The following is a 144,179-nucleotide window of genomic DNA, read 5'->3' as shown; positions in this document are numbered from 1 at the left end:
TTCTTTAAATTTGAACCAGTAGTTTAAGAATTATAACTAGTCAAAATTTGTGAATTTTGTCACTGACTGATTGACTGGCTGTCTGACCGATCATCAAAACTCTTAGGCACTTCTAGCAGACTTAGAAGCTTCAAATTTAGAATACAATTAGTGTTTAGTGTATAAATCAAGGAAAAACTAAAATATTTTGCAATTTCGATCTAGTTTTCTAGATACACCAACTGCATAAATAACTTCTATACTGAATCTATCGTGTCATCCTTGGCGAGTTATTTGGCGATTAGTCTCAGACACGCATTAACAGTAGGTATCCAAAAATCGAATTTCTGCTTTCGACGCGTTTCTTCCCAATCGATTAAAACAAAATTTTGACATATAATTGCACTTTCAATACCATTCCAAATAAATTTAATAATACCATAAAAAATTTATAAATACCATATAAATTCGGAACCGAGTTATGCTATTGACTATATTCGGACATATAAAGGAGGGAGTGGGCTTTGAGAAAAACTGTAGCTCAAGCTCAAGAAATAGTACCGGAAAAGAAAAAGAGGAAGATTACATACAAAAATAAGAAAAGGATTATCTACAAAAAGAAAGGAGATGCCATCAAAAACATAACTTGTAAAAAAAAACCAAGTCTCGCAACTCAGTTCTATCATAAAAAGTTGTGAGATCCATGTAATACTTTTCGGTCAATTTATTCAGTCCCTACTTAAGGGTCCTTCTGTCTTAAGTTATTACGTAATTAACTAACCTAACAATTCCTTTAGTGACCATATCAATATTAAAAATCTTCTATGGTTTAATTAGATTGACTTGGCAATCACACTAAACAATCTAATTTAATATAATATGTTAATGTAATCTAATTTAATGTAAAGATACATCGTGTTTTCATGCGATGGCCAAGTCAATCTATTTATTTAAACCATAGAAGATTTTTAATATTGGTATAGTCACTATAAGATGTTGTTAGGTTAGCTAATTACGTAATACCTTAAGACAGAAGGACCCTTAAGTAGGGACTGAATAAATGGACCGACTTGGTGTTACATGGATCTCACAACTTTTTATGATAGAAGAACTGAGTTGCGAGATTTGGGTTTTTTTACAAGTTATGTTTTTTATTGCATAGATATATACTGTATGCAATTACACAGAGTTTTCCTTTATCGTATTGTATGCAGCCCCAATTTATTGTCCTTTCATAAAAAACTTGAAAATTTTAAATTTTCAAAATATAATAATTAAATCGAATCGTTTCGAATAATTAAATCAAAATATAATAATTAATCGAATCATTAATTAAATCGAAGGGCGTAAGAAAAGATAATGAATTATTCAGAGTTGAAAATTTGGGCATATTACAGAAAAAAAAATACTTGAAATATAGATTGTCTTAGATGAAGATAAAGACAGTAAAGAAAATTCCCTGATCGGTACAAATGCAGGCAAGAAATAATTAAATATATTTCGTCCTATAAATCCATAAAGAAAATTAAAAATATAAATAATATTTTTTTGGCATTGATAATACCTCTAGTTTCATTAACTTTAACTTCAACTTTCCAAACTTTCAATCTGATTGGTTGAAATTCATGGAACAGCAGATTTTACAATTAGAGACGCCATTTTGAGTCAAGTTTCTGAAAGTTCGAGTTGCGAAAAAGCAGCGGATATTATTTTCGAGTGACATTACTTTTTTTGAATAAAAATATTTCATTTTATTTCTTTACTTATTTACTCACATACAAATAAACTATGGATTTTTGTGTGTCTTCTTCAGATTTCGTTGCAGGTTTCGAGCCGATGGACTGGGAGGCTGCCTGCACGGAGGAGCCGATGGACTGGGAGTCCGTGGATTGCCAGGAGCCTATGGAATGGGAGGAAGTTCCTCTTCCTCCTCAGGTAAGTTTTCCAGGTACGTCCTTTTCTACACCTCTAGTAGCTAACCCTGAGGCATCTCCTAGACCAACTTTTGCTAGGAGACCTAAGCGCAGAGCGTAAGACCAAAAGATCCATGTATGACAGAATTATGTGTATTAATTGTCGCTCGAATAGACAACCGTTTCGAAAAACATCAAATTTAACTATTTGCAAAAAGTTTTAATACATCTAATGTTTTCAATATTTTATATTATTTGAATCTAGAAACTTTGTATAACATTTGGCGATTACAAAATGTAAAAACAAACCTGCTTTGCATGCTTTTTAACAATATGGTTAAGCTATGCCGTGCTTTACTCAAATTTATTATCACTATTTATCGAAATCATTTCTGCTTACTCTTAACGTTCAATGCATTTTAAAATTGTTTATAAAAAACAATAAATATTTCTACTAATATTATCAATTCTTGCTAATATTCAGAGTTAAAAGTTTTTGTTGATATTTTCATACGTCTGGATACTCATTAACTTCTAAAAATGTTTTTCTTACATTTCCGTTAGATAGCCAACAGAATGTCTCAAGTTTAAAAATTGGCGAGAAATAACTTGAATGTTCCATTGAAATGTTCCAAGCACTGTAATCTTATTGCATGGATTTGGCGAAAAACATTCGTTTCGCTGGATACGTTCATGTTTCTTGATAAATTTCCCGGAATAACGATACTCACCAAACACTGATGTTAGTGCGAAACGTTGTTTAAATAATAATGGCCAATGATTCATAAATGAATATTGAAACTATAAATAAAACCTTTTTCATTATTTAGTAAATCTGCAGATGGTAGATTGCATTGAATAATTAAAGGAATAATACTGATTATTTGAGAGTATGAAATCAATTGTGTTTCATCTCAAGACAGGTTGAAATTGAATTACAATACAGTACATTGGAACCGAAACATACCTGGATCTACAATCTTATGCTATTTTAAATTTAGAAGTATATTTTCAGAGCTTCAAAATAAAAGCACTTTTGTATTGCTAAAAAGATATATTTAAAAATGCTTAGATATTGTATTTTTCATCCTAAACGTTAAAAATATAATTTATTTATATCTGCAATTATTTCATATGTGGGTATGACATGGGAACAATGTATGTGAAAATAAAGTGTATATTTTAAAAGTTAGTGAAAGTTGTGCCATATCACTCAACGGCGTCCATTACAATAGCATCTGTTTTTTTGGCGAAAAGGTAGCTTGAAATATTTTAGTACTTTAAATGATCGGAATTTTGGATATTAACGGAATATAAATTAAAGTATTTATATTATTTTTGAAGTTTTTATTCTGTAATTTGTCAGAATTATATTAAACATAGTTTTGAATGAGACATTTTTGAGGATACACTTGAATTTCAAAAGATCAAGAATTTTAAATAGCTTCATTTCTTTACATTATTTTCTTGTTTGTCACCTCTATTATCGCAGAATATTCTGAAATATTACATATAAAGAAAGCATAAAATTTAATAATTAAATAAAAATGGAAAGAAATTATGAGTCAAATGATGTGAAATTCCATATTTTCAGTCATTCTCATTTAGCTAATCAGCTATTATCGCCAAGCAAAAAGGTTAGTTTCTAATGACAGATTTTTGTTTCCAGTTAGAGAGTCGCGAAAATGAAATCTCTTTTATAAAACTCAGGAAAATGAGGCTTTAAACGCATTTACAAGCTGCTTGATTTTCGGCTCTGGCTGACTGTATTGGCAAGCTTTGTAATAGAGTTGAAACAAGGAAAGCGTACTGAATTTCTCGTTGAGAAAAATACTGAAATATCGTTTTCTGCGCGAGTAATTGTCAATTTCCCAGCTTACAATTGTTTTTCTTTACGCTTATTAAACGCGCATGCGATATGATAGTTTTTCTCTTATTGCTAAGCAAAGGCCTCTTTCGTCAGTCCATTGTGAAAAGAGAGCTGCATTCTCATATAATCAATTTGGTCTCCGACGCATATTTTTTTTTTCTTTCGCGAGAAAAAATAATTTTTGGAAGCAATTTTATCAAATCCTTTTAAACCTATCAAGTAGCTATCGTGGATAAACACAAATGCTTGCACAAGATATAGATTAAATTGAAAAAAGTGTAATTGTAAAATAAATGACAAATTATAAAATTGCGATTATGCCAGCATCTTGGATTATTAATACTCTATTTGGCACATTTGCAAATAATTTGGCGATTACTGATATGCAGAGAAAGGACCAAATACTTAATAGCTTGAATTCTTTTTCTGTTTTTACATCGAACCGTTCTTTAAATTAAAACTTTAATTTCTTTTTCAAGCAGATTTAGTATCTTTTTGATTGTTAAAATTGCAGATAATTAATTCTCTTTAAAAATGCTGATGCTTTATTTGGATGAATTTCTGATTTATGATGAATAAATATTTTATTTCCATGAACTTTTTGCAATAAATTTGTTTGTCATCCAGAGTGAAAGAAAATATTAAAGCGTGTTTCCAAGAGTTGTAGTTTTATTTCTGATGAATCTGAAATCGTGATTAAAAATAATGTTTTGAATCATGAAATTTCTTTGAATTTCGCCGCCAAATCATGCCAAGATGTCCAGTTGACGCTTGAAAATATAGCATTCCTTTTATTTCTCTGTTCGAATGGAACTATTTAAAACACCTATGTTGAACTGGTTTTTACCATTCTGAGACATAAAACTTTAGACAAGAAAATCCAATAAAGAATTCGAGTGCTTCTCAGCACTTTTGAAAATTTCTCCCACAAATTTAGGTGCAGTTTTGAGTGAAAATTGTCTCCTCTCATTTTCAGTTCTAGTAGTAGAGATGATGAGCGAATATTTTATATCTTTGAAGGGAAATTTAAATTTTGTCTCTTCTGCTTTTCAATTGGTTCAACAATTTATGTGAAATCTTATATGTATCTTTTGCTGTGTGTCTCGGAATATTAGAAATTTCAGAAAAAGATTGAATACCTTATTAGCATTTAAGCTGAAAAGTGATAAATATATCGCAGTCTTTATAAAAATATATTCTTTCACTTTGTCTCAAACCATTTGGTCCAGAAACTAACTCTCATAAATGGAAAGAGATAAATTCCATCAGGCTTTTTCCCTGCTTTTCAGTGATGCCTGCTCTAACAATTTCATGAGAATTCCAAAATATTTGCATTAGAAAAGCTATTCCTTGAAATAACGTTTAAAGATAAGAGGCAGCAGTATTACTAATTATTTTTGTGCTTGCTACACTATTTAGTTTTTACTGTGAAACCCAATGCATGGATCTTTCAATTTTTCAAATTTTTGTTTTATAAAACGTTAATTATTTGACGAGATTTATTAAATATATTGAGATATAATTGATGCCAAAACTTTACTGATGATTGCAAGTATACGAGGATTGGAAGTTTAATTGGAGGGAGGATAGATATATATTTACATTCAAAATAATACCAATTCTCAATTGAAACGCTTATTGCTGGCTGTTTGATAAAATCCGTGCCACTTTTCTAGACCTTCTTGATATAGAGGAAGTTGCTATGCTTGAAGGATCAACGCAATGATTTGTCAGGGAATGCAACGATGGGCCATTTCAGCTTTCGGAAAACAATTTTAATACTTCTTTCGAGAGGTGCTGCATCCCTCATTACCCCATTTTTCTCATGTCCAGACATTTTTTCAAAAAATATACAGTACGTTGCACAGATTTGGATCGCGTCCGAACACAGGCAGTTTGACAACTCCTGACAGTATTTTCGTATATATTTATACATACAAGCACAGCTTTGGGTCAGATTTTGGTGAAGTAGCTTTTATTAGAAGCCGTTTCCATTGTTCATCGTGCATACAAGTAAGATTGAAAATATTGAATTTTCCAAACCTTGTAAAATTTAACTAAACTATTCAGATTTCTTTAATGTATATTTTTAAAATATTCCTTCTTTCTAAAGAGATTTTGATTAATATCAAATAGTCAATGCGGAAGCAGCATAATCAAATATTACTAGAACTTTCCTGCGCACAGCTTTCTTTTCAAAAAATAACTAACTCCAATAGTATCAGAAAATGAACAATAGAACAGAAAATGAAACATAGCATTTATACAATTTGAAAAAGTACATGTGTATACTATAAAAGTTTGTTAAAACCTAGTCACTAAAAAAATATCTCTTTAAAAAGCGAAAAATTTCTAATACGTTAATCATTGCATATTTCCTTCAAAAATATTCCTTATAGTTAGCATTAAAGTTATAACTATCAGTAAACATCATAATTATAAGAAGAATACAAATCGAATACCACAATCTCAATATGATCTATGTTGCTTAACATGACACTTCTCAAATAATAAACATTTCTATAGAGACTAATAAATTAATTTATTGCTGAGCTAACTGTTTTTAGAAAAGTATTACCTCACCATTTTAAATGCTTTATCGTGCATTTAACTGACCAATGGTCATATCTGTGCATTAAATAGCAGATTTTTTTTTCTGTTGTGATGTATTTTCTCAAAATAAATAAAGAAAATGCTTAAATTTAGAGGCAAATATTAAATTATGAAACATATAAACTTAATTTCATTCACTTGTTTTTGCAGTTTATTGAATTATTTTGCATATAAAAATATTTAGATGAAAATGGAATCTGACGATCAAAGATATTTAATGATTTTTCAAATTACTTTTAATTGCTAAAACATTCACAAAAAGTTTAATTAACAGATTAAATAGAAAAAAATCTTATGAAAAATATTTTCAACAGAAACCTGAAAGAATGTTATCGGACAGAACTTTGAATTTCAATTTAGAGTAGAGGAATGAAAAAAAAATCAGTTTAAAATAATATAAGTGAATCTCTGGTAACTGGAACGAATGTTAGAAACAAAAATAATTTATGTTAGAATCAGGAAATATTTAGAGGAAATTCTATTATTTCCCTAGGGGCAGAATTTCTGAGTCATTCAAATGCTTAGATGTATTTATTAATTAAGAAATTACTAACTTTTAGGGAAATAAACTGCATTTATTTTTTAGTATTAAACTTATACATCATCTTTCTGGGTGAAAAAAGCAAGAAAAATTATTTTATGAATGTACCCTACTTTATTAATTAGTTTATTATTAGTGTAGAGAAAATAGGCTTCTAAAATAACTTGAAATTAAAATATAAAATTCAGTGTAAAAGGAGAAGGATAAAGTGCATGAGAAACTATTCTAAACGAGATCATAAGCATAATGATTGAATATTCTTTCAAATTAGATTATTTAAAAGACATTGTACTTAAGCGTAGATATCTATTAATACAGTCTTCTTCGTTTCTATGATATGTGAAACATGATTTCTTGATTGTAAAGAGGTACGTTCAATAATAGAGATGATTGGGCATTAAGACGAAGTTCAAATCATTATTCGCTCATCGAAAGGATTTGAAGATTTTTACCTAAAACACGACACCGAAATGAAAACAATAGAGAGAAATCGCGTAAATAATACAACTCTGAAGAAATGTAAATGGTTATAATAATATCAATTTAAGAATAAAATACACTAATTACTTCAAATTTCACATCACATCTTTAAAACATTTATAGAGTACAGAATGTAATTGAATTATAATCTTCAGGTACTACGATAAATAACCTAATATTTAATGTTTTAAAGATTCAAATTTATATTTTTCTTTATGAGGTGCGCAGATATAAATGTTTCACTCTAAGAAATCTTCAGTTTTATGAATTTTAAGTTTCAGTTTTTCATAGTATAAATAAGGAAATACGTATGAGGATTTTAAGGGAAGAATGTTTAGAGTCATTTAAAATTTTTAGTTTATTTATTAATGGACTAATTATATATTTTTTTGCAAAGCGAAATTAGATACTGAAATTTACTCCTAAAATAAATATTCAAATCTAAATCCAAAAATTCTAACAAATATTCTAAATCTGAAAATATTTTAATCAGCAAGCATAGGATGGATAAAAAGCCTATTTTTTTAAAAGAAAACTGATTTTATCATTAATGCAGAAAAAATAAATCCTATTTTGTTCAAAACTCTTACATCCAACAAAAATTAAAAAAAAAAATAATAATTAGGAGATTATTTTATTGAGATAAAGGCACGCGTATGTGCTCATAGAATATACTGAAGCTAAACGTATTAACGTAATTTCCTTGGAATTACGTTAATACGTTTCCTTGGAAGCATCTATTTTCTTCTACATCACCTAGACTGATTCAAATATATCAAATGACGTGTTCTAGTGTTGTGTCATCTTGACATCAATCGCATGCAAAGTGAAGTAGAAATATTATCATTTCGGTTACATTTCCCTGAAAGAGCTAGTGTTTCAAACTTAGATTTTTTTTAAAAAAATATTTCAGTTGTTTATATTTTGTTCTTCCATTTAGTGACAAAAGTTTTTTTCATATTTATTGGTATTATTTTAAATATAGTATAAGATGAAAAAGCACCCAAAGAAGTTATATATCGATACCCCTGCTACTTTAACTTTTGCGTGTATTTAAATCCGAATATTCGAACAACATATCAGATATTTTTCTTGGAGCGATATATGAAGTATAGAAAAGTTAAGAAGCTTTTTATTTGATATCATAAAAAGCAAAACAACATGTAAATGTGGATTAGGAGTTGAAATAAATATATGAATGTCCATTAACTTTGTTTCGCAATATGAATCAGACACTTCTTGGCTTAATAAGACGTTCACGTGCTGAAAATAGATTCCGTGCTTCCATACATTGCCCTTAATGCAAGATCATCTACATTAAGTTAAAATTTCATGATGAATTTGAAACCACGATTCTATATGTATTTTGGTATAGTAAGTGTAAAATATTTTTGTCCTTTTCACTGATTCTTGTAGAATAACTCTTCGTGCAACATTTCAAACTGTTTATTTTATCGTTAATTAAATGTTTGTAAAGCAGTTATTAGAGTGACTAGATTATTAATTAATCTCAAATATAGCATTTAAAATACCTTTGACGGAAGATTTATCAACAAAACTATTTAAATAATTATTAATCAGGCAATTAAAAAAACACTCCTATTATGAAATGTTATCCTTCCATTGTTTTATCACATGTTTCCAGGACAAGATATAAATTCTAAAATTAATAATAATTATATATTATCTGACAGTGAAACACAGATGGTTTCAAAAGTATTTAAAAAATTGTTTCGATAGAATTTAATATAATTAAGTAATCAACTACCATTCGAAGAATCTAGCGCAGTTAAGTAGCATCTCCCAAAGGCACGTTTCAAAGCTTTTTTGCTATTAAGAGCGATAGTAATATCTGAATTTCCCGATTATGAGTCTTCAAATAAAAGTGGCCGCGCTGGTCCACTCCCATTCACCAGCCACCTTCAGCGCCCCACCAGTGGCCGAGCGCCGAAGCTCTTTGAACTGGGAGGCAGAATCCGCCGCTGTAAAAAGCGGCTCTCTGCCGGACTGGCTGCGTGGGGTTTGCCTGGTTTCCCCATGCTTTGCACGAATGTGGGCCCGTTTCCTTTCAAAGCCCTTCCAGGGAGGCACTTAGCGCACTCCAATACCGTGTATTCGGCATCACTTCATTCCAAATTGATTGTTGAAGATACCAGTTAGTTAAGTATCATTCACACAACAACAATTCCTACGTTTCGGCTAATTAAAAGATTTAGAGATATAATTACATATTTAAGTCTGCAGGAGTGCACTAAGTTGTTGTGGACGCGTTGATCCACCCCCTCTACCGTCAACGCACGACACTTTAATTTACTCATACCCCGAATTTATGACCAGCAGATGGAACCCGTTTCTTAGGCGTGTGCGAGGGAGGTCGAGGTTTGTTCGACCTCCCGGGGCTGTCCCGGAATGTAGTGATCGGAGTGTAGGAGGACAGCCCTCGAGGGACTCTGGTAGCCGACCTCCAAGTGGTGTTCCTCGGGCAACGCTGCTAAGAAACTGAGCAGCGGCTGACGGGCTACTGATATTTTAATAACATAAAAAAAAGCTAAAACAATATAAATGTTTCTAAAAAGAATGTTTTATTATTGCAGTTTTAAATTGAGAGAATCAGAATTCCTCGCAGTCGTTATGAACTCACATCAGTCTCATAACTTTGTTTGATTATTTAAAAAATATATTTCTAAGGAATATTTAAATGTATTCTGGTCTTCATAGTCATTATATATCATTTCCCAATTGTACAATATAAAGGATTTAAGGATTCTGAAACCAGGAGTTTTGGGAAAAACAATTACTTTCTCCTTTTGAGTACAATTTTAAAAATGAGCCTTAAAACTTCTTTCATTATTGTACTCTAAATTTTTTATTTCGTAATTCATCATTAGAATTACCATTGAAATTCGGAATTTGTTACCAGATGTCTCTTCTCCTGTGGATTCAAAATTAGATGAAATTAAGAGAGTAACCGGCACTGAAATGTTGAAAATTTTATAATGTCATATTCTCAAGGGCACGCACAATCCCAGTTAACTTCAGAATTCTAGCGTATAAGGGTGAGAATGAAAAATCGATTTCAGAAATCCATCTTTATCGGCAATGAACTTGAGATTATAAATTGCATTAATGCACTTTAAATTTTTTTAATGGGGCCAAATGGATGAAGAATAACTTAAGTCAACTGCAGATTCCATTAATAACGGTAAGTTAAATATCAAATAGCTCGGTTGATTCAACTAATTAAAAACAGCTAATTGAAAGCAGTGGAAAAAGCACTTTTTATTAAAAAAATGTTTTTAAATATACGAAAAAATGACATTTTTATATGGTCTTAATAAAAAACTCATTGGTAAAATTTTTCGACTTTGTTCACTTTCCCAGGGAATCTCAATATCCTAAGTTAGAAAATGGATTGAAGATGGATTAGAAATGGAATGTGAAATTTGACATCAGATTTTTAAATAAAAATTTACACTTGCAGTCAGTTTTTAATATTTTTTCTGTAAATATGTTACCACTGCGTAATGCTCTTTCGAACAAAAGTTAAAAAAAATAAACGTCTACTTTAAGAATTGTTCAAATATGTTGTCTCACCGTATTGAAAGAGTGGTATACTTTTTAGAAAAAGTTTAGCGAGATAAAAACTTTGACGCATTTCATTTTTATGAAAAATAAAAATACTTTTGAGGTGAGTGAGTATCTTATTTTTTCCATAATATGATTATTTTGTGTAAGGACCTCTTTTTATTTTTACCATAATATGATTATTTTGATTAAGGGCCTCTTTTGCATGTAGAAAACGGCCAAGTATGAAAACTGATACCTGCTCTTTTTTAGAAATAAATATATAAAATATGTATCGTAATTTATTTTATTATTTTTTCCCTTATTTGGCACCTGCAATGAACACATTGATAATTTTTTAAAATTTAATTTGGAAAATCAAGACTTTTAAAGGTTAAACAAAATTGTCATTTCAGACAAACAACACTTTTTAATTCAGACAAAGTTAAGCAACTGCTTAGCTTTGTAAAATTTAGAATCATAAATGCTTTTCATGTTAACAGGTTGCCATATTAACAGTTCAGATCTCAGTACAAGATTTTGCATATTTGATAAAACATTATAGTAGGCCCTTGGAATGAAACGGGTAAATATTAGCATCATGAAAACTGCATCAAGATAAAGAATAATTTCTACAAGAAAATAATTAAACACAATAAATTTTTTTTCTTAATTTATATTTTTTTAGATGCGCGGTGGCGTTTTTCAAAGTGGACTTCTCATTTCACTCCATTATTGCTTGATTATATCTGATTATTTAATCACGGGGTACTATTTCCCAGTGGAAATATCTATAAATGTTATAAATATTTTCCTTTAAGACGTCTGCGTATGTTATCGTTTCTGAATACTGAAGACGTCTGCGTCTCTATCAATATTGGAAACAGAAGGAGTAGTCTTCCCAAAATTTTCCCGCACATACTCTTATAAATGTATTATTCCACACAATAAATATTATTCCACACCTTGCATAACTTGCGAACAATATTCACGAAAAATATAACTTTGGCATGAATTTAGTATTTTTACTGAATCAATCACGCAATTCTTGGCGACTGCTTCAGCATGCAGTTAACAAAACACTGCCATGAGGTTAATAGTGACGGAAAAGTGAATTTTCTGAGCCAGATTGAAACAAAAATTCAACACAGAGCTGCTGCTGCAATCACAAAATCAAACACCAAGTTTCATTTATTTACAAAAGTATTTTTTGAGTTATCGCAATTGCATCGTCATGTTAACGCGATATCATGCAAGTTGTCATGTTAACTTATATTCGAACACTCGGACAGTCAGAGAATTTTACTCAAATTTGATAGAAATTTATTAATTATTATAATAAATAAATAAAAATAAAAAAAATAAAAAAAATATTTCAAAAAATGTAAAGATTATATACTAAATTTCATCTGTCTACACCAAATAGTTCAGCTATTTTTGATACAGAAAGACGGACATGAGAACAAAATACTAAAAATATGTCTTTTTCGAACTCGGGGGAGGTCTAAATCATGGAGATACATCAAAATCTAGTGCTCGAATTTTTTTCGACGATTACAATTCTTTCTCTATACTTCGTATACTAAAAAATAAAAAAAATGGGTATGTTTGATTACGATTAGAGCACGGTACAATACTTTAAAATCAAATAATAATAATACTAGAGGGAAAAGAATTTTTCTCCAATATTATTTATGATTGTTCAAAAGATTTTTTTGAGAAAGGAAACGAACAGAAATATCTATATAATTTAAGATAGTTCATTTTGTTTGAAGCGATTATTTTTTGGGCGTGGGTAGCTTCCTTATTTTTTAATAATATTTTTTAAACGTTGTTCATAAGTCGTTATGCCGAAAAAGAAGAAAACATACCATCTAGATGATCAGAGTTATGTAACACCTCCAGATAATTATTATTTCGTTATATTCTTTTCATTTTGTGGTCTTTGTGTGTTGATTGCTCGTGTTAGTTTCTACAAACAACTTCCTTTTTTCATCCACCACTCGAAAGAACACTATACGAGTGTTCTTAAGAAAGAAATTCAATAACATTTTCTAGTCTTTATCCATTATATTTTCTTTTCGAATGTAAACGATAAAACGTTAGAGCAAAGAGATCGAGAATATCATTATTGCAGAGTAAACAGTAAGCACGGTCCATTTCATCTATAAACTTGATGTGAGCTCCACCCGGAAATAAAAGATGTCGTCGAAACGACGCTGATGTCTTTTTAGTAGAAGGAACATATCCTTTTTTTATACGTTTCAAAATTAATAGGAGGACCGAAATTTGAAGCAGTTTCAATCATTTACAATGCAAGTATGAGTGAAATATTTCGTATCGCTGTTTTCCAAAAGAATACAAATTTTGCACTCTGAAAATCACTTTTCGGAAAAACCGATAAAATGTTTATGAAAATAATTAAATCCTTTCAAATCATCACTGGTGCGATTTCAGTTGTGTTAACTTCCAGATCTGAAGCTACATTATTTTTATTTATTTATTTATTTTTGTGAAACTGATACCGAAAGATTAATTTTCAACATTGCTACAGAAAGATTATTATTTCAATACAGACAGTTCATATAAGTAAGCAACTGCACTTAAATTTACATTCACTTTTCCTTTTTATGTTTGTTATTGTTACAAACCTATAATATTGCTACAAGGCACGAATAGAGTCATCGTAAGAAAGACCGTTGTACGATCGGTCCTGTACGTGCTGAGATCAATGAACTTAGAGCTTGGCGACAGACTTGGCGAGCATTTGGCGGCTTGGCGATAAATTTGGCGAGTTTGGCGACTAAATGGATAATACCAGAATGTTCTTCTCGATCCATCCACTAAGACACGAGGTACAGCCAGCTACGCCCTGATTGGTCTGAAGATTCTAGCCCCGCCTCCCGGAGCTATAAAAGACAGGCAATCTGAATCTGAAGGGGAAGAAGTCCCCCAAGGCGGAATTCTGGCACCTGTCATATTCCTACTCTATCTGAATGACATACCCCAACAAAAAGACATCATGATAAGTCTCTATGCAGACGATACTGCAATTCTCTCCCAAGGCAAAAACCCTCAGCAAACAATCATCCCCCTACAAAATTACATTAATAATCTCGAAAATTGGCTAACCCGCTGGAAAATAAAACTCAACGTGGACAAAACAGAGGCAATCTTATTCTTCAAGAAAAATAATAACTGGCCCAAAATCCAAATATACAAAACTGAAATCAGCTGGCAAAACGAGGTCAAATACCTGGGAATAACACTAGATAAAAACTTAAATTACAAAACGCACATAAATAAAACAAGAGAAAAATTTAATTTGGCTTTCAGAATCCAATACCCGCTAATTTGTAGAAATTCAGGTCTGTCAATAAACAATAAAGTCCTCATTTACCTAGCATATCTAAAACCAATACTTACTTATGCATGTCCGATCTGGGCTGCTACGGCGAAAACTAACCTACAAAAAATAGTCGCACTGGAAAACAAAACATTAAGGATGATAGTCAGGGCCAGATGGTTCATCAGAAATGCGGAAATCATTAAAGCTCTGAACATCCCCCCAATCAAACAATTCATCCTCAAACAAGCCCAAAACTTCTATGGAAACATCATAAATATAGACAACCCCACCCTAAGTAATCTACCGACATATGATATAAATGACACCTGCAACAAACGCAGACCTCGCTGTGCCCTTGCAATTTAAATTGCAAACAAATAATACATAACCCTTTTTTTTCCCACACACAAGAAAACAATACTTCCAAACTAAAATAAACCATGTATGATGCACTGTAATTACTAAGGTCAGTTTCATATCACTCCAAAGTTAACCATTTTTAGATTTACGGATGGTGGGGCCTGCGGCCCCAATGAGCCGTAATCCCTCTCAACAAAGAAGGGGAAGAAGTCGTGTCGCGTGTATCGGAAGAAGTTGTGTGGATCGTCAAAAGTTGTGTGTGTGTGAGAGGAGTCGGAGTCGCCGACAAATAAGAGAAATTAGAGGATGAGACAGCAAGAAAGCTGCTGAACTATAGCAATTAAATGTGCTGAGTCATTACGATTTACTGGCGGTATTTATTGTAGTAGAAGAAAAAAAAAATTTGTAACATTTGGTGTCGGGAGTGGGGTTAGTTGGACTTTCCTGTGTAAGCCTTGAACCAGAAAAATGGATGAAAAATTCGCATTGTTACTTGCCATGATGGCAGAGATAAAGAAAGGACAAGATGAATTGATAGCCGGATATGAGAAAATGAAGAATGAATTCAAGATAGAAATTTTAGAAGATAAAAGTAACAAAACCGAAGACGTCCATGATATCACAGAAGAAATTGAAGGAAACAGCGAGAGCCAAGTGGAAGAAAAGACTGAAGATCGAATGGAGACCGGTGTCACCGAAATGGAGCTTAGCCATCCGGAGGGTGAACCGAAGTTCAATGAGGAGATGCACGAACAGGGAGACTGTCAAATATCTGCAGGGCTGAAACAGGCTTCTCCGAACGAGTCCCCTGAAGTGGAATCGAAGGTGCAAACACTTGGGGATGGAAAAGATGAACTCTGTTTGGACGGGTCTGTTAGTGGCGACCCGTGCTCGATGCCTATGAATGCAGGTGTTAAAGAGACCCTGTTTGGACTGGATTCATCCCGAAGGTCGATGGGACAACCTCTTAGCAAGCTCTTAGTGTCTCCTTGCATTATGATACGAAAGAAGACTACGTGGTTGGAATCGCTGATTCCTGTAGTCTCGGCCTCGACTTCCCTCGAGAATCCGGCCTTGCTGTGGATTTTTCGAGGAGTGTCATGCAAATAGGAGCCGATGAATCTCCTGTGTATCCGGACAAATTACGTCGCTGCAGAAGAACCCTTCCAGCAAAGGCAGATGCGCTCTTCAAAGGATCCTGTACTGAGAGTTGTGGACAGTTCTCGAGGGCCGAGAATGAACTGGAAATGAGCGGGAATATTCCCATGGAAGATCTGGCAATGAAGGCGAACCCCTGGCTTTCAAGTGGACACCTGAAGGCACTATTGGACCACCCTGATTTTCTGTTGGTTCAATGGAGAAAGTTCAAAATGACCAACCTACCATCCTGGCTTGAGTTAGTTTCGGAGAGTCATGTTGTGATATCATGTTTGGCTCCATGGGACATCCTGCATTTTAAGGAGCGGAATCAAGTCTGGATGTACCATCCGAAACGACGAAGAGATCCGTGTCAAAAGCATTGAGAAGGTTCGGATGGATCGTTAGTCGCCGCCAAATTAGCGAATGATGCCATCTTCGAAAGTGCGGAAGTCGCCAAACGCATCAACATCATCACATCGTTCGGAAGCCTGCGCCAGCTGCTGGATTGAAGTGGACTGCCGGGACGTCAGTCTTTAAAGAGGGGAGCAATGTTACAAACCTATAATATTGCTACCCGGCACGAATAGTCATCGTAAGAAAGACCGTTGTACGATCGGTCCTGTACGTGCTGAGATCAATAAACTTAGAGCTTGGCGACAGACTTGGCGTGCATTTGGCGGCTTGGCGATAAATTTGGCGAGTTTGGCGACTAAATGGATAATACCAGAAAGTTCGAGAACTTTCTCGATCCATCCACTAAGACACGAGGTACAGCCAGCTACGCCCTGATTGGTCTGAAGATTCTAGCCCCGCCTCCCGGAGCTATAAAAGACAGGCAATCTGAATCTGAAGGGGAAGAAGTCGTGTCGTGTGTATCGGAAGAAGTTGTGTGGATCGTCAAAAGTTGTGTGTGTGTGAGAGGAGTCGGAGTCGCCGACAAATAAGAGAAATTAGAGGATGAGACAGCAAGAAAGCTGCTGAACTATAGCAATTAAATGTGCTGAGTCATTACGATTTACTGGCGGTATTTATTGTAGTAGAAGAAAAAAAAATTTGTAACATTATATTTGACATTCAGTATATGATAGCTGAATGAAATGCTTGATTTTTGAGTTAGATTTAGTTACATACGAAACATCTCATCTGTATTGGAAATTACATTTTTATCTTCATGAAGCTAGCTACTGTGAGACAACATTACATTAAAATCTCCAGATGTCTCTGCTAAATAGGTATGTGATCCCAAACGTTAAAACAGCCGCTTCTTTAAATTACTGCTTAAGTTTTATGAGGAAGGGAGTGCTTCATTTACATGTTGCGGGACATTCAATTCCTCATATTCTATATATATACTCTCCCAAAATTATCATTCCCAGTTGAAGATTCCGTAGGCCATAAATATTGTGTTATCTTGCATATTTCAATCAATCAGCATTCTAATCTGTAAAAACAGGCATGGACGATTGAAACTACAGCGATGAGAAATGAAAATTTTTTTAAAAACAACAGGAACCGTTCTAGACTTTTGGAATCCACAGAAAGGGCTTTAAAAGGGAAATTGAGGAATATCCCAAAGGGGAAACGCAAAAAAATCAAATGACTGAATACCCACATCATGGAGTTCAGACTCAAGGAGGAGCAATTTTACTCTTTCACAAAAAGGAAAAATGTTGGATACTCGGTCTGCGTAAAATCTCCGAAGACGAGTGTATTCTTTACACAATTGTCTCAAATGTTTTCTTGTTTTCCTCTGATTCTCTTTCTTGGGTTTCTTGGTCAAAAGCTTCGGTTTTTTGGCATCTGGTAGGGATAAAATATTATTATTGCTCATTTCATTGTCAGGGTTGTATGACGGATCATTTTCTTCGCCGTCAGACGCTGCAAAGGGGTCTGGTGCCCCATCAGAATCTCTACCAGTCTTATCCAATTCATTAACTCCATTCTCATTCATTTTGGTAACACTAGACTCATTTTCTTAGGAAATTTTATTCCCATTTATCTTTGTAATACTAGTACTAGTCTTATTAACTTTGGTAACTCCAGTCTCACTGATTTCAGGAATTCCAGTCTCAGTGTTTTTAGAAACTCCATCAGTCTCATTCATTTCGTTAACTCCATTATTTACAGTCTTAATATAATTCAAAGTGCCATCAGTATTAATTATTCCGGCATCTTCACAAAAGTCTTGCATCTCATTGCTATCATTGCATCTGTATTGGTTGTAGTTCAAAATAATCGGGGTCCGGCAGGTTGTTTACCCATTCTTGTGTACCTAAAACCGTTGATGTAGAACCTATCGCTGTTGGTGACACTGGTGGCACAATTCGCCATTCATCCCTTGGTGATGGATCTGGTGACACAATTCGCCATTCATCCCTGTGTGATGGGCCTGGTGCTTCAGTAACGCCTTTTTCTATCATTTGGCGCTTTCTCGCCATCTGAAGAATTAACGCTGTCCGCCGTTTCATGATTCATGAAGAACTACAACAAACAAATAACAATAAAATTAAACCACTGCATGCAGAAGTCTGGACAATAGTCAATTGGATGAAGCAAAAAAGCTTTGAAATCAGTAAAGTCTTTAAAATAATGCAGAAAACAACGCACTTATTTTAAAGTATTTTGATCTGGTTTTCTCCAAAATGAGGGAAACACCAGAACATCAACCAATACTCCAGTCTTTTTTTAAAAAAACTAGAGTTAGCGGATTCTTACATTGAAGAAACACTGGCATATCAGCTCAAGTGACAGTTTTACTTTGAGTGAGAGATCAGTAGTTAGTCTCCCACTCGATGTAACACCGGCACATCAGCCGAAATGCCGATTTTATTTTCATAATACATAGTGAAACATAGAAGTAAAATGGTATTAAGGTACTTATGCCGAATCAACTTACAGAGACATAGATGTTCCTCCTTCAGAACTGACGCAATGGCGGCTGTGTCGTTGTTTACTAGGAGAAGCGCACCAAAATACCAACTATGCACAACGACACTAGCGATTGCTGCGTGATATTTTGAAATTAGAGATATGCCGACATTACCACAAGAAAGAGTAAAAAAAAATGTATTTTTTGATGTAATAAAAAAAAAATCGATTTTTGCAGATATGCCACTGTTCATTTCAAGCAGCGAAATGTAAATATCCCCTCCTTTTATCTTTCCTCTCACTATTTTGACAAATTAAACCCATCCTAACACATGCACAAAAGGGCGGAGGGTTTTAGAATCCGTTGTCAAACAATACTTTTGTAGTTTTAAGCTGAATACCTATCTTAAGAATTTTTATTGAAATTTTCAACTTATAGCCCTTTTAAAAATCATAATCTAATAGCGAATAGGATGAATTGAATACATCTGCTGAAAAGGAGATTCCTTGTGTAAAGGTTATAAAATTATTTGCCTTTAGTATAAGTTTCAACACTGGTATAACAAAAGAAATAATGAATTTTTTTATTTAATTAAAGAAAAGATGAATGATTTTCTGCTCCGTCCTGACTTAAATATAATTTTAAATAAAACATGGTTTTACGACCTCATCTATACTTATATAAAGCTCAATGTGTGTGTGTGTGTGTGTGTGTGTGTGTGTGTGTGTGTGTGTGTGTGTGTGTGTGTGTGTGTGTGTGTGTGTGTGTGTGTGTGTGTGTGTGTTGGCGCTCTACGGACCAGACCATTTGACCTACAGCTATCAAATTTGGTACATGCAAACCTTGGAGGTCGGGAATGTGCACCTGGGGTCCCTTTTTTGAAACTTTAATTATTAATTAAAAACTAACTTTCCCGCCAAAAAAATCTTTATTTCCCCACCCCCAAATGAGTAAGGCTTCAGTATTTTTTTCCCACACTAATGAGGCTAGGCTTAACATTTTTCGACCGATTATTTCAAACGATTCTGTATATTTTCTTAATGTTTGATGCATTTAAAATTAAACATTGTTAATTAATCGATCTTTCACATTCATTCTGAAATATTTTTGAATTAAAATAAAACAGAATAAAGGAAATTAAATATTTCTAATCTGCATAGCATAACCCCAACTGACGTAGAAAAATTCACGCATGCGCATTGTGTTCTGTTTTCGGATGCGGACTTGATTTAAATTATTTTTAGGCTAGTTGTATGCTTTTGTAATTAAATTGTATTTATGTTAGTTTAAGCCATCGTTTTTTAAGTAATTTTTTAACCAATTTTCGACCGATTATTTTAAACGATTCTGTTTATTTTCTTAGTGTTTGATGCTTTTAAAACTAAACATTGTTAATCAATCGATCTGCTCATGATGAATCTGAGAAAATTTTGTTGACAAATTCTTGACATATTACATAAATTAAGAAAGATATTCTTTAGTGCCCATAAAGTTTAAACGTTCAGTGACTCTGTTTTCAGTAATCATATTATAAAAAAATACTGTTTCAGTAAAAAATATTATTATATTAATTGCAGATTAATCCTTTCCACTTTAATTTATAGTATAAATTCTACGGGAACTAACAGAAAATTAGAGAGATACATATTACGTTATGACTGAAGGCCTTTATAATATTATGAGTGAATTATATGACTATCAAAATTTGAATTTCTAAAATATTTTGGTGAAGAAGCTATTAAAGTAGAAATTACATAAAATGTTTAATTATTAAAATTTTAACGAGGATTAAGATTGGGGAACCGGCTGATCGCCAAAGGCGGCTAGTTTTAAATAAAAGAAAAATCATTTATCTTAATTCAAAAGCACTTATTGTTTCCCTCATAACTGTTAAATTCTATAAATGTTCTTTTCCCTTTTTTAACGTTAAATACTATTTTTTGTTTTAAAAAATGAAATTTGCTTCACAGTTGTAAGAAGATGAATATTGTTAAGAACTTGTAATATTGCTTCCCTGCACAATTAGTCTCATAATAAAGAAAAGAGATTTACAACTTTTACTGGATACTAGATTAATGACCACTGATTTAGATCACACACCTGGTTATCATTTGCAGACAAAAATGAAGGTTTACGAAAATACACAAGACTTTTAGCGATATCCTTATTAGAAGTAAAAATCTTCAGATTCTTCTGCATAATTTTATGTCTTGTCAGAAATATAAACGCGTCAGAGCTTAAGCAAATCAGTCGAATTAATTCTCTTTTTAGCGTGTTGGTCGCTAAGCAGGCTATCTAGTTGCATTGTTGTGGTTGTTTTATTATTATTAAACATGATTTCATGTTTGTACGTGTATTGCTGATTTCTATACGTTCCATTCCTTCCGACTATATTTTGCAACATCTGTTCCGTGGTTTTTTTTTTTTTTTTTTTTTTTTTTTATGGAGTGATTAACATATAAATGCAGTCAGTCACCCTTTTACTTGATTATAATATGATGAATAACTTTCTTCGTCGTATTTTCACTTTTTATCAAACAGAATTCCTTTTATTTAATGAAACATGCGAATTTTACTCAGAGATTACAAAAATTATCCATATTGTTAGAAATATCTATTTCTCTAAAAGATGTTTCCATAATGAAAATTAAAAAAATAAAAACATAAAAGTTATTACCTCATTTAAATGAATGATTTTAAACATATTTTTTTTATATCAGTAAAGAAATTCATTTATCGAATAGCTTTCTATCATCTTCTCAAACTAGGTGATTGTTTCACACACATAATTAAAAACTCCTTCGCCAAAAATGCATTTCATTCCACAAATTATCATATTTATATATTTACGGTACTCTTTCTTAAGATTGTACTGAAAAACCTTAGGAAGTCTTTTTCTACTTTTAAAAAGCTCTAATAATTTCTGAAATATAAGAGTATTCGAAGATATTTTAGACTACCTTCAAATATTTTAGAAATTTAATTATTTATGTAGTCATACCTCGTTTAACGGGCACTTTCCATAATGAATGATTCGTATAAAGAGCAAAAAAAAAAAAATAGAAAGAAAACTCTCTTAACAAACAATTTTCGCTATATGAGTGATGTTAAGACATCATGACGTCACATGCAGAATTGACCCATATCACTCTGTGTTGAGCTCTTGTATAAAGAGAACTCTTATAACTACATGGAAGTTTTGACGAGTTAGCATTGTCGAATGCGACTCTTAAAGATGTGAGCAAGCGCCTGTGAAGTCTTAATCGACGACGTTTCGTCTCTGGTCAAGATTATGGAGATGGAAGTGGACGCAACGACATCGATGATCTGATGGAAAAGCATAGACAGAATACCGAAGAACTTATGCATCTGTATTCTGTATCACAGCAAAAAGATGTGAATGAGATTTGGTCAGGAAAGGAGGAGATAACAACCTCAGCAGAACAACTACTTTCCAATGAAATAAGGTAAGATGCTGAAGACAAAGAAAATATTGAATCGTTCGTTGGGAAGTATCACCCTAATCAGGCAATAGTTATATGTCCTAAAATTCCTTTAACGATAATAATCTTAAATTGCAATTGTGTATATAATTTTGGTTGGCTGCGATCCATCACTACAAATACATCAAAAATCGAAACTAGATTTTTTTTCGCTGTAAAATGAAGCACTATATGTTCATGTCCGGGTCGCTGAAAATAAAAATCTGAGCACTGAGGGCATTCGCGCACTTGTATAAGTCAACAATTTTATGTGAGGAGAGAAAAGACAATAACCGTAAAAGACGTTGGTAGTAAACGATAAGATTTGAGGAGATTATTCCTGCTGAGTGTTTTTTTCTTCTTTTCTTATTTAATTTATATTCCTTCCTATTGATAAAATAATTGTCGTTTTTTTTTTTTTTTTTTTTTTTTTTGCTGTAATAGGTATTTGTTATCTTTTAATGAAAATATTTTTATTCTATGGATGGAAATATTTTTCAATTTACAGAAACTGTTACGAAAACCCAAGATTTCACGGGAAAGTTCTATAAGGATTTTTGATATTAGTAATTCAAATATGAGGTTTCGACTTTCTGTCTATTATATGTTAAACACTAATTTCAGTTATCATTATTAACAGTTCTTTAGTCTTTTAGTTCCACTAGATAATCAGTTGCAATAAACAAATGGCATTCAACTCGGAATTAAATTAAAAGAGATTTAATGTAACTAATTATAAATAGTTATTAATTAAGTTATTTATTTATTATTATTAGCTTAAGTTTATTTCCTGATAACATAAGTAATAGCAACGCCACAAGGCATTCATTCTGTAAAAGCAGACTGATAACTGAATGTCATAAAATACTCAGAATAATTATCTGAAGTTTCAGGAAAAAAAGAAGAAGAAAAGTAATCAATTTTATGCTGATAAATAGAATCACTTCGGGACTTACCAATTCTGATAACATTAACCAATTGATAACAACAATCGAATTGGACAAAATCAGCTGTATTTTTATCATATCAAAAGAAAAGAGAAACTCACGTTCACGGTTACTCACATTAAGAAAAGAGAAACTCACGTGTAATTTTGAATTCAAAAATATTCCTTAGCTTTTGTTACTTCGGAACAGAATAACAGAATATTTGATCCTGTACATTTGATAACAGAATCAAATTTACAGCATTCTGCAGACATAACTGTTGCTAATAGGTCATCAAATTTCTGACTAAATTCACTTGATTCCTATATAATAACTCTAAGAAAGGATTTAAATTTTATAAGTCTGATATCCAGCTTTCTGCATCTCTCTTCCAAAACGGTGAATCTTTTTGCCGATGAAAAACTTCGTATTTCACCCACCGGTAAATGATTACCGAAGGGGTGGGTGGGTTGTAATTGCTCCCTCTTCCCCCTGACCTGCCTGCCCATGGACTTTCACATTGAAAAGAATCCGCAAAAATACCTATAGATAGATAGAAAGAAAACTATAGTAACCACTCAAGTAATTTCTTGAATTCAAAGAGAAAATCTCAGCATTCAAATTTGAAATTTTGCTAAAGCTCCATGTTTTAGCTCCTGGGATTACTTTATCTTTGTCTCTAGCCGCGTATATGAAATAACAAAATGAAATCAATTAGAAGAAAAATTCAGTATAATTTCTTTATATCAAAATTGTGGATCTGTATATAAAAATTTTTACGAAATTCATCCAAAAAATTCTACGTTTTCCGTATTTGAATTCTTTGGTCTGTTCATGTGTTTTTCTCGCAATAAAAGATGGCAATCATATTCCATTGAAAGTGAGTTTTTTCTTTATTACTATTAATAAAGTATGTTATCTTCATCCCTGCATGTGTTTGTATATTAATGTAAAACTTTTTGAATTTGTTCAGTTATTCTGTCTTTAGTTTTAGTTATATCAACGTCTCCTTTTAAAACAACACTACGGCTTTTTTGGGACCAACCTCGTAATTTTGAACCGTGGGCAGATGATGAGTACAACACCTGATTTAGCACATATACACACCTCTTCTCCAAACTTCCACACCACACCAGCGGAGAGACGTTGACCCCGATGGATTTAAAGTGCACCAGACTGGCTTACATGAAGATTCTTCGGTATAATCGGGTCTCGAACCTTAAACCTTCCACTTTAAATTTCGAAGCCAAGACCTTACTACCAGGCCACCGCGACCAGACAAGCTGCTTCGTCGTAATTATCTAAATCTTCAAAAACGAAATTGAAGAACACAGTAAAAGTTATAAAAAAATATTATTTTAAAACCGATTCCTTTTAATCTCAGTTAAAATTATAAGTCAAAAAACATAATAATAATTTTAATGAAATTATTGAATATTAATTAAAAAGAAATAATTAGGACTGCCAGCACGAGAATTTCTACCTTGATAATATATGAGTCGACACTGCTCATAATTAAGTTGATATTGAAGTGAGTCGGATTGACAAGGGTTTTGTAACCTCATGATTACCTATATCAAGAAAGCTTCGCAGTTGGCGTATTTGGACATTTTGTGGCCCTAGGCGTGGACCTTGGACATTTTGTGGCCTCCATTTAATAAATTCATTCATTTAGTTTCACTTTTTTATATTTTTTTCAATCTCGGCATGATTTTTTTTATCTTAATAAATTTAAAAATTATATATGTTTATTTATTTATCTTTAATAAACATGTATATCATCGAAAAAAATGACTAAAGTAATAAATTTCTTGAAGAATTCAACATAAATATTAGATAATTATTCCTTTAAATATAAATAAAAGTATTTAATTATTGCAACAGATTATAGGGAATTTATTTCGTTTTTTTTTTTACTATATTCTTTTATAATTTGCCATCTATAAGTTAATGCACTCAAAAAAACTTACATCTCTTGAATAATCATAAATGGTTTAGTAAATGATAGACAAGAATTGGCAGCATGAGTACCAAATTCAATGTATAAACCTAACAAAAAATGCGTTCAGTCAATGGATTCTTGTTTCTGTGATGAAGCCGATCCCTCAATGCGGCTGTTTACCTTTGAGCATGCCCAAGTAGTTCAGTCGAAAGAGTAAAGCGGAAGTCTACCAGATTTTTTTTATGCGAGTACGCTGGAGTGTGAAAATGCAAGCTGCGAATGAATTCTGGGTTTAATCTGAATGAATCATTTTTGCTTTTATTTATAAAGATGGATATTTAGCGATTAAACAAAGGACAATCAATAATGTTCTGATAACCGCAATTATTTTTCCATATTACTAATCAAAAACTGAAACCCATTATAAAGCTAGACATATCATATTGGTATCTCGTGTCTTCAATAGAAATGGTGTGTCTAAAACTAAATTCTTCATTACGATTTACTTAATTATTTAAATTCACCAAATCTTGTTGCAAGATCTCTGTTAAATAGAATATATTGAACTACAAAGCTTACTTGATCTGAATGAATAAACACTAAGATATAATCAACATCTATGAAATGATATGTGTTTTATTTCCTTGATTATTTTATTTACCATTTCTTATAAGCCATAAGAATTCTACGCGTGTTATTTTCGATAAATAACAGGCTTTACCTGTATTTCCATGTTGTTGTTGTTGTTTTCAAGGATCTCTTTTCATTGGAGGATTTAAAAGAATTTAGCAAAAGAATTTATTTTTGTGCAAAATAATTTACATGGTAAGTGTAGTCGTGCATTTTTCAGTTCAAATATAAAATTCATGCTCACTTATTCAACTATTTTTTTTAGAAAATTTATTTTTATTTGCATACTTAAGGTAATCAGAATAAACGTGCTTTTACTATGAAAAAATTCAGTCTCATTCAGTTGAGTAGTGTGGGTTTCAGCCGCCCAGGACGTTGATCAAATTCGACATCCCCTTATTTAGGTACCCAAGTAGCACATCTTGTCACACAATATTATACAAAATTGTGCAATGTTATATTATATCATTTAACATTCAACAGTATTATACAATATTGCAAATCTTATTTAATGCCCTACAATCTTGTACAATATATTTGTGCTACTAGGGTATCGAATCCAAAAGATTCCAAAATTTATAAATTATTTAGCAAACATTTCGGCAAGAAAAAAAATGATTGTTTTGTTTTACACAAGGTACAAATAAAAGAACTATGTATGTTTGTTTTATAATATAGGGTAAGTTCGACCGAATCTTCCAAACGAAAGAAGATAATACAACAACTCATATGGATCATAAAACACCGCGACAACTCTGTCCTATCTCTAATTGCTTGTAACATGGTGAATAAAATGAATATCCTACCAATCGAGAAAAATTCTAATTTCTAACATCTATGGCTGGGCTATAAGGAAATAAGCACAAATTTTAAAAGCATGAAAAATTCTGCAGGAGAAATGCTCCATCTTCATCAAGATACTTAGATTAAAACCCAAGTTACAAGCGCCGAAACCTTGGCGAAACACAAAATCAAACTGTCGTTAATACTGAAAACTGCAAATACTATTTTAACTGAAATAGGTCAAATTTACCAAATTCTTTTACTTTCCATCTGCAATCCATCACTGAAGTCAACGTCGATTTAAAAAATAAAACTTCGAGGGGTCCGTTTTTTCTTCTGATTTTAATTTTCTGTCCATCTTAAGTCTGCTGTATTGCATTAGCTCCAAAAAAGAAAATTTTAAAACCAAAGGAAAAGTATTTCGGACCATTATTATAACAATAGGTAGAGTATCTTCCAAATCTGATTTCACAATAAAATGAATCCTAGTAAATCCACATTAATTAATTTATTTTCCTTGCTTATGTCCGCTATAAAAGCACGTTCGACGTTCCTGTTCGTCAATTTCGACAGATATCAAGTGTAGATTGCATTTAGTAACTTTCGAATTTAGTTGTACAGTCGGTGTTAGATAGGTAAACTCATATGCCAAATTCCGTAGGGTTGAAACCTTTTCCGAATTTCTACAGTTATTCGAATTCAGATATTATTATTTCCTAAGAAGCATAAAATATTATACAGAATTGTAAAAATGGGCAGAATAATAATGTAAATATTGTTTTATAATATTGAAGCATTGTAAAATTTAAGATTTTTGTTGACTTTATTGGGTTATAATACTGCATAATGTAATTTTTCGGTTTTTAAAAAATCAATTTCCAATGCCACAAATATTCTTAAAACTGATTATAATCGCCCTTTCAGTAATTAAAATCAATTTTAACTCATCGCCTAATTCTGATTTTTTTTTCTTAACCTAAATTAGCTGTGCATCTACTTTTCACTTACCTTTAGATTTGCTAAGGGAGCGCCCTCTTATCCACTCAACCAGCGAGACTTTTAGTGTGAACACCGAATATAGTATAATGCAGTATTTGGTTTGATAGGAATATCATGCACTTCAATATCTAATTTTGTATTATCCTTTTAATTTAATAATTATTTTAAAATTGCGAGTTAAGAATATAATTAGAAGTCAAAGAGGAAACGATTTCTTTTGTAACTAAGTTTTTCTATTAAAATAGATAATGGAAGTAAGATTCAAACGTAATAATTTTTAAATAAATAGGAAATAAAAATATATCATTTTCCCATTTATCAGTTCAGGAAATTTAGAATTTCAATATTAAAACAAAAATAAAATAAGGTTCTCTATAAAACAAGGGCTGATTACCAAAATTCTTGATAAGTTGTTTAAATTTAATCATTTTGGCACGTTCTGTTTGTAATAAAAGTTGGATGAAAAGATTTTCAAAAATTGATTTTTTAAGCGAGTTCGCAAATTCTACAGACTAAGTCTATGGCAAAGGATACCAACTTGCTCTGATTGGTTTAAGCATTGGCATCTTTTTGGAAATGTTTCGCCAAAAAGATGCCATACCGAAATATATTTTTATAAAAATAAATAAAATTTGTGAATTTATCCCCCCCCCCCCTATTTTTTACGGTTTACATGTAATATTAATCTGGAACACACATACAGCAGAAAAGATCAAATCGTGAAACCTAAATTCAGGAAATATAAAAATTGCAATTTATTAAAAATAATTTTGTGTGTGTTTCTTTTTAATATTATTTTGATATAATTAAAAAAATAGCTACGGAATCACATATTTATACGTTTTGGGCATTAACATTTTACGTTTATACGTTTTGGGCATAATCATCTTCCCATATGTAGTTGATCGGAAAGTAGCAAACGTTCAGCAGCAAGTTTCAATGACTGCATAAATTATCGAATAAAGGTACGAAAATCATAGAAAAATAAGAATTATTTATTTGTTGCATCATATGTTGAGTAATTACTTTCATTTAGTTTTTATACTTCTGTGCATAAACAACATTAGTTACTTGTATTACTAGTATTATGAGTAATGTTTATTATTATTATTATTATTAATAATAATAATAATTACTATTAGCAGTATTACTAGTAATATTTAGAGAAAACAATTATATTAATAAAAATTAGATCGTGTTGATATTCACTCGTATCTTCCATAAAACTAATGAAAGGTACAAGGTTGAGCCAAATAAGCGAAAACTACACTATTATGTGTGCAAAACATTGCCAAAAAGATGCCAAGGCTTAAACCAATCAGAGCACGTCGGTATCCTTTGCCATAGACTTAGTCTGTACAATTTGCGAACTCGCATTTTTTAATATATATTTTTTTTTCTTACTTCACTTCCTTTTAGTTACTTTCTTTCATTTTTAATATTAACTCATTTTGCATTACAAAAAATAAATTATTCAAAAACAAAACATCAAAAAATATATCTACGTTGTCTAATCACTATAGGTAAAACATATAAAAATGAATAATAAACTATTATATCATATTGTTAAATACATAATCTATAGTGGTATCATCATAACGTAGACAAACGTAACCTTTACAATATAATTTTCACAGTGGTATTCAAATTTATTCAGTAAAGAATTTTCAGTATTGTTTTCGCAATATTGTATAATATCATATAATATTCGTTTTGTATTGAAAATTATTCAAGTTAATATTTTGGATAAAATCTCAATTTAAATGAATTATTAAATGTCAACTGATCTTTTTGTGTTAGATTTATGCTGTTATCAATGCTTTTGAAAATGTCCATACCCTTGGAATATTGTTACATGGTGTCCAATATTGCTTATATGGTAGTTGGTATTTCTCGATATTGACAATAATGCTCGACATTTCCCAAATATTACACACTACTGTGGTGTTACTCGCGTTATTATGAAATTTTGAAATCCTTTAAAAAGTACCCCCGGGGCATGACACACTCATTTCTGTTAAATGCTTTGATATTTTTCTTACGATATAATCTATAGCTGCAGCGTTTAGATGATTACATGCTCCAGAATCTATTAAATTCAAGTAGCTAAAGATTAGAATTTTAAAAGGATTTATCAGAGCTTAACTCATTTTCTCTCTAAATGGATCTTAAACAAACTTAAGATTCATTGATATTGTCAGTTCCAAATACAACTTCAGATAATATTTCATTTTTCTCTGCTCAGTATAATTATTTTAAATTTACCTGTATCTTTAGTTGTAAAAAAGTTAACCCTTAACTGGGGAGGTGAAATTTTAGGATTTAACTGGGGAGGTGCGGTCTACGAGACCGCATTTCATTTACACTCAAATTAAATTTTCTAATGAATGTATTAATATGAAAACTGCCAATATATTTTGCAGTTATTTCTCTTGATATATAGGTATGTTTTAGAAATTTTTCAAAATATATTACCATTGAAAAAAGTAAACGCGTTGGAACATACATTTTCTTCTCAAATTACATGTTACAATAAATAATATTCTTGTAAAAACATATTACTTTTTACTTTTAAAATCATATTTATTTTATCAAATTACTTTTTACTTTTAAAATCATATTTATTATATTTAGTATATGAAGGTATATAGAAGACAATATAATGTAAAATTCAATAATTATATGTAAAATAAAAAAATTGACAATGGGTAAAATTGGCCCTTTTATTATCGGCTTGTGTGGCTTTCATAGCATGGTTTTCTAGGGCATTTTAAACATAGAGGTTAAGAATTAGTATAAAAATCAACCTATAAATTCTGTATATATATCTATTGGTATATAATAATGTATTTTAGAAATTTTTCAAAATACTTAATAAATAAAATTAATTATGTTTGAACATACATATTAGAATCAGTTGAATGCGAAATTTCATCGAAAAACTCTTCTGCACAATTATCCTTATCACTAAAATCACTTTCTGCTTCATTTAAAAGTGTCTGGAGCACTGCTTCATAATAGGATCAGTGAATTGGATGATATTTCGAGGCCCGAATTTTAGCGCCATCTGCTAAGCCTTGTTTATCACTGTGACACTAACAGGGAGAAACAATCTTAGAGAAATAACTGAAAAGTTAAGTTCAAAGAAAGCTCAAAGAAATAACTGAATTATTTTAAAGAGCATTCGCTGATATCGGTTACAAAACAGGTACATGTGTGCACGTGTATTGAAGGTCACAAAACATGAAACTACAAGGTCAATTAAACTAAAAATAGAATAGGGGTGACCGAAAATCCATCGCTAGTGGTCTCACAGACTGCAAGTTCCCAGTTAAAAGTTAACGATTCGCCATATTTTGTTTCATTTGTAGACGCTTTCTTAAAATTAAGAAATTGATCAAGGCTTAAAATTTTTTTCGGGATTTCAGAATAGACACTTCATTTTCTTTCTTCTATTTCTGTTATGTACTCCACTAGCATTTAAAAAATTCATTTTATTTATTTTTATTTAATAAAACTAATAATGCTTTAGACTGTTCAATATAAGAAAAATATTCGTAAAATTGGAAATGAGATACAACTCCAGCCTTTACATCATCTTTTAATCATGATAACTGTGCAAGTTTGAGGTTCGAACTCGCAACGTTAGGGTTCATAGCCGAGTAACAAAGCCACTAGACAAAAGTGTACACTCGTGTCCGGAAGTTGTTATCTGGCTTATGATGTTACCACCACAATAGTCCCCCACCAGTGAGCCGGTAGAGTTTATCGTGCCAGTTATGACGAGCGACGAACGTGATTATCGCGCCCAGAGTTATGGCGAGCGACGAACGTTGTTATCGCGCCAAGCGTTATGGCGGGTGACGGCGAGCGTGTGTCAGTGGTTGTTGCCGGTAGATGGAGCCACGACAGCTGAATAAAGGATGCGGTTGTTCAGAACCAGGGTCACCAATGTGCAGGTTGGAGGTTCGAACTCGCAACGTTAGGGTTCATAGCCGAGTAACAAAGCCACTAGACAAAAGTGTACACTCGTGTCCGGAAGTTGTTATCTGGCTTATGATATTACCACCACAATAACAATTTATAAATTATGGGAGGGGAGAAACACCATTAATATTAACCATTAACAAAAAACAGTAACAGACTCCATTATAGGCATAAACATATTAATGGCTCCTCCTGCTCCGAATTTGATACAGACTATAGTAGCATCACAATATTGTAAAATATTAGGGAAATATTGAACAATCTAGTGAATACCTGGGAATATTGAATATCGAATAACAATATTAGATTAATTACATGTAACAATATTCAAAAGGCATTGAAATTTTTAAAAGCATTGATACCGTAAAATTCCGGTAAGTATTATTAATTGTTTAATAATTCATTTAATTCTAGATTTTATCCCAAAATACTCACAAGAATAATTTTTATTAAAAAAAGAATACTGAATGGCATATAACAATATTGTGAAAACTAAATCTTGAATTCTACATTTATCAACTTTGATCAACTTATGATATTGTTATTATAAAATATGTATTTAAGAATAGGATATAACAATTTATTGCTCAATTTTATGTGTTTTATCTGAAATAATCAAACACCATGGATATATTTTCTGATGTCTTGTCTCTCACTTTAAAGTAAAATAAATTTAATTAAAGTATAATAAATTAATGTTAGAAAATGAAAGAAAACAAAATAAAGGCATTAAAAGAAATAAATTAAAAATATTTACGCAATAAAAAATTTCTTTTTCAAAAATTCCTTCATTTAACTTTTATTATACGCAGAACATACCGACTTAATTATGCTTAAGTAAATTATCAAGAATTTTGGTGAACTTTATTTTTTTATATAGAACTTTTAAAAATCTTTTTGAATTAATTTTTTATAAACTGGGAAACGGCAAATGGTTTGTGAAAAATTATTTTTTTTAATTTCTCATATATTTAAAAGTTATTACATTTGAATCCAATTTCCATAACTTATTCTGTAAGCAAATTTTAGCTACAAATGAAAAACCTCCTCTTTGATTTCAAATCATGTTTTTAACTTTAAACTTCAAAATTACTATTAAACGAAAAGGGCAACCCGAAATTATATATAGAAGTGTGCAATATTTTCTATCGAACCAAACACAAAACTGTTTTATTCAATGCTCATGGTTGAAAATCTCGTTGGCTCAATGGATAAGACATCGCATACAAACCAGCTGGTCCTAGGTTTGAATATGAGTGAGATCTAAACTTAAGTAATTTAAGTTTAAACGTACTCAAGATATTCTCTAAAATACGTCTTTTTTTCATACTTCAAAAGGTAATTATAATTACATTTAAGAGTATTTGTACCAATAGGAATTAATTTAGAAAATATCGGGAAAACTATCGGAACCTAATATTAACAATATAACAAGTCAACATGCTATACTGTTTAAAGTATTGTAAGACAATACTCGGCACTGGTTGATCCATGTATACATAATATATTTCAATCTTTTGATGAGTAAATATGATATTTATTATCGAAATTTCATCAATAATTAAATGAATTTAATGGAACAGATAAGAACTTCACCAGTCATACTTAGCTGCCACTACTATTTTAAACTGTCCTATCTCTTTCAATGATATAAAAAAAATATGTTCCACTCAAATGGCAAACCTCAAATTCAAACCTCCACTCAAAATGGCAAAGTGAATGGGATCTCCAGAATACAAATAAGCTCCATTCAATTAAACACATTATTGATCACTGGCCCAGTCTATCTAATAGAAAGAATGATTCAATTCTCACTCGTTTAAGAATAGGTCACACTCTACTCACGCGCAGGCATTTGTTGCTGGGAGAACCTTACAGAATACAGAATGCCAATGCCAATTGTCAATTCAACACATTATAATTGATTGTCCAAAATTCATTTCACAACGTGCCCGTTGCTTTCAGTCTTCCTCTATTATTTTGAAAGACATTCTTCACAAAATGAATCATCCAAATCTTTTCACTTTCTTAAAAATGATCGGTTTTTACCATTTGATCTAATTAAAAATGGTTCAATTTCTTTTTCTCATAAACATTGACAAATCATGACAAATGATAAGAAGTTTATGATTATATATTATTATTATGATTAGTTTATGATTATATAAGAGTTTATAAACAAGGTTTTAATTAATACCATACGTTTGATGCAGCATAATCAAGAATGGTTTTTGCGCCACAAAACTCCACTAAATCTAAATCAAATCTACTTAGCTGAGTGTTTATATTACCGTATAAGTTATAGAATTTTCTTTTTAAAAAATATTTCTTTAGCAACTAGGCCAGCGATTCTCAACCTGTGGGGCGCGCCCCCTTAAGGGGGCGAGCACACTAGAGGGGGGTGCGAGAATATCCAAGAGAAAGTATTATTTTAAAAAATTGATTAACTGACTGAAAGGAAAGCACACATACACATAGAAAATAAAATACATTTTGACATATTTAATAATTTATTAAAGTAAAACCACTTACTAAATCAAAACTTACTTAATCAAAACATACTAAATTAAAAACAAATTTAATATTTATTAGTGACTTTCTTGGGCCTGTCTTGCAAAGCAAAGTTTTTCGAAGGAAGGCTTAGTATTAGAAATAGCCACTCTCAGTTTTGTTTCTATATTTTGTCTTCAAAGAAGCCACAGCTGAAAATCCAGTTTCACAAAAGTTGGATGTTGAAAATGGTAATAGAATGTGAAATGCCCTTGTTTTTAGTGCAGAAAAATCATCCTTTCTCCTGCTCAAAATTCAAATAGCGATTTATTATTAAATTGTCTTTTAGCTTCATCACTTATCGTGAAGTCTATGAATGTTTCTTCCTCATCAATTGAGAGTCCTTCGGAAGTCTTATGAAATGGATCCCTCACCCACTCGTAACTTGCTATCAGTTTGTCGTCAGCAAGAAAATACTTTTTAAAATTGTTTACCAGCATGGCTAAAAGATTTTCAATGGTTACAAAACAACTTTTACATGTTCTTCTTCAGCCTTGTATGTTTTAGTACAATCATCCACATTTGTAAACATTGTTAGGTTTTTTGCTTTAAATTTCTGCTCCACAATTCCAATTTTCTACAAAAGGCATTAACTTTATAACTCGCATCCAACATGAAGTGGGTAAAGTAAGTTTCTGTACGCAGCTATGCCTGTTAATAAAAGTTTTATTTTTGGCACAAAATATTTTGTTATGAAAATGAAAATTTTTAAATTGGTTTAACACAATGTTATTTATTATTTATGAATATTATAAAGGAAAAACTATGACGAAAATTAAATACTTAAATTGAAAGAATAAAAAAAAATAATAATAAGGAACAAAAAAGTTTCCGTACGGTATTTATATAGTACATGAAAAACCTTTTTCATGCTGACCAATTTGCCTTTAATGATCGGTAGATCTTCCTTTGGCCTTTATCATTTCTCTCAAATTTGTGGCATAATCCCCGTCAATTTTATTTTTGTTGTTTCTGGAGAAATACGACTCCAACTTCAACTGAACTCAATTCCCTTTTGAGTTCAACCTTGTTCTTTGTGTCATATTTTTTTGTTCACGACCGATTTCTTCCAATAAATGTCTTATAAGGATCAAATCTGGTGACTGGGGAGAACAATGAAGCTGTTTTTTTAACATTATAGAGATATTACTCTTGACAAATCTTGGAGGTGTGCTTAAGATCGTTGTCCTGTTGAAAAATAAAGTTTATTCCATGGGACAGTTTATCTGCATTGGTTAAAACGTTTTGTTTTAGATGATTTTGTTCAAGATGAAAATACTTATACATATACTTATACATATTTCCATTTATAAAACATAAATATCCGACACCAGCAGCGGGCCCCACATCCATTATAACCATTTTTTTAAAATGATGTTTCTTACAATTTAAGATGTGAATTTAATCTTGTAATTAACCGTTAAAACATTTGAAAGTTGAGGTGCACTAATCCGAAGGATTATCTTGCACCTTACACATGATATTTCTTTTATGCAAGCGATTTAACTTCAGAGTTCTTCCGGATCTATCTCTATCCTAAAATATTTACACATCAAGGTATCTTTCAATAATATACAGTACTGCAGACTTTGGTTTGTAAGTCATTTCACTGATTTTTTTCATAAATAATCTATTTTTTCGCAACCGGATCACTAACTCTCGAATGAATTTTTGAATTTCCATTTGAAGACGATCAGCGAATCATTGGAATTAAACAACTGTTTTTATATCGTATTCTTCACTCTGAAAAACCATCAAACTTCGAATATTTACTGTGGATTAGTTGTACAGCACGTCAGGAGGAATTTGCATATTGCGTACGGAAACTTTTTTGCATAATACTTCGTGATTTATCATAAAAATTGCAAACGGACTTGCTGAGTTTTGTAAAAAAGAGAAATTTATTATGAAACTTCTTTTAAAGACTCATATTAACAATATATAAGTAGTTTATAAAGATAAGAAGCAAAGATTAGAAATTATGCTAGTTCATTTTTATTTTAGTCTTCAGAACGGAAATTTTTTTTACCCACTGTATGTATATTTGCTCCTTGGAGTTGAAGATTCAAGTTATTTAATTTCTCGAATATGTCGACCAAGTACCTCAATTTCATCACAAATAAACCATCGCGAAAATTCTCGGCCTCTGGTCTGTTTTCTTCTGCTAGGAAATTGGCGATTTCTTCTCTTTATTCATAAACACGTTGCAAAAATTTCCCACGTGATGACCATCTTGCCTTGCAATAAAATAGTAATGCTGAATGTACTGAAACCCATGTCTTTAAAAAGTGCTGAAAAGATTCTCGATTTCAGGGGTCTCATTTTTATATATTTTACTACAGTTACAACCGTAGTTAACACGATGTTCAGACCAGGATTCATTGCTTTCGAAGCCAAAGCTTCTTTGTGTCACGCAACTTCGAGAAAAGCTGACACTGTACATCTCCGGCTATATCGCCAATTCGACGAAAAACTATCATTTGAAAGAGCTATGGACTGTAATTGTTTTGAAAAATTATATCCAAACATAGTTTCTACAATCTCAATTACTGCTGGCAAAATAAGCTCTTCACCAATGGTGTGAGTTTTTTATATGAACTTTGTAAGATGCAATTGAAGCTTTTTTATTCACAGACAAAGTTTCTTTAAAAATGATTGTTGCTTTTTATATGATTTTAATTTTAATTCGAAGAATTCTCTGGGTTTGTTGACATACTCACTATGAAGTGTTTCCAAATGTCGCTTAAGTTTATTAGGTTTCATTCTGTCTGCGGCCAACATTTTTGAGCAAATGATACTCAGGGGCCTTTCTTCTTCATTTACTTCAGCACTGGTAAACCCATAATTTATTCTTGAGAATATTTTCTGGATTTTATTTTCGGAACCACTCTCGTCTATGTACTTGTTGATGCTTGACTATCGTCTAATGTTTGCTTACTTCCGCTTAAAAATTTATCCATGAGTCTGCATAAATCTACTGTCGTGAATAATATGGTGAATTGCAATTAACACGAAAACATATATAATATACACATTCACTATAGATTCGATAGCAATAAAAGGGTCGACTCGAATGAGACTGGCTGGAATGGAAACTTGCGTTGTCGAACGTTTTCCTTCTTCCTATGAGAAAACATTTGCTCCGGACATGCTCGAGACGGCATAGATCGTGTGGATTCCCTTCCACAAACGTAGCTTATTTTTTTCACTTTTGTTTAGTCATGCTTCTGTTTTATTTCTTTCATTATTGGAAAAAAATGTATTCCTAGTTTCTAAATTTAGCTGACCTCGTCTAGATTAACTTTCATTAACGATTTTTTTATTTTCATATTCTTTTAACGTTATCTCCCTGTTTGGCTATCATTTCAAATATAATATTTAAATTTACCCCTCTTTCATTCGCTTCATCTGTTTACCGCCGGCTTGTCCAAAATGCAAGATGTGGTTTCTCGCCAACGTTGGCTTACTTTTACTCTTGCTTTGGCAGTTAGTTAAAAATAATTTAAAAACAGAATCCAAAATACTCAATATACATTATTGTTGTATACATTTTATTGTAAGCGGAGGGCGCGATGAAAATTATGATTGAAAACTGGGCCGCAAATACTGAAAGGTTGAGAAACGCTGAACTAGGCTAATAATTTTTTAAAAATTTACTTGCCCACGACGCGCTTCAGTTCTGTGGCCGTAGGCAAAAGCCTATCAGCCACTTGGGTGCTTCCTTTTTTCTTTTCTTTTTTTTTTTTTTTTTTTTTTTAGTTTGGAACCTATGTGGGATCATGTAATGAATTTTGACCCCCATACCCCTGTTAGCACGAAATGCCTATTGCTATTGCTTAACTATCTTCTCGAAATAATGCGGAATTCAAAATATTGAACTACCGTGAAGATTGTATAAGCTATATGAATGGAAATAAGGATTACAAACGTCATTTAATTAGCCAATCAATTTAAAATATTTCATTTTCGTTTTGCAAATATTTAAAGAATATTCTCTATTAATTATTTATTTTCTTTCCTATATATGTGCTCTGAATAGTAAAAAATGTTGTTGCAGATTTATTTTGAGCTGGAGAAGCAAAAACTCATTTTGTTTCTATATTTACAGCAGTGCGATAGCAACTGAAACACGAGTATAAAATGTAGTATTTGCTTTTACTTCTTTGAGCAGTTTTTTTTAAAGGATTCTGGGAAAAAAAATCTTTCTAAATTTGTAAAGAAACTTATATTAGCCTTTTTCTATCCTACTCTAATCTATTATCTAAATAGTTTTGATTCGCATCGGATCGATTTTTAATAAGTTACTCTGGATTCGTTCAATTCCCACTTCAAATCCACCACAGTTTCTGGATCGCAGAGTAAATCGTTTGGTCTGCTGCACTGTTCATGCATGCGATTTTGTTATGTATGATGTCATGTGTTAGAACAAACGTTGTTTGATATTTGCAGCTGTTTATACTACCTAATTAAAATTGTAACATATTTAAAGCAGCTTTACGCATGAATAGCTGAATTTATACATTGTTTGTTTATTAGTAATCGATTTTTTGCTATGGAATCTCGTAAGGAATCTGGTCGTCAAAAAAGAAGATTAAAAAGAACATTTAAATTTCGTCCAAACAAAATTACGAAGGTGCATCCTTCAGGAAACCGTCTCAAAGGTAATGTTTTATAACTATATTTAAAACTGTAAATAAAATTGGTATATTTTGATTAATTTTGAAATACATTATTTTCTAGTTTGCACTAAAAATTATCATTACATTATTTTTTTTTAATTTCTACAATTAAAACTATTTTCGCAATTATCTTGGATCATTTTACCTTTCTTAATACGGACCTCATAGAAGTGATTGTATTTTAAGAATTTCCCTTCTCTTAAAATTGTGATATGGTTATCTAACACATACCAGGTAATGCAGAGTAATCTGTTTTTTGATATCAGTAAAAAAAAAAATAGTTGTATTTTTTTTTAATATGCACAGTTTGATTTAAATAAATTTAGGACAGCCCTAGGGCTAATATGGTTATGCTATCTACAAATAAGAAATAGGATTCTGAATCAATTATTTATATACTAAACATTCTGATTGATGAATATGAGATTAATTTATGATAATAAAGAAACATTTCAGTTGCATATTAAGGATGCTGTTTGAACTACATTTGCTTACTATTTAATTTATACTATTATTTTACATAAAAGTATGAAAAATCTGATATATAAATTTGGTATTTAAATTTCTGTTCCAAAAAAAATATATACAATTAAAAGATTATAATACTAAAATAAAAATATTTTATTTTAAAAATGTTTTATTTGTAAAAATTATAAATAAGATATTTAAAATTTTCTGATTGTTATTAAATTTGTGATTTGTAATTTGATTTAATATATCATTAAGTGCTTAACTAATCTATCTCTCTCTGTATATATATATATAACCAATCTAAAGTAAGAAAAAGTTTGAAAACGAAACAAAACAGTTTCGAAATCACAACTAAAATTTATTAACTATTTAAACTAAAACCAAAAAAGAACTTCATAGTATTTAGAGAGCGCAATTGCAGCTACTTCTAAAACACAGATGAATTGATACAAAAGTATTAGAATCAAGTTAATAGAAAAAACAAAATTCAAATAAAAATTAAACCAAAAAAATTATTAAAAAAATATAAAAAAAGAATCCGGCCTGAAGACACTTTTTGCATAGTTTAATTTATTTATTAAAATGAAAATATATCTCCCAAACGCCAAAAACAAGGAATTCATTATTAGACAATGTCTGTATGTCCTCACAGAAAAAATCCCTTTCTTTGAATCCCTGCCTGAGGGTGACCCTTGAAAAAGTCTTCAGGCCGGATTCTTTTTTTATATTTTTTTAATAATTTTTTTGGTTTAATTTTTATTTGAATTTTGTTTTTTCTATTAACTTGATTCTAATACTTTTGTGTATATATATATATATATATATATATATATATATATATATATATATATATATTTGAAAGAATGGAATGCATATATAGAAATTAATTAATAAATGTCCATATGTTTATTCATTTTGAATGTTCGTTTCCTGACATTTATTATCAGCTAATTGAAGGTTTAAGCTTAAGAATATTTTTTCTTGATGATAAAGAAAAATTGAATCAGTAATTAGGTATTTGTGTAGTAATCTATACTTAGTCATTAATTGCAGTCACTGATTAATTATCAAAAGTATAATGTTTATCCATGTGTTATATTGCAATCGTATGTCATATATAAAGCTAAAAATTTGTCAGTGGTCTGTGATTAATACACAAATATTTAAATCTTAAGAATGTTTACATTTCCAATAAATAAATTCTTTTAACGTACTGAAAAATTTATGTAGTACTTTTTTATGCATACATAAAAATTAAAGAAGATGATAGTAGATGTAGTACTTTAGAACATGAAATGAAATTAATTTTTAATGGAATGAAAAATCTTTTTCTATAAATATAAATAATTTTTTTTACAAGAATTTATGACATTCTTTTGGATTTAAATATGCTTTACTTTCTGCAACTCTGCCACTGAAAAATATCCCACCCCCTTTTTTTTTTTTTTCTTCCTATATAATTCCTGACGTGCAATATTTAAAATCCTTTTTTCAGAATCTATGCCAAATCCTTCACAAGTGATATTATGTATCAATAAATTTTCTTTAAACTCGTACAGCTGTATCAAGGTTTTATTGTTATAAGAACCAATGAATCAAAATTGTCTGCTTATGTTTTGTTTTGTTTTGTTTGTTTTTTTTGTGCTATTTTTCCAAATACAATTCCTGTTTTTTATTTTTTTAAATTCTTTCCACTTGTTTAGTTTTTGCATCTAAAATAATTGCTGTGTTATATGTTTTGGAAGAAATATCTGACAACCTGCAAAAGAGTTTATCATTTATACGTATTCTGTAAATCTTTTGCAATCTTTAAAATTGTTTTATCCTTATAATTATTCATTGATTTAGTTTTTAGATCTTTCTAATTATTATTATTATGGTTTCACTATTATACTTTGTTAGATACCATCTCATCGTAAAATTGTTGATAATGAGAAAGCAGGCAATGCTATCATATTGACAACTATTTTAACTAATAATACTATTTTTGTAATGTGATTTAAAAACGCATTTTATTTATTTATTATTTGTTTGTTTCACTATTAGAAATGCTTTTTAGCATAATCAACTTGATTTTATTTATTCTAATGCATGGCTTTTATTCATTCGACTTATATGAAATGCATATGCAACTGTGAATTAACGTTTGAATTAGGCTATTTGTCATTTAGCATAAAAACAAGTCTTCTTATGATAGAGGAATTGAAGCTCAAGCTTTTGAATTAAATTAAGCATCACGAATTCTTTATTATTATTTTATTACTTCTAAGGTCAATATATCTATTGATTGTCCTCTTTGTTTTATTTCTTTTTTCAGACTTTTACTACTTTCTGAGTGGAAGTAGAGGCACAGAATTAATACCTTGACTGCCAAGGGGGTCATTTTTGACTGGCAGGCCATATAAGTTACATTGCAAAAAAATCAGCACTATAGTCAATGTATTAAGATTAGTAGATGATCATCAGGGACAGTTATTCAGTCATAATTAGATTATTAAGAGAAAAATGCTTTTACCTGTCATTTATGTTTGTCTTTTTTATTTATTTATTTATTTTTTGTAAAAAAAAACTAGCATTTTTCAATTTATTATTATTTATTTTATTTTTTTGAGATATGGTATTAAAAACAATAAAACTGAATTTTAAAAAATTTGTAATTTGAAATATCTTTTTTTAGGTATTGATTGTCCAAAACCTAGAAGTGGACATCGGATAGTAGCTGTTGATGGAAATATATATGCATTTGGTGGTTACACCCCTGTTGTTGTAGGAAATAATATGGATCATATTCTTTTTAAAGAAGTAATATTCGTATACTCTGTTGTGCTCAATTTTTGTAAATGTTTGCTATCTGTATAAAGGTTTTCTTGCCAGATTTAAGTATTAAGTTTGTTTGTGTTTTTAAATTTACGTAATTTATAAATATTTTAAAATTAAATAAATGCTTTCTTACTCCTGATTTATTTAATAATTAGTGTTTTAAATTTCTCTAAAAAATAAATTATTCTAAATGAGAGCTGAAAATAATTTAAGGTCATTTTTTTATATCAGAAAATCTTAAATTTGTTTTATGCCAATTTAATATTCTGTAACTTTTTAATTTTTGACTGTAGTCAGTAAAATATAGTATGGTTATATGTGGGAATAAATTTTTCATTTTATGTTTAAGTGAAACTATTTATACATATACAGTATATGTATTCTACTAATACAGAAATAACACTAAAATGAATAAAATAATGAACTTGCCTTTTAAAGAGTTTATTTTGCATGTATGTTTGAAAAAAAAAAAGGAATTTAAGTGATAATATTGTTATACTGAGACAAGTGAAGAATTTATTTCCAAATAATTTTTAGCTATTATCAGATATCATGTTTAGAGTTTATTAGATACTTGTCTTGCAATTTAAAAAAAAGATATCCGATTGAAATCAGATTTATTTATTACTGTAGTTTCTATCATACATAAATGACTAGCTGTTTTTTGTCATTTTAGGATAAGGAGTACTGAGATTAAAAATTAAATGAGAAATTTTTCTTTTTCTTTTAATTTTTGCATTTGAAGAAAACTCTTGTTGCTGAAAATGAAAGGATGATATTAAGGAAATGATGTGCATATATGTATTTCTTTAATTAATTACTTTAATTTTTTTAATTCTATTTTTCAGCTTTGGAAGTATAATTGCGCCTCTAAAACATGGAAATTGTTAGAAACCACTGGAAAAATGCCTGAAACACTGGCTTCACATTGTGGTAAATTTATTTATTTTTTCAACATCAATTTAGAAATTATATTCAATATTTCATTTTGACACTACAGATAATATACAATGTACTCTGTTTTCTGTTTCCTACATTCAAAGCATTGTAGTCAAATCAAATTTACCTGACCCCATGAAAAAGCTGGAATTCATATATTTAGATATATAATATAATAATGTATAAAACTGCAAGGAAAGCTATTAATAATTAAATAGCTATTACAGAATATGCTCAATATCAATATTGTTATTCATAAACTTTTTGAAAATTGAAATGATGTTATGGCATCAATGAGTTTTATATTGCTGACAATGCTTTAAATTTGTATCCATTTTTTTTTTAATGCTTTTAAGCTTTAAACTAGTGCATTGAATTGTATTTAAGATATGGTATTAACAGTTTTTTAGAATTACATACTCATAAACTTTCTTGGCAACTCATTGTTTATACTTTTAAAAATAAATTTGTTTCATTTTACCTAGGTAAAAAAATTATTACATTTTCTGTAAGTTCTGAAGAGAAACAAAATTTCTTAAATTAAAAGAAATTAAAAAAATGTGTATTGAATTTCTTTATATTTGATTACTTTTATCAATATGCATATATTTATTAATAAGGGACACTTTTTTGTTTAGATGGGATGCCCTATTTCTATTCACCGTGAATTTGCATTAAAAAATATTTTAGCCATAAAGTAGGTTATGATAGAATTTAGAATGAAGATTATATAATTGATATAAATAGAATTAATAAAAAATGTTCCAAGATTAATTCCTTGACTGAACATTATCATCATCTAAAATGTGTTATATTCTGATATAGACCAAAGACCTAGTTTTCTACCCAAACGTAATTTTATCATAATGGACTAAAAGTATGTTTAAACAATCAAAATGCAAATGATCAAAACTTTGAAATTTTCAAGTCTTTATAAAAACTATTTCACTATCAATCACTAGTTTTTTCCTATCATCTTAGCTTTTCTTTTCATTTCCTTTCTATAACTATCTCCCATGTTAAAACCATATATGATGTCTTAACGTTTTTAATATGGTCAATATTAAAATTGGTATTTGTTTTATATTGTTGTTGCTCACAATGAAAAATATAATCATACATCAAAGTCAAAATGTATACAAAAAAAATCATACTTAAGCAAATTATCTGAAAATATTTTTTTCTTTTCATCCTTCTCCAGCTGTACTGTTAGATAATCATATGGTTGTTTTTGGAGGAACTGGCATACCTTTTGGAGAAACTAGTAGCAATAGCACTTATGTTTGTAATTTAGAAACATTAGAATGGACACCATTGGAAACTAATGGATTTAAGCCTGTTGAACAATATGGCCAGGTAAATATATTATCAGCATAAATGTCAAATTTTTCTAGAATGATTAATATTTAGATTTTATATGTAATGATATTTTAGTATCTAATTTAATCCAAATTAATTTCTTACATTTTTGCATAATTCAACCCATGTCATAGACATTCTAAAGTGTTCTCTTGTTTCCTGATCCCATTCCACTTTTTCTGTTTAATTAATTCAACTAAAGCTTTATAAAAATAATTCCGCCATCAGTTCCACGTGCCGAGTGAAAATGATCCCTCCGTTGCCCTTTTCAAGGTCAACATGTGTATTGAATCGACACGTGGCGGAAATCTCATGTTATATAAGACTAGGTATAAAATGTGCTGTTGGCCTTCATTTTCCTCTTTTCGCTCTGTGTTGTGTGTGTGTTCTTCGCTCCTGATTGTAAATAATGCATGCTTCTCCTGGATAAAATAAAACGACGTCAAGAAATCGAAAGTCTCTTCAATGTCTTCAAACCTGCCTTCTGCTTTTAAGAATTATATGCTTATATATATAATATATTATTTTTTATGAAGCAGAATGCAGTTTCTAAGACAGTGAAAAGACTTTCGATTCCGTGACGTTGTTTTATTTCATCTTGGAGAAGCACGCATTATTTACAAGCAAGAGCGACGAACAGCACACACAACACAGAGCGAAAAGAGGAAAATGAAGGCCAACAGCACATTTTATACCTAGTTTTATATAACATGAGATTTCCGCCACGTGTCGATTCAAGTGAGGAAAAAGCTCTTGAACATTTTATCCCTGGTCTTATATAACCTGAGATATAGATAGGGAAAACACTTCCTTACAGTAGTAATACATTATTAAGATTTCGATAGGGATTTTTGCTACATGCGTCGACGAGGCAAGGGAAACACAGGGATCTTTTAAAAAAGAATTTGTCTCAGCGGTATTTGTCCCTTCAATCGGAGCGTGAAAAGGTTAGGCTCTTAGCCGATTCAGCAATTTCACAAAGCTTCTCTTGAATTAATTAATTAGTGAAAGTGGAATTGAATCAGGAAATAAGAGAATATTTTAGAATGAAGTTACTATGGGATAAATTAAGATAAAACCTTGGAAATTACTTAAATTGAAATTAGAGTTTAAAGTATCATTACAATCCCCCCCCACCGCAAGACGTGGAAGTGCGTCAGGGCCCGCGACACAAAGCCATACCTTACTGTGGTGTTCAAGTAAGAAAAATTAAAATTTAAAGACATATTAAAAATGATACCCAAGTTTCCCTTACCTTTACATTGATATAAAAACCATTTTTAACAAAATTATGTAAAGCATGAAAAAGATAGTGATATGTTTAAAAATATTAGATAAACTTAAATATTTAACAACACCAAAAATAATATTAAAATGTACAATATAAAAATGATTTTCTGCAGAAACTCAGTCGATTGTCTCTTAGTCTGTCTCTATTTGGGAAGGAATATCTTTAAAGAATGCTTGCACACAGTGTCCTTTAAATTGTAGAAGGCTCACCAAAATTATCAAATTGGATGTAAAATAATGGAATAATAAATTGAACTTGTATAATAATAATATATCAACATAGATCTGATTTTTGTATGTAACACTTGAATCTGAAAATAATAATATGAGATTCAAAATACTCTTATTATAACATTAATACTCAAAACAAATGACATAAAAATGTGCAATTTTAAAAGAAAATCTTTTACCCACTAGTTAGTCAATTAGTGGTGAATAGTTCAACCTTGTCCACCAATTTCTAGTAGTGGGCGAAACTTAATGACCCAAAATTAGGACATCAAGGGGAGGGACGTAATTCTTATTCTCTCTCTACTCTCATCCAGGAATATTTGTTTCCAAAGTGGATAACAACATATCCAGGATAAAAATAGAAAGAGATAGAAATTAATTGTGAGATTGACCCTATACTCGCATCTCAATAAGACTTCAGGTATTTGAATTTATGTTGTGATGATGCCTATCACATCATCTTCATGAAGAAAAGAAAAACTAACTATTATGAGTGGAGACAATGGGCCAATCTAAGTTGGAGATTATGTGGAAAAAACATGGGAAATAAAAGGATTTTTTTTAAATTATTATTCATGACGTAATTTTAATTTTTCTGGAGGGTAATATGTTTGTAATTTTGATACATGGACAATATCGGTCGCTTTGTTTGTTAATGCATTTGGTTTAGTTATTTCATAAGTTACATCTGAAATTTTAGTTACTATTTCATATGGACCTGAAAATACTGGAGACTACGACAGGTGACGGAAAGCTATTTTTATATTGAGATGATAATATAACAAGGAAATGACGTTGAGATCGGAATTATTCAGCACAGGTAAGGAACCAGAAAATTTTTTATGATGACAAGGAGCCCCAACTCCTTGAAGATATAAGGAGCATGCACATGACGATATGGAGCACAAACACGAGGGTATTTATTGAACAACAAAGCCGGAATGTCGGGTGAGGTCGCAAGTGACGAAATGCAGGGGATGTTGCATTGGTTGGCATGGAACAACGTAGCCAAAGGAGCCTCGCCATCAGAGACAGCATGGCCGGCTGACCATGATTGAACGGCCGCACCAGTACGAGACCATCTTCGATGCACGGCGAGCTGCGGAGACACAATGCAACGTTGGAGTCTCACTCGTGGATTTAATTTTAATTCTTTTAGTTCATTTAACAATTTTTAACAGGAAACTATCCTTGTCAACTCTTTAATATGTAAACATTATTTTATGTGAAGTAGAATGCAGTTTCGAAGACAGTGAAGAAACATTCGATTTCGTGACGTCATTTTATTTCATCTTGAAGAAGCACGCATTATTTACAAGCAGGAGTGAAGAGCAACACAGAATGACACAGAAAGAAGTGAGGAAAAGCTCTTGAACATTTTATCCCTGGTCTTATATAATGCTATTATATTATTAAAATTACAGTGCTATTATATTATTAAAATTTTGATAGGGATTTTTGCTACACGTGTCGACGAGGCAAGGGAAACACAGGGATCTTTTAAAAAAGAATTTGTCTTGTCAGCGGTATTTTGTCCCTTCACTCAGAGTGTGGGAAAGTTAGGCTTTGAGCCGATTCAGCAATTTTACAAAGCTTCTCTTGAATTAATTAATTAGTGAATGTGGAATTGAATCAGGAAATAAGAGAATATTTTAGAATGAAGTTACTATGGGTTAAATTAAGATGAAACCTTGGAAATTAATTAAATTGAAATTAGAGTTTAAAATATCATTATATATATATATATATATATATATATATATATATATATATATATATATATATATATATATATATATATATATATATATATATATATATATATATATTGTATTGTATTTGTTCTTTTTTTAAGCATGTCCTGGTTTTTAAAAGTTTATTAATATTCTAAGTGTCTGATTGTCTTAAACTTTATTTTGATTGTTTTATCTATGAATCAAGGTTTTTTTTTAAATTTAAGTATTAAAGCTCTGAATTTAACAAGAATTTTATTAAGAATGTATATTATTTTCCATATTAAAATTGTAATTTTCCTTCTCGTAGGCTATGTTAGTACATGATAGAAAGATGTATGTTGTTGGTGGAACTACTGGATTTGCTTATTCCATTGATGTTCATTGCTTAGATCTTGAAACTAGAGAATGGGATGTTCTAGTAAATAATAACAAAACACCTTACACCTGGCAACCTGAACCTAGGTAAAACTTTAATTAATAGTGTGCAGAAAAAAAAAAGCAGAAAATAAAATGAAGAATCACTTTTATAATGTTATTTTTATTGTTATTCAAACAAAATTATTAAGGCAACTAATGCATTTTAATCAAATTCATCTCTTTAAAAACTTATTTAAATACCTTTATGCCAAGTCCTTGAAGCACTAAGATATTTAGCAAATTAAAAGTTACAACAATTAAAAGGTTATGATGCCAGTCAAATTCCTAAAAAATTCATGATTTACTTATATGTGCTTTAATGAATGTATAATTTTGATTTATATGCATGCATTTCTATCTTAATTATTTGATTGGCTTTTTTCATATAACTATATATAAGGTATATTACATTGGTTACTAGCCGCCTTTGGCGACCAGCCGGTTCGCCAATCTTAATGTTCGTTAAAATTTTAATAATTAAATATTTTATGCAATTTCTACTTTAATAGCTTCTTCATCAAAATATTTTAAAACTTCAAATTTTGATTATCATATAATTCATTCATAATATTATAAAGGCCTTCAGTCATAACGTAATATGTATCTCTCTCATTTTCTGTTAGCACCCATAGAATTTATGCTTTAAATTAAAGTGGAAAGAATTTATCTTCAATTAATATAATAATATTTTTTACTGAAACAAAGCATTTTTTTATAATCTGTTTACTGAAAATAGAGTCACTCAGCGTTTAAACTTTATGGGCACTAAAGAATATCTTTTTTAATTTATGTAATATCTCAAGAGTTGGTCAACAAAATTTTCTTAGATTCATTATGAGCAGATCGATTAATTAACAATATTTAAATTTAAATGCATCAAACACTAAGAAAATAAAACGAATCGTTTAAAATAAACGGTTGAAAACAGGTTTTAAAAAAACTACTTAAAAAACGATGTACTTAAAACTATAAGCATATACAAAAAATATATAACTAACATAAATACAATTTACTTACAAAAGCATGCAACTAACCCAAAAATAATTTAAATCATCCATTGATAACGTTGTCATGGCAACAATCAGAACAGAATGCGCATGCGTGAATTTTCTTCGCCGGTTACGTAACGCAAATACGTGAATTTTTCTACGCCAGTTGGGGTAACGCTATGCGGATTAGAAATTTTTAATTTCCTTTATTCTGTTTTATTTTAATTCAAAAGTACTTCAGAATGAATCTGAAAGATTGATTCTTTAACAATGTTTCATTTTAAATACATCAAACATTAAGAAAATAAACAGAATCGATTGAAATAATCCGCCGAAAAATTTTAACCCTAGCCTCATTACTGTTGGGAGAAAAAAAAACTGAAGCCTTTCTCGTTTGGCGCTGGGGATAATGGAAGATTTTTTTGGCGGAAAAGTTGGCGGGAAAGTTAGTTTTTAATTAATAATTAAAATTCTAATTAAAAATTCGAAAAAAGAAACCCCAGGTGCACATTCCCAACCTCCAAGGTATACATGTACCAAATTTGGTAGCTGTATGTCAAACGGTCTGGCCTGTAGAGCGCCAACACACACACACACACACACATTGAGCTTTATTATAAGTATATAGATTTTACATTTTCATTTTTCTTAATGGTAAATATTTTTTTAGGTATCGGCTTGAAATTGCAATGCATGATAATCAAATATTTGTATTTGGAGGAGGAACAGCATTTGAATCATTTGATTTTAAAGAGGTTTGTTTTTATTTTGTCCCTTTCCCCCTTCTATTTTCATTGCAAAGATTTTTATTATGATGTTATTTTTCATTTTAAAATAATTTTTCAGGTACCTGTTTTTGATATAGAAAATTGTTCTTGGAGCAAGACTCCAACTTCTTCAGGTTGGTGTATTTTATTTATTTGTTTTAAATGTATAAAATACCATTAATTTTTTTTATGTTATTTAGTTTTTAAATTTTACAGTGGAATCATTTTTCAGTCTTTTTATATAATGAAAAAAAAATGTTAAGATTCATTTATAAATTGAATGATATTACAAATATTTATTTCATTATAAATTGTATTCATAAAATTTGCATATATTTAGAAGAGTAAACTTAAATATTGTGTTTTTGTGCTTAATTTCATTTTCCAATACATTATTAATATGAATTAATTCTACTTTTCAATTATTGGAAATCTTAAAAGTTTGATTGTATTATTTATTTTTATTTTCAGTGTTTAAATTATAGTATATCTAATGATAGAAATAATTGCATAAATTGAAATAAAAAATGAAAATTAAAAAATTAAATAATTATATACTTTTGTATTGAGTAATTTAATTACTAAAATAGAATATGTGTAAATTTGCTTTGTTCTTTCATATAGTTCTCATTTAGAAATCTGAGTTATACCCTGAGTCTTGTTTAATAATTTATTCTGTCTTGCTCTAATTTTTTTTTCCATTAAATCATTTTAAATATTTTTATAGAATTTCCAGAACCTAGACGATGCCATGGTTGTGTGCAGATAGGGACTGGTAAGTTTGAATGTTTAAGTGTATTTGAATGAAGAACTTGTAAAATATCTAATCTAAAACAACTGCTACAAATTTAAATATATAATCTTAACGTGACACGTATATATAAATTACGTGTCACGTTGTTTGTCCGCGATGGACTCCTAAACTACTTAACCGATTTTAATCAAATTTGCACACCGTGTGCAGTTTGATCTAACTTAAAAGATAGGATAGTCCTTTTTTTTAATTTTTAATTAGAATTTTAATTATTAATTAAAAACTAACTTTCCCGCCAAAAAAATCTTTTCATTTTCCCCACCTGCCAAATGAGTACGGCTTCAGTTTTTTTTCCCAACAGTCATGAGGCTAGGCTTAAGATAGATTTTTCGGCTGATTATTTGAAACGATTCTATTTATTTTCTTAATGTTTGATGCATTTAAAATTAAACATTGTTAATGAATCGATCTTTCAGATTCATTCTTAAGTACTTTTGAATTAAAATAAAACAGAATAAAGGATATTAAAAATTTCTAATTTGCATAGCGTTACCCCAAATGGCGTAGAAAAACTCACGCATTTGCGTTACGTTTCGAATCCGAATGTTCCAATTATTTATGATCCTATCCAAAACGTTTCTCAGGAATAAGATATCATTTTCCACAATTATTTTTTAATGCATGCAATAAATTTGATACGTTGCAACGGATAAAGTATCGCGATCTTATGTTTGAATTTTGTATTACTGTGCACGGTGGCAATTCTCAGAAATAAGATATTTTATTTGAAAATGATTAATTACAAACGTTTTAACGGATCACTGATTAATATAACATACTAAAATTCTGCTTTTTTTAATTATAAAGAAGTTTGGAAAAATACTTGGAGGTGCACACGGATCATTATTACTTTTCGTTTTGAATGAATTCCGATTCTTTATCTGACTGTTTACTAAGAAAAATGTTGTACGGCAATAACATTTGTTACCTTCATTGAATTTTCAATTAAATGATTTTATATCTTTTGTTAAGGATATCGTAAAAAAGGTAAGTGAACGAGCCAATAATAAGTTCCTCTAATCGGATAATAAAAGAATATTAACTCATTTGTATGCTAAATGAAATTTAATCTTTTTTTATATAAATTATTGAAGATATAATAATAAAAATTGGTTACAATAATTGTTTCAGTTTTTCATTTCTTTACTAATAAACTGCATGTACGTATCAAGTTATGTCAGCTATCATTCACTTCAGCTACAATGCTTATCATTATTTAATAAATGTTTCTGAAACTGATTTCATTTTGTAAATGAATTTTGAATTATTGCAATGGACAAATGTATCAATGACGGAATAAATCTCATGGCAACTTCATGTGTGGAATATAGAACTATTTTTTAAAAAATCTTTCCTTTAAGCTGAGGAAGCCAGAATCTGTATCACTGAAGTTAGAGGATTTATTATACATCATAAAGGATTTATACTAAGAAGGGAAGTATTAAGAAGGAACAAATTATTTGTTCATTATTTGACAATTATCTGTTAGCTCCAAGCGATTCTAACAGATGGTGGTATCTGTTGACTGGATTGAGTAAGTATTCTAACAGATGGCGCTGTGTTAAAAGTACCAACGTTTCATATAAGTTAAAATTTAATGGCATAACCACCACGTGTTGCTGAGGCTAAAGTATAAGTTAAATTTATTTCATAGTAAACGCAAGACAATGAAATTCAATTGTTCTTACTTTTTCAATTTTTGGTATTAGCAAAGCCGACCACGTGTTATTTAGATTGAAGTATAAATTGAATTCATATTATAGTAAAAGTAATACAGTGGAATTCTTCTTGCTTTTTAATTATTAGTGCTTCATTGTTCAACAATCTTTAATTAAAATATATACATGTAAGTATTATCACATAGTTATATTATTATATATTTGCTATACATCAAATCACATTGTATGATATATGTATTTTGATGGTTATGAGGTACTTAAGGCTTCAGGATCAAAAATTAATCTAATATATAAAAATCTCATGTCACGGTGTTTGTGTTCGAACTCCTCCGAAACGGCTCGACCGATTTTCTTGAAATTTTTTATGTGTATTTTGTAGGTATGAGAATAGGTTGTAAAGTATATTTCACAACGCTAGGTAATTCGGGTGCTCCTATCCACGTTCACCGTACGATGAGGAGATCAACGCTTGCTTGAAATCATCGCCACTGTGGCGTAATGTTGAAAAAGTCCAGCTAAAAAGAAACTCGCGCGTCCAAATGCTACAAGATCCATCTGCTGACACATTCTCGGACCAATTGTTAGATATCGGTGATGGAAGAGTTGCTGTCTATGAAAATACTGTATGCATAAAATTGCCCACTAACTTCTGCACTATCGTTGATTAGCAAAATGCTCTCATTGACCGCATATTTCCCGATATACGCACTTAATACATAAATCATGCGTGGATGGCAGAAAGAGCCATTTTGGCAGCAAAAAATGGGGACATCGACGATTTAAACTTCAAGATACAGCAGTTGTTGCCAGGCGACTTGGTATCATACAAACTGATCGATACAGTTTGCGATGCTAACGAAGCTGGAAATTATCCAACAGAGTTTTTGAACTTACTGGATTTGCCAGGCATGTCACCACACCTTCTACGACTGAAAGTTGGATCTCCGGTTATTTTACTTCGGAATTTGAACCCACCATGGCTGTGTAATGACACGCGATTGGTCATTAAAAAATTGATGAAAAACGTTGTCGAAAACACCAATTTGAATGGCAAATTCCGAATCGAAAATGTTTTGCTGCCACGAATTCCAATGATTCTCACAGACGTGCCAGTCGAATCCAAACGCGTTCAATTTCCTATTAGATTCGCATTTTCAGTGACAATCAATAAGTCGCAAGGACAAACGATGTCTGTTTGCGGCTTAGATGTGGGCAGAGCATGTTTTTCACACGTGGCATGTTCTCGCGTGGGCAAACTATCGAGCTTATTTGTGTTGGTAAAGACGGACTGAGAAAAATATCGTACACTCAATTGCTCTTCGAAATGAATATTGATTTTCTATATCTCATTTTTATACTTTAGGAACAAAAAATATATTACTTTTTTCACTTTACGTTTAACTTTTAAGAGATCAAACAATGTATATGTTCGTTACGTTAATGAAATACATTGTATTGAGAAAATGAATGGTTGTTTTTTTTAGTTTTATCGGCGATCATCGTCTACAGTGCTCCATTCCTCTTTCTGTCATAGATCCCATCTCTTCACACTTACAATACATTCGTTAACAACCAGAATATTCAATAGAAATAATTTATAAGGCAGAACAACGTTTGCCGGGTCAGCTAGTATATATATATATATATATATATATTTAAGTAAAATAGAGCTCATTAGTAAAAACCAATTCAAATGTATGCTATTTAATATCGTGGATTTATTTCATGTTGATTATTAATATTATGAGCATTCTATAAAGTGAATGAAAATGTTTAAATATACTATCCATTATTTTTAATCAGTAATGAATAAAAATGTAAGTCAGTAAACCAAAATTTTCTGATTTTCTGACTCCATGTTATTCATTTGTTGAAATTGAAACAAAATCTTTTTTTAGGGTTTCTTACCAGGTATAGTTTTTTGTGATTGACATTATAGCATTTTGAAATATAATTGAATATATCAGATATTTAGTATATAAAAGGATTCACAATTTATATCTTTTTACATTTAAAGGTAATTTTCCCTTGATTATTTTATTAGTTTTCTGGAAATCATTTCTTAATCTTTGAGAAATTTTATAGTGGTTTGTTTTTGATTTTATCAGCACTGATCTGCTAAAATGATTTTTTTTTTTATTATTATTCTTTGAAGTTTTTATAAATCAGACAAATTTTAATTAGTAAATTAAAAAAAATTTTTATGTATGTATGCATATCTCCTCTTTCATCCACTGCACTGAATATATCAGCTCTCTGGGTTAAATTTCATGTTTGAAGTTTTAAAAATATATTAAAAATTTATGGTAATATTTATATTACATTATATTTTTAAAAGTTGCTCGGTGTATTTGTATGACATATTTCATTCTTTTTGATTACCTATTTTTTATATATTTATGAATATTTATTATTTTTACTTTACTCTTTGATAATGTTGTGTGTTTAAAAACATTGAAAATATTTTAAGATTCTGGATAAAATACTGAAAAATCGACTTCTCTAAATAAATTATTATATTTTTCAGTGCATGATAAATCATATTACTGACAAAATTCTTAGTGCATCATTAATTTCTGCTTCTTTTCTTAGATGTGTATATTTGTGGTGGATTCGATGGTTCTGTGGCCTTTGCAGATATATGGAAATTTGATTTAATTACATTTCAGTGGAAAAAGCTCTCTGCAACTCTGCCAACTCCTATATATTTTCATTCTGCTACTGTATCAAAGGTGAGTTTTCTGTTTTTTTCCATTTTGAATATTTTTAAACTTCAGAAATGTGGCATTTATATTATTTTCTTGGAAATCTGGAGAATTTCAAAATATTTGTATCAATAATTCACTGCTGAATTGATCTGCATTGTCAGGATACCTTTTAACTTTTTATGATTGCTGTTTTAGAAAATTTAGATAAGTAACATTGAATTTATATATTGATTTAAGTATAATTAAAATAGTTTCTTGCTTTTTTCACCGTTAAAAATATATAATAGGATTATTTTTTAAAAAATCTTCTTGCTTCCTTAAACAAAAGAAGAATAAATTAAATTAATAAGTATACAATTGGTTTCAAATACTTCTCGTAAGTTTCATGAGTAAAATCAAGTGATGACGAATGTACACATTATCATTTGTACTTCATTTTTATACAAATTTAAAACATGCTCTTTCTTCTGTTGGAAATATTGCCTTATTAAAATGAGACAACGGATGCTTGAATATTTATTCAAAACTAACAATTTATTTTTGTGAAAGAAAAATTTCATAAGAAGCATTCAAAAACAGAATCATAAAATGTATTAACAGAAAAAATAAAATTTATATAATTTGGTGAATAACTTGAATGCCTAGAACTAAATAAACTACTTTGTAGTTTTATTTATAATTTAAAATAAACATACAACTAAATGTCAGTTTTCTTCTTATTAAAAGTTTGGTTTTATAGTAAACAGTAATTCATTTTACATGAAGATTATAAACATCTAATAAATAAAGTTATGATTTGTCATATGTTTTTATCAAACACATCTAATTGGTTAAATATAAAATGTTCCAAAAATCATTCTCACATAAAATGTTTCAAAAGTTATATAAATTTATACAAATTAATATCTTCCATTGTCCTATTTTTTATTCAGTCTGCTTTAACACAGTTCCAACATTGAAGTTTTTAAGTAAATTAGCATGAAATCTTTTTTTTTGCATAAATATTTTTAAAATTTAATGTATTGTATGCATTTTAAAAATATTTTTTACAGGCTGGACAACTTTTTATATTTGGTGGTGTGAATTGTATTGCTAACAACACAAGAACCAATGAACTTTTTTCCATGTGGCTGAAAATTCCATCCTTGGCTGCTATGAGCTGGCAAGCTATTCTACATTATGTGCCACATATATCACGGCTAGATAAGAAGAAATTGTATGAAGCTGGAATTCCTTTCCAATATATTAAAGAAATTGATTTTGATTCCCCAAATGGAACAACAATCACACGCTGTTGTAACCTTTTAGAGTCGTAGCCATAAGTAGAAGCAATACTTTATAAATACCAGTTTCAAAATCCAGTCTACTGTTGTTCTTCTGAAACTTCAAATTTTAGGTTTATTGTTGAAAAGTTGTTAACAAATAGGAATTGGCTGAATTATGTATGTTTAAAATACAGTATCTAAATATAAACAAAATTTAAAGTAAAGTATTTTTCATATATTTCAAATGTTTTTAATTATAATTTATTACAAAATGTTTAGTAGGACAATCATGGAATCTTCATAGATATTTTTTTTTTTTTTGGTTATTTAAAAAAATACATATGTTGCTGTTTTTACCTTTAAAATAATTGAAATTAATAATTTTCTCATTTTTAAAAAATATATATTTTTAACTACAATACTATTAATAATAACTAAGTTCCAGTGGGAATGTTTTTTGATGAATTATAAAGTATATTTTTTGTAATTTCCTTTGTTAAGGGAACAAACTTTGACATCTAGGTTAACTAGTGGTGGATTTAGGTATTTTGTGGCCCTAAGTAGTGCTTACTTATGATACCCGTCTTTTAATAAGATAATCAGTTTACTTTTACATTTCAGTGTACTTCCAACCTGTTAATGATTCATTTTAGGTTAAAGATTTTTATTTTATTAAATTTATGAATTTGTTTATCCACTATGACTCCAAACTGCATTGTTATTGAAGCATATGTTCGATTTTATAAATATTCCAAAAACTAATGTAACGAAAGTAATGAAGCGTATAGAAATCTGACCACTATACTAGAGAAAGTGCTATATTATTTTAATATTTTTTCTTCATTCATAACATGTTTATTTTTTACCAACTATTGTATTTGGCAACTAGAAAAATACTTTTTATTCGACCTGTATGTATAGGCCTAGTCATCTGCTTAGCTTACTTAGTTGAAAATCTGCCACTAGGTATAATTTTCCTTAAAAAACTGAAAATAATTAATAGAGCTATTAAAAATACTTCACTCAGTCATTGTATCCAAATATTTCCACTGTAAAAAAGACTCTTAAAATAGAAAAATATAAATGTAAATATCCATTTTAAAATTAAAAGTATTTATATTAGTGTACATATGTGCTATATATTTATTACCACTTTCTTATTTAATATTTAAATAATATATCCCAATAATAATAAAATTAAGCAAAAGTTGCTGTTAGATATCTAAAATATTCCTCAATAACTTTATTGTTAGGTTCTAGGTAATAAAAGCTTATTTGAAATATGTATAAAAGCTTGTGACTGGATATGTACGTTTTGAAAGGTATGCAGAGACCTCCTGATTGATATATGATCACTGAATGAGCATGAAACTTATAAAGGCAAGATTTAATCCAAATTACTTTCATTTGAATTTCTATGAAAAAATATCTATTGCAATTTATTTTGCCTATGTTTCATCAATTTGAGTACCAATATATTTTTTCCTGTTCATTGGGAATTTTTAGTCGCAATGACTACAATGCATGCTCATCTTTTAAATTCTTTCATAAAAATTGTTCTAAAACTAAATATTAAGAATATTTTTTGCAAAGTTTAAATTAGTTTTTCATTTATTTTCATTGGGTGGGTGAATTAGATGTGTTTAGGATCACAAGCATCCTCTAAAAATATTCTCATGAAAAGAAAGCCAGCCTATTTTAAGCAAATATACCAAATGAGTAATATATCCTGTACAGTGTGATGTCTTTATTTATGTGTGGAGACTTACTAGGTAGAGTAATAGCCACAACAGGATGTACCCAAGATTTAGTTGATAGTTTCAAAGATGTAGCATGGAAAAGAATTTTGCCAGAAACGCTGTCATCAGCTATTATTGCTTCTATCAAAAACATTTTGAAATGTTGTTTTGCATTTTAAATTTATTTCAGAATAAAAATTTTAAGAAACTGTATTAATTTCTTACATGCTGTTTTTATACTTGGTATTTTCTTAAACACATTTAGCATCTCCAGATAACATTTCTGATTATGTGTCTCAATTCAAAATTTATTTATTTCTGTATTTTTGATTTGCAGCTTCACTTTGTTGCTTTATTTTAAAATTGTGCATGATTTTATGAATTTTACATTAATATATCTTCTTTAATCTGTAAATGTTTGCAATGATTACATGTCAAGGTTCCACAAAATATAGCAACTTTCTTTTGCGCGTAATAATTTTTTAAGTGCTTAAATTCTCTTCTTTACAAAGGCATTTTGGAATATTTTAGATGACTAGGAAAAAACTAATATTGTACAAATACTTTGTTGTGTAATAATATTTTAGCATTTTTATTGAATGAAAGGAGCTGTCATGATTTGTTATCTTGCAAATCTGAATTTAGTTCTTAATTAAATGTAATTTTGTATTATAAAAACTGTTCCTACAGTGGATATAATTTGAAATGCGATAATTTTTTAAAAAACAAATATTACATAAATTATTTTTTAGATCAATTTTAAAACCAACATATTTGTTTTGTGTGAATTGTTTATGTAAGGTTTTGATTCTCTCCCTTCTTGAAAACCAATATGAAATACAGGATTCCAAGCTTTTATTGAAGTTCTTTGTGAGCGCAATTAGTGGCTGTAGAGATGTATTAATAAAAACCAATCTCTTGTGGTTTATTTGCATTTAAGATTCACTTGCATTTAAATTAACTGCTTCTTGCAAATCTTCCAAATTACTAACTTTTTACTGGTATGTAATCATTTTAATGAAACTGCATCAAAAGAACTAAACAACAATATATCTAGATTCCTAGAAGTTCAGACAATGAGACTTTCTCTTACAATCAAGCATGTAATACCTCAAATATTACTAAATATCACTAGATTGTTTACTAATTGATCTTCTATAGAATCACTATTGGTGCTTATGCTGAACTTCATTGAAATTGGGAAAGGGAAAAAATTGAGGAACTATCTGCTTTATGGCAATTTTATAAATAATGATGGTGGTTCCTTCTGTATAAAATAGCTGCCCTTGGATACTTTTAGTTAGGGAGCCTGTATAAAGAGAAGTTCGTATGATAAAAATGGTACTTGCATAATTATGTACTTGAGTGCAGAACTGTTTAATCTCTTGATTTTTTTTTTTTTTTCTTTATTGCCTAATAATCAGATATGCTTCCTCCATTTTCTGTAATAATCTTAAAAAATATTCATTCCTTCCTTGTGTAGTACTAGAAAAATTGTAGATCTATAGGATCATAACCTAAAAATAAAAGTTTACCATATTTGCAAACTTAATTACCTTTATTGTTTTGGATCTATAATATATCTTGATATTTTTTTTTCTTATGGTATAACATAACTGGTGTAATTTTAAATTGTAAGATAAAAATCATTCCTTGTGTAGTTTGATTTTATACTTTGTGACATTTGATTTGATTTGACTTAAACATTATTTGTAATTGCTGATATTACTAAATTCTATTTTATTAATTTCTTCTTTATATTTAGTCATTGATTAGCATGAATAACTGCATTTTATATTTGCATCTTGTAAAATATTATTATACCATTAGAAAATCAAAGTATTTGTACATCCTTTAGTAAATTAATTCTTAATGTGATTAATATTGATAATAATTTTACAATCACAATTGCTTGCTGTTAATATACAGTGGCTTTTCTGCATATGATGTTTTGATGTATTAATTGAAGCATTGATTGTTGTGCATATTTTTTTGCACACAATAAATAGTCAGTTGTCGTAATACTGTAAGGATATATGTCAAGTATTTATAGACCTATAGATTTGCAAGAAACAAAAGTACAAACGGAAGTTAATTGGTTAAACAGAAGGAATTATTCCTTATATTTGCTTTGATAATGAATAGAGCTAAGAAGTTGTCTTTGCAATAATGATGTTTAAGTACTTTCAATTTTAACATGGATATAGATAGTTTAAAATTGGGTTGTGTAGCATTTGAGGTGAATATTGTTTGGTAATTAGAATTTAGTATAAAATACACCATTGCAAATAGGCTGATACTTCTGCCATACTTTAGTAGCCATGAAAGAAGCTTTGCAGTTAGACAAACCTATTTTCATCCAATACATCTTCCAACTAATTCATTGATTTTAGTCTTTTTTTTTTCTGGTTATTGAAAATGTCTTTACCCTAAACAATTTTTTGAAGTATTTCTAAGATTACTCATACAAATATTGTATATACTCTCATAAGTAATGTCTATATTTTTGAAATTGTGTATGTAATCAAATTGTTGTTAGTAAAATAATTATGTCTATTCTTCTCAATAAAATAGACGATATGTATTATATTAACATGTTGAAATTTTTGGAAGATGAATCGAATACATATTTGAAATCGAATTCTATTCTGATGATATTTTTTAAAAAATGCACACTTTTGCTTCAATTTTAAGAATGAATTTTCAACAAATTGTATAATGTTATAAGTTTTAAACCAAATATTTGTCAAATATGCTTTATTATTTATTTGTATATTTCATGTGGTATATAAATTTCATTTTGTTAAATAAAAAAGTGTAGCTTTTGAATAGACTATACAAATTTGAGAACATGATAAATTAAAATCTTTGTGCATTGAATTAATAAATTTCAATTTATAAAAGAAAAACCTTTTTTTCTTTATAATAAAAAATATTAATTACTATACAATAAATGGTTTCAGAAAACTACAATTTTGTGATATAGAATTTTTGTGTGACACATTTTGTTACTTCTTTCAGAAACGCATTTCTTATTTTATTTCTGTTTTCTGCTAATCATTTTCCCATTATTAAAAATGTACTGACTAATGACAATATATTTAGCATGATAAAAATTCCAAACACTGGTAATAGGTTTTTCATGATGATGTGAATTGTATTTTTATTTTTAAAATCCGAAGCAATTATTCGGTAAACCAAATGTATTGATTCAAAATATCTTTTGATGATTCCATTTCAGATGTAGCAGTGTATTATTTTTGTCTTGTTTAGCATCTATAAATATTGTGTGCTGCTTCAGAAATTATTCTACTAAAATTGGGGGGAAGTGCTGAACGAGGTTAACTGTATATGTTGTGTCAATATTTGTTGATTTGCTTGCTAATTTTATCATATATTATTGTATGAGTGGAATCAAGATTATTCATCTTAAATCTGAATACAGTTGAATATAAATAATGTGTTTCTTATAAAGCCTTTTTTATGATAATAGTAATATTTAAGGGATAATAAATAGTACAAACCAATATCATTAAATATTGAATGGTAAATTGTTTTTAAATATAGAATTAAATAAATTGCAATATTTTTCATTTCACATATATACAAATACTTTTAGAAATATTTGAAATTTTTTTTCATTTCATAAGAAGTAAATTGAATTGTACATGATGAATTAGTTATTATCCGATATTCAGTGAATTCTTATTTGATATTCTTGGCATCTAACAAAATCCTGAAATTTGTTTGCTTTTTTAAACTTCTGGATATTACAATATTATCAGAAGATCTTACAAATTCTTCAATTATTAATTGAATTGAAAACTATGATGCTTTTATCATTTCATTTTTTACGATTATGTAATGGTTGTAATCATACATTTTTCTATTTAAATCTGATTTGCACACTTAAAAATCCTTTGAAGTAATTAATCATAGAAATTGTTTCAAAGGATCATATTCATCTTGAATAATGCATAATGTAATAATATAATGTTAAGAATATATGTCTGATAATTATCTATGACAGTCAATATATATATTATATCCTGCCATTAATCAAAAAAACTGTTGTAGTTCATCTTCAAAGATGATGTTGTCCAACATCATGCATAATAATGATTCTAAATAACTGATGCTTATATCTCTTAAACATCTGGATTCAATTGGTGGCAATGTTTTGAAAATTCAGATTTGATCATTCAACTTGCTAGAGTTTTAAAACTATTTTTGTGATTTACAATTTATAAATTTAAGATTTAAACAAAATAATAGTTATATTTATTTATGAAAACATTATTACATTTACAAACTTTTAAACTAGTAACAGTTATTTAGTAATCCTCATTATCTAACAGGTGAAAGATTGTGAATTCCTATCTGCAAAATTGCTGAGGTTAGACTACTTTTATTAAAGATCTACTTTCTACTACATTCCTTTTATGAATTTACTGTTTCTTAAATGTTTATTCATTCATGAGTGCATACCTTTTTGTAACATTTCTGTTATAAATTTACTCTCTAGAAAATGATTGCATAAATTTATGTAATTTAAATTTAGATTTTTTTTTTTTTTAATTTCCTTTTCAGAGTAATGAGAACAAACCATTTCAGGTGTATTTATTTTCATATAGTTTAAACTCAAATTTTTCTAATTTTCTTCTCAGAATAATGAAAGTTTTCTCATAACTTTGAATTTTTATAGCACATTTTAAATATTTCAATGAAAATTCTTCACATGGAACACTAGTAATGTATTAGAGATTTCTATTATCTTACAATAAATCATCACCATTAACTTTATGGAGTATAATAGATAATAATATTTGGGAATAGAGCATGTAATTTATGATATGTTTTAATAAAAAAAAATTAGAATAAGAATTAGAATGTTTCTTTTTTTAAAAAAAAGATTCAGTATTTGACTTTCAATAAAACTGAACATGAATTCATGTCCATGAAACAACCCTTAAATGGGAAATTTGTTTTTGCTTCTATTAAAATCAGTTTCAATATACATTTTTTTAGAGTATCCATATGTGAATTTGCATTAATGAAAGTAGTGAAATGAATAAGCCACATATTCAAGAAAGGATTATTTTTATCAGTTTTGTTGCCCCTTCTCATGCAAGAATATTAATCCAAAATTCCTCTTTTGCATTTTTTAGAGATCATCATTGTGCTATAACAGCCTTTATCAAAATTAGAGTGCAGTGTAATAACAGTGGACAAAGATGACCTAAAGTCAGAATTATATTTATTTCACTTTATAAAACACATATAACCTCATTGAGTTAATTCGAGCCCTGTAAGCTTTCTGCTGGTGTACATTACAAATAGATGCCAAATATGATGTGGAATGAAAATAAATTATATGTTGTGGATGTTAATCTTACCACACCTCTGATGATATAAAAAATTATGTTTAAAATTAAATTGCTGGAGTTTAATAATGCATTTCCTGACCTTGTGTTAAGGTGCTGCCTCCGAGACTTGGATTCTACTAAAGATCTTATGTGTATGTAGGCCTGGTGCACATTACATTTGATATAGAGAATCAAACGGCCTGTCACTGATATGACGCGAAAGTTGGAAATAGGGAGGGAGTGCAGATTCATAATAAGGATACAAAATTCTAGTCATCAGACCATGATTCACAATTTCGTTCCCAAAGTAACAAGAATAATGCATTATGTATTGTTTGAAGTAACGAGACAGTCACATATTTACCCTCTGATTACTTCAAAGTGGGGCGTTAATCTGACTAAACTAATAGGGCATTTGCTTATTTTGTTTGATGACTGCAATGAAGAATACCAAATGTTTTGAAAGCCATTATAAATCTGTAATAACAAGCTATCTTAGTCAATTCAAGTAGCCTTGTTGTAGAATTCTAGTATGATAGGGTTGACGGGCAAGGATTCGAAACTCGATTGCAAAGAATCGCTATGAATACGGGCGTGTTACATGCATTGTAGTTCAAACATTATCCCTTCGGTGTGGCACGAAACTTTGGAAATGAATTGGAATAGCTTTTGGTGTCGTCTTCTTTGCCTGATCATATTTCAAAATTACGAGACATTTCATGAACAATTTTTGTTGAGCTTCAAAGTGAAATACCAAGAGAATATGAAAAAAATTCAGGGCAAAAAATAAATTATGTTTTATGGGCACAATACTCGAGTATTGTCTCAGACGTACTGTGTAACTACAGTAATATACAAATTGGCCTTTGCAGATTCAAAAAAAATGGAAAATAATTTTTTAAACAAAAATGCATTCAGATTTTTCAAACATTTCTTCTTTTAGAATTGGTAAAAGTAGGCAATACAAAACAATATTTTGATATTAAGCATTTAAAATTCGTTGACGAGAGACACGGTAAAAATCATTGGAGAGGAATGGGATTAAAGAAATGGTACCATATTCGGTTTATATTTGATAAAACAATTAACAAACGACGTCAGTTAGTTTGAATAATTATTAAGACGATTTCAAAGAAGTGTTAATTTCTGTTAGATACAGATTTAAGATTTTCACATTTTAAGAATAAAAATGTAAGTGAAAAAATAAATGCTATCGAAAACTATTATAGAAGGTGCTGCAAATTTACTGCTTTAATGAATAAACTGGAACTATATATTTATTTATAAATGAAAAACGTGGAAATAATGATATTCACCTTTTCAATTTGTGAATCATTTTGAAAAGAGCAATAGCGTTTATTAAAACTATTCATGTAAACTTTTATCATGTAAATCGGTTCTTTTTATCCACTGAGATTAGCGTCAAGTTCTTGTCTTACAAACCTTTTTGTGGTCGCACATGAATTATTCAGTATCAGAGGGAAATCTGCCCCGGTTTTGAATACATTTTGGCTTGATGTCTAAAAAGAGTATTTTTCTTTTTTATAACCAAAAAAAATATTAAGCTTAAGCAAGAAATCACAATCTTTTAAAAAGAATACTAAGAGAATAACTTCAAGTCTTTTCTTTGGGATTGATTCCGCACTGTTATATGACGCACTGACTTACGCAATCACCTGTTTTACGTTTCTTAACTGCTGTAGGTGCTTTATTTTTTTTTTTCAAACCTCCGCTGTTTAGTCTAATTTTAAAACGGTATTGGCATCACTCTGTTCTCTCGCCATCTTTCCTGTCTTTTCTAATTGTTTTATAATTCGTAAATAAAGTTTACAATTTTATGAGTATTTTACAAACTTTGTACTTCTGGGTAAAGTAGCTTATATATAATGGATGCAAAGAAAAATTTAAATAGGTATGTTTCTTGTTTTAATCGTGTATGGTAGTGCTGTGTTAAATTTTCTAAATGTCACTTTAACTCCGAAAAAGCATATTCATGCTATATATTTAAGAATTATATATTCAGTTTCTTTTTAACAAATTGATATTTTTTAGTTAAATAATCTATTTCATCCATATTTTTTTTTCTTTACATTCTGTCGTTCCTGATGAACCGCATATTTGTTCATTTGTTTTGATTTTATTACCTTGTTTACCACTTCATAACAATATTTCGGATTTAAAGGTCATTCATATTGAACTAATTGAGCATTATGCATGCAATTTCTTTGGAAAGAGAAGATCTTAATAAAATTTATATTAAATTTATATGCTAAAAGTTAGCGTGAGAAGTAGCCAATGCGGAAAAAAAATGCTTTTCTTAAGACTGAAATTCCTTGTTGTCTCTCTTTATTTATGGATGCTGTAAATTAAATAATTTCTCTGCACTTTTATTTTGAAATTATTTGGTTCTATAACAGTTCATTCTTGTTTTAACAAATATATGGTGAATTGAAATTCTGTGGACAAAAATTATGAGTGTATGAATGCATTTAATTTGTTGAGATTGAATCTGCTGAAAAATTTAAATTATAAAGCGTGCATTTACCGAAATAAAAGTCAATCGGTAAAGATACTTAATTTTGTTTGACAATGCAATTTTAATTTTATATAACATTTGTTAATGCATATTTCACGATGGTTAGAAACTCATTTTTAATTTTATAATGCCTTTTAAATTATTAAGGACACATAAATTTTAATACCTTGAATAAGTAAAATTGGAGAATCGGGCATCAAATTCTCTTTTTACTGCGTGAGTTAATATTTCGAATAAAGTAGATTATACATGTAGGTTATAGTAAATGAACTAATGCATTGTAGATTGCAAATATTTCAATTGGCACCTATAAATTTTTAAAGCAAAAATTGTTGCTGTAATAAGTAAGTTACAGAAAAAAACTTTCTTAATGACATTCATTAAAACATATCTCATAATTGAAATGTAATAGTGCATAACAGTAACTTTATATATATTTATTTATGTTGGTTAAATTTTTCTAGCATTTATTTCCTTATTAGTCAGCAGAAAACCAACTTTATCATTATGCTTGGTTAAATAGTATAAATATGATCCTAATGGATTAAAAAATTAACTTTTGTAGAACTCTTTCAGTATACCTAGTACATGTGGAAACATGCATAATAAACAATGCCTGATTATTTGCCATTCTGAAATTTTATAGGTTTTCTTTTATAACTTAAATTGTTGCCAGCTTCTTTAGTAATTGTGGTAAGTAGTAATATTATAAGAATCTCGGGCTGAATTAAAGAATATGGCACACTCATCGAACTGTAATTTTTTAAAATTGATAAAAATGTCATATATAGTAACCTAACTATATTTTTTTTATTGATATTTTGCAAGTTTTTTACTCTGGCACAATTTGACCGGCACTGGCAAAAAACTTATATAGCATATTTATTCTTTAGTCTTACTGAATATCATAATCTAAATAATTTTGAATGTGCTCATGGTAATCAAGTATTTGAAATATATTTATTTTTTTTAGTTACACTTGCATTTATTGACGAAAAATAGTATATTGGATATTTCGTCTTAGTATTTTTCAGAGTATTATTGAAAATCTGACATGAGATTGTATTTGTTGATGTGATATCTTTAATTAAACTGCTGCCTAATACAAAAAAGAAAAATAAATTTTTTCCCACCTCTTTTAAAAAATATTTTTTGAAACTTAACTTAAAATTTTTAATATTGCTTTCATTAATATTAAATTTACAAATGATTAACACTGGATTCTTGTATATAAGATGATTGCTTGGAAATTATTTAATTCATCATGCATATTTATCTGAAGCAAGTAGGACATATTCCATATACTTATCTGTTAGAATAAATTAATTATATAATATCTGTTAAAGATGAAAATATTTAAGATGCATTCTTTCAGCTTTGTAAATCTAGAAGAGGGGGAGTTTTTGAATGAAGTGATCAAAATTGTTACTTAAAGATTGCTTTTGTTTAATGACTGATAATGCATTTATCTATGTATGTATACTGATTTCTCTTAATCTAATTAAAATCATAATTAATTTACTGCTTTTATCGTAGATTACCCCATATTTTGTTTCAACACTTTCTTTAATTCCACAATCAAAACCTCACTTATTATTTATTTCTAATGTGTGCTCTAAAAAAAAGCAGTATTCATGTGCAGTCAAAGAAATAGTCCTTAATACCTGCAGCATTCCTTCCAAAGATACTTAAAATTCTTTTTCCGTAATTGATGCATGTCAAAAAAATAATAACAAGAAGAATCTCTCAGTAAAAGTACTTGTGTATGTGTGTGTATTAAGAATACTCTAAAAAAGTAAATATAATACTTTTTTTTTTTTTTGAAGTATTCTTTCATTATGTACACATCATGTATGTAGGCATATTTTTTATGTATATAGTTTTTTCAAGTTCCACATCTTTCTCTTCAAGATATGTCCATTTGACTCATGTTTTAATCTAATAGTCTTGTTATTTGCTTTACAACTAGATACATCACTTAATGTACATGAAATGTATATAATTTGTATATGTTTGTGTATTAAATGAATTGTCAATACAAAATGTCCCTGTTCAATAAATTCCTTTAGAGTAAATTGCTCTATTTTATTTTAACTTTCATTTATTAAATGCCCTAGTAGTTACTGTTATCTCTTCTGGAGATTCCCTTTTTAGTCAAATAAGATGATTAGATTTTTCTTTTGTTTGACTTTTATTTGACCTTAGTTTTTATATAGTACTGATAAAGCATACACAACTGCATATATATTGTTCTGATAAGAAAACTATTTGATTTCAACTTGTGAAATACTGATAGATTTTGGAAATAAAAAAATTAAAAAAAAAAAAAAAGCATTGTTGTCAAAAGAAATTTGGAGAAGTGTAATACTGAGAGTTCTATTTAGAATTTTAAATTTTTTATAAAGGTTTCCTTAAGTTTTGTGAGGTGCTGCCTGAATCATGATTCATTCCAAACTAAAAAGTCTTAGAGATTCTCCAAAATACTAATATATTGTAATTTATTTGGGTTCTTAATTTAAAACTTGGAACTATTACTTTCTTATAGTTATATAGGTCCCCACCCCTTCATTTAAATACAATTAAAGATGTGAAGTTAAGGACTGCTGGTATAAATTTTATCAAATATACTTTTCAAAAAATTAATTTTGAGTTCTAAATTTCCAAAATGGTACAGATATTATGTGCATTTAAAAGGAGGTGAAAATGAATATACACAGTGAGTTTGATGTAATCTACCAAACTAAAAAAAGGTGATTGAAAAGCTTATTATAAAACTTCATACCAATTTTGTCATAGCTCTTATGGTTTGGAAGTTTTAATAAATAAAATGATTACACTATTTATCAGAGAAGAAAAAAAAAACTTGATTTCAAAATTTTCTGGCAGTTTTGTTTATAAAATAAGCACATATTTAAAAAGAACAGGAAAAAAGTTTTATGATCTATAAGTATCAAAACCTTGCTGATATGTAAAATCAAATTATTGATAAAATCTTTAATATTGAATGCTGAAAATACTGTTTCAACTGAAATTTACCAAAAACTTATCCAATCCATCAGCTTACTAATGAGCATGCATTAAACCATTTCTGTGTTCTAGTTCATGAGAAATTTATTCTTCTGTTTGCAATATTTCATTAAAATCGGCAGTCTTTGAAAGAGACATTTCTCAAAAAATCCGCAAATGAAAAGTATGGTAGGTAAGTGGAATGAATACAGTGAACATGGAATATATTATTCTGGCAATATGAACTATCTGGTGTCTATTGGTTTGTTCCCATTATGCGTATAACCTAATAAAAATGTTACTTTTCTTATTTTACTTTAAAATTTGCCTTCTTGAACAAAATTGAAACAGCAAACATAGGATGGGCAAGAAATTAAAATCTGGATTGACAATAACTTTTTTGACAAACATCAATATCATTGCTGCATTGAGAATGAAAGATTTCATTTCTCCTGAAATAGTATGCTTATATTGCTTACTTATTTGAAAGTTGGTGAAATAGACGAAGTTTTTGGTAAATTTGATATATTATAGAAAAAATAGCATTTGCAATATTTAATATTAAGGATTTTGACAACAATTTGGTTTTGCATTTTTTCAAGGTTTTGATCCTTGTAGTTCAGTTTTTAATCTAAGTATCTTAATGTTCATAATGTCGTCTTATAGGATTTTTTTTTTTTTCTTTCAAAATATGTGTTTATTTCATGCATAGATCTGTCAAAAACTCTTTAAATTGGAATTTTTTCCCTAACTGGTAACATAATCGCATTATCCACTATAACTTGTAAATGTAAGAGGTAGGATAGGGTTGTCATAGTGTTTTATGATCTGTATTGGCTCTCTCCTTCATTTGGTAAATTAGGTCTAACTCATCCTGTATATTTAAAGAGCCTATATGTTCTCGATTCCGATTGTTGTTATTTATGATTTGTTTGCTTTTCTTTTGTATTAGTTTCAGCTAGCATGCAAATTTTATGCTTTATATATTATATTATATAAGAAATTTGGGTATAGTAGAATTTATAGTTGAAGCTCTTTATTTAAAGTTCATTTTATTTATTATTCAAATTTTCATATGAAATTTCAAGAAAATAAAATATATGATGTTCTCTATATAATTAAATTATTATGTACTGATTTATACAAACTTTTCTATCAAAATATATTCAAATTGTAAACTTGAAATATCTTTTTCTTGGTTAAATTTCAGTTGAAAGTCAATAAATTTCACTAACTGGGATTTTTACTGAATCTATTTTATAAACCAGCTTTCCTTTCTTCCTCCCTTCTTGTGCTGCCTTAAATTGTGTTTAATAATTTTATTACTTTATATGGTAATTAATTAATACTAATCTTTAATGATCTTGATTCAGATCATCAAGTATTTGTAAATGGAAACTTTTAATTCTTTATCTATGAATTTCATTTCATCCTTTGGTACTTATATTTTAATATAAAGATTTTGGGCAAACTAATAATTTTTTCAATCAGTTAAGAATAATCGAATAGAATCCTTCTAATTTCTTTAAAAAGTTGTAATTATTCCATGAGTTTCAAATCAAATTTTGTAGCCAAAATTAATCATAACTTTATAATTAAATATTAATTATTAAAATAATATCATGATATTTCATTGATTTTGCTAAATTTAAATATTTTTACTACAGTTTTTTTTAAAACCTTTTGTACTTAAGAGATAAAATATGCTTAATTATATATGTGAATAAAAGTGTAGGGATTTGTTTTTGTGCTTAAGAAATTGGAGATCTTTGACCTAATTCTTAAACATTTATATAAGTTTTCAGTATTACATAGTTTATTCGTTATCTAACAAAAATGTGAGAAGGATACAATATTTTGAAATCAATGTCATACTAGTGTGAAGAGCTAAATGAATCTTAAGAGGAGCTGATGAATATTTGCTTTATATCAGGCTGCATCCTCACTGAAAAACTACTTTGACATATATCTTAATATAAATGAATTAGATATATGTATTCAAGTCATTATATTTCTCCTTATATTAATAGTATTTTTTGAATAACATGAAAATTATGATTAATCATTATACAATTTAAAGGCTTAATAGTTATCAAAGAGCATTAACTCTTTTGTAAATCACAATTTTATTTTCATAAAAAAAATGCTTCATTTAATTGCAAATCTATTTTCTGAATTGTAGAAGAACAAAAAGATCTTCTAAGGGGGCTGAAGAAAATTACTGGGATTGTAGTGTCTGCACCTACAGAAATACTGCTGAAGCTTTCAAGTGCTTAATGTGCGATGTTCGAAAAGGAACTTCAACAAGGTATGTTTCGCTTGATATAACTTTTTTTTTTTTTTTTTTCCTCTCAAAATAATCTTTAAAGTTATATAATTTTAAAAATCTGTTATTAAAAGAATTCACTGATAATTGATTGATCACTGATTGCTTTCACCTTATATCAAAATGGAAAATGAAACAAAAATTTAATTAAATACTGAAACTTGTAACTTAAAACTTCCTAAAATAGCAATATGATGTCCAAAAAAATGTACTATCAGTGATGGTAATTATTGGTGTTTTTCTTAATTTTAAAGCTTAAAGCATGTCCATTTTCTCACCATATCTTTTAAAAATGAATGTCATGAAGACATTTAAATTTTTTAAAGAAAATTCAGTAATGTCATGAAAGGAATCTTATCTTCTTTTCGCTCTTTGTGAAATAACTTTATGAAATAATTTGAAGTCTAATTTAAAATTTTCATATCTTTTCTTAATTTCTTTATAGCAAAATCACATAAGAAGTAAGCAAATGACTTGCTTTGGTAAAATAATGATAAATGAGATGCCATTAATTTCTTGAGAAACTGGTTAATAACTTTCATGACATTTAAAAGGAAATTGATCTACAAAGGTTCGCCTTACAAATATTTTACAAATTTGTGTTCTAGTACAAATTAAAGTGTTATAAAATTTGAATTGAATATTTAAATAAACTAATTACTTTTATTGATCAAATGTTTGTCTACTATATTAATAGTACAGATTTAGTCGTGTGGACTAATCCTGGTAATCTCGTTTTTCAAAGCAAAAGAAAATGATATTTTAAAGTATACTTGCAAAATAAAGACCATTCTGATTAGTTAGCTGTACTTGAAAAGTACTGAAATAAATTTGCATATTTAGTCCATTTCTTGAGACTAGAGGTTCTGGCTTTGTTTTATTTTATGTTATCTCTTAAGCATAAGAGCTGATGGGCAAATTATAATATGAAAACTCATAACATTTAGATACATTTAGTAAAATTTGGTGAATCAGTATTGCAGTTTTTTTCTTATAGAGAATGTGCAGTGAAACAATGTTTTTGAGATTTCTAGTGAAAATTGAATGTTGGTGGTGGCAGGTAACCATTAATGAATGACATATATAGAGGTTGTGAGCTTTCAAGTGGAATAAAAGCTGACATTATTAAACTGATTGCTAAGATTCGTTCTTTATTTTTCTTTATTACTTTAAATATATAAATGGGTGAAAGCAAGTTTAAAAATTTAATAAAAATGCTAAGTTGATATTAACTTCTAAAATGGTTAACTAGGTTTGAACTTTTTGTCCATTCTTGAAAAGAATAAATAATTTTTTTTATGTTGAGCATTAAGTTTTCAGGTTGAGAGAATTTTTATAGGGAAAAAATAAGTAAAATACTTAAATGAGTAGATTTTTACAAATAAAATTGTAACATTCAAAACTAGCAATAATCAATAGAACAAAAATTATGGATAAAAAAAAAAAATGTGTTGCAAACTAAAATCAATATGTTACTTCTTTGTTTGAATAGAAATTCATAAGTTCGTTAAATTAGTTTTTTGGTGAATTTTTTACTGTATTTTATTGAAGTTGCACTCAACAAACAAGAAAGGGGTTAAAGTTTGGTTTTGTTAAAAGCTGTTATAATTTCAATCAAAAGGACATCAAATAAATAATTTGCTAGGACATTGTCAAATAACTGACTGAAGTATGAAGTTCCTTTTATTATTAATTTGGTTGAAAAATAAAACTTTAAAACTTAAGAGATAAATATTTTTGTATATCCTCTCTATATATTACATCCTCTCTGTTCTTTATGCTTCAACAGATGAAAATGCATGTAATAAGCAAAAGGATTTTGTTTAATTTTTGTTAAAATCAATATAATTGCAAATAATTTATAACTTCTACCTTTGGAAACAAATTTTTAATGAATAACAGTATTATTATTATGAAAACTAAAAAAGATGTCTGATGGTAGAAACTCAATTATGAATGTGGGGAATCACACATTTCAGACCATGTCTTATTTCATTGAATATCTCCATGTATATATAATATATGGGACCTAATTTATCTTAAATCTATTGTAATAAGTTGCACCTACTCGTATTTTTGATGTGGCATGGAAATTTGAAATACTGTTGAATACTCATTATTCAACATTACTTGAAACTTTATTAAATACACTTCCTGTAGCTTCACAATGAGCAAATAAAGAGAATTGAATAAACACGCTGGAATAGAATTATATTTTAAATACAAATTTTGAACTTTTATTATATTTTATTTCTAATTTGTTACGACTGTTTCTTGCATGACATTGGAAAGTAGCTGTTAAAGAATAAATATTTGGTCAACCTCAGTTTTATATATTAAAAATTCTTAACTTTACTTTTTTTATTTAAAAAATTTTGCAAATATGTGTAGAAATTTTCTGATATACTAAGAAAATTATGTTTCAGTAGTGCTGAAATTATTCACATATAAAAAAAAGCTTGTTTATGTAGATTGTATTGATTTAATTATATTGAAATATATATTATTGTCTGTTTTTCCTCTTAGGAAACCCCGCATAAATCCTCTACTTGTTGCCCAAGTAACTCAACAATACACACAGTCTCAACCCAAGCAAAAAAGTTCTAGCTCTAAACCTGATAAAGATAAAAAATCTTCTAGTGATAAGGCTGCCAAGAAAATAAGGTTATATTTTGATTATTTTATTAATATAGTAGTACCTTAGTTTTCCTCCATTGTCATTATCATTGATTTCAGTTTTTTTTTTTTTCCCCTCTCTCCCCACCCTGTAAAAAAATTTGTTTTGGTTTTTGTCATTTGCCTAGAGTTTTGTCAGTGTATCTGCTTTACCTTGATGCTACTAATTTTTTTTATCACTTATTCAATATGATTTTATTTCTTGCTATGAAGTTATCTCAGATATTGTTTTATTCGAAGGAGGGGGATTACTGTTAAATAACATCATGATGGGAGGGGCAACTCCTTTTTTTTTAAAGTTTTTTTGTATATAAACTATTCGAAGAGTGAGAAATATTATTGCCAAAAAATTCGAACTAAAGATTTTGCCCAATCTTCCTCATTCTAACCTCTGAATAAAATATTTTAGGAATGATATCTGTCTGTGAACATAAGATAAAAAGCTTTAATCTGAATGGTTTAACAACCCAATTTGCAGATTTCTATCAAATTATGAACAAAATTCATTTCTTGAAGAAAAAAAAATTCTCTTTTTGGCCAAGTACATGTGAATACAAAAATGCAGAGCTCTGCAACTGTACATTTTGGTACAGTTTTAGCATCTAAAATATACATCCATATCAAAATTTTGAACAGATCCGTTAATGAATTGACCGTCTATCAGTCTTTATGTTCGCATTTTCTGTTATATATTTTTTGTTATCCATGTAATATTTTCTTACCCTAAACGAACATGTAATACAAATGCATACTTATAATTTTAAATAAGATTTATACAATTAAATATATAATAAATTACCATAAATAGGGAGAAAGAGATCCATAACATGGTTTCTTAAGGAAATTACTTAAATAATTGAAAGTCAATATCATTAATGCATTTTCGGAATAATTTTTCTGAGGAAAGCATGTTCTATAGGTTAACCCCCTCCCTTATTCCTTGATCAGAATAAGTTTGCAGCCATATAACATCAATAAAACATTAATATGAGAAATGTATTATCATTTACAGCTTGTAAATAAAATGAAAAAACCATTTTACTATTTCAGAATTTGAAACAGCATTATTTATTATTGCAATATGTATTTCATAATTCCATAATTTAAAATAAATTAAAAATCAATGTAAGTAAAAATCTTTGAAATTTCACTTACATTTTTAAACACGTTATAGAATGTCTGAATTATATTCTTATTAATAATAGTTTTCACATCTCATTTTGTTTTTGTATATTTTTTTTTAATTAAATTTAAACATAAGACATATTTTAATTTCATAAAACGGATATATTGATATGTGAATAAATTCCACAGCTTATCTCATAAAAGAATTTTTTTTTTTTTTTTTCAATCAATTCAGGCCTAGACTAAAGAATGTAGACAGAAGCAGTGCTCAGCAGAAAGCTGTGACTGTTAATGATGTCACTGTCATAATTACAGAGTTTCAACCCAAAAGGAGAATGTCATCTGACAATGCAGCTAATGGGCCACACAGCAGCAGTGGGAACAGCACAGACAGTAGCCAATCAGATTCTGCCAGTCACAGTGAGGCCCAAAATGGTGAATTATCAGATCGCAGATGATGTCGCTACATGTTTAGAAACTGAAGACATGAGAATGTGTGTGCTAGAACTGCATATGCCTCAAGTAACTGTATGGAAACTGAGAACCATTTTTATCATTTTAGTGCACCATCATCATAAAGAAGGATGTGCCAATAGCATTTTATCCATTGGTAAAAAGAAAAAATATATATATTAACTGTGATGTTTTTAATCATGACTGATAAGAAAAGCTTGACTCAGGCAAGTGTTCAACTCAAGACTCAATTTAAAACTGCCATTTTCCTCCTTTTTTATTCCTTGAAAAACTAATTTTGTTTTGTTTTAGTTATTATCTTGCATCTTTTAGCATATTATATAAATACATCTCTTGTCATCATCAACATGGATAAAGCTCCAGTGCTGGTGAAAAATAAGTTGTTTTGATTTAAATTCTGTCAAACTCTTCATTTTGAAATAGGAATTTAGATAAAAGTATATTTTAAAATTTGTGGAGGTAACTGAAAATTTTTAATTTCAGTGAGATTGTTAATGCTCATCTATTCAGCATGCTGATTGTTTATCGCAATGATTACTTCTATTATTTTTTTTTTCTGTTACTTTAGAAATAAGAACATCCTATTTTGTATATGTAGTAATTCAGATACTTTTCTAACAATTGTCAAACATAAATATGTATTCAAATATATCGAGATATATTTGATACATGTGTGCGTTTTGGCTGCTCTGCTGCTGATGGAAAAGTACTGAAATTTGTACCATTTAATGATTTAACCTAATCACAATGCACAATTTCTGTCAAATCAGTTGCATTGTGAAAATCTATCATTTCAAAATGTGTGCATGATTGTGATGGTACATGCATGATTTTTTTGCATTAAAATAGATTGCGTCTATCATATAAACAGTTTTTTTTTATTTTTTTTTTTTTTTTTATAATTAGATATTAAAGTTATCTAAATTGCTTGATGTTTCATTGTAACTTAAAAATTACTGTAGAATTACAGTTCTTTAATTGTTTCAATTTTATGCTCATTGATCTTTTGATTTTTGTATAAATTTCCTAATTTGAAGCTCTTAACTCATCGTGGTGCACAGTCTTTTAAAATTTAAACTTGAAAATAAAAAAATCTATAGATAATCTATTAAGACATAAAGGAGTATGCAGGTAAAATTTTGTAAAAATCGCATCCATTGTTTTGATTCTGTAGGGGTTTATTTATCAGCTGGAATACTGTGCCACTGAGGTTCTGAAAAGTGCAACTGAAACAAGTGCTGTTGTAAAGAATAAAATATCTTGCATATAAATGAAAAAAACACTGTTTTATACCCCTGTAGTAGATTTAACAAGACCTAGAAGGCATGTTCAAATTTGCTATCTGAACCCAATTCTTGAAGCATCTTCAGTACCATTCTCAATGCATTTAATTCACAGCAAAAAATGATACTATAATTATATATAAAATAAGCTATTATATATGATAAAGAAGTTATTTACACTATTCAACTCAAAAATGAGCAAAAAATGTGTGCAGATCTATGATCACAAAAATTGGCCTAAATAAAATTCCATAGTAAAGGTCAGTCATTTCTAATATTTCCCCCCATAATATTCCTTGAATTGAGTTCATTTTCTCTTTAAAAAAAGAGAGAGAAAGAGGAAACAAAGATGTGGATGTCATAGCATCCTGCCACGTATCATGACCAATTCTGTGTTCCAGCTGACAATTTTAACAAAATTCTTTGAAAAAATAAGTTTTTACTTAACATATTATAACTGAAAATTATGGATTTGTTTGATTTAAACTACCATCTGCTATCGAAAGATGAATTTTTCTCCCATTTATAGTTAAATTTAGCAGTTTAAAAAGCAAGTAAAGTTAGGTATTTATTTGTTGTGGGACACTGCAACATAAGGGGTTAACATGTCATATCATTAACATCATGTGGCAAGTTCAAAGAAAGGCGAAATCTGCCTGCGTCCAAAAATTTTCCATCATTTGTCTGTTGACCCCTTTTCCCACTGATATATCATTTAAAATAATTACAATTAAAAATCAATAAAAATAATAATAATAAACTGATGATGATTAAAGCAGGTGGAATTTTTAGTCTCTTTTAATACCCAAAAGATATGATGATTGTTATGCTTTAATTTATTGCTGCTTATATATATATATATATATATAGATATTCTATTGAAAGAAGGCTTGCTTTTAAAATGCATTTTATTTAGTTGAAATTTAATACCTTAAATCTTTTGTGATTTATTTATTAATTTTTGGAACATAAAAATATATAAAAACCTACTTTAAGGTTAGTAGAATTTTAATAAAATTAGAGAAATTCATGAATTATATTCATTAATTAATGTTTCTTTTACAATAAGAAATCCACAGTAGTTTCCAAGATTTATATTAATATGTAAGTGTAGATATTCAATATTTTTTCCCTTGTAAACTTTAAATGAAGAAAGATTCTATTAAATTAAAATACTTTGAAATGGTATTTTAGTTTAATGGAATATCATGTTTTTATTCATGTGGAAAAGAGAGTTCATTATATATTATCTTGTAATCCTGTCAGGATTTTGAATAAATTGAAATATTGACATTAAATATATGTATTTAAAAAGTAAGTTTTTATATATATAATTTTTTAGGAACATTTTTAAGAACTTTAAATTTAATCGTTCTTAGTAACAGAACATTTTTAAATAATGTTTTAAAAAATTTTAATTTTAAAACTTGCTCTGGCATGCAGTTGTTAACTATACTTCCTGATGCAATATTCACTTTGATCTTGAATTTAAGAATAATTAGATTTTTTCCCTTGTTTCAATAATATTTTATTATATTGCTGAAAATTATTCATTAATACAAATTTTCTTGATGATAAAGATTATTTGATAACACCATTTCTATTACATCATTTATTCTAAAATGCTTCATAATTATTTTGTAGCAATTTATTGACTAAAAAGTCAAATTTGTTGACATTTTACAAACTTACCATACAAGAAATAGAAATCTCATTCTCTAAAGCACTAAATTAACTACTAACATTTTTTTGTAAATGAATAATAATTTTATTGCTTTTTTTTTTAAATATTGCCTGAACTCTTGCATCTGAACAAAAAATACAATAGTAATTATTAAAATATTTTTAATCCTTTATTTCAAGATTATTTGCATGATAAATATAAAATATACTTGCAGTCTAAGTAAGATGTCTTAAAGTATCATTTAATGATATATTTCTTAATTTAAACTACTTAGCTTATATTTTAAATCATTTAATGTTTGTTTCCAATTTTTCAGATAAAGCATATTATATTTTTTAACCCCTTATTAAAGAAACAATGGAAAAATATTTTCTTGGCATTGTTACTTTTTTTTTTAATTTTTAATCAGAAATAATTATAATTTACGACAAAAAGTTTTCTATGAATTGTAAATTCAAACAGTATATATAATTTCTTTAACTCATTCTTATTCTTTTATTTGTTATCATTTTTATAATAGTTCATGGCATTCTATATGATAAAATCATTTGATGTTTTACTCATTGTTGTTTACTTCATCATTGTATTAATTTGTTTATATCAATACTGTTCAAACCATGAGTCATAAACTGAATATTCAATCAAATTATAAATCTCACTTTTCTTACATGAAATTTTCCTGCTGACAATCAAAATTTTTTGCTTTTGTTTAATTGTATAAAATTATATATCATCTACCTCTGTAAATTCCATACTGGAATTTTTTGAGTCAAGTTTTATTTATTCTTGGATATTTTTTTTAATCAAGCAATATTTATTCCTGAAATTTTATATTGAATCTTACTGCTTTTACATCCCTATTATGCATCTGGTTGCTTACAATATTACAATCATTTAATGTGCATGCAAATATTTTGCATGCATTCTTTGTGCAGATAGAAATTGTAAAATATTAATCATTGTTGTTTCAAAACAGTGAAGTAATACCTTTTTGATATGAATTGAGAACCCCTTTACCTCCAAAACATTTATCAAATACAATAATATAATTCTTATTTGTATCTTTCAAATGTGTTTTTGAATTTTTCCTTCATGTTCTTTTCCCCATTTAAATCAAAATTGTGGTCCTCTCCCTTGATGAATTAAATATTTTGTGTGTTTGTCAAATATTTCATATTTATTAGTCCTCTAAAGCACTCTGTCCAGTCAAGAGAATGAAGATTTGTCCAAAGAGAATGAAGACAAGCAAAATGGAATACTGAAGATTCCATTTTGCTTAGGGGCAAAAATGGTAGGATATACTTAGAGGTAGAAAATAAATATATCTGTGGGTCAATTTAGTATGATTTATATACTTTTTCTGTTGATATTTCATTGAGGATAATATTATTATTATCTTGCGAAGATTTTAGAATATTATGCTTAAGTTTTTCCTTTTAATTTCTGTGTCTCATCATCTGCCCTTTAAATAAATGTGAATATGTAACAATATTTCTAGATATTTAATTTAATTTGACTTGTGAAACTTGTTGCCCAATATGGCAATAATGTATAGTATAGCTTAGTGTATTTTGTACTTTACCAATCTCGTCATTTCTTAGAATAACAGAAAATTAATGTGATTGTTATTTTACAATTGTTTTCCCTGAAGCAAATATAGATCACTAGTGTTACAACATCTTAATACATTCATGTTTAGGAATTAGTATCTCTCAAATAATTTTTAATTAAAGCTGCTTGAATATTTCACTTCTAAATAAAGGGATTTAATTTTTCCTAGAACATCTTATTTAGATAGTATCGATGAATAGTTTAATATGCAGCCAACATATTAACCTATATGCAAATGACTCTGATTATTCTTGACATCTCAAGAACAGATGTTTTATTGAAGTTTAAATCTCATTCTGACTGCAGAATTATTTAAAATTTCTCGTGCAATTAATAAATGATAATCTCTATATAAAATTTTCTTCACTAAATAAAAAATATATCATTAAGTGTAGTTATTTCTCAGAATATAACAAATCTTTAAATGTCTGTAATTACTTAGTTACCAATCATAATTTGATAGAAAGTTATGATAATTAATTCGATGCTTTTAAAATTAGCTTTATTTGTTAAAGATGCATTTTTTTTATATAAAAAGAAGATAAGATTATTAAAATATTCCATTCATATAATTAATAATATAAATTCTAATTCATCCCCCACCACTAATTAATGAGGTTAAAATACAAGGATTGAAAATATAATGATTTGAATTACATTTTACTGTTAGGAATTTCTGTAATTGTCCTTAGCATTTGGATTCAGGACAGGTGTCCACATCTTTAATGTGTTTCGTAAAGTAATTATGAATTCTGAGTAATTATATCTTTTAGATATGATAAACAGTATCTAAAAGGAGGGGAAAAAATCTGTTGTTTTTTTACAAGTAGAATGATTTTTTATGGAAAAAAAAGACTAGATAAGTAAATCAATCGTGGTAATCTGAGAAATTAATACTGTGCCGGAGGTAAAGGGGCCAAAATATTTTAAAAACATCTATATTTTACTCACTGCTGGCTGTCGAAAATGATGATTTAGTTTTTTGAAAATACTGCATACTGTAATATAGTGTCAATAAAAATATCTTGTCAAATGAAGTCTCATCATTAGAAATATTTATTATTCAGTCACATGTTTGTGTAGTTTTTTTAATTGAAAATTTCTGTAAATAAAATGGTTTGTAAGGAAAAATGTAACTATTATTTTTACTCATTGTTCATTGTGTTTTACTCATCAATTGTTATTCATCCAACTTTTCTTTTCAAAAAAAAATTGTGTATCTAGTTATTTCTGTCATGGATTTCAGAATGTATATGAACACTTCTCTTGTATTAAATATAAATTATAATGATTGAGCAATTGTATGATTTCTTTTGCATTCTTTATTATTTGACATGCACTATAAGTAGAATAGTTGTAATCATTTTAGATATATGTATTCCAAAAATTTTTTGGATTCTTCTCTTTGATTTTAGATTCAGAGGTATTATTCTATTAGCAGGACCTTAGATTAAGTGGTAATTTTCACGTATAAATCTTGGCAGTTAATTTTGATTCTGAAGGAAATATTTACCATTCCTCCCCATCCTCTCTCAAATTGAATAACTTCAAGTTAGAAATAAAAATTTGTATTATTTATTCTTAATTTGTATTCTTTCAATCTACTTTTTAAAAATTATGTATGCTTATAGAAATTGTAAGGATTGGATTTTTTTTTTTTTTTTTTTTTTTTTAAATTTAGATCTGCTTAAGTGACTTAGAAACATTTATAATTTTCTTTTATTTAGAATAAGGCAACAAAAAATGAAGTAAATGTATTTACATTTCGTGCTAGATTTCTGCTCATTATTACGAATATATTTAAATAATATATACGATTGCTTAAAATGGCATTATAAAAATTTGCAATTTAACAAAAGATTTAAAAATTGATTTCACCCTAACGTTTATTCTAAAGTATGCTTTCGGAATACACGCTCTGTGAGAGCATAATTCTTATGCATCCACAATTGACACCGAAAAGATTCCAGTATGGCTTTTCCTTTCCTTATTTTGTTTGTTTGTTAGAAATCTGTTTCTGGATCTGTCAAATATTATGTGATTTTTTTTAAATTGTACTTCAAAGGATTAAGCAGTTTTCCTCCCATGTATTTAAATTAATTTTGATAATTTATTTAAGAAGTGAGAAAAAATATTGATCCTTAAAGCCAAAGGCTTAAAAAAAAAGGCACTATTTGAATGCAGACCTCTTGCTGAATAGGACATGACTTGTGTTCTGTTATGCTTAGAGGTTAAAAAATCTGCATAAATAAATAATGTTTGTACCTTCAATGAAATATTATTCTTTAGACATTAAAATAAGAATAATGTAGTCTATTAACTCAACTCAGTTTACAGATCAGAAATTTCATGAATATTAATAGATAGAAAGGCTAATTCATAAACTTTCATGGAGTTATCAATATATTTCAGCAAGATTCATTGGAATTAGGTGCTGAAAATACTCATTTTCTCTATCTGTTTTTATCTAACATGTCCATCTTTCTGTGATATAAATAGTATAGGATTGTGGCAATTAAATGTCTTATTTGGTTGTTGCAATAATATGTCATGTCCATTTAAATATGTAGACATTGTTATTCCCAAACATCTTAAGTTATGCAATATTATTGACGAATAATTTCTCCAATACATTATGTCCTTGGCACAAAACTTGAGATTGAAAATGTATGATTCATCATATAAAACCTATTTATGTGCCATACCAACTGGCATCCTAGCTAATAAAACAATGTCCACTTTAATGCAATCTAAATATTGCCTAGCAGCTAATTTCTGAACTATTAGATATAGTATTTTTTTCAAAGGTAAAAATGGCTATGTTAACATCCAAAGAACAAAAAAAAATCACTTTCACATTATGATAGAGTTGTTCTTGTAGAATCTTATTCTCCAAGACAATTACTATTCATTTACAGATTTTGAAACCCTCCACGTTTTTGTGCATGCACCCAGAGGCATTTATTTCATCAAAAAGGAGTGAGAGAAAAGTTTAAAGGAGATGTTATATCTAGCAATATGGTAAATTCAGATTAATCACGGATTTAGAAGGCATGATGACAGCAAAATGCAAGTATCATCAAAAAGTTCTTATCTCGAGATTCTGAAGCGAACAGTACTATCAGTCTTCTATCTACAAAAATTAAGAGAATGAGGAAAGAACAAAGCCAGATGAATTCTTCTAAATTAGGTAACTTGCATAAAAGAGACAAATTTCTAAAACCTGAACCACTTGGAAGCAACGTATTTCCCATCCGATATCAGGGCCCTAACTTCTACATTGGCAAACAAATACCTTGATGCCCTCAATAAAAAGAAAGATGGCAGTTCATATTCCTAGGACTTGATAAAGATCAAAGGTCCTGTGATCAGGTATATTTAACAACCAAAGGTAAGTGATATAAACTTACGTACAAATCCCTAACATGTACAATAGTTATATTTTAATAATGTGAGAAATAAACTACCGCAGGCTTTAATGAAATATATTCTTAATTAAACCCTAAACAATTTTGAAGTTTCACATTTATACTTTTACGACATAACACATGAAGTTACTGAAATTATGTAGGAACTCATTTAATAAGAATAATAGATCTATTGGCCAAATGCCTAACAGCATAATTATGACTGCTATGTGCTAAGAGATAGTGCTAATAAAAACAACTTAAATACAACCAAAAAATTTTCAGATATCAAAAATCAATTGGTGATAAATGAATTAAATGCTGTTCTAAATGGAGAAGATAAAATTAATATAGATATATTGGAGATTGTAATATAATTGAGACAGTAAAAAAAGTATAAAAATGAATGTTTTCATGGTTTCAAAACAGAATTTAAGTAGGAAGGTTAGAACCAAGTGGCACTTGCCAAAAAGGCAGATATGACAAAGGGAATTGCAACTAGTAATCATAAGCCTTAAATAATGTTAATGATGAATTGATTCAATCAAGAATAATGCATAGAATATCACTAGTAATGTTGAAGGAAATGGAATAAAAAATTTGACAATTAATATTTGAAATAAAGTAAATTTAAACTGAAAAATAGTAGACAGATGCTTATAATAGAAACAAAAAATAATAAAACATTGTTGATTTGCATGTTTAATCAAAAACTCAAATTATATATCTAATTCTAATATTTATTTTTAAATGACAATAAAATTTTGCTAATAGAGTATAATAGTCAATCATTAAAATATATTCCCACGCTCAATTTTTTAACTTATGCTCTTTTACTTGTTCATGATATAAAATAATGATGTATTCACCCTCTAATTATTTACAAAGACCCCCCCACTGGTACAATTTTATTTTAGATGTTTAAGACCATCCAGAAGAAGTAATTAACCAGAGATACAAACACAAACCTCTAAAATAGAATAAGGCTGGAGTTCAAATACCTAGTTTATAAAACTCTGGAAAGTATGAACTGCATTGTTTATTTGATATAAAGCAACCTAAAATTCTTCAAAATTGTCATAAATAGAAGTAAGGAAACATTAAACAACATGTTCAAATTAATGTTCTTTCAGAACAAATATTTTATTTGAGAACATTTTTTAAATGTTACAAGAATGTGCATTGTCAAATATTTATGTACATAGCTATACAATAAAAGATGAAAAAATAAAAATAAATTATTTGCATGTACAAAAAAAGTTCTCTAAAATCTGTTTTTATTTTGATATTTAGAGTGTAACAAAAAAAAAAATCTGAAAATTTCACCGGCTTGAGAGGAAAGAGGAAGCATTGCACACTATCAAAAAAAAAAAGGGGGGGGGGGGGGGTAAATAAAAAAAAAATATGTATAAACCAAATTGAGCAGAGCACATCTTTGTTGTGCTTTTTACATTGGCAACAAAATATTATACAACAACGAACAACAAAAATAATATAATAAAAAATAATACAGCATTAGAATAACTATGTACATATTTCAGTCTGAATGAAATGAATGAATAAATTTTTTGTTACATTTATACAATGGATATATATATTTATATTTTTAATAATCATATGTACAACATGTGATGTGTGAAGGAATAAAACAAATGCTAATGAACTCTGAACACACTTCAATTGGAAAAATGTACATTTATACGATAGTTTATAAAATTTTAAAATGTCAATGAAGGTGAAGAGCGCACAGCCTTACTTATAGAGCCCAGATGGGTAGACATGAGGGTATGCCTTGTGGCTCATGGGAGGTTGTGGAACCATGGTGGTGAACCTTTGTGCGTTGACAGGTGCATATTCATGTCGAGTGGGAGTCCTTAAAAGAGCAGGGGGCATTGATGGAGCGAAGGAGTGTGTTGTTGGCAGCAATGGAGGTCTAATTGTTGGGTTAGGCGGAACAGGAGGCATGATAGGTGCAACCATAGTAGGCCGAGTCGGGATAAAAGGAGCACCAGGAACCTGAAATTAAAATGTCAACACCTTTTTTTTTTTTTTTTTTATGAATTGAGAGAAAAAAAAGTGTAAATTATCTATTTTGTCACTTGTTCTCTAATGAAATGGAAAACAAATTGCAAGCTTTCTATAAAATTGATTTTTAATAATAATAAAAACTATGACTCCTTTTATTTTTTTATGGAAATAATTCAATGCAATTCCCCTTTGCTTAATTTGCTACCTTTCAAATACTATAATGTAAAATTATTTTCATTTATTTAAATTAACACTGTATTCATGAACTTATCTGAATTCTTCCCAAAATATTTGTGATCTTGACTTCTCGTAATTAAATAATTGTCCTCGTAAGATTCAAAGTGAACTTACATTTTCAAGATAGGCGATTTACATTGTGATAGGTTTATTTACTGCTTATATTAAATATAATCTCAATGCATCTACTGCCAGTCAATATGTTGCAGTTTCATGAAATTATAAAATTGAAATATTGGCTGAATCTTTTAATGTTTAAATTACTCTAATAATATCAAGTAATAAATGAAATAGTGTATATCAATAATAATTGAAAAATTTATTTAAATATTGCTTGCCTAACTCGATATAAGGACAAAAAAACAGATTTTGACAAATATATGGCGAGAGACTTTTTACTGTATTTTGTCTAATAATTGAAATTTTCCAACTGCCATTATTAGAGAATTAACACTAATGCAATAAGGTTATGGCAAATAAAATGAAACTATTTACCTGAGGTGGAATCATGTATGGAGGCCGAGGAAATGATGGATGAACATATCCAAATTGTGAATGCATCACAGGAGAAATTGCTCTTAATTCAGAGGCTTGAGTACAACGAGGTCGAGGAGGTGGGGGTGGTGGAGGAGGAGGGGGCGGAGGTGGTGGTTGAGCACTCACTGGTGGCTTAGAAATATTTGGATTAGAAGAAGTTTGATTATTGCTTTTTGATTTCGGCAGCATTAAGCTGGAACCTGAAATATATAATTACAAGTTAAAATAGAACTGTACTTCACAAAAAATAAATGGATTTAAAAAAATGAACACAAATATTATCATGGTAATAGTGATGTTTTTTATTTGATAATGATAGAGGAATCATTCAAAAACAGGGGGGGGAGTAACTATACTAAAAATGTAATAAGATTTAAATTTACCCTCATTGCATTTTCAAAAGATATTACAAAATAGGACTTTGGCAGAACTCCAGTGTCAATCAAAGGTGATTAGTTTTAACACCTGAATCATATGTCAAAATGCATCTAGCACATTTTTTAGACTTTAGAAAAGAAAAAAAAAATTCTAGGCAAAATATTTGAAGAATTTTAAAAACTCAATGAAATTTTTATCTTTACATCTAAAAATAATTTTTTTAAACCTTTCTTGCATTTCTAGATATTTTATTTTGATTAAATAGATAATACGTATTAGTTAGCAAATCAATTTCACACAATAATCCTTTCTGTCCAAAATTATTTAGAAAGTCTCACACGCCTGCCAATTTTAATGAATCGACTGCTAATTTTTATGATATAAAATTAACACTGTAGAACATTTTATACATACCATCAGAAAAATCAAATCCAAATTCTCGTTTTAACCTTTCATTCAAATTTTCCCGATGTTCAATTGCATCTTGATTATCTTCACAGGTTGATACTTTTTTCTTTTTAACAGCTGTGAAAGATAGAGAATTAAACATTTAATAAATATTTTGTCAACAATGGAATAATATTAAAATTTCAGTATCAAAAAAACTTTTTTCAAGTCATTTAACATTTAACCTTATCAAACATATAAAATTGCTCATTTAAAATTCACAGATCAAATAAAGTTCAAAAAGACAGAAGGATGGTGATGTTCTTTTTAAATGTGAAAAAGCAGGAAAAAGTATTTCACATGACAATTTGAAGGTAAACATCTAATACAATTTTAAAAATTTTAACATTTACCTCGTTGTTTATTAGACTGATTCACAGAACTGTCAGAAGTGTCAAAAAGAGGAAGAGGAGCTAATGTAAGTTTTGCTGGTAATAATTCTGTTTTAACTGGTGAGGAGTTAACTGGAATATCATTTGGTTTTTTTTCTGATTCAGAGTTAGAACGAGATCTGTTCATATTTTCTTGCACTCGCATACGATATTCTGATAATGATACCTGAAAAAGAATGTAAAAAAATTTAATATTGATAAAACAATCTTAAAAAGATTCAATTTACGCAAATAAAATGCAATCAAATCTCTTTTATAAATTTACATTAAATATAAAGGCAGGTTGATTTTTAAGATTAATATTTTGTTCTGATGCTTAAGAACTTTCCAATTTTTGAATCGCAAACACGTCTTAAAACATTATCATCGCAATCAGATCAAAACCACAACTAGATTAAACATGTAACATCAAGCTCCCACATACAAGGTGTCTCAAAGAAATGGAGCAAATATTTAACTAATGGAATTAAGCATATATTTTCAAAGTATTAACAAATAAGATACCAATGTGTGAAAATACTTTGGCATTTGTAGAAGCTGAGAATAAAAAGTTACTAAAATTAAATATATTGATGCACCACCCACAATGAAAAAACATCAGTGAGTAAAAATGTTTTTCTTGCATTCATCTAAAATCAAGACAAAATTTCAATCTTCTACTTGTGAAATTTGCTGAAATATTAAAAGCTAATTTATTGATTCGACCATTTTTCCATTGCTCTGATTGGTGTTTGAGTGAAAATTTTTGCATTTTCATGGATCACATACATATCACAAAAGCTTATTAAAAAAGTGGAATCATAATAAATTTGTATAATGGCAATTTTTTTTAAGTTAATGAAAAATGGTCAAATAAAACATCAATTGAAATATTTAAAAATACAGTTTATTATAATACACATCATTTACACCTATAAAAAATTATATTTGTTTAATAATGCTGACATATGATTCAGTTTACCATTTGTGTCACCAACACAAGTTTCTTGAATTAACTGGTAAAAATATGCTGCATTTACAGGAAATGTGTAATATAAAGAAGAATGCAAGCAACCCCATAAATAAGAGTCGAGTAGTCAATATAGTTGATATAGATAGAAATTTATAAAGTCCTAGCAAGCCGATCCAGGAATTCAGCATCCAACAGATAACATATGGTTAAAAAAACACCATCTATTTGTGACTGCAGGTGTAAAAGTACTGTGAAATGCCAGAGTTCAGATATAATGTCATTCAGAACCTACAAAGTATATTGGCCACCATTCAACATATTAATGTACAAAATAGGACCAATTACTTTTTTAAAATTCCATATCACACATTTACTTAAAACTGCCACTGATGACAAACTTCTTCTACAAAGAATTTATTAATATTTCATTTATTTGCCCTTCATTTGAATTGTGATCATTTCGACAACTGATGCTTTCCATCTCGGTTATTATGATACTAGTCTTTTCAAATCATATTTTGAGAAAAGATTATTTGATTTCACAGGAAGTGGGGTCCATTTGTAAAACTCTGGATGTTGATCATTATCCGATTGTAATGGATGCATTGTTGTTTTAGAAATAAGTTTTAACTTAATACTCAAAAATTAGCGAGAGGGTAGTTTGAAAACTAAAGAAGCCAAAATATCAATTTCTGAGTTGTTAACATAATACTTCATTCTACCCAAGGAAATAAAAATTTAGTAATTTGCAAATCACTATATCTTTATTATCTCTGTGATAATAAACTTTCTAAAACGATGCTGGCATTTGTCACATTCTTGAACTAAGCAGCACTATGATTACAGTCAGTGTAAATCATCATATTATCAATCAATCATATTTCAAAACATTTCTCATATTGGAAAGCTTAATATCATGCACACAACTGTAAAAAAGATTTTTTTTTATTTGGTATTTTATTACTCCTTTGATACATCTTAAATGATAATTTTTTTTCAAATTTTGTTATAATGAATATTTGTATTTAAATTTGAATGTAATAAATGTTAACAATCAAATTCCTTCTAAATTTAAAAATATGCATATCTCAGCAGATTGTGTAGATAGAAGCATGAAATTTTGCGAGTGTAACCTAGATGAGCATAAGAGATTGGTGTTTAATACTTTTACACCATGGAGACCATATAAAAGTTTAATTTTAAACTACACAGAAGCCAAAATGTTTTCATGAAATCACCTATCTTATACTTCCAGTTACGAAGTTTCATAAAATATCTCTAGGTATAATATCTAGGAAAATAAACACTTTTTCAGGATACATTGTTTGTTAAGTATTTCACAGCTATTAGTATTAACTTTAAAGGGCGATAGAGTATATATAGGCATATATAAATCATCATGATTTATTGTTATAAATTCAAATTATAATAACAGTAGGAATAGTAATAGAAAATTGGAGGGGAAAATAAAATTCCCAATTACTTTTGCTAATACATATTAATTGGAATTTAGGTAATCAAACTGATAATAAAAGTTATATTTCCAAATACTTCATTAAAATTGAATCTTTTTTTTAAAAAAAAAAAAACTGAAATAAGCAATGTAGAAAGAAAAAAAAACACTCAAGTAAACTTCTAATATTTAGATTTAATGGCAAAAAGAAAAATCTTTTAACGATAGAAAACTATTTTTATTACACAAATGATTCTTGAAGCGAAGAAATAATACAATTAGTATTTTCACTATTCCAAAAATATAAATACTACTCAAGTTCAATGCTTTAATTATTATGAGTTGCATTTAATTCATACTATTTTCAAAAACAAGGCTATGTGAAACTTATGTAAACTGCACATGATTTTCGCATTTCACCCCACAACCTTATAGGCTTTTTTTTTTTTTTTTTTTTTTTTTTTTTTTTTTTTGTGAAAATAGTTTGTTTATTAATGACAATGTTTTGTATAAATAAGAAAAAAGATACAATGCTATGAAAAAAATTCACATGCAAAATGCTTTCTTTGTGTGTTAAGATCTTCAAGATTAAAAGCATAGTAAATTATTCAAAATTTTTAAAATATAATTCATCATAATGATCAAAAATAAAGAATACTTTTTTACTTCTGACCATCAAAACTTTTTAAACATTTCCTGTATAAAATAAATTAAGTGAAATTCTACAAGGTTTGTTTATTATATTATATATTTGAAACATCTAAAAATAAAGAAATGTATTGCATTAATTGCTGTACTTGCAGCTTCACTTGCTTATATATGTTTTATACATTAAGCAATTAAGAAAAAGCAAAATACATATAATTTTACTCTGTACAGTTTTTAAGTTCTTAATTTCAACCCTTTAAAACGTTTTAGAAACCTGAGCTCTTATTTTAATTATATTTAATCATTATTAAAAGTTTTTGATAAACAGACTCTTAGCCTCACAGTTTGTAGTGTGTGTGTGTATGTATGTAATGGGAGAAAAAATAAGTTTTTAAGTGAATGCTGGCAACCACAAATTTTAATTTAAGAGAAAGCCAGTTTAAAAAAAGAAAATCTAAGTAGTCTTTGATCTTAAATACTTAATGCGAACAAATATTATCATCATAGATCTTAACTGCTCCTTAAAATAAAATTTCAATAATTACAAAATTCAAACAAGTCAAAGTAAATAATTTTTGTGAAACAAGGTACATTAAATGGAATGCCTATTGCTCATGAAAATAGCTACACCTTTTTTAAAATATTTTTGTTGTATCTAATTTTTGTGTAAGTGTGAGATGCAATTAAAAGTAAAATAAGCTTGATGTTTCAACAGAAAATAGGCATCGTAATAAAATTATGTTTAAATTTGTCAAAAATTGATTAAATTTAACAAATAATTACACAAAATTGACATTTCTGCTAGTGGAAAACTAATGTTTAAAATTTTAAGATGGTTTAAGAATTATATTTGTGTAATGATATGTTCTGAAATTACAGGGGTAAAATCTAAAATTATTCTATTTTTTAATGGTATAGTTACTTCTAGTTAAGTGCCCCTCTTTTCCTCAAATAAAGTTTATTGTATATGCATAATGTGTAATTTTATTCTCTTGCTAATATACATACTGATTATCATTTCTGAACATCATTTTATTTTATATTGGAAAACTACAAAAGCCACCGAAATAAATTTTCAATGAAGTGAGAAAAGAATAGATTATAAATAACATTTTGGAAAGCCAGAGAGACTATGTATAAGATACAGAAATTCATCTATTATCTTAAAAATGCTTGAAGGTCATGTTTAAAAAAAAATAAAAAGCAATGATTACATTTTTTAATACATTGTAGATATTTCATATTAATTTATGTTAAGATGTTTATTCTTTGTATTTATCTGAGGATACAGACTGCGCTTCAATTTACTTTTTAAAAAAATAACACTATTTTTTATGATTCTTTAAATACTAACTAATCCCCACTATCATTATAAAAAAAATGTTGGAAGGCTAATTGTTTTAGAGAGTTTAAATATAAAGATCGCAATTCTTCTAAATGAATAGTAATTAATATTTTCCTTATATTAAAAAAAAATATACCAGTAAACAATTAGTCTTTGTTATTCAGGAATTCCATGTTTGACAATTAATGAAAAAAAAAATAACGACTTTATTGCCAGTAAGAGAAACTGAAGACCTTGAGAAGAAAAAATGCTTTTTTTATCAGCCATGTTTTTATGTCAGAAGTTAAAAACTAATGAGTGTCTTTTTATAATAAATTAATTAAATGGTTAAATTAAAAAAATAATATAAATATCAACTAATTAAAAAAACAGAGATTAAATTCTTTCTAAATATTATATTTAACAGCCAACTGAATAATGAAATGCTGAGATAAAAATTCCAATATACATTTAGGTTTTGAAATTTATTCAATGCATCATAAAAAAATTTAAAGGAGATAAAAACCATCCATCCAAAACATATTGTGAAAATGTTTTAGGGTTCATTTATTTATTTACATTTTACTTTTAAACTATTACATACCATCAATAATGTTCTAGTAAAATTGTATTTAATGCAGTCACAATGCACATAAGTATAAATTTAATAACTAAAAAAAATTAAAAAAATATTATATTAAAATAAATCAAAATATTCTAAAAAATTTACTAAAGAAAAAATATAAATTACAAATATCAATTTTATTTCTTTAAAGCAATGCAAAAATAATTTGTGTTTAATAACATATTCCAATCTAATGAGAGAAAATGTTGAAAAATTCTTTGTTAATAAGTATCTAATTATATGCGAAGTTTATTCTGAACTCAACTTGTAAAGCATTTGAAATTATTTTTTTAATCATATATATTACTTTTATAAATAGCAAGCCTATTAACTTTATCATGTCAAACTTAATGTAATAACTAATTATGCTTTATATAATTGTACAGATCTCCCTTCTTATGATTTTAAATTATCTGTAAAAGATAATGTGTGTCACTACCTGTGATACTTCAGGAAGTATATAATAAAAGAGATAATAATTATTAACCACATAATAATAAACGAATTATACCAAATAAGCAAAATCTTATTAAAAAATTTACAACTGCATTGAAAATAAAATCTAATAACAAACATTAAAAATCTCATTTATTTTGAAAATTTCTCCAAAAACAAAAAAAATACAAATTTTAGAATGATATCAAATTACAAAAAAATGAATATTAAAAAAAATTACTGATATTCTCTCGGATTTTGCCAAATAAATCTTGACTTTTATAAACCACTAAAATCAACTTTCCAGAAGAAAAAAATTCTAATGTCTATTTGTCTAGAATATTATTAATCTATTTGGTCTCCATAAAATTTAATAACAGTAATTTAAAGGATCTTAAATATTCATAAAAAAAACTATGACAATCACATCGTTTTAGAAAAATAAAAAAAATTGGAAATCAGAAAAACTGCTATATTTTGATGAGTGGGTGCATGAAAAGAATTATGTCAGAAGTTACTTAAGCTCTTTCTTCTTCAATACTTTTAATAAAGTTTGTAAATTCTGTACTGTCATATGTACAGGTTGATTTCTGTAGTGGCTCTTTTCTACAATAAGAAGTTTGTACATTATCAAATGTGCCATTATTACATATGGGGCTTGCTTTTCAATAATCACAATTAATTATAAGATGTAGTACTTCATCCAGATATAAAAGTCTTGCATTGTTCAGCATCTTTAAAGATAGTTTTCTTTTACATAATTCTTTTGATTCCTGATTAGTAAAGCAGAACAAATAATTTACATCACAAATTTTATTTCGCAGCAAATATCACTCATGCAACTTTACCATGTCTTAAAAGCATACAATGTAGGTCAGAAGGTTAGGACTAAACTTCTAAACCATCTAACATAATTAAATCTTTAAAACCTCTGTATAATCACAGTCCTTTCTTTCACAATAAATCCACACTGGCAAATTTGACTATCAACACTTTTTTTAATACACTGAAAAGAATTAACAATTTTTAAAAATTTCGCAGTTGCTTTCATCAGAAATTCTCCGGCTACAATTAGTTCCTTTGAAATTGAAGTTTATGATTTAAAAGCTTGATCCTGCTCCACCAAATGAAGAAATATAGATAAAACTATATACATAGAAGATACACTACTATTCAAGACTGGCTCTGAAGAGTAGCTTCAAACTTAATATCCATACAAGCATTTCTCAATTTTCTGTAGATAAGTATTAATACTTTGCAGTCTTTATCACATAATTATTGTAAGAGCTGATAGATTTCAGTAACACCAATTTCAAACTCAGAACACATATAGTTTAAGAAACCTGTAAAATATTAAATAATATTCAAGTCCTGACATCACTGAATTTAACAAAAGAAAGCAAATAAACAGAACCATTTTAAAATGAGTTTCATTGTAAACATTCACCTAAAGTAGAACCTTGAAGTATATGAGTAATTAGTCCATAAACACATATGAAAACTGTATAACTATCTCACTTTATGGTGCACACCCACAATTTCAAATTTGTCTTTGCTCAGAAAATTAATCACAAGCAATGTAATAAAAATACATCACTCAAGTACACAGTCTCATTCAAACAATTTTAACTACCATTTAGTCAAATGTTCACTATCTGGAAAAAAATGCAAATAAAAGTTAGTAATTAGAACTGTTAATTAAGCAACTCTCCCAATAGCACATATTCAGAAAAATCTTTTAATGTTGAATTTATATATATTCGATTAACTAATAAATTAGAATAAAATATTTAGCCAGAATGAAATAAATTAATTTTTGAGGGGGGGGGGATCTGATTTAAGAATGAATAAAATACAATTCAGACTGCTTTTTATACTAATAAAAATTTAATTCTAATATAAATTTTCATGCATCTTAATTCAAAATTGCACATATCCATCATAAAAATAAACACGAAGAACTAACATTCCTCTAACTATATTTCCAATAATTAGATATTATGAGTTAAAGTTAATTTAGATCTAAAAAGACGGACCAATTAAAATAAAAACAACTTAAAACTTTCATATATGAAAAACAGATGAACAGAAAAAAGATGAAAGGAAAGATTGTATAAATTAATAAAATCAAAATACATTTCTTGATTGAAAAGATACATCGAGAAAATTCTATAATGAATACAAACCTTTCGTCTCTGTGTTGCAGAAGCACACACTTTGACTGGACTAGATTCTTCACTTGTTTTACACCGGGTTTGAGTATTCACATCAATAACTGTACTAGTAGAATCAGTTGACTGAGCACTACCAACACTATTGGCTATGTCATTACAGGAACTGGTAACATTACTTACTGTTTTCTCAGATATCACACTTAAGTCTGAAGGCCTATCATTTGTACTCTTGTCCTCATTTTTATTTACAACAGATGTTTCACAAGAATTCATATTGCTGGTGACTTTTAAAGATGCTTTACATGGAGAAATGTCTTTGATTTCGTCTTGCATAGATGATTTTATGGTGTTAGTTTCATTTCTCTGAATATCCTTTGATGGTGAATGTTGTATTTTTTCTGATGTTGTGTTTCTTCTTGTTGCTGAAATGCATTTAGATTTCACAGGGCTTGTTTTATGTACAGGTTGTGATGCACTCTCTGAAGTAGAGTTCTGTAACTGCTTTGGAACAGGTAAGTCTTTTATGGAATCTTCTACACTTTCTACTTTGATAAAACTTTGTTTTGCATTTTTAATACTAGGAGGATCAGTTCTTGAATCAGAGGATGCAGATTCCTCTATTGCAGTTGGTTTGGGATGATGTTCTGATTTGACATTTTCTTTAATCAATGTCAAGCCAGTATCCAAAGAGATTGATTTGATGTAATCCTTTTTAAAAGAAGCATGAGTTTTAGAGTTTGTAATATCACTCTTTACATCACAGTTATTTTGAATATTGCTTTCAGTTGTCTCACTAAGTTTGTTTTTATCAAAATGCAGTTGGTCGTCAGAATTCTTTTCATCAGATAAAACCACAATGTCACAGTTAACCACTTCCTAGAACAGTAAAAAAATAATGAGAATACTTTATTAAAAACTAAGCATTAGATAATATTTTTTTTACAGGTACAAATGTAAAAAATATGCAAAGCATTAAGAAAAGAGAGAATTTGTAAATTAATTTAAATAAAAAATAATAGAAAAACTTTAAAGAAATTATTATTCTTTGTTTCTAAGTTTTAAAAAAAATGCAAACTTGAGTTTTTTCTAGAAAATTTTATATGAATTGCAACAAATAACTGATTTATTGAGAGCAGGTTTTCTTAGAGGGATGGTGACGATTAACTTGTGCCATTAATAAATAATTCTACTATCACTCTTTATCAGAAGAGTTCAGCCATTTAAATAAATGTTGAAAATCAGTAATAAGTAGGAAAACATTTAAACATACTGGTGTAAAAACCTGGCTTCATTTATGACCAATATTAGTCAAGATAATTACCGTTTGAGATAGTTAGAATCATACACATTTTTTAACTTCTTTATCTAGTTAAAAATAAAGAATTCTGAAAGGTGAAACCAATAAAAACAGCTATAATAAAAATTATATAAATGAAACATAAAACTGAAGTTTTGATACAGGTAAGTTGATTTTCTTTGTTAATAGTTAGCATAAAATATGATTACTAGATTCAGAACCAACCGGCAAAATATACCTATCCTGTTTAAATTTTGTTAAGAAATCTTGCAGCAAAGTCAGAAAGGCAGGGAAAATACAATTGAGTGTTCAAGATTACGTACTTTGAAAATTAAAGAGGTTCATAAATTTCCTTAGCTCCCATTCTCCATAAATAAAATACTTCATAAATTCCCTTCCCTCCCATATCTTATAACAGAATCCCCCCCCCCTCCAAACACACTCTTCATGGATGCATAGATTTCAAAAAAGGTTTTTTAACTTTTATTTAGATGAAATCCCCATTTTTACAGTGATTGGAGAAGAACTGCTTCAAAAACAAAGAAAATATAAATAAGAAGAGATGGAAAAGTGACCAACCAACTAGTTTCATCATGAGAAATTTTTAATTTCCATCCATAATTTAGACATACATATAAAGCAAATTTGTTAAATTAATTTCTGAAGGTTATTATTATTATTATTATTTTTTAGTAACTGCAAAATCTCAAGAATTAAAAGTATAACAGACAAATTTTTTTAAATTATTGCCATAATTGACTTAATACCTCAACCTCCATATCAATAAATACTTGAAAACATTTTTGCTGCTTCTAGAAATAAAACTAAAAATCATTAGAATTTCATTTCAGTATTAAAAGAATTTACATGGTTCTGCAATTCTTCTGAATAATTGTACCACATAATTTGTCAATATTTTCCAATTAAAAAAATAAAATAAATATTTATTTTTGCTTAGGAGTTTACTCTTCAAAACAAAACACGAGTTTCCTTAAATGAAAATATAAGCAATTCCATCAGGAAAAAGTAGCATAAATTCTCACCCTCGAGACACTCAACAAATAATTCTTTATTACACTTTTATTTTTGAAAAATCTTTTTGATTGAGTATGTTTTACTTTCTGGTTAACTTTCATAAAAAAATAAACAGAAAATTTATACATTTTACCAGATTACAGCAATATGTACTAAAAAAACATTTAATTACTAAAACTTTAACAATTTTTGAAAAATTTAAGAATAATAACTTTTAAGTCAGTTAAGAAACAGATATATATATATATATATATATATATATATATATATATATATATATATATATATATATATATATATATAATCAAAACATACTTCTTTAACGTTTTCACTGAGATGTTCTTCCACTTTTAGGTCATTAGTTTCAGGAATATGCTTTTCTTTGGAAGGTGAGAGTTCTATAATATATTCATCATTTGCTGTATTAAGTGATTGCTGTTCCATTGTATCAGTATGACTGTCATTAGGTAAAGAACTTGATGTCGTTGCATCTGTATCGTCCAAACAATTCTCAATAGATGGGCTGTGAGGAAACGTCAATGATTCAACACTTTCACGTAATAATCTTCTTTTCTTCAAAGGAGGAGTCAAAACATCAGCTGAAATAATAATAATATAGCTAATAAATTAACTAACTATAAATCATGCATTAAAAAATTCTTAATTATAATCTAATTGAATTAATATTAATTGAACTATAAATTAAGATTTTCATTCTTAAATAATTTGAATTAAGCTTATAAATTTTATGTTTCTAAAGACATTTTATAAACAGAATCTTTATTCACATTCTCATATATAACTTTTTTCTTATTTCTTTTGATTTTCATTAAGGGTTCCTAGTCAACTATTATTTTCTACATCTCATTGTTCTTGTTTTTTATTAACTGAGAAAAAGGTTTTATTTAGAGCTTCTTTCAATATATTTCATTATTATTATTTTTTTAAAATATATTCAGACATTTTTTTAATGTCAAATTATTTCAGACAAACCTTATCCAACAAAAAAACTAAGCTAACATTATAGCACTAGCTCCAGAAAAATATAAAAAGGAAATACTACAAATTAGGATACCAATCACCCAAGTCCTCATTTTTATTTCATTAATTTAACGTTATGTTCAATACAGATTATGCCCAACTATGTAATAATTTTTATATTTCAAAGAATGATACCAAATATCAATTTTGTTCAAAGGAACCCAAAGTATATTTTTAAAAAAATTTGATTCTTCTAGATTCAGGTGTTTAATTACTCAAGCTTCATAAAAAATTTTAAGATTTAAAAGTAAATCTAATACTTTGAATGCCACTAAATGTTTAAAGTGGAAGAAACCTCAATAGCACCTCAAAAATTACAAGGTGTTTCCCTATAGGGTACACATTTTCTCCTCAATGCAAATCCAATAAACATTCCTTTCAATCCAAGTTTATTGCCACATCATAGCCATCTTCCCACGACTTCATATTTAATCACTGCCATACAATTTTAAAAGAGATGTAAAAAGGTTTCTTATATCCATTTCTACTGAGATTAATTTTCAAAAATACTTACTAAACATATTTTTTTCTTATTTGAAAAATCAAAAGACAAAGGAGAAAAATGTTTTTGATATTTTAATGAATTAATTAAAAACAATTCATGAAAAACTTATTCAAAACCCAGTTAAATTCTAGATAAAACTACAATAATTTTTAGAGTTTAAGACAGAGTTAAGAATTCTATGTACAAGAAAATGACATAACTAGTATAGTATTTATCACTGTAAAAATAATTTTAAAAAAAAACGTGACTTCAAACCAGCCACTGTTTTAAGACTCTTATCCATAAATTCTATATTACTCGTATCAGAAGTGTACTATAGATTGCTGAATTAAGAGAACCGATTAAAATAAACAAACTATAAGCATGTTTTTAAATTGGTGAAAATGAAAAAAAAAGAGAGAGAGAGAGAAAGAGAGGAATCAGTATTTAAAAATTATTGCGATTACAAGAAAGAATGTGAAATAGATTACTAACATAAAAGGTCTGAATAAATAAGAAAAAATGAACTTGACAGAAATATTTTTGTTAAAAACTTTTTCCATACTTCAATTTTTGCAAAAAATAACTTTCTAATATATTTTAATATAATTCATAAATAATCATACCATCTGTAATAGTACCAGGACTGTCAATATCTCCATGACAAATAGGGCTGAGGCAGACACTGTCTAAATTTTCTAGACTGCCCGAGTCCATTTTAAGATGTTGCTCTTCACAGCTACCACTGTCACTCATAGCTTGCCTCAACCATCGCTAAAAATGACAATACTTAAATGGTAAATTTGACAAAAATCAATAGAGAAAACTGATTTATCTTATGATACTATTTACAAATTTTATATTGAAAGAAATTTCTTGTTTTCCAAAATAGTATAGCACCCTTATTCTGCACAGCAGTTGTGACAAAAAAGAGCAAACAATATGATCTACTTTCATTGATTCAATAATAAATTATCAGAATTGTTTTCATGATTTAAATTAATGTTACTTAACTATGAGAGCATACTTCAATAACAGTATTCAGCAGAATTATGCCGCATTAATTAGCAAAAATTGTTAATGTTTTTACATAGAAATTTCATATTAACATATGTGAAGACCTGCCTTTATGAAATTTTGACACACATTTACTAATAAAAATACTGATAACTTGAAAAGCAAAATAACACTTAAATCTTCAATATTAAACTATTACAATATAAAATGAGAATAAGCACATACAGAATACATGATATACATGAGAATAAAAATCGTACAGAAAAATCTATATATCACGAATGAGATAAATGTCATTTGATAAATTAAATCAAGCTGTAGAACCAGGTCTTCAACAATAACAAGGAAACATTACCATTAAATGTAAATTATTATGAAAAAAACCTAAATAAAACTGATAATATAATAAAAAGAGGAACAAAACTAACAGGGAGAATACACAAAATTATACCAATCACGGTGAAGAAACTTTTTTCAACCAACCAATAAATAATTTTATGAAGATATAATCAAACTACCTTCTTTGTGAAGCCTTGATCTTGTGAACCATTGTAACCTTCTGCAGCCTTCACATAACCACTTGAATTACTTCGCCGAAGATGTGCAGCAGAAATGCCACCTGAATGTGGTGTATCTTTCGTACATCTGACATAACAAGCTGGTGCAGAATTTTGCTGTTTTGGAGTTGGTAGATTCACTTTTGTGTCTGTTAGTTCGGATAGAAGCCAAACATTCATCAAAGACTATTAAAATAAAAATAAAAACACTTTTGTACAAACATGCTTCTGGTCACAAGAGTAATAAAAATTTTCATATTATATTTAGAAATTTATTTTTTAAATTTTGGCAAAAACTAAATTAACAAATAATAAAAAATTTAAATAAATCAAATTTACAATAACTTTTTTAAATATGAGAGAAAAAAAAACATTAATTTATGACATGATATATATCAGGTATTAAAAACTAAGAGAAAATATGTTACAAAATAAAAATAAGTTTGTTTCAGAAAAACTATTTTGCTGATATTTTCTATTGCATCAAATTATTAATTGCAAAATTAACATTTAAATTTGATTATGCAAATATCTGATTATTATAAACAAAAAAAGATATTCTTTAGCTTAAGTTTACCGTTTTTCTTTTCAAAAGTGATGGTTTTGGTGAAAGTATGGCAGGAGGAGGTTCAACAACATCCGTCACAAGAGGAGGATTATTATTTGTTGTTGCACAATCTGACTGAATAGGAGTCTCATTTACAGCAGTAGCAGCTGCAGCTGCAGCAGCAGAAGCTGATATTGTAGGTGACAACACTGTAGATGGCTCCTCAGGGGCCTTTGGTAACTCTTCTTGTACCAAACGAAGAATATCGGATCCTCCACTATTAGTCCTTGTCCGACGTCTAGACGGTGTCCCAGAACCCCTTCTTCGTTTCCTGAAAAATATTTATATAAACAACCTAATGAAGATACCACTACACTGAAATCAAGTCAATTTGCACAAGCAAATGCCTTAATGTTTTTATTTAATACCCATTTTTTATTTTATTTCTTTTTTTAAGAAATTCCTCTTTTGAGAACTAAGATATAAAAGTATTTGAAAAAATGTATATTATATAAGAAAAGGAAATGTATAGTGAGAGAGGGAAACAATATGTAAACATTTGCATTCATAAAGAAATTTTCATTGTTAAGCAACAACAAATAAAAAATTGCAGATCAAAGAATTTAAAATTATTAAATATATGTATGTAGTTTCTTCTTAAATAACTTGTTAATATTTCACACACATTTTATTTGAAGTTCCTTCTTCTCTCTGTCACTTAATCAACTACATGAATATTCTACTTAATATAATCCTCAAATTAAAATATCTGAAATGCACCAACTACATTGATCAGAATTGGGAGAATACAATCTGCATAATCATATACTGCCAATACCTTTGCTTAAAAAAATAGAGTAAGTTTGCAAATATAAAAATAATATTAATATTGCAACTAAAAAATATCTGGATGTTTATTCAATACATTAATAAAATTAGATGATCTTGTACTTTTATAAATGGATATATTATTCTTGTATTATTATCCTTTTGATATAATCAATCTTGTATTAAAAAAACATTAAGATAATAACTAAAAATATTTCTAAAACATTATTTAAAAACTAATAAATTGTATAAAATCATAAATATACAAACCCTTTCTTAGGTTTGGTGGTTGCCAGAGCAGCTTTGGATTCCATTTTAACTTCTTCTTCACACTGTTCTTCTACAGCAGATGTAGATGAAGTCTTTTCTTCTTCTTTTGGAACAGCTGCAACAGGCTCATTTTTCTCGACTAGTTCTTCCAACTTGGGAGGAATCTTCTGACGCTCTTGAGCCTCTTTCTGCTGCTTCCTTTTCTCAGCCTTTTCCATTTTATAGAAAGTCTGCATGATTTGGGCCAATTTTCTTTCTTCTCTTGTCTAAAAAAAAATGCAGTTGGACAAGGAAATAAGATTAATGCATATATAAAAAAATATTATTTCAAGAGCATACATGCAAACAGAACTTGATACTGATAATGTGAACAAAATATGCAGAAAAGTCTACAAACATATAAAAATTTTACGCTCCACAATATCTTTTAAAAATGTTAGAAGTTTTTGGAAAATAATTCCATATAAAAGATAAGATTTTTAAAAATAAAAATAGAGTGATTTTTTAGATTTTTCAATATAGCAGCATTTTATAGACTTATAATTAGGCAAACAAATTATATATAAGAACTGAATGACTAGAATAAAAATGAGATTTTTTCTGACATGCTTATATTAATTAGCAGATGCTAAATTTTATAGATCACTGGGAATTATAAAAACCACTTTGGTATTTTTCTTCAATAATTCTTCAACATTTTATTTTATTCATAAAGCAGTAATGGCAACCACCAGGCACCTTGGCTGGTTCACTTGGATAAGGGCTATCTTTAATTTTAGATCAATTGTTTAGATATAACTTCTTATGATATTGTGAAATTGCCAGATATTAAATATGTCATACATATGCATTATTAAATTAGCATTCTCATCATTGGATATATATATTATTAAATTTCCAGCAAAAAAATAACAAATTTATATTCTAAAATAATGTAAAATGTATTTTTGTGCAGTAATACTTTTTTAGTTTATTGCAGAAAACCACCAAAATCCTGTTCACTTTTAATAAATTAATATTTCAAAAAAAAAATTGACCAAGAGGCACATTCCCACCCTTCAGGATATATCAATTCCAAATTTAGTTAACTGCAATCAAATGGTCTGGCCTGTGGAATGCCAACACACAAATTCATCTTTCTTATTAGTAGAGATATAAAGCATATCTACCATTTGGTTGATTTATCTTAATTAAGTTTTTATTGCAATTAGCACAATTACCATTTTTATCTTTGTTATAATTACTTAGTTAAAATTTTAATGCTAAATATGAATAAGTTTTGTTTGATTCTAAATGATTAACAGCAGAGATAGACACAATTTAGAAAAATATGTTCAAAAAGATATAACTCAAAATAATATATTTTCTAATATAAATCTATGATTTGAGATTGCGAGATTCAATATTTTAAAGAAAAAATATTTATAATTAACACCAATAGTTAAATATTTCATTACTATTAATTAATATTAAATATTTATATAATTAACTTACCATTTTCTTTTTATTCTCATTACTGTGTTCTTCTGTTTCATGATCTGAAGATGCTAATTTCAAATCAACTGCCTGATCATTGGATTCTGTCGGAATAATCTGTGCCTTAGCAGCCACCTGTGAATAAAAAATGGTTTTAATGAAATATGAAGGTGAAGAAAAATTCAATGATAAAATTTCATAAGACAAAAATCAATATTAAAAAAAATTGATATTTAAATATTTTCTCATGATTTTATGTTTTAAATTACAGCATGCTAAGCATACTTCCAAAATATGAATATATATTTTTTCATAATATTCAGTATTTCAACAGCACAAAATTACCAAATGCATTACAATTACTTGGTATTTTAATAAACACCATTTATAAACCAGTAAGTGCTGTATATATTTACTCCATTAAATGATAAGTTAAAAAAAACTAACTAAGCTATGACGTTAGAACTTTTGGAGTAAATATAACAAAATTTATTAAGGTGATAAATCTACAATAGCATTTGCCATATCCAGTTGATACATTTCACCTTCAATTATTTTTTAAATCAACAACTATTTACAGCAAAAAAAAAAAAGTTACAATAGTTACAAAATTAAATATCCAATCTTCACCAGTTTATTTCTGCCTACCATCCCAAATGCAAGATTTTTTAGTTCATTTGATTTTGACTAATTGCTACTTAACACACCTTTTAAAAATTCCAACTTTTTTTTTTTTAATTTTTAATCTTGATGTATATATGGTACCAACCATATCATAGGTTATATAGAAAATATATCATCTGGTATGTTCATATCATTACTTGATATCCAGATGACTTACTCTGTCAAAAAATATTATACTTTCAGTAATGTTTTTTCACAATACATCTACTGGTACACAAATCATCTTTACATGGTTCTTCACTCTTGAAAACTTTCAGATTTACCATTGCGTATAACATTTAGTTATAAATTTACCTTCATGCAAAAAACAGTAATTAAACATAAAATAATATTGAAGTGACTACATAAAAAAAATAGATATATCTTGTGATGAATGAAATGACAAATTAAAGATCTACTTTTAGAATCAGCAAAACAGTTTCTTCTAACTGAACAGAATTGGAAATTCCAAATTACTTTTGATTCAAAGCATCAATATTCTTTATTTAAATATGCAATGATCAATATACAGAATCATATGGTAATTTTTTCCCACTAAAATATATTAGAAAGGTTATATAAATCAAAATAAAGAATAATAGCAATATTTAGACAGAAAATAATTGGTTTGAATTAATTGGACTTAAAATTTAATATAAAAGATTATTACATATATGCAACTTTATTGTAATAAAGATAAATACTGAAAGTAGCATATGGATGTAGAGAAAATAATGTCTATATATTCAAGCAATTCTGACCCAAACTAAGCCATATGGTGGGAAAATAAATACAACTTCTTTAAGTAATTCAGAAAAAATAAAAATATCAATATACAATTAAAATGAGAGAAGATTTTATACCATGAATTGAGGCAATTGGAATAATGAAAATGCATTCAACAATATTATCATGAGAGTTATGATATAATGAACATGGAAATTCATTTATGCAAGAAAAATATTCACTTGAAGATCAGGAGTTGAATTCTTTGCTTGTGAAGTCTTATTTTTCTCTGCTTGAGCAGCAATAACTAAAGACTGGCTGCTTTCATCATCCGCTGATATTGTGGTTCGTCTGCTTCTTCGTCGCTTCTCATGACTAAAATCAAAAACTGATTTCAATTATAAATGAATCTTAAACAAAGAGTCCACCAATTATTTGATATAAGAATTTGATCTAAGTATTATACTATAACAAATAATACTTGGGATTTGCTTACATGACTTCAATACTACCATTCTTCTTTTTTGGCTTCAAAAGGCATTCATCAGAGCCACATGCACATTCTATATCTTTTAAGCTTAAAGAGGGAAAAAACAAAAAGGATTTTTAATATGAAATCATCTTAACTACAAACTAACAGCATTAACACTTAATACAGAAAGGATATGCAGGAATCTATTCTAGCTTATCATGCCTTCAAAAGATTACCAATAAAAAACTTTTTTGAGACTAATGATTTTTAATTGATAAAGCAGATCATTAGATAATTAAATTACAATAATTTAATTCCACAAAATAGGCACATGGGTACACCTGCACATCTAAGAAGTTAAAGTACTTTTAAATCTGAATCTAAATGGAAAAAATTTTAAAAGCACAAATATATTATGTATTTCTGGTAAAGGAGCATGTGGCAAATTCTTTTTTTATTCTCTTCATAGTTTTTAAGAATTCTTTTGATGCTGTTGTTAAATTCGTGGACAGTAAGATGATAAACCCCAACTAAAATGGCAGAAGAGTGGGAAGAAAGAAAAAATACCTCTTTATGTGAAAATGCCTCTTAATTAAATTCTTAATTATCTTAATTACATTAGGCTTATATTATCCTCTTCTAATTATATAAGCCTAATTTAATAATTATATAATTAGAAGAGTATTTTTTTAACATGAATTTTAAGTGCAATGGCATTTATTTCACATGAATGCAGATTGGTAAAAGTGGGAAATGAAAATACACAATTCAGAAATTAAAGTTAAGTTTGAATTCATATGATTAGATAATTATTTTTTTAAAAATGGATAACCTACAATTACATATATGCACAATCAATTTTCACAGATTTTTAAAAACATGTAAACAACTGAACTAACCTATCACAATCATTAAGAGTAACAGGAACAGTAACTTCATCTTCACTAAAAATTACTTTAGTGGACTGCAAGTACAAATGCAAGTTTCCATTATATACCATATGCCGAATCTGTAAAGAAATAATTAATGGATGTCAATTAATGCAAATAAATATCAAAATAGACAATTTTTCCAATATAAGAATATTTTCTATTTCACCCATTCCATACAAACAATGCATTTGTACTTTAGGGTTGAATTCCCCTCAGGATTAAACATTACACATGTGCATTTACAATGGTATTTCCTCAGGGAAGAACACTGCACCCTTGGCATCAGGCTTTTGGAACAAAATTATTTCTGTTAGATGGCATTTCTAATCAATGTTATTATTAAAAGATTAATTCCATACATTAGAATTTCTCTCTCAGTGATCAGATTGGGGTTGGACAAACTTCTGTGAATCCTTATATTTTAAAATATAAACAGAAATATGCATCTGCTAATATAAAGAAAAACGCATGCTCATTTTAAAGTGACTGATGTAATTTATATTCTCATTTGATATAAGATGTCATTCTGGCAATAGTTTTATTCCTTTTAGTTTCATTTGTATAGTAATGGCTACAAGACTGCTTATCTTTTTTGGAGGGACAAATTTTATGAATGACTTTTATGAATGACTGATCAATGCATTTTTCCAATAAGAATATCAAAATATTAAATTATTTGCATTAAAAATTAATGATTAAAAAATTAGAAGATGCATAAGTTGCTCAAAACAAAATAAAAAAACAAGATAGAACCAATGTATATAAATTGTGTAATGTCAGTTTTAATACTGATCTGTATTTTGAGATTTTTCATACAGCTTTGAAGCATTAATTATTTAAAATGTTATAAAATATTTTAAAATAGTAATTGTAATTATTTTTCATACATTTTTATATTTAATATCAATAATACGGTGTTACTGTTAGTGCTATCAATCATAACAAAATGATCTCGCTACATTTTTACAATCAAATATCAAGAAATTTTAACTAATTTTTTTAATCATGAGAGAAAATATATTGGCACATATTTAAAACTTGTTAACATTTCTATGCAAAGAGTACTTTTTACAAATTATTATGTGCAGTTTTATGAAAACTGCAGATAAATGTAAAAATTTTCTTTGAAAATCTCCTTTCTCACGATGTATGGAAATAGTAGTTTAGTGGGTAAACCTATTCATAACTATTCATAAAGATAGAAAAAATATGCTGAAAATTGACGACAAAATTAAACTTTGGAGAAAAGATTTCAATGAACTTCATTTAGGATATAAAGTTAGAAGGAGAATAAATTTGACAACAAGCAAGAACTTCAAGGATTTTTTGTTTCATCAGAATATGATGATATGGTACTACAACAAGTGGACAATAAATATTTGATACAGCATCAACATTATATAAACAAAAAGTCATTCACTGTTGCATTTCATCTAGTCTGATATTCTAAATGTAAAGCAATCAGGATTTTAAGTTCAGATAGCTACTGTTCTTTTATACTCATTCAATCAAATTTAAAATATGACTGGAAACAATGAAGAGAAGCCAGGTATCATTTTCATGTAATAAATTATTCTTTTCATTTAAATCTTCTTAAAACGCCATACATACATATAAAACAATTACAGAATGTTGGGAACTAGTAGTAGATTAGTAATATGACCAAGAGATAAAAAAAAAAAATACAGTTCCAAGCAGTAGAAATTATTAATACCTGTTTCACAATTGGCACCTGACTGACCATTTTACTATATAACTAATTAAATAACATGCATTTTATTATTATAAATTAAAATGGACAAGTAAACAACTGATAATGAAAAATATTTAATTTTGCATTTATTTTATAGATTGTTCAAAATGATAAACAATAAAATTAAAATATGCTAAAAAATTTTCAGCATTAAAACTAAAATTCAAAATTTTATAAATTACTTGAACTTACTTCTGCATTAGGTTTACATGACTTCCTCACAAACCTCGCGTCATTGCCATATATCGAAGCATCAACACAAATCTCAGTTTCATCTATCTTATAAAACAAAACATAAGGATATAACCTATAAAAAAAAGGGGGGAAATTTTAAAATCTAGATTTTAGACTACAATAGTTTTTCACATCTTTCAAGACAAAACTTCCTACTATATAATAATTATCACTCAGGCAGATCAGTAAGTAATTATAAACGTTCAGTAAGTTGTATATACTAAGTATTCATGAAATATTTACCTTTTATTATAGAGAGGGTGAATATCATGAAACTGAGAAGATAAAAGAAACTTTCCTTTATATTCTATAAGAGGTTGATTTCTAGGTAAATCATAGAGACAGACCAGCTGTTTCCTTTTCCCATCATCCAACACATGACACTGCTTATTTTGAAGTTGTTCAAAGAACTGTTTTTCAAATCCCTAGAATACAGAACAAATGTCATATATTTAAGAAATGAATTAAACTTACTTTAAATAAAATTAAAAATATTTCAATGTTTTAAAAAAATGGATAATATACCAAAGGGCTCATCATTCGAGCTAACTGTTGCACTTCAGATGTATACTGATTAGTTACAGCAGTTTCAAAATTTTCTTCACACCACTCAGTGCTATATTGCCAGGCATCTTGGGCTTCTTCGTCAGCTGTACTTGTACTTTCTTTATTCTTGTTCTAAAAAAAATTAATTTTTTATTTAAAGAGACCAATTTTTTAAACACACATATGGACATATTTCTCAGATGAAACTGATCATCTCTGTTATCTATGCAAAAAAATTATACGATTAAAAAAATGGTATAATCAAACAACATTACAGAAAATTATTTTAAAAGGGCAGCGCGTCTTCCCCGTGATCTGGGTATACTGGGTTCAAGTCCCGGTACGGACATGGTTGTTCTATCTGTGAGGTGTTGAATGCCCCCCCCCCAGGAAAAAGGGGTTGTGTAAGCAAATGTGACGCATGAAGTAGCTAAGTTGTACTCTTGGCAATAGTTGGCGCAACTGAAAAAACGAGACGCTCACTCAGCTTAAATCGCTGACAGATAACTGTCAGCTTGCTTTTGAAGTGCCATAAGTCACAACACAACAACATAATTTTAAAATGGTAATTTTAAAAATAATACATGAGAATACTTTTATATCACTGCAAAATCTTCGTGTATATCTGAGAAATCGAAACTTTTTATTAAATTACAAAAAAAAAAAAAGTATTCAGAAACTGATAATTTAAATATACATATATATAGGAGGTAAGTAATAAAAAAGCAATACAACAATATACTTTTACAGCAAACAAATTTTACTCAAAAACTTTTTAAAACTTAAAAATAGTTTAAATAAATATTCAAGATAAGTAAAAACTTTGCTTTCTCTCAATCCTGCTACATAAAAATTCTCCATTTTAAAGATAACTATTTGCATAACTACATAACTTACAGTAAGAAAGTGAAAGAAAAAAAATAGCAAACCCACAAATAGATATAAAATAATTTTAACTTCTATTTATAAGAAAACTATTTAAAAATATTATAGAATATTATCACCATTTTTCGATAAAATAAAAATTAAAAAAAAGAACACAATATTCAGAGTAATAGCAATTGATATTTGTTTTGAAATAATTTTTCTACAAAGCTTTCTTTAATACAATAAACATTTCAAAATGAAATTTAATACATCTAAAAGATAAGAATAAAACAGGAAAAGAATAACCATCTTTGGAATACAAAGATAAACAAAAATTTGGCAATCTTATGAATGTGGGGAAACAGGATAGTTCAGGAAAAATCACATGATTTCAATCAACAATTTAAATTTATTGAAATATTTCATTTTGATGAGTTAAGAAAAATGAAAACTGTATTTCTAAACCAAATAAAAGGGAATAATTATGCTTCATTTAATAAAACAACCAATTTATCAATATTATATTGCATGTTTCATATTATCACCAGCTACAAATTTAAGAATACAGAATATGAAATGTTGATGACTTACTCTTCTCAGTTTTGAACGCTTGATATCTGTTCTTTCTTTTCCATGCTAAATTAAGAAGAAAAAAAAATTTTAATGATAAAATATTACACATAGAACGATTCTGAATTATATTAACAGGCACTGTATTAAATAAAGTTTTAAAAAATAATGCAATGATATGTTATAATTAAAATTGTCTAATAACACACGTTAATTTAATTTTTTGCATTATTATTTCCTTAACAATGCTTTGTTTTTCATCTTTATTTAGTTCCACAACTAAATATTTTTTTAACTTTTCATCAATTTTTTTAAGGATATCCCATCTTTTTTATCTATGTTTTATTTGAATTTTGCAGCTTCCCTTATTTTTTGTTGAACTGGAAATTTTTTTCTGTTCTGTACTGTTTAATTTATATATATTCTTCCTAAAAGTTAAATAATTACACAAATTTGTAATTATTTGATTAATATGCTAATACTAACTCTCACAGGTATTGGCACATTCTCTCCTTACAACTAATAAGTTATAACTCTCATTTTTATTACACCCTCGCAATAAAACTGATAATTTTTATTGTACTGTCAATGACTTGCGTGATGTATACATAAAACTGGGCATAAATAAATATAAAAAAATATTTTAATTGTGAATAATAAACAGAGTAGCAACAGAACTTAATGCAGAGTTGCTTCAAATATTCAATGCTTCCATCCATTATCTAATATACAAGGTAATAAGAATAAATAATTTACATCAATTATTATAATACCATAATATATGTAATAATATTATTCTGGTGATGAAATATTTTTAAATTTACATGTTAAATTTAAATATCTGATTATAGAGTTATATATATTTTTGTGGAGTCCACACAATTCTATAGCCCTTACAATCAAAAATTTTGCCACACAGATAGTCATAATGGTAACTCAATATACCGCAAAACATAAATTTTGAAATTTAATGTAGAATTTGCTTACTTATTATTATGTGTTCTTTTGGGTGATTCTTCACATAGTTTGTTTCCAGTTATTGTAGGGGGGGGATCATTGCAGAGAACGGATAATTATTGTTTTACAAAAATTAGTTTTGCATTTGTTAAATACATAACAGCATTGCAAAAAGAAGGAAAAAAACTAACTTTCCTGAAAGCTTATCTTAAAACTAAAATTTCTGTATCTGGCATTCCAATTTTATTACTTTTCTCAAATTTAATGATGACATTATTCAAACATATTAACAGAAGACCCATTAAAATTCCATTGCCACTGACTTTTAATTAATTGTTTACATGACAACTCCATGGAACAGAGAATATGTTCTGTTTTCATATGCAAAGTCATGAAATATAGTGTTCCCCTGAACCTCTAAAAGGGAAAATGGTAGAGGAAAAGTCTACTAAAATTAAGTGCATGGTGTTAGCTACTTGATTTGTATTATATATGGAAATACAAGAAATGTTGTGCATTACTACCTAGATCATCAAGCCTAATAACATAAAATGCAAGCATTTTTACTAATAGAGCACATAGTGTCTGCCATGTAATAGACTTAGAACCAAAAATAATAGTAAATAAATAAAAGCCGACCTTATTAAAATAACAAATGTATCAAATTAACATTTAAGAAGCAAAATAAGTATGATTAACTGAACAATAAAATGAATAAAAATGCTTGAGATATTATAAATACCTTAAGATTATTACATTAAACCATCTCATGTATAATAAACTTATTTTCAAAAAATGCTGTGTCAAATCATATTGTATATATGATAACAGTTCTCCCTTGGAATATTGAGCACTTAAGAATGTAGCTAACTGTTATTTGGGAATATTTCTTAAAGTTTCCATATGTATTTTCACTAACAATCAACAAATGAAAGTGAAAAAAAAATCCTAGTTATTTGTATAATTTAGCTCTAAAGTTTTAACTAATCAATTCAAAATTTTTCAAGTGCATAAATAAATGTGAAATTATTTAAAATTTCTTTTGGCTTTCTTGAATACTTTACTTGATTTATAGAAGTCATTCTTAAAAGTATTCATCTATTTATTTCAAAAATATTTATTTACTGATAAAAAAAATAATATACTCCGATGGCTGCAATAATGAATAGAATCACTATCTGGAGTATTAATCATTTTCAGTAATGTGTGGATTTTACTTAACTAATATAAATTAAATTATTACTCCATTTCAGGTATCATACCAAGAATCATGAGAATTTTATACACTATTTTAATTTTAACTGCATCATTTGTAGCAAATATTTTAATTGTTATGTCTTTTAATTGTTTCTTCCTTTTCATTGTTAGTTTGAATTTTTATCTACACTGTATATCACTGTTGTGAATAAAAATAAGCATGTTAAAATAATTAGTATCATTTGATTGCAAGTTTTTGAAAAGGCCAAAGGTTTTCTTTCTTTTGTTTTTTCAAAAAATTACATAACTTGACTAGAAATTTGAGTAACTTCAGAATTGTTCCAGAAACAACTCAGTCATCATCTTAATGGGGATTATACAAAAGTCATATCATTGTATTTGATTTTGACAGTTTAAAATATATTCATTAATTGTTTCATTTATTTCAGCAATTTATATCTATCTACAATAAAAGAGGCCAGTTAAAGTTCATTTACTTCTATAATATTTTTAATTACTAATGATAAAAATGTAAAGAAACTTATGTCAAAATCTCCCTCAGGATTCAAAAATAAGACTGAACACACATACAAACATTGATTTACATAAATCATACAGATCCCTTGTAGCAAAAAATACTATTATTACCTTTGAAAAAGATTTGCTTCTTCTAGTAGACTGCTCCAGTTGTTTTTCTTCTTCTCTTTTTCTACGCTTGCTTCGTGTTTTTGGCCGACGTTCAGTATTCTTGTTATCTTCATCACTATCTGAGGTACCTTAATAAATGAAAAATAATAAATGCATCTATTTTAAAAAACAAGAAACTCTAAATTTATAAAGAGTTACAAAATTTCTTTTAAATAAATCAAAAAAGCATCACCTTAAGTGATGTATATTAGTTAATTTTCAGATTATATTGAAATATTTACTTATATGAATATTCAATATCAAGTTTATACATGTTATCTGTTTGCATACTGCACTTTTTTTTTCTGTAATGTTATTTGATAAAAATTTACACCACATTTTTGGAGACTGTAAAAAATTAGATTCTAGTTCCTTCTCATGACACAAAAAACCGACTTGCAATTCACTAGTAGGTTGTCAAACATATTTGGAAGCCCCTGCTTCATATAATTAGATAGTTTGGACAACTGAACTGTTCACCAATAATTTGGTAAATTGTAGAAAATTCAAATAAGTTTTTTTAATTGTATTGGACTTAAAGAAGCCTCAGTATAAAGAAGCTATTCAATACTTAAAAAGAAATTTCTCAAATGAGCAATATGTTTTTCTTGATGAATTATATATATCTTAATAATGATAATTAATATTCATGATATAAAGCTAAAACAACTATCTTTAAAGATATATTAATAGCACCTACAATATTAAAAGGATATATCTGCCATTTAAAAATTGATATAAACTTACAATAAAATCGTTGAACAAGGGATACAGGTGGCATGACTTGATAATCAGTTTTAGGCCATTCTTCTGGAGTTTGTAGTAATGTCTTCTTTTTGTAATTTTTTCCAAAAATCAAGTTATTGGCACAAGACTCTTGTTTTGTAGCTGGTAATTTGGCTAAAGAAAAAGGAAAATATTAAACATGAATAAATTAATTGAAAAAATATTTTTTTTAGACACCAGCCGAAAAAAACTTACTTAATGCAACTTTTTTGCGAGCTTGTAAGAGTTTTGCTTTATGCTTATCCAACTTCCTAGGCTCACATTTTTCGCATAAGTATGTTTCAGGTATATTATTTCTGTCCAATCCCATGCAATCAACATGTTGCCAAACGCTGCAAAATATTTCAGAAATGACTTATTCAAAACATATAATTTGGTTTTAAAAGTTCCTAAACAATAGCTTATCCTTCCATCAAATTTTCAGCATTTCTTATTAATAATATCTATAAATCTATTACAGCATTATCCAGTATCCATGAATAAAACACTTTCATAAGTATTAAGTTAATTTTAAAAAAACACACACACACTTAAATTTAAATGCAAACAACTCAATACTTTCGCTTCAAATTTTTTACTAAGTTCCAAATAAAACAGCATTTATTGAAAAATTAACAGCATATAATAGTAAATTATGTAAGATTTTATTAAAAATTAATACTTAAGTCTTTCTTTTCTTATATTACATATTAAATGGAGCAATGCAAACATTAGCAACAGATTATTCAACAAAGGTAAAAAATAATCAAGAGTGAAGTACATATTATATTATTATTTCATCTTAGAATTTTCACTTAAGAGTTTTGCTACTACAATCAAAATGATTTTATTAAACTTATCTATAACTAAGGCAAGAATTTCAACCTCTTAAATGTTGAACAGGTCTTTCATACAAGCAGTTTATTATAATTTCATCATGCTTTGTTTTGCATTGGATATGATTATCTAATAACACACCATGGAAATTCCACTTTTAATGTGCTTATTTAATATTCTCATGAGGAGGGGAGTTTGCTTCATAGATGTAGCCCAAAGATTAAATTTGATTTAAAATCAATAATGCACTGATTTAGAAAGAATGTACAATTAATACATGCTGTGAATAGATTTTAGTGTCAAACTATCCACATCTTTATCTTTGACTCTTCTTAATATCAGTATTTCAAACAAAAAGAGTGATCCAGAAGGCAGCCCGCCCACCCCACACACATTTTATTATTATTATTATGATGATGATGATGATGATCCACAATCAGAAGATAGTGACAATTCGATACAACTTGTGCTGGGATGCCTCAAATTTTTCAATGTGAATTAATATTTCAGAAAACTGGGCTTATTCATTCATATTATGTTTAAAAATTTATTAAGTTTTTGAAAAAAATATTATAGTTAGAATTCAAAATTATGTTGAAGAAAAAAATTCATTCTTTTAAGATAATAGTATAAATAATTTTAATCTGATTATCGTTCTTGCTGCATTAAATAATTTAATATATTTTTAAATGTCTGCAATGAAAATTTTCTGCCTATTTTCAATGTAAGGGGAAATCCAAATAATAAGTAAAAAAAGTATTATTAAACAAACAATGTTTTTTCATTAAAAAAACTTTCTATTTACAAAGAAATATGGTTCTCTTTCCATTAATAGGTTTAGAATTTTATGAATATTAAAAATAAAAAAATTCAATTTTTTTTATTTGTTGGGTTATTAAGAGGCTAAAATTTCAATAAGAAACTATTTTCAATGAGAATTTTGTCTTTCCTCAACAAATTTCTTTCTTAAACAGCAACACATTAAATGATACAATATTTTTAAAATTACAAATTAAAAAAAAAAACATATGAGATAAAAAGGATTGGTTTCATCTTCTAAGATGAAAATGAAAAAATTAGCAGTAAGTTGTGAAGGTAAGCAGTATGAAAAGAAGAAAATTTCTTTTGTTACTGCTTTTTGATAAGTTCTTGGAAAACAATTTAACTTCTATTTGCCATTTTTTTTTTCATTTTTTTTTTTTTTTGGTAGACAAGAATATTTGAATACACTAACTGAATTAAAAATATACTTGAATTGTAAACTGATTGCTTTCTGTCAGTCTATTATAAAAATATTGTGAATTTTTATAGCATTAATAAAAAAACTGAACGAGAACTATTGTTGTGATGTTTATAATAATCAATTTTAAGCAATCATTCAAACCACAATGCAAAAAATAATGCTTACACAATAACATATAGAGTTACTATAAAATATTTAAGACAAATTTCAAAGGTAATCAAGTATTCAGAAAGAAGTCATTTTTAAAACAGAAAATGGGTTTGCTAGAGGGATTAATTAAAAGAAAAGGATACACCAGTGGAAGTGTAAAATGCAAATTTCCAACAATACAACACATATAAATAAATAACATTAAAAGTCATGCACAAATATAATGAGAAGCAGGATGCAATATCAATATAAACCTTTAGAATATTTAATGTAAGTATTTATAGAACTATTTATTCAAAGCATTACAAGTTTAATTATGCAACAGCATAATAGTATTATCATTAAAATGCATTCCATTAAAGTTATATCAGGTGCATCCTCTACTTTTACTTAATTCAGTAGCAAACAACTCCTGTAATGGTCACCTTTTGCATTTGTGATACCATTTTAGATTGTAAAAATAACTCATTTATATATGTCTACCTTCTCAAGTTTATCAGAGGATTTTTAAATTATAGAATACAATAAAGTTGGAAACTATTTTAAAGATATAGGGCCAATTAGATACATAAACTCTGATGGAGGAGATTATTATTTCTGTCAACTTTTTATCTGTATTTCTTTATATATATCTGCTGAATTATTACTTTATTATTCCCAAAGCATGCCATATCATTTTACATGATATTACTTGATATTTATTGGGTAGACTTGGATATATATTACTCAGTCATTTGGGTATGGGATTTCAAATGGGATCACTTTAAAATTATCTGCAACTCCAACTTGAGTAATGAATTTTTGCAAATAAAATTATTAAAATTTCTAACTTTAGAATAGATTTTTTAAAAAATTAGTATCTAAGGTGTTTAAAATATTACCATGTATCACTTAATGATAATTTATCGTATATATTCTTCAGCTCAACAAGATAAACTAAACCAGCACAGAGAATCAGTCATATGTGATGATAAGAATAAGATGTGCAATTATAATGAATGTAATGATTACATAGATTAAAAACAAGGGTCGGCCTTAATTTAAGATTATAATATTTAAAAGCAATTTTTCAACTCTTCAAATGGTTAATTAATTTGATATAGTATCTTTTACATAAGAGGAATCACTTTTAGAGTGTATGAATTTTCTTTTATATGTATCAAATATTTTTTGTAACATATTCAATCAAGTAAACAAAAATGACATTTTCTGATCAATAATGAAGAACAGAAAAATCTGGCCAAGAGCCATCTGAAAAGTTCGCTACAGCATCAAACGTAAGATATTTTGAAAATTAAAATTTTCAACATACTTGATAGCAAAATTAAATTACAAGATATATCAAATACATTTTAAGATAGATAATTAAAAATATTTAAAGACATCAAAGTGTGTCGGAAACAGTGGGATAAAGTGATAACAAGAAACAAATTATTACTTTCTAGTAAAAATAATTATTGCCAATATAATTCACAGAGAAATAAATTTGATAAAATACATCTAGAAGAACATACAGTAATCATTATATTATGATAGTCCATAATATCAGATTTCAAATAAAAAGTATAATTTTATTAAATATTTTATGAATGTTTTAGGACATTTTGATTCACATTTTCTGAAAACTAAATTTCATGACATAATAAATACTTACAGACAATGATCACAACATATCATGTATTCATCATCATGTTCAAATCCACTATAAAAAGAAAAATAATTAAAAACCTAATTAATCTTCTAATAAATCATTCATAATTAATCATCAAAATTCATTATGCATTTTTAAGTCATCAAGATATATATATACATATATATATATTTCTTTATTTAAAATAGCAAGACTTGGCCTCCTGTATCTTTTCACTCTTATAATCACGCAAAACATAATAAATTATATTTTGAAAGAAAGTAATTAAGTATAGTAAAAATATATTAAAACCTAAGCATTTATACAAAGGAAGGCAAATAAATATATTACTATTATTATTTGCTAGAATAAGTTAAAAATATCCCCTTTCCTTAAAATTTAATTAATTTCAATTATCTTCATTAAATTGGAATATCAAAATTAATGTTATCATTATAAAATTGATTAATAAAATAAACTGTAAAAGATTCATTTTGAAACCAACTAAATGCAAAATTATTAAAGAAAATTAGAGTTATTTTACATTTGAATGTTGCATTTTAACTACCTATCTCTGAAAAAATATATTCTAATTTGAGTTTGTATTTACAAACTCCAATATAATAAACTCACCATATACAGCGGGTTATGCTTTCTTCTTGGGCTTCTTCTGTAGTAGTAGTAGTTGAAATGATTGAAAGATTGGTATCTTCATCTGGAATGGCAACATCAGCAACAGGAGAAGGACACGGTGAATAGCTTGGTGGAGTAGGAGGTGGAGGAGCACCATAATTGTGATCCTGAAATAATCATTATTTACTCAGTTTATTTAAGAAAAGAGAAGAATATTTCCACAATCAAACAAAAAATAATATTTTTGCATTATACTAAATATCTTGAATTAATAGTAAACCAATTAATTCAAAAGGTCTAGTTAGAAGTAACTGAGTGGATTTGTATCAAAATAAATAACGAAATTTTAAAAATTATTTATAAGTAAAATATTTAACATAGTAATAGTCTCTCAACATAAAACTCAATGTCTGGAAATTAATTTGAATCTTCTACATCACTTGATAGATTCAAATGAAATTTGATGTACATATTTTTTAACACCAAAAGTGAAGACTGAGCTACTAAAAAAGTTGTTACACCACCCCCTCTTCTCTTTAAACCAGGAAAAATGAGAGTAAAAAGATTTGGCATTTTCAATCATACATCATTGTATAAAAATTGGCACTGAAATACATCATTGTATAAAAATTATTTTTAAGGTATCTTACAAATAAAAAAATTAGCTTTTCCATTTACAAATGAAAATTCTTCAAATTTAACCAAATTTTTAAAAATAAATTTTAACATATTTCCTGACAATTTGCTTTCTGGTTAAAATATTAACTAAATTTACTGTTTAACTGCATCTATCGGTTGTATACTTTCACAAATGTTGAAGTTTTCTTTGGGAATTTCCATTAAAAGCATATTGCCTCTAGCTCCATGAAATTTAAGAGACTGTTACTTGAAGTTTGCAATTGCTGAATTCTATTTTTTTAACAGTAGACATTAACATGTTTACGAGTGTTATAACAAGTATGAAATTAAGAAAGTATTTAATATCTGAAGAACCTCTTACCTATTTTTTTCTCTTAATTTAAAATTTTATCTCTGGTACTTCTTTCCCCAATTTCCAAAACAATCAAAATATATGCAACAAATAAGGAGGCCAAGAATAATCTCAATTAAAAAGCTTTAGAGTAATATTTAAAGCTAAGGATTCTAAAATCTAAAGGGCCTAAATATAAAATTTTGAAAACTGGATAATGTAATATGTGCAGGCAGAACAACATGTACAATAGCTACTTCTCGATAGATTTTCTCATGTTGTCATCACAAATCTTAAACCTTATACATTTTATACTTAATTACAAATTTTTTATTAAAGAAATTATAAAATTTTGCTTGCAAAATACTTTGGTACTTTCAAATTTAATCATCTAATTAAAATATACCTGGTATGGTAGGCCAAAACAACATTGTGAAGATCTAACATCTTTTAAACTAGTTGCAAACACAGAATTCGATGTAGCTATTTCAACAATAGAATTTTCATCATCAGTCATCCCTGGCAGTTCAGACTGTCTAAATATAAATGCATCAAACTATTAGTACTTACATAACTTTTTCCATATTTTTTTTAACAATAACAAAATTCTACGGTTGAATCAAAATTCAAAACATTAATTTTCACTTAAAAGTGACAATTTTATTTACATTATTTTAGAGATTTAGCAATAAAATTTTTTATATAGAGGATTTAATTATAAACTGCAATACTATACTACATTTATACTTAATACTATTTTTAAGACAAAGCACCAATAATATTAATACTTCCTTCTAAACAGCTATAATTCAAAAAGTAGCACTAAACAAGTTCTTTTTTTTTTTTAATTTGGTAATATGAATATTCCAAAAAAAAGTTTAAAAAAATAAATATAAATAATTTTTCTAATATTTATACAGAATGCAATAAAAATAAATTTAAAAAAGAAAGTAATAAAAATTTTCCAAAGTTTTAATTTTATTGATTAATCAAAAAGGTCATTTGCAGATCAAATCAACAAAATTACTGTATCATCTCAGATTTTAATAAAATTTGACACAGGGATATTTATTTGTAGAGGCCTGGAAAAATACTTAATTTCATGCAGACATAACAAATCATTTTTGATTCACAACTATTTCAAGTTTCAAAAATTTATCCAAAAACGGTGAATGGAAATTTTCCTAATTGCACTATGGTTTTGGAGGAAATTTCATTTCACAACACTTTTCATGATCTTTCTTAAGATACAACATTAAATAGGCTAATGCATAAAAACTTTAAATAGGCTGATGTAATGTATAAAAATTTAAATAAAAATCTTAGTTTAAATTCTTTTAAATACATATTTTAAAATTTGTTTAAAAAATAATTAGCAACATTGCATATCACCTGGTAAAATATAAATTTGAATTGGTGATGACTAATTGTTGAAATAATTTAAATATGATGCTTTTTCATTAATTTTATTGATTTAATGTTCTTATCTAAATGCAGTAGCTGCACTTAATGTGATGATCCCTTAGGAAATTTAATTAAGAGATTAACATAGGAGATTTGATGACATTAATCAATCGATAACAATATGCAATATGAGTAAAATCAATCACATATCGATTGCAAGTAGTATTACATAAACTGGAATGATTGCAAATTCAGACAATATAATTAGTGCAGACGGTTACATTTCTATTCACTAAGCATTCATTAAATCAAAATAACAAATTAGTATTTTGAAATACCAATTTAAAATTACTATAAACTAAAAAGAATGAAAATAACCAATAGAAAATTTCATTAACATTAAAAGTACAAATCATAAAAATTATATGAATCTCGCACTCCAACATGACACTTTTTTAGCATGTGTGTGTGTGGGGGGGGGGGGGGTAATACGAGGAATGTAATAAAAGATTGTGATGCAATGCATTTTTTTTATATTTGCCCTGGGTGCCATTTTATGTAGATATGCCTCTAATCAGATAAAATATAACCTACAAGAAAAAGTTTTATTTAAGACTGATTGCTACAAATTTTCTTCGGGTTTATATTCATATTTCCTTTCATGGAATTGGCACTCTTGTGTTATTCAGCTAAATACAAGATATTAATGAAAAAAAACTTTAATTTTTTAAAAACAAATAACTTAATAACATCATTAGAAATTTATAAAATGCCAAATGATTTACAACAATAATTATTCACAAAATGATTTAAAAACTTTAAAATATACACTTTCAAACATTTTTAATTAGATTTTATTTTATTTTTCTTCTTTATTTATTTTTGTATGTAAGTTGGCAAGATATTTACCACAAGAAAGAGCATAACAAATGCCATAAAATGGCATCTCCTACAACTATAACTCAATAAGAGAGCTTCCAGTAGTTTTTTTTTTTTTTTTTTTTTTTTTAATCTGGTTTACTCTTTTTACACATTTTAGAAACTTTATAATACTGTAATTCAAAATAAGTTAACATATTGAAATGATTGAAATTAGGCATTTTTTTTAATATTTATATAAACAGTACAATGATGTAAAAGTTTATGAAAATCTGAGATGATGAAGTTTCTACAATGTATAAAGATGGCAAAGAACAACAGCAAGCAAATTTAATGTAAAAATAGATATTATAAAAATAGATATTAAATATCAATATAAACATTTTAACATAATTTAAGAAAAGAGTTGTATAAACAATGAACAATACTGTTCTTCAAATAAATAAAAAAAAAGTACAAATTCTCACACTTATTCCTTTAAAACTAAAAAAAAAAAAAAAAAAGAATACAAAGACGTATTTTTAGAAAATACCAATTTTTAAAAGTTACTTACATTTAAAAATAATCAAAATATAGATGGTTGCAAACATTTTGAAGTTTTTTTAAATTTAAAAAAATTCAGCAATAGATAATAAGTGCATTATAATTCAAAGAAATAAGAAGCATAAATATTAAAAATTACACTAAAATTGCACATTTTATTTTTATTAATTATAAAGTTAAAATTTTAAAAAATAATGTCAAATGATGTTTATAAAAATAGGTACATACTCAATTCCTGGCACCATTTCCACCTTTACAGAAGTTTTTGAGAGACATTGGTCATTTGAAGGCACAGCACCAGCAGACTGTATAAACGGCGAATTAAATTGTATAATAATACTCATATTAAGCTACAGGTTAATAAACACTGTAGCATGTTGCTCGTAACTCAAGTTAATCAAGACATGGTAGAAAGAAAAAAAAGACATTAATCACTGGGACGTTTCTCTCGTTTCTTCACTCGGTCACGGTAAAATTCTAAAATTCTCAGATGAAGTCGGTTCCAAGAACATATTGCAGGCAGAACTGGCATGGCCAAAAAGTATGGCACCTAAATATATATATATATAAAGAAATGAATAAAATTGATTAGCAATGGGAGGAAAAAATAAGTATACAGAAGACAAAGTTAATATGAAAAAAATTTATGACTGACGTTATTCCTTATAAAACTTTGGTATTCATTTTCTTATAAATTCATGGTTTCCAAGAAAATTCTAATTAGTTTTTAAATTTAACCAATGATACAATATCATAATTTAGTGAAAGAAAACTTTAATTACTCATTAATAATTGCTTTAAAAAACCAGATAATTTGTTTCATTAAAAAATGTTTTATTTAATAATATATATATATATATATATATATATATATATATATATATATATATATATATACTTGCATTATTCCAAAATATTAAAAAAATAATTTATATAAAAATATTTTTTATTAAAATCCCTAATTCTTGCATAACTTAGTAAATCTGTTAGAAAGTACTTAAAACAAAACATGTTTATATAATGTGAATTATATACTTGGTTTTTCGAAGATTTAAAGTAAATATTGTGTCAATAATATAAAAATGTTAGTATTTGTTTTGCCTCCTGATCGGCAAACTTAAGGCTAAACCATTTGTCAGTGGCGAGCTAAGTCAACAGATTGATGCGACATCTTTGACGATTAATCGCTGGTTGCAATAGACGTGATAACTTGTGCGGATTTTCTTTTTTTCTGCGCGTAATTATTAGCATACAGTTAAGCATACTTTATTAGCATAAGTACAATCTTGCCTACTGGTTACAACAAATCGTAAGTTTTCAACGAGATTGCAACTGAATCAGTAACTTGATTCAGCTTATCTTTCTTTATGATCTTATTCGCTGATATCTATTTTATTTTTGCAATTCATTGTTCTTATAAGATAAGTCAGAAGACACGTGAGAAAAATTCTGCTTAAAATTTATTTCTGAGTCGCAGGTATTTGCTTTATATAATTAGTAACTTCCATATTTGTATTTAATCACATTATTTTAAATGTTTCTATTCAAATAGGATGCTTTTTCCTCTTACGATCATTTATAAATTAAAAATTTCTTATGTAAATATTGAATTTCATATTTTTCTTTGTTTTAATAGTAATTTTATTTATAGAATTATCACTATTTTTATTTATGTCAGAAAATTGCGAAATACCACAAAAATAATCTTGTTTCTGTATACAATCAGAAACAAGATCCGAATCCGATCCAAGAGCAGAATAAATTGAACAGAATAAAATTTATAGCGTGCGATGTTTATAACTTGACTATGAATTAACTCATATCGCAGCACAAATTCTTTTGTTATTTGTAATTTGTACAACAAAATTTTTTTTGTTGAAATGTGTTTGATTAAGTAATCAATCAACTTAACAAAGCACTGTCTAGTTCGATAACATTCATCTGATCGATTTTATTAATTACATAATTTTGTTTCATTTCATTTTAATCTTTTTCAAACAGCAAGTCTAACGTAGCCTTCTATGGACAGGAATTCATATAAAGAGCAACAATCGCAATTACAAAAAGAACTTTAAAAATTAAGATGTAATTTAAAACTTTTTAATACATTAAAATAAATCTCTAAAACAGGATCATTTTATACTATTTTCAAGTAAAGATAATTAATTAGGCTGAAAATTAATAAAATTCTTAATGCTGACAAATTTTAATACATCCATTTATAAAAATTGGTTTCAAAACAAAACAAAAATCTGTTTCGTTCATCGATCGATACAATTTGCGATTTCAAACGGCGCTACACTTACGACACTACTTAATTTTAAATATATATTGTTCCCTCTTTGAAAAATTTATAAACAATGATTATTAGAAAAGAACTGTTCTCTTTAAAGCGGTAAAGTGTGTGTTACGAACAAAACAATCGCACCGAAAGTTATATCAACAAATGCAACCCTTCTCCCTTTTTTTTTCTCCGATTAACAACACAGCGGACGAAAACGCGATTCGCCCAAAATCAAATATGGCGGAACACAAGCCCGCAGAACGATAGCGGAGAGGTCACACGGGTTGTGCACGCGCTTCCCTCACACACATAATCCATACATGAAAGTGCAAACGAGTTTCCACGGGGAGCTGGGAAGAAGTTACTGCGCATGACTGTCCGTGAAATTTTGTGGGGATTGTCTCCAATCCGAAATAAACTGATGGCGCATTGAAATGCATGATGTTAGCAATGCGGCTTTTATCAACTAAAACTCTAACATAATTCCCTATGTTATTATGTATGATAAAAATGATTTAAATTAATGAATTTAAATGATATTTTACACACATTTAGCTTTATTATTAAATAGTTTATTTTTACATATGTTAGTATTAATTATTTAAAACGTTCATAAATAAATTCAAAGTAAGATTATGTGAAACAAAATATTTTGCTAACGGGTACAACCTTAATAATCATTTATAGGATCATTAATTAACAAAATAAAGCAGCCTTATATTATATGTAAATAAACACATCCCAAGTTTACCATTACACACATAATGCTTACAACATAATAAAATATAAAATTTTGTGCAGTAAAATATCTTTTTGAAATTAAAGAAAGAATTGATGTGAGTATTTTATTTCTTTTGGAAAAACAGCCACCAACCTACCTTTTTTTTTTTTTCTTTTTTTTTCCCTGCCATTCAACTTATATTTATATATTACGTCACCCTTAGTAAAATCAGTTTGCTTCATATTCTATATATCGTTTCGCTTCAGGGATTTAACGCACATGTATACCATGGAATGAATATTCAAATTAATAATGACAATAATTTAAAATCGGGACCATAATTCTTTTCCATTAAAATCAGTAATTTAAAAAATCAAATGATAATTAATCAATTAAGCAAATTACATAAAAAAAATACCAAAAGTAAACTATAAGTTACTTCGAAATATCATTACAAAGCCAAATCTTTGTTAAACATTAATTCATTTTTAAAATCTTTATTCTGTTTTAAGTTAGTTTTTGTTGACATTGACATGAAATCAAAATTTATAATATATATATAGCCCCTCTAAGATAAAACGAAGTGGGCGAGCCTTTCTCTGCTTTTTTTTTCTCTTGAAGTACATGTACAATATTTCGACTGAGTTGCGCATGCGTTATTTCAGGATGCGTTATTATGGCGGAACTCGTTGAGAGATGTCATGGAAAGCTGGCCTGGACGAAAATCAGCCATTTTGCAACAGGGTATGGTATGGTATATGACAAAAAAAATAAACATACGAGATTTGGAAAACTGCCAAACGATATTAAGCTCACATAATGATAACTGCACGACTGTGAAATACAAACCATTTCGCACTAAAATAACAAGTGTTAACGTGATTGTATTCAGCTCTTAAGGCAAATAGCCCTTTGATTCCCTCCATCGAACAGAATTGGACTAAATGCATCTTAATTTTTGCAATGTAGCCCTCTCAACAGTGTATCTTATAAATGACTACAAAATTATAGCAGTGGTCATTGGGTTCTAATATAATTTTTAAGATGCAATGATATTTATTTATTTATTAATAAATTCTGAATTTTTCTTTCATATTTTCGTAAAAAAAAAAAGCATTAAGAAGATGACAAAGAATAGGTTAGATGGACTTTTCTTCTTTTGTAAAGCTTTATATTTATGTGAACGCCTTCTTATCCGAAATATAATTAAGACAACATTTGTTTTATTTATCTTTCACGAATGTATAAATCTAATTTTCGAACTTTTGATACTTAATATATCATGTAATTCTTAGAATAATAAAATAAGTTCACTTGAATATATATGCATTTTCTATTCTTGAAATACTCAAAGGATATTTCTATTGTCTTATTATTATATCATCAACATAAATTTAACAACTGTAAGATATAATTTCAAAATGTTTGACTTGCTTGGTAATTTGAATCTGGAGTTTATAATAAGTAAAAAATTATACTGAAATTCATTTTACTGCATTAAAAAATAAGATTTAACAAAGTTTTTTTTAACTATAAAATACAAAGAGTTACATTTTTCAATCAATATAACATATCAAATGATAATTTTATGTCACTGATAACATATAAAAAGATATTTCATTACATTTTAAGAAAATAAAAACCCACAAATAATTTTAGTACTCCCTTTTATATATAAAGATAATTTTGATGAACTGAAGCCAGCTGTGAAAATTGATGCAATTTAATTCAATTTTTTTAAATGGAAATATATTTTGTAAATATATTATTTAAAAAGATACTCTTATTATTTCTGAAGCTTAAAATACAATATATGCAATAGTAATTTACAGTAACTATATTTTTATCAAGAATCAATATTTTGTCACATTATTTTAACATTCCATGCATTAGTGGTTTTATATCCATGTGCTGTTTATTTGTGGGAAACAGTTTTTCTCATGACAAAAGGAAGAATCAAAATTGTTGCAGTTGTATATGAAATATAATCAAAAATTTTGTACCTATTATTTTCAATATTGTTTCACATGCACAATATGAAAAACCTTTTGATTCTGATAATAAAAATTGTAATATCTTTAGTGATCATTTTATAAATATTCACTGATAAGACTGAATCAAATTCCACATTAATTACTCAAACTATTTAAAAGATGCAAATAAAAATGATCAATTATTAAAAGAAATAATAAAAGCAAGATTTCAATATAAACTCCTTCACATATACAATAGTAAATTTATTTAAGAGTGAAATAATTCAAAATAAAAACTGAATATTTTAAGAAAATTATAGAAGCTTTAAATAAAATGTTTGGTTAATAAGATTCAGGTGTGACATACAAAAAGTAAAAATTTATCAAAATAAATATACTGCCTGCATATTATTTTAATTATTACATGTGCAATCAGTATTTTGTAATTTTAATTGTATGCTTATGTTCAAACAGAAATCTGAATATAAAATCCATCCATGAATAAAGCAATTTAAGTTAATAATCATAACTAAAACTAATGCTTTGCTTTTATTCCATAAATGTATAAATTATAAATTTATGCTTAGCTTCTTTCATTTAAACATATTTCAAAACCAGTACAAGGAATTTTGTCAAAAACAATTTTAGTTCTGTAATAATTTAATAATAAGTAATAATTTTATGTAATAATTTAAAAAGACTTAATTCACTTTAAAATAAATGAAAATGAAATGCATTTAAACAAGTAATTTATGAATCGCTTAGAAGGAATAAGCCAAAAAAATAATAATAATGATTTAGAACTTTCAAAACAAATGGCAAATTTAGAGGCAGGAACTAAGTAAGTGATAAACAAATACTAACCTGTCAAATGAGTTGTAGATACCACATAATGTTTTCATGTCAAACAAGAAATGCATAGAATCAAGTTGGCTTTACAGTTCGAAAATCAAATGAAGAATCAGCTTTATCCATTATGATATATATACAATGATTTCCGACTGGAAGATCTTGACAAATTATTTTAACATAGTGGTTAGATTTTATATACAAGGAGGCGAAACTCACTAATTCGTTTCTACTTAAAACACTGAATACGAATTTATAATACTTAATGCTTTACATTAATAAAATTTACTTCATGAACATAAATTTTCGATAGAAGATAATTTGATCACAGTTTAGAAGTCGAGAATGGCAAATTAACAAATGTAAACAAACACTTAATGATGAAGTTTTAAATGATGTACGTATTTAAAACATTAAAATAAATGCTACCCAAAACCTTTGAAAGTTTCAGTTATAGTAAAATATTTAAATTTAGTCACATAACACGTAAAAAAATTTAGAACGCAGGACAGATGCACATAACAACATTCCAATCGGCAGACGCAGGTAGCCATTTAAAAATTTTCAAAACTACGGGGAAGCCAAACTTATTTCCAAACATCGTTGCAGCATACGGCAACACCAACTTACGATTCAAATAAATGCTTCTGAGACAATTTTTTGCCTCCTAAAATTAAAATTTTATCCTATTTTGTAAAAAAAAAATAAAAAATTTACGAAAACAATACTTTATCATGTTTATTACAACACAAAAATGAGAAAATAAAAATATTTCGTATTATGAGTAAAAGATATTTAGTATAATCTTTCATGCCTCGTACAAAAATTCTGTATCAAAGAGAGATATTTTTACTCAGAAAAAGAGGGAAATAGAGTAATTTAAAATGGCTTAAAGATAGAGCGAAGGAAAAATGCTCATAATGAAAGTTGTTCTGCTATTGCTGGCAACAAATGCACACAAAATTGACTGTTTTTATGATGAAATGTAAATAATGATAGCTCCGTATGTGAAACGTCAGACAAAATGAAATTTAAATTTTGTATTTATTTGGTTGTTCAGCTTATTGGTTGTTCAGCGACAACTCTCAAATTCGAAGAAATAACTGGTGAGATATTTCCTCTGGGAGAAAATATTGGTATTATTGCAGCTTTTGGTCATTTTAATTCAGATGAATATACAGATGTTGTGTCCTTACAACAAGGTGGACATAAATTACAACTTTTTAAAGGGAGTGAAAACCGACCTTATTTCCAATCATCTCTAAATTGTTCTTTTGCGGACATTATTACCAGTGTTGTTCCTGGAGATTACAATGGCGATTCACAGCTTGATCTATTAATTACTTTATCCAAATCTAATAATGAGCATAGTGAACTAATGATATTGTGGGGAAGCAATGGTTCAATTCATTGCACATCTGATACCGTCTTAAGTCTTGTAAACCAGCCTTTCGTTGTTGATTTTAATGGTGACATGATACCTGATATTATTGGAGATGATATTAAAGATGAAAAGAGGCATGTCTGGATTTCCTCCACAGATAAAAAATTCCATAATCATAATCTAACAAATGTTATCCAAAAGATGCGAAAAACTCATTCATCTGGTTTGATTGATCTAAATAATGATATGGCGGCTGACTTTTTAATCACAGGTGAAATTTATATAGAATCGTGGATTAATACTGGAAAAGGTTTTGTCTTAAATCAGACTAAAATTCCTTACCCACATAAAATAGAATGGCTGTGGCAGTCTACTTTTGTAGATATGAATCTTGATGGAAAAATGAATCATATAATGCCAGTATGCAAAGATCGTAAATGTCACGAGTCAGAAATATTGATATGGAATGAGAATCAAACCAAGTGGGAAGTTCTTTTTTCTGATTTTATGAACCCTAATGACAAAACTGTGTGGGGCTTCAAATTACCTATGGGAGCTGCTCTAGAAATGGCTGCTCTTCAAGTCACCTTAAGAGCTGGTGATGTTGACATGGATGGTTATCCAGATTTTATAACTGTTTTACAATCTAAAAAAGTTGCTACTGATGTACAAGCAGTTATTATGAGAAATATTCCTTGCAGCAATAATTGCTCATCTGGTAGAACTCTTGAAATAGTTTGGGATGTACAAGGTTTGAAAGATATTCCTAATGTACAAATAGCTGCTTTCTTTGACTTATTTGAGGATGGGACTTTAGACATTCTTGTATCTAATCATACCAAACAAGAATGGAAAATATATGCCTTGAGAAATACTGAAATTTTTGATTCCTGTTTCTTAAAAGTACTCGTTCTTGGTGGTCTATGCCTTCAGAACTGCTCTGTTGATCCTTATGGTACAAACCAGCCAGGTCCTGTTGTGAGATATAATATGACCACCCAAGATGGTAAACCACTTGTAAGTTCTTCTATTCAGTTGTCCCAGTCAGCGCACTTTCCTCTTCAGCTACCTTATTCTCTGTTTGGCCTTGGACAGACTCCAAATTTTATAGATGTGTTGACTGTTTCGATACCTGCTGTATTCAATAAAAGTGTGCACAAAAGAGAATGGGTTCAAATTATACCAAATTCTCAAATAGTCATTATCCCCCATCCTCCAAATGATGAGAGGAAGTGGGTGAAAAGACTCTTTGTAACACCTAGTAATTTGGTGTTTTTAACATGTATGGCCTTAATTGTAACTTGTATATTTTTATGTCTTTTAGTAGCTCTTTTACACTGGAAAGAAAGGAGAGAAGACAAAAAAGAAAGAATGCAAGATGCTTATAGGTTTCATTTTGATGCAATGTAAATTTTATTAACTCAAATGTTTAATATATGTACTATCTGATATATATCGTATATCTTGCAGAAAACAAATGTTGATTTTTATCTGTGATTATAAAACATAATATTGATGTGATGTATTTATTTCTTTATTATGTGAAGTAACTTTCCAAAGATCATTCCATTGTCATGTGATAAGTGTACATGTTGTATATAAATTTTTCGTACCAAAATAAGAGGTAAATTTTTTCTTTCTCATTATATATTTTACACTTTTTTGAATACTGACATTAAATGAAAGAGGGGGGGGGACTGCTATTATCAAAACAGTAATATTGTAGTTTAAAAGCATAAATAAGAATTTGAGCATGGAATTCAAATATATTTTTATATTGCATCAGATTCTTAACTTACAAGTAGTGGCATAATAGAAGGAGCAAGTATTTTGATTACTTTGATAGCCATTACTAGGAACAGAGCACTTAAATACTGTAATCTTTTCAATATACCTTTCTATATGGAAGGGCTATTATTTACTTACTAAGCCTCAGCGTTTATCCTTATCACTAATTAAATTTTAGAAAATATTTCATGTTAATTTTTTGAAGTTCAGTGCAATTCACTTATCAGAAATACTCATCGACTCTTATTTTAGTATTTTCAATCATTGAATTTCAGAATGTCTTAAAACATTACCATTAAGTTTTCATTTCATTTAAATAAAAAGTGGATATATAAAAATGGGAATAACAGATGGCGTTTTTGACCCGTGCGGTGAAACCCCAATGGATTTCGAATCCTGTCGACTCTTTAATATGTAACAATTTTCGGATCCTGTCGGCTCTTTAATATGTAAGCAATATTTTATGTGAAGCAAAATGCAGTTTGAAGACAGTGAAGAGACTTTTTATATTTTTAATCTATCGGGAAAGCATAATTATTTATAAGCAAAGACGCGGACATTTCGCGTCCGCCACAGCGCAGCACAAAGCAGAAGCGGGGAAGAAGGGCCGAAATAAATTATCCCTCACCTTATATAACCTTAGATTTTGATAGGGAAAATATTTCTTCATAGTGCTAATATATTAATAAGATTCTGATAGGGATTTCTGACGCATGTCAATCACATGTAAGGGAAACATAGGGATCTTTTAAGAAAGAATGTACTTACTGGACATTTTTTTACCCCTTCACGCCGAGCGTGTGAAAGTATCGGCGTTTAGCCGATTCAGCAGTTTTATAAAGCTTATCTTGAATTAGTTAAGTAAAGACAGTGGATTGTTTCACGAAATAAGAGAATATTTTAGAATGAAGTTACTATGGGCTAAATTAAGATAAAATCTTGCAAATTAATTAAGTTGAAATTAAAGTTTAAAATATCATTATATATATATATATATATATATATTCGGTTGTTATATCGAGCCACAAGTGGTTCTCAATAGTTTAAATGAAAAAAAAAATCACCCGGTATATATATATATATATATATATATATATATATATATATATACACCGGGTGATTTTTTAACCGAACATAACAACCGAACTGGCATCACATTCGATATGGAGACAAATAATGACATAGAAAATAGGATCCCGTGAAAAGAAAAAAATTATTCCAAAAATCGCCGATAGGAGTATTTATGGCGTTATTATAGCTTACCAAACCGAGAATGCAGTAAATATACATACGTACACAAACATAAAACACGGATATCAAAGCAAAATATCAATTTATGTTTTTGTATGCGCTAGTTATTTTGGCTTCGAAAAATATTCTCAGCTGAAATGAACCAGCTCAAGTGAATATGAGTCTCACATAACTGTATTATCTTAATCAGCGCAATGCATCCATAGCTCTTCATGAATTTCAAATCCTGTAAAAGCTATATAATTAGCCTTCATTGCTTAGTGCTTTGAAGCGAATAATTAAGAAACTCGAGGAAACTGGGCCACTGACAATTCGTGCAGGCAAAGAATGTAAACATGTGTCAACAGTAGTATAATTACAAATGTTGCAATTGCAATCGTTGATGGATCGCAGAGAGCTATCGCCGACAAGATGGAGAATGACAATGATTTCCTATTGTTAATTTTATGGGGAGATAAGGCTCATTTTCATCTGAATGGGTATGTTAACACACAAAAAGGCCGAATGTGAGCCTCTGAACAGTCCCAGAAATTCCTGCAACTGCAAGAAACTGCAAGAAATTCCAGACACTGCAAGAAATTCCTTTGCATTCACCAAAATTCACCGTTTGGTGTGGCTTCCCAACCGAATTCATCAATGGGACATTCTTTTTTAACAAAGTCACTCCAAAAGAACCATAACGTTAATGCACTAAGATATCATGACATGATAACTAATTTTGTCATTCCACAATTGCAGCAAAGAGATTGTCACAATCAGACAATCTTTATGCGAGATGGTACAACACAAGATAGTAACAATAGACAACAACGCAATAGCTCCTGTTGAGATACAGGAGCTATTGCTCTATCACTTTACTGATAAAAGAGTCATCGGTTGCCAATTTACAGTTCCATGGGAGCCTCGTTCTCCTGACCTAACTCCATGTGACTTTTGGCTCTAGGATTATTTTAAATCCAAAGTTTACGTCGGTGGAATCATAAATTTGAATATTCTAAAAAATGACATACCACAGATAGTGTTAGATTTACCTTGTTGCGTGTTGCATAATAACGTAGAGAATGAAAGGTTTAGTCTCTGAGAACAGCAATCATATTGAATTTTATCAAATTCCTCAGCAAGAAAGTGAATAAATCTTAAAATTTCACTGCAATTTTGTATGTGTTATTATTTTTTTGTAACTCTTTTTACATTGTACAGAGCCATAGATACCCCTATCGGTGATTTTTGAACTAATTTCTTTTTTCTCGCTGAATTCTATTTTCCATGTCATTTTTAGTCTCCCTACCCCAATTTTGGTGCCCTTTAGGTTGTTAGACTGACCTACAGGTTGTTCTAAATGGTGTCAGTTTGAAAAACAATCATTTAGTATATATACAGATTTGAACCCGTCTACGTATGTATGTTTTTTTTTTTTTTTTTAAATTCAAGTGTAAAAAAAATCCTATTATAAAATAAATTTACATTTTAAAATTGCTATAGTGTACTGTAATCAAATTTTGAACTATATAAGTGCTTATTACTCATTTTAAAACAAATGAATTTATTTATTCTATGTACATGAAACTTGTATAGTTTACCGGATGGTTGATGATATCTAGAAAATTATATGATGAAAAAAACGCATTTGGACAATAGCGAATTTCTCTTATCAAATTCAATTAAAAGTCCCGAAGCTGTACAAGGAAACAAGGGAAAGCAAGTCTTGGCAGTCCTCTATTCTTTCCAATCCCAGTCTCTCTCACCCCAAACTAAACTACTCTTTCTAAGACATTTTGTTTCACATTCTGAAACTTCCCAAATTCCTGAACAGATCTGGTTTTCGTCTTTTAAGATGAGACAGCCCTCAAGGAGCCTCGAACCGTGCAGCTCCAGGTTGATAAACAAAGTTACCTGCAGATAACTTGTCCCGGACTATGGACCATTTCGGCCTAATATTAAATTTGAAAGAGAAGGGGGAGGGGAAACCCTGCCTTTATGGCATTTGTTCTAAAAACATAAAACTTAGTGTTTGCGTGCATAATGATGTGTGCGTTGGAATACCGGAAAATGATTTTTTTTTCACTTTGTTCTGATTAAAGATTAAACAATAACCAATTGACATTATAAAGCAACATTATTAGAATGTGATTTTTTCCCCCCTGCTTAGTGATTTCACAGTTTTTGTAATCATTTTTAACAAACGTTCTCCTTTCCTCCAAAAAAATTTTGCTGAAATAAAAAGTTATGGCAATAAAATTGTATAACAAATTTAAATATTTATTCGCTCGAGGTTTTACCGAATTTTTGTGCAAAGACAGACAAAGAGGTTTTACCGAATTTTTGTGCTCACAGATAACACGTAGATAAACTTCCTATTGAGGGATTTCATCCAAAATTTAATAAAAATCTGCTCTTTTTTGTGTCGCATTATATATCTTATCATGTTCACAGACATTTGCCTTTCGAACAAAAAAATAAGACAGACTTTTGCTTTCGGATGCTCTAAAAAGTGGTGAAGTGGTAGTTTCGAGGTAAAAGTTTTTGACAAAATTACAATATTTTCCTCTTCCGTACATGAAGTAAGTAAAGATTCGCATTAAAGCTCTTTAGAAATTTGAAAAGACCTCTTGATTAACAGGCTATATTATAAATTTCGTCTTAATAGATTCCGATTCTATGCAGATGATATGTTTGAAAATTAAGATACACAATAAGGAAAAAAAGCATGCTTTATTGCCGAATGCTAGCCGACACTTCTTTGAAGAGGAACTCGAATGCAAATTGAACGTCAAATTGAAATGTCATTTTTTTATTGAATCAACCCTATTATTTTCGAATCAATGGAGGATTTATATCCTAGGTTATATCTCTTATAATATACTGGTCAATTTCTTTTACCACTACAACATATAGGGTGGTCCAAAAAAAACTTCCCCTATATATGAAACCCTAGCGACCTATCCGCTCAACCAATCGAACCAAAATTTCAGACATGGTTGTTTGAAGGTATGCGCTGAAGATTGTGATGATTCTAAACAACGCAGAGTTCACGGTTACGGTTACAGTGAGAGAATTTTGAAATTTCCGAATGGCAACACCCACTTTTTCCTTGCTCAAATTGATCAGCGTATTGAAAAACCACAAATGGCGTTGGAACGATTAGCGTGTGACGAAAATTGCCGCCGTAAAGCATTTGCAAAGAAGAGCATTATAAAGGACTAATGACAACACAGAGAGGAAAGAGAAAAAAAGCTTTTATTGGAATGGAAAGTTATAATTACAGGTTTTCAACGTGTTGACCTTCGCAGGCGACATTCGGGAGATTGTGGACAACAATGCCGAACGTAACATGAAAGGAGGAATCTGCATAACTTCACGTGTTATGGCATCTTGCAATTCTGACACATCTCGTGGACCAGGCGTGTACACCTTAGATTTCAGATAACCCCAGAACCAGAAATCCATAGGAGTGAGTCGGGGGATCGCGATGGCCACGAAACTGCAAATTTACTAGAGATGACTCTATCACCAAAGTGTTGTTGCAGCACTGGTCGAACACATTGGGAGACGTGTGGAGGAGCCCCATCTTGCAACCATACAATGTCCCTAATGACATTTCATTGTTGCAATTCAGGAATAATGGAATTCTGCAACTTTGTCAGAATTGCAAGATGCCATAACACGTGAAGTTATGCAGATTCCTCCTTTCATGCTACGTTCGGCATTGTTGTCCACAATCTCCCGAATGCAATGCGTTGTCGCCTGCGAGGGTGAACACGTTGAAAACCTGTAATTATAACTTTCCATTCCAATAAAAGCTTTTTTTCTCTTTCCTCTCTGTGTTGTCATTAGTCCTTTATAATGCTCTTGTTTGCAAATGCTTTACGGCGGCAATTTTCGTCACACGCTAATCGTTCCAACGCCATTTGTGGTTTTTCAATACGCTGATCAATTTGAGCAAGGAAAAAGTGGGTGTTGCCATTCGAAAATTTCAAAATTCGCTCACTGTAACCGTAACCGTGAGCTCTGCGTTGTTTAGAATCATCACAATCTTCAGCGCATACCTTCAAACAACCATTTCTGAAATTTTGGTTCGATTGGTTGAGCGGATAGGCCGCTAGGACTTCATATATAGGGGAAGTTTTTTTTGGACCACCCTGTATTTTTAACTTGATCTATTTCTTATCTATTTTTGGTTAATTTTTTTTCATTTTAACAAATATAAAATATATATGTCCTTATTTATCATAACTCGAAGTTTTGTGGCATCCACACATGCACACAGTTATATTTAAGCAGACAATCAATATTAAAAATATTTTTCCTTCATAGGGGCGCCTCTTTCCTTTTCATTTGTGGCACGACCATCATGTCAGTGGTCACCATGAAAATCGGCGCTTGTGCAGTTCTGCTAAAATTTTGATTCAGTTTTTTTTTTTTTTTTTTTTTTTTTTTTTTTTTTTTTTTTTTAATGTTTAGTTATTCAGATTTTGTAATGTCTAATTAGAGATGAAACTGCGAATATGTTTGCGTCCGTATGAGTTTTTGTGTGTGCCAATACATGCTGTTCCTTGTTTAAGGATACATTAATTATTGAGAATTAGAAAAGACATTTTTGATGTTAGATGGATTATTAAAAGTACTGAACCACATAACAGATTTAGAATGCCACTATGGCATTTAGAATGAATTGTTGAAGGCTTTGTCCATGGACACCAAATGCTTTAATAAGACAGTGAAGGTATTGAAATAAATAAGAATGTGACCAATTATATAAGACAAAACTCTAATATTTTTTAATTCATAACAGTTGTATTTTTTCAGATTTTCATTTTCTATCGGATTTAGGTAGCTATTTAATAAGAAAACCGCAACTGCTTTAAATTAATTACAGTAATTTTTTTTCACGAAATTTTTTATAACAACTTAAGAAATAGCGAGGATTTTAGATTAGCAGCACTTGCAGGAAACAGAACTACGCAAGTAGAAAATTGATATTAAATAACCACAACAGTAGAAAGCATTCAGAAAGAGAACCAGCTGGAGATCAACACTCTTAAGAGAGAGAACTTTCTCAACTAATCCTTCTGTCGACACACTACTGAATGACTCTCGTCTGTACACCTCCGCTTTTTATAGTTCCCATGATAGAGCATCATATGTTCTAGAAGAAGAATATCTTCTTGCGTAAATACCGCCCAAAAGTCTAGTAGTCTAGTGATTCATAATATTCTGCTATCAATTTTTGAAAACCCAAAACAGAAAACGATTTCTCTTCGCTTTCATTACAAACTTTCATAGATTTCTTCCTATAGAGGAAATGAAATAAGAAGTAATTTCAGAATTTTCATTTAAACATTCAGTTTCTTTTTGTAGCCTTTTTCGATGACTAAGAGAAATATTGCAATATCATTCTTTCTAATCTAATTGACTTCACATTATTAAAAACGGAATTATCCGACTTGAACGAATTATCTGATTCAAGAGAAAAAAGTAAAATTGAACCACAGAGAAGGACCTCTTTCCCTTGAATCGAACTATGAACGTAGAAAAATTCGACTGATGTAAATATTTCTACTCAAAATTTATTCCTTTCATTAAATTAAGGGTTAGTTTAGCTATAATGCCGTATTGAAAAAAATGCACTCCATTCTCCATGGCCGAATGGTCATAGCACTGGTCTCATCATCTAGAGATCGTAAGTTCGAATCCCGCTAGAGACAATGCGATTCACAGTTTGTGTAAATATTTAATTCCTTGATTTTATGTTTTCATTTATTTCATGTTACAGCAGATTCTGGACCTTTTTTTAGTTTACCAGATAAGTCAGTCACTATGTTCTGAGTTCAGAGTTGAGTTATTAAATTGGTTTAGCTCTACTTCTTGTGTGTGTCATTGCGTTTCACACTAAAGTACCTACGTGACAATATTAACGTCCCGATTTAAGGTAACTCTAGGGCTATTGTGGGACGGACTTCGTAATTTTGAACCGAGGATGACACTTGAGTTAGCTATACTGCATGTTGCCAAATTTCTACATACAACTTTTATCAAAATAAATGTACCATATTATTTCCTGCATTTTTTTATTAATTTTTTTTAGGTTACCTATGACTATTTTCCTATAATCAGCGATTGTTTCTAATTCAAAATAAATAATCATACATTTAAGTGTTAAATTGCTTGAGCTAAATTATATAAACTTAACTTTACAAATATGTTTGAATTATTTGTTATTCTAAATATATATATCATACGTGCTCGAAAGTTACATTTCAGAACCGGTTATGTATCAGAGGTTATACAGTTTTCACGTATGCTTTGATTGCAGCTGAAATCAAATTTTACAGGTGATGGTCTTTTTTTTATTTATATTAATTGATATATCCGGCTTTACTCGGAATTAAAATCCTTTTAATTTAAAAATTACTTTTGTGTAAAATATTATTATACGCAAAGGCATACATTTCTGAAATTAAAAGAAAAATTTAACTCTTCTTTGCATGATGATGGGAGCTTTCATCATGTACTATAAATTGGTTGTTGCTGGCAACATTTTTCACGACTATTACGTAATTAGGAACGTTGATGTAAAAAAAAAAAGAAAAAAAAATCAATGTCATAATCATTATACGGGTTTGAACTTGTCATTCCGCTGTTTGTTACGTTTGGAAGAAGCGCGCGATTTCTTGAATATTTTTTTATAACTAACCTGAGATTATTTGCTAATGTGTGTGTGTGTGTTTCTGTTATTTCCTGTGCAATTTATATCGAATACCTCAAATAATTTTCACAAAACCATGTGACAGAAATTTACATCACTATGTTGTTTTTTCACTTCTAATGTATGACGAAATTGTTTTTTACTGTATATTTATTTTATGTTATTTTAGTAGAGAAATTTAGAAAAGAGAGACATTGAAGATTGGCCAAAAGAAGGTGAGTCACTCCGGTGCAAATATCCTAAATGCAAAGGGTATTCTATAATCTCATGTAGTAAATGTGGAATTAATTTGTTTCTAAATACGAAAAAAAATTTTCTTTTAATTATTGTCTGGAATAAAAATGATATATATATATATATATATATATATATATATATATATATATATATATATATATATATATATATATATATATATATATATATATTATTTTTACTGGGCTTAACAATCAAATTTGCATGATGATGGATATTTCCATCATACTGTTTTTTAATTATTTTATATATTTATGCTATGATTTTTTAAACATTTTTCCTTTAATCTAGAGCATGAATTATATCACCCTGATTTATTTCTGTAAAAAAGATAAAAATGATTAAAAAAAGGGGTTAAAAAATATTGAGTGTTTGGAAGTTGTCCAGTAAATTAATACTGTCCAGTTTTTTTTTTTTTTTTTTCTTTGACAATCAACAGTTAAATTTTCTGATGAGTAAATAACAATCGAAAGGAAAATCGCTCTAAAACGAAATTGATATCGTTGAAAATATATAAAAAAGCAGTAGAGTGTATCAAAGTTAATATTAATTTTAATGTGTTTAATTTTTACTTTCTTGTTTCGTAGTATAAAATATAGTAATCTGTAAAAAATACGAATTCGAGATTTTGACGAATCTCCACGTTTTAGACCTCCCTTGAGTTCGAAAAACGAATTTCCGCAAAATGTCCGTCTGTCTGTGACAAAAATAACTCAAAAATGCTTTGAACTATATGGCTGAAATTTGGCATACGGTCTTTATACTAAATTTTCAGATTTCTATCAAATTTGGAGTAAAATCTGTTTAGTGGAAGTCTGTCTATTCAAATTTAAATTAACACGATAATTACAGAGCGAAGAGAGCTAAATAAATAAAATTTGGTAAATTGATTTGACATCTATAGTGTAGACACCTGTCAAATTTTGAGCCAAATCCAATTATGGACTGTACTTTCAGGAACATGTAAAAAAACGCAATGATTTATATATACTGTTACTAATCTGTGATACTGCTTCCCAGCATAGTTGGTTCCATCATCAGAAAGACTGTTTTACAGTTATCTGTATTGGACGGAGTCCGGGTGTCGCGTCGGAGGTCCCAGAGCTTGGCGACCATTTGGCGACATGGCGACGAATTTGGTGACTTTGGGATCAAAATAGATTATACCCGAAAGATTCGAGAATTTTCCCGATCCGTCCATTGGGAACCGAGATACGCCTCGAACGTTCCTGATTGGTTGAGAGGCTTCTAGCCCCGCCTCCTGAGACCTATAAAAGGAGGCAGTCTGCAGCTGCCGGAGTGGTAGTCGGAATCGACGATAAACAACGGTTCTTCCAGAGATTAGCAGAGAAGCGACGGAGTCAAGCTAGTGCTGAACTAAGCTGTGCGCTACTGTCTGCAGTGGAGTCTTGTTGTGTGCACGTCTCGGCTGAAGATAATTCTCTTCTCTATGCTGTATATAGTTGTCGTCTTTGTGCTGTCCTGTGTGTCGTAGTGTCAATAAACGTGTTGTGTGTTCGTTCTACTGAAAGGACTGATAATTGTGTTGTGTTATCTTTATACCATACACAACCACTAAATACACACAAGTAAACAAACCCGACGGATTGATAGTGATAGAGGGAAATCCGTAACAATATTGTCAAATTTTTGTTTCAATCGGTTGAGAAAAAAACAAAACAAATTCGGATTTTTGGATATTATTAACGCATGTCAGGGATTAATCGCCAAATAACTCGCCAATGATAGATTCTGATAAAATATTAAATTCATGCCAAAAGGCAAAGTTTTGAAACTATTGCCCGCCATGTAAAGCGTTCTGTGACATGACAAGTTTATTAGACTATATGCAAGAAAGTTTTGGTGAGACCAATCCTACTGATTTTTAAAATTAATAACGATTGAAAGAAATGTAATGTAGAAATGAAATTGATATTATTTAAATGGTATTTTCAATGCATAGTACATATTACTTTTTCGGCATAGTATTATTTTTCGCCCCTTCTTCATATTTAACTTAAAAAAATTAATATAATCGCACTAATATTTTGTCTCCATTGCGACTCCTAACACTTGCATCCTTGGCACGTATAATACAAACCCTTTACCTCCATGCGCCAAGCCACTGCACCGCTATTGTGTCATTCTGGTGGGGGTACCATGACGATAAAAATATGAGTTCGTTTATGGCGTTTATAAAGAAAAAAAAAGTGGATGGGCTGCCCAGGGTCATCTAGTAATACTTAACCACTAATGATGACTGAAATCGCATATGGCTTGTCCAAACATGCAGGCTTATCCATTAGCCGTCTATGTCATCGGTTTCAGTCGTACCAGAGCTCTACTACAGCCCAAACCGGGATTACACCCCAAAAAAGTTCTTTCGTTCATTTGGTGGGATTGGAAAGACGTATTTTCCCACGAGCTCCTTCTCCAAGGTGAAACAATAAATTCTACGAAATACTGCTATCAACTGTATCAATTAAAAGCTGCCATAGCTTTAAAAAACACGGCCAGAATTAATGAACGCGAGGCGTTCTTTTTCATTATGATAACGCGAGACCACATATTGCATTAATTGTAAGAAAAGCTTTTACAATTTGATTGGGATGTTTTACCGCATCTTACATACTCACCAGATCTCACTCCATCTGATTATTACTTCTTTCTGCCTTAAAAAATTCTCTTCGAGATAAGCACTTTAAATCCAACAGCGAAATAAAAGCGCACCTCGAGGATTGTTTCGTGTCCAAAACACAACAATCTTGGAAAGAAGGCATAATGAGGCTTCCCGAGAGATGGAAAAAAGTAATAGAGCAAAAGGGTTCTTATATAACAAAAGAAACAATATCTTAAACAGTAAATATTGTGTATTCATTTCATATTAGAAATAGGAAAGAAACTTATGAGACACCCTAATATTATTAAGTCAATAGAATGCAGTCCCTATTGGTAGGCCTCTGAATACAGTCGTTGAAGTCTCATTGTATGTTTAAAATTTCAAAGCTTAGAATAAGCTTTGAAATCTTACGCTTAAGCTTACAAATAAACAAGCCATGAATAATTCCGATGTTTCATTTAAGCTTAGCAACAATTATTCTAATTGTTGCTAAGCTTAAATGAAACATCGGAATTATTCATGGCTTGTTTATTTGAGTTCTGACGTCAATATACAGTATTTGTTTGGGAAAAAATAGCCAAAAGGAAATGATCATAGTCACGCCATTGCCTTATTTCCGCTTGTTTTTTCAACTTTTTGATTTGATAATTTCAATCGATGTAAATGTAAGTTTGCTTTTAATTGTTCTCCTAAATTTTCTATCAAGGAGTAAATACTTTTCCCTTCTTCACACAATTTTTCCGCCGATTATATTGATTAAATAAATACATTGCATTAAATTGAGCCGTGTGCGCACAATTTAGTATTTTTTGGTTTTATTTTTCGTACTAATTTAAATGGCTATTGGAAGAGGAATACAGAATTTTAATTATTTCAATTAATTGTGGATTTTTATTGTTTTCTTTGGTACTTGAATCGGAAAACATAACTTACGAAAGCCATGATAAAATTTTCAATGAATTTCTAAACATATTTTCATAATTTTCGATGAAACTTGCTAAATGTGTCATTATTTTAGAAATATGCGAAAGAACATATATTTAATTCGCGGGAATAAGTAATCGAAATTTACAATTTTTTTGGATATGCAGACACTGATTAAAAATTACCAAAGATATATAGTTTAAATTACACTTCTTTATTTCATACTATTCATAAGGTAATTTTCAACTGTGTTTACTGGATTTTAATTACAAGCAAGTTTAGTTATATTAAAGTCCTGTTTTAAAGCAACTCTAGTTCTATTTTGGGATGGAACTCGTAATGTTGAACCGCGGTCAGATGACGAGGACGACACTTGAGATCCCTCCCCTTCACCCCTCATCAAACTTCCATACCAACCATTTGCACCTCTGAGATAATTTAATGAATTCGAAATTAAATTTTTAAAAATAACTTTTCCAGAAAAATTAAAGAAAAAAAAACGTGCGTTTTTTTTCCTGTTATTATTCCAACATTTCTCACTGAATTAAATCAAACAATATTAGATTAATACCTTTATTAATTGATTTTTTATTATTTTCCTGTTCAAAAGAATTTTTTTTCACCGATCTGCGGATGATCCGCAGGAGTATATTTTACTCCCTCACAGATGTGGCGGGGAGCCAAGCCTGATTTTGCAAAAAGTTGAATTAGAAAATCAAGAATGACGAAAGTTAGAGCATCGTTTGCAAGTTTTCTAATTTAATTGTCTCTGCGCCGCCACATTCAGTATCATGTTTAGATTTTTATCATCTGTAATTCATAAGGCGGAAATAAAGAGACACAAATGTGTACAATCATTTTTATTTTCTTTCTGCTTCATTTTCATAGCTTTGTATTACGTTATAATCGCTTTGATTTTGTTACTATTCATCACGATACGGGAAATATTGTTCAGGTTCTGCTATTATGTATATTTTAGAGACATTCCAATTAAAATGTGTCAAAATATCAATATAAATTTTGGACAACATGATTTAATGACAACCCCCCCCCCCAAATGTAAATAAAAAAGAATTTAAGAAGTGTAGTCATAAAAATTTAATGAAATAATAATAAAAAAAAGGTTTAATTTGATAACTTTTCTTGCAAAATAAATCACACGAGTTTTAGGGAGTTAAGTACAAAAATTGTCAGTGTTTACATATAACAA

General features: G+C 28.5%; 4 protein-coding genes across 5 annotated transcripts; 3 read left to right on the top strand and 1 right to left on the bottom strand.

Moving 5' to 3' along the window:
- The first annotated feature begins 38,077 nt into the window (after positions 1-38,077).
- On the top strand, positions 38,078-60,718 carry LOC129987966 (kelch domain-containing protein 10-like). Its single transcript, XM_056095991.1, has 10 exons — positions 38,078-38,638; positions 41,805-41,929; positions 42,796-42,880; positions 44,088-44,242; positions 47,810-47,964; positions 49,579-49,663; positions 49,755-49,809; positions 50,403-50,450; positions 54,761-54,900; positions 55,929-60,718. Exons 1-10 carry the CDS (start codon positions 38,530-38,532, stop codon positions 56,190-56,192), a joined length of 1,221 nt encoding a protein of 406 aa, XP_055951966.1. The 5' UTR covers positions 38,078-38,529; the 3' UTR covers positions 56,193-60,718.
- Positions 60,719-64,997: 4,279 nt separating this feature from the next.
- LOC129988414 (YY1-associated factor 2-like) lies at positions 64,998-81,000 on the top strand. The gene is made up of 4 exons (XM_056096638.1): positions 64,998-65,158; positions 70,971-71,096; positions 73,641-73,778; positions 75,151-81,000. The coding sequence occupies exons 1-4, from the start codon at positions 65,133-65,135 to the stop codon at positions 75,371-75,373; spliced, it is 513 nt and encodes a 170-aa protein (XP_055952613.1). The 5' UTR covers positions 64,998-65,132; the 3' UTR covers positions 75,374-81,000.
- Positions 81,001-84,537: 3,537 nt separating this feature from the next.
- Positions 84,538-128,627, bottom strand: LOC129989251 (inactive histone-lysine N-methyltransferase 2E-like). 2 transcript variants are annotated; one of them, XM_056097642.1, is made up of 26 exons: positions 128,057-128,627; positions 122,443-122,764; positions 119,795-119,924; positions 118,419-118,585; positions 117,810-117,857; positions 114,142-114,278; positions 113,908-114,060; positions 113,122-113,249; positions 110,341-110,385; positions 108,862-109,014; positions 108,580-108,761; positions 108,295-108,409; positions 106,317-106,426; positions 105,442-105,522; positions 105,188-105,320; positions 103,575-103,691; positions 102,081-102,346; positions 101,013-101,313; positions 100,397-100,621; positions 99,488-99,635; positions 97,652-97,935; positions 95,017-95,880; positions 87,355-87,559; positions 86,969-87,079; positions 86,135-86,376; positions 84,538-85,390 (listed from the first exon to the last, which is right to left on the bottom strand). In XM_056097642.1, the coding sequence occupies exons 2-26, from the start codon at positions 122,556-122,558 to the stop codon at positions 85,127-85,129; spliced, it is 4,725 nt and encodes a 1,574-aa protein (XP_055953617.1). In that variant the 5' UTR covers positions 122,559-122,764; positions 128,057-128,627; the 3' UTR covers positions 84,538-85,126. The 2 variants fall into 2 exon arrangements, with proteins under 2 accessions (XP_055953617.1, XP_055953618.1); XM_056097643.1 differs by lacking the exon at positions 128,057-128,627 and adding an exon at positions 123,250-123,777.
- Positions 128,628-128,982: 355 nt separating this feature from the next.
- LOC129989252 (T-cell immunomodulatory protein-like) lies at positions 128,983-130,941 on the top strand. Its single transcript, XM_056097644.1, has one exon. The coding sequence runs from the start codon at positions 129,066-129,068 to the stop codon at positions 130,833-130,835; it is 1,770 nt and encodes a 589-aa protein (XP_055953619.1). The 5' UTR covers positions 128,983-129,065; the 3' UTR covers positions 130,836-130,941.
- The last annotated feature ends 13,238 nt before the right edge of the window (positions 130,942-144,179 follow it).

This window comes from Argiope bruennichi, chromosome 10 (genome assembly GCF_947563725.1).
Source record: "Argiope bruennichi chromosome 10, qqArgBrue1.1, whole genome shotgun sequence".
In the NCBI taxonomy this organism is placed as follows: Eukaryota; Metazoa; Arthropoda; class Arachnida; order Araneae; family Araneidae; genus Argiope; species Argiope bruennichi.
The sequence above is the reverse complement of the archived record's forward strand: the minus strand, read 5'-3'. Positions and strand labels throughout refer to the sequence as shown.

Bases quoted from the DNA above. Each gene is read 5' to 3' on its own strand.
- LOC129989252 (XM_056097644.1), top strand. From the start codon at position 129,066: ATGAAATTTAAATTTTGTATTTATTTGGTTGTTCAGCTTATTGGTTGT.
- LOC129988414 (XM_056096638.1), top strand. From the start codon at position 65,133: ATGGATGCAAAGAAAAATTTAAATAG. The intron at 65,159-70,970 runs GTATGTTTCTTG...TCTGAATTGTAG, and splicing joins GCAAAGAAAAATTTAAATAG to AAGAACAAAAAGATCTTCTA. The intron at 71,097-73,640 runs GTATGTTTCGCT...TTTTCCTCTTAG, and splicing joins CGAAAAGGAACTTCAACAAG to GAAACCCCGCATAAATCCTC.
- LOC129987966 (XM_056095991.1), top strand. From the start codon at position 38,530: ATGGAATCTCGTAAGGAATCTGGTCGTCAAAAAAGAAGATTAAAAAGA. The intron at 44,243-47,809 runs GTAAATATATTA...TCCTTCTCGTAG, and splicing joins CTGTTGAACAATATGGCCAG to GCTATGTTAGTACATGATAG. The intron at 54,901-55,928 runs GTGAGTTTTCTG...TATTTTTTACAG, and splicing joins ATTCTGCTACTGTATCAAAG to GCTGGACAACTTTTTATATT.
- LOC129989251 (XM_056097642.1), bottom strand. From the start codon at position 122,558: ATGAGTATTATTATACAATTTAATTCGCCGTTTATACAGTCTGCTGGT. The intron at 110,386-113,121 runs GTAATAATAGTA...TTCTTAATTTAG, and splicing joins GAAGCAAATCTTTTTCAAAG to CATGGAAAAGAAAGAACAGA. The intron at 109,015-110,340 runs GTAAGTCATCAA...AATTTTTTTTAG, and splicing joins AGCGTTCAAAACTGAGAAGA to AACAAGAATAAAGAAAGTAC.